At 39.1% G+C, this 144179-nt stretch overlaps 2 protein-coding genes, 1 non-coding gene and 1 pseudogene across 14 annotated transcripts; 1 reads left to right on the top strand and 3 right to left on the bottom strand.

The window, feature by feature from the left end:
- Window positions 1-28940: 28940 nt before the first annotated feature.
- Window positions 28941-29069, bottom strand: LOC128098075 (small nucleolar RNA SNORA18). The gene has a single exon (XR_008214107.1). It is a non-coding gene; the product is annotated as a small nucleolar RNA SNORA18 (small nucleolar RNA).
- Window positions 29070-33653: 4584 nt separating this feature from the next.
- On the bottom strand, window positions 33654-87018 carry Tgs1 (trimethylguanosine synthase 1). 3 transcript variants are annotated; one of them, XM_052718861.1, is made up of 14 exons: window positions 86788-86901; window positions 84400-84482; window positions 76445-76509; window positions 74873-75033; window positions 73792-74605; window positions 58111-58228; window positions 56096-56182; window positions 53848-54022; window positions 51707-52010; window positions 48327-48479; window positions 45593-45736; window positions 42902-43118; window positions 41970-42048; window positions 33654-35384 (listed from the first exon to the last, which is right to left on the bottom strand). In XM_052718861.1, the coding sequence occupies exons 2-14, from the start codon at window positions 84435-84437 to the stop codon at window positions 35256-35258; spliced, it is 2484 nt and encodes an 827-aa protein (XP_052574821.1). In that variant the 5' UTR covers window positions 84438-84482; window positions 86788-86901; the 3' UTR covers window positions 33654-35255. The 3 variants fall into 3 exon arrangements, with proteins under 3 accessions (XP_052574821.1, XP_052574820.1, XP_052574822.1); XM_052718860.1 differs by lacking the exon at window positions 84400-84482 and having other exon boundaries at window positions 86788-87018; XM_052718862.1 differs by lacking the exons at window positions 48327-48479; window positions 84400-84482 and having other exon boundaries at window positions 86788-87018.
- A 79-nt stretch (window positions 87019-87097) lies between these two features.
- Window positions 87098-114380, top strand: Tmem68 (transmembrane protein 68). 10 transcript variants are annotated; one of them, XM_052718866.1, is made up of 10 exons: window positions 87098-87225; window positions 88656-88871; window positions 92348-92427; window positions 94842-94886; window positions 95477-95865; window positions 100886-101050; window positions 104019-104212; window positions 109685-109745; window positions 111839-111978; window positions 113096-114380. In XM_052718866.1, exons 5-10 carry the CDS (start codon window positions 95541-95543, stop codon window positions 113198-113200), a joined length of 990 nt encoding a protein of 329 aa, XP_052574826.1. In that variant the 5' UTR covers window positions 87098-87225; window positions 88656-88871; window positions 92348-92427; window positions 94842-94886; window positions 95477-95540; the 3' UTR covers window positions 113201-114380. The 10 variants fall into 10 exon arrangements, with proteins under 10 accessions (XP_052574826.1, XP_052574833.1, XP_052574824.1 ...); XM_052718864.1 differs by lacking the exon at window positions 88656-88871 and adding an exon at window positions 95165-95293 and having other exon boundaries at window positions 87099-87225; XM_052718865.1 differs by lacking the exon at window positions 87098-87225 and adding an exon at window positions 87596-87710.
- A 10543-nt stretch (window positions 114381-124923) lies between these two features.
- Window positions 124924-125489, bottom strand: LOC128097806 (acyl-protein thioesterase 1-like; annotated as a pseudogene).
- Window positions 125490-144179: the final 18690 nt, after the last annotated feature.

The following is a 144179-nucleotide window of genomic DNA, read 5'->3' as shown; positions in this document are numbered from 1 at the left end:
GCCTAAAAGATAGCCTGTCACAGCATTGGAAGGTTGTTTTCATTGGAATTGTGAACCTTGAATGCTTAGCAATACTTGATAAACTAATACATTTAATGTATAATTAATGTATAATACATTTAATGTATAATTATTAGGGAGAAGACAGACTGCACCCTCTCTCCCCTCACTCTCCATAGGCTCCATACTAGGGCCCCAGCCCTGGCAGCATTACCAGAAGCCAGGTTGGTCCTAGGCAACCAAGGTAAGATACTGCTCACCCACCCACTAAACATGTTTAAGCCTACTCAACAACCCCAGACTAAATCCTCCCCGCTGAGTATACAACTTCAGAAGAAGACTTCAGCTTTACCAGAGTCCAGGCCAGAAATAGGGACCCCAAGTCCCCAAAACCCCAGAGAAGATACCCTACTGGACCTAAAGACTCACTAGTCACCAGAACCCTTGGCCATTTAGGCCAGAAGACCAGAGAGAAAAGAGAAAGCAAGGAATAAAACACCTACCCAACAAAGACAAACTCAGGAATCAATACCTAGACTTATAATACCTAGACCCACAGGCTGAGACCTAGGATAGAACCAAACATAACTGGAGGGAAAAAGTGTCAATGTAATGATGCCTAATGATATTCTGCTATACTCAGATTGGTGCCTAGCCCAACTGTCATCAGAGAGCCCTCATCCCACAACTTATGGGAACAGATGCAGAGACCCACAGCCAAACATTAGGCAGAGCTCAGAGAATCCTACAGAAAAGGGAGGAAAAGATTGTAGGAATCAAAGGGGTCAAGGACACCACAAAAAAGCCAACAGAGTCAACTATCCTGGGCTTATAGGGGCTCACAGAGACTGAACTGACAACCAGGGAGCCTGCATGGGACTGACTGACTTAGGCATTCTGCCTATGTGTTACACTTGTGTAGCTTGGTCCTCTAATGGGACTTCTAACAGTGGGAGCAGGGGCTGTCTCTGACTCTTTTAATAGCTTTTGGGACCTACTCTTGATACTGAGTCACTTTGTTCAGCCTTAATACATGGGGAGATGCTTTGTCTTACTGCAACTTGATATGCCATGTTTTGTTGATATCCATGGGAGACCTGTCTTTTCCTGTACAGAAATGGAGGAAGAGTGGATTGTAGGGTGGGAACAGAGGAGGTTGTGGGGAAAGGACTGGGAGGAGAAAAGGGAGGGGAGACTGCATCCAGGATGAAAAATAAATAAACAAACAAACAAATAAATAAATAAATAAAAACAAAAAATTAATTAGGGAGAAAAAAGGTTTCTTGTTTGCATACTAGCATTTCTTTATTAAAAATGAATATTTAAGCACTTTTCAGTTTATTTACTAAAATAATCATCTGTTTAAATGAAGAGAACAGAACAGAATTAAGCAATTCTATAGCCCTTGCTGTATGGGCTGGGAAGAAGCAAGACTGCCAGAGGTTGAGTTCTCTACTGGCTTGGTGCTTCAAGCTCCAAGGATGACCCTGAGAGGCCCGAATGGATTAGCAAATGCTAACCAAGGCCCAGAATGAGGTAGCTGCATGAATTTAACACAGGCAATAGCACATACACTTGCTAGTTTACATATCAGACATACTATTCTTTATCAGGGAGAGTAAAGGATCATGGATTTACTCAGTTGGATAACTAAAGTGGAATAAATCCTAAACCTAATTTAGAAGTTCTCAAACTCTTGACATACTGTCAAAGACTCACTTCCATGTTCTCATATGGAAGGACAACTTAAATTTCTTCTGTGCTATAGAATATGAGCTTAGTGTTTTCCTTCTGATCAAAGTCCAGTGGCATTCTCTTACCTAAGAATAGAATTTAATTCCAATCACTTTATACTCAGTGTAGTGGTTCTCAACCTATGGTTCATAACCCCACAGGGGCTGCATATCAAATATTTACATTACAATTCATAACAGTAGCAAAATTACAATTATGAAGTTGTAACAAAATAATTTTATGCTTGGGGATCACCACAAGGTGAGGAGCTATATTAAAGGGTCACAGCATACTAAGGTTGAGAACCACTGCCCTAATGCAATATATGTAACAAAAGCTATCCTATACCGAGAGGTGTTTTTCTTCTTAGCAGGCAGCATATGAGTACTTGAAAGATATTTGATACAAATTGATGTATTGTCAGTTTCAGACACTCAGCAGATACCCAAGGAATACGAAGAAAGCAGGCAGAGTTGTATTGCATACCTGTATCTCAGCAAGTGGGAGTCAGCAGGAACACTGAGTTCCAGACTAGTTGGGGATATATAATGAGCTGTTGAACAGAGCAAAATCACCACAGGCTGTAACTTTGAGGTCAATTTGATGGTCCAGAATTTGGTCTGCCTTGTAGACTATTCCTAATGTTCTTTGGCTTGTCTTTTGAGACAGGGTCTCATTATGTAGTTCTGCTTGGCCTAAAACTCACTATATAGACCAGGCTTGCCTTGAGCTCACAGAGATCCACCTGCATCTTCTTCCCGAGTACTGGGATTAAAGGCATGCAACACCATGCCAGGTTTGGAGGCAGAAGCAGGTGGATCTCTGTGTGTTCCAGGTTAGTCTGGTTGACAGAGTGTTTTTAAAGCCAGCCAGGGCTACACACAGAGACCTTGTCTTAAAAAAAAAACTAAAAAGAAAGAAAGAAAGAAAGAAAGAAAGAAAGAAAGAAAGAAAGAAAGAAAGAAAGAAAGAAAGAAAGAAAGAAAGAAAAAGCTCTTAGGGCTGGAGACATGGCTCAGTGGTTAAGAGCACTGGCTGCTCTTCCAGAGGTCTGAGTTCGATTCCCAGCAATCACATGGTGGCTCACAACCATCTGTAATGAGATCTGGTGCCCTCTTCTTGCCTGCAGGCAAACATGCAGGCAGAATGCTGTATACATAATAAATAAATAAAAGTATTTAAAAAAATTGAGTTTAGGGCTAGGCAGTGGTGGTGCACGCCTTTAATCCCAGCATTTGGGAGGCAGAGCCAGGCAGATCTCTGTGAGTTTGAGGCCAGCCTGGTCTATGGAGCAAGATCCAGGACAGGCACCAAAGCTACACAGAGAAGCCTTGTCTCAAAAAAAAAAAAAAAAAAAAAAAGCTCTTTATAAGTAATTATTTGTTTGGTGTATATATTGAAATGATTTTTGATAATAAAAATATTCATTTCTTTTTAATTATGTTAATTTATTATTATTATTAGTGTGTGTATATGGGTAGACTGAGGACAACTTGTAATTTTGTTCATTTCTTTTTAATAATGTTAATTTACTATTATTATTAGTGTGTGCATGTGTGTGGCCAGAGGACAACTGGCAGTTTTGTTCATTTCTTTTTAATAATGTTAATTTATTATTATTATTAGTGTGTGCATGTGTGTGGCCAGAGGACAACTGGCAGTTTTGTCCCTCAGGGGTAATGTTTACTTTATTTTGAAACAAGATCACTCACTGATCTGGAGCCCTTCAGATAGGTGAGGCCATCTGTGTGTGTCTGACTTTCAGGGCTGAGGCTACAGGTGTACACCACCAGATCTGACTTTTTTCACCTGGGTTCTGGGGGTCAAACTCAGTCCTTCCTGATTGCAAGACCATCTCCCCAGCCCTTGATTTTACTTATTCACATTTTTATCAGGAAATTTGTGGTTTGCTGATGGCAATGTCGTTCTTTAAGCTGTGAATGTGTGTTGCTCTGGTTTGGTTGATAAATAAAATGCTGATTGGCCAGTAGACAGGTAGGAAGTATAGTATAGGTGGGATAAGCATAGAGGAGAATTCTCGGAACAGGAAGGCTGAGTCAGGAGTTGCCAGCCAGACACAGAAGAAGCAAGATGTGAAGGCAGAACTGAGAAAAGGTACCAAGCCATGTGACTAAACATAAATAAGAACTATGGGTTAGTTAAAATGTAAGAGCTAGTCAGTGGTAGGCCTGAGCTAATGGCCGAGCAGTTTTAATTAATATAAGCTTCTGAGTGATTATTTTATAAGCGGCTTCAGGGTCTGTGGGGCTGGGCAGGACCAGAGAAAACTTCAGCTACAGTTTGCCTTACTGGAAAGCACAAATCTAGATGATCCCAGTTCATAGTATTCTTGAATGCTTCTGCCAGGTCTCTCAGTTACACAGTGCCTTCCCCATTCTGAGATGGAGCAAAAGGTACCTTCTCTTGCTTAGAAGATAGCTTTGCTTTACAAGTTTGAGGGACTATGACATTGCGTAGGAAGAATGAGTCAGGCATTTCACAGTGGGCTGATACTAGCTTGCCTGTCTCCTGTATCTCCTTCTTCGAATTCTCTCTCACATTCCTAATCTCCTTCTTTAGTTTTCACTGTGAACAGGCCCGTGTATACCTCCATGTTTCAGATCTGGTTGCATCCAGTGTTAGAAAGCCTGTCCTGAGGAGGGGCTCCACACACTCAGCAGGCCCCAAGTGGCTCATGGATAGAATTTAGGCAGACTGTAAGCAAGGATGAAAACATTCAATAAAAAGCATGGCTCTAGCTAGCATTCTGAGATTTGCCATTAGCAGACATTTGGTCCTTTTTCTGTGATGTTCTTGCAATATCATTTCACTTATCACTGCTTTGAAATGATGTAGTGAGCAGACCTTTGGCTGTTTTGATATTTAATGTATCAGTTAACAAAAGCACATTTATTATACCACAGGTAACTGCTGTGGGATGGTCTGTATGTCAAATGTGTTGCTGATTGGTCAATGAATAAATCACTGATTGGTCAGTGGCCAGGCAGGAAGTATAGGCGGGACAAGGAGGAGAATAGAGCTGGGAAGTGGAAGGCTGAGTCAGAGAGACACTGCAAGCCGCCATGATGAGAAACAGCATGTACAGATGCCGGTAAGCCATGAGCCATGTGGCAAGGTATAGATTAATGGAAATGGATTAATTTAAGCTGTAAGAACAGTTAGCAAGAAGCCTGCCACGGCCATACAGTTTGTAACCAATATAAGTCTCTGTGTTTACTTGGTTGGGTCTGAGTGGCTGTGGGACTGGCGGGTGTCAGAGATTTATTCTGACTGTGGGCCAGTCAGGAAAAATCAAGCTACAGGTAACATGTTCTCAATATTACATAACTACATTAATACAGTGGGATTACTTCAAAATCCTAGGCTTTATTGTATACATTTAAAGGCATGTTTTTTCTGACCAGGGCCTGTGGGCTCCCAGATGTGCAGTGGGGCTGTTGGTCCAGAAGCCTGTTTAGGCAAACTTTAGTGTCTAATGGACTGCCACCTAAACACCCTTGCCTTTCTTTTGTCCCGGTACGCTGTAAAGTCTCATTTCTGCCTTGGAAATGGAAAACATATACCAATATGTTGATGTTGAACTCTGCTTAAGTATTTTTCTTCCAAGGGTACAGAGAACCATATGACACCTCTTATATCCTGGAGTGGAAAAGACTCAACTTCATCTTTTACCACCCAAACCACTGTCTCCACCCAAAGTCAGACAGAAATACATACAAATATTAAAAGGGTGGTGATTTTTCTTTTTGTGATTATTTTTGAAAGTCTGTTAGAAATCAATTTTAACATTAAAAACCATGTGATTTAAAGTATTGAGTAGAGGTTGAAGTGTATGTAGCTTGCAGGGAGAGCATGTGCTTGGCTGGATTCCACAGTCACACCACTCCTCAGTGAAGCGAACATGGCCAGGACATTATTCTAATGGTAGCTGATAACTTTAGGTATCCTTTTGAGTAGTTTGACATAAGATACTAATATTTGGGAAGATGGATGAAATATGAACAAATATCTTTATGCTATTTTCACACTTTTTATGTCAGAAATTATTCCAAAGTGAAATGTCTAAAAGAAGAATTCAAGAAAATATCATCATCATGTGCTCACTTTATATTACTAAATCAAAATGTGATTTCAGGGTATATTTCAGGTAATTATAACTTATTTTAAAAACTCATAAAGGCATTAAAAATCTGAACAAAAAGATCAGCTGGGCATGGTGGCATGTGGTTGTAAATCCAGCCTGGTGTCCCAGGCTGAAATGGGAGTCCAGGAGTCTGAGGCCAGGCAGAGTTACAGCAAGACTGGCATATCTCTAAAATGAAAGAAAACACAAAGTAAAACAAAACTGCTGCAGTCAAAACATCTTGCTCCAGAAGGCACATGATCCAGTGTTCCTTGAATTGCTCCAGAGATTCAATAAACACATACAGGATATGCATAAAATAACACAATGTTAAGAAAGAGAAAGACTGAGGATTCTTCTAGAACAGTCTAAATTGTCTACTAAAACTAGACAAGGCAAACAAACTAAGTCAAACCAAAGAAGTATAAACTGAATAAGAAAAGCCATTTATCACAAATACATATCACATATGTATGAGAGGGCATGACAAAAAGCTAAAAATAACTGGTGATTTTTGGCAACCCACTTTTACCCATGTCACTCTGTACAGTGCCAGGGTTCCTGTGCAGAATTAGTGGTGACCATTGAAGGCATTATTCAAAAGTATTGTATAAGAAGTATGGAGAATAATGACAGATTTTGATGTTTCAAATTAAGTTGAAAAATAATTTGATCCTCAATGAGCAGCTCAACTGCTTGTATTCCAAGGTGACTAAGCATAGTTTTCAGCAAGGGTATCAGCATCCTAAGAGTGCTGCTTTGCTGTGGAAAAGTCCATCTTGTTTTTGTTCTGAGGATGCAATCCAGGGCTGCAATGAATTTAAGCACATTATTCCTTGCTGTGGAACATTTGTTAAATGATGCAAAGATGTGTTACATTCTTTTATGTTACATTTGTTAAACTCTGTGAAGTTGTTTTACTTTACATGATGGTCTAATAAGTAGCTGAATGGCCAATAGTGAGGCAGGAGAAAGAATAGGTAGGGCTGGCAGACAGAGAGAAATAGAAGGAGAAAAAGGGATGAGGAAGCAAGAGAGATCTAGGAGTGAGAAAAGATGGGCCAGCCAGCCAGCCAGCCACAGAGAAAGAGTAAAAGTAAGATTACAGATGTAAGAAAAGGAAAAAGCTTAGCCGGGTGGTGGTGGAGGACATCTTTAATCCCAGTACTCAGGAGGCAGAACCAGGTGGATCACTGTGAGTTCGAGGCCAGCCTGGTCTACAGAGTGAGATCCAGGATAGGCACCAAAACTACACAGAGAAACCCTGTCTTGAAAAAAAAAAAAACCAAAAACCAAAACAAAACAAAAAACAAAAAACAAAAAAAAGAAGGAAAGGAAAGGAAAGGAAAAAGCCTGGAGGTGTTAAGAACAATTCATGTTAGTCTATTTTGATGGGTAATAGGGATTTATTAAGATATAAATGAGGAAATATACTCATGAATACAGAACAGAGTAAACACCTGAAGTTGTCTGCCCTTCTGTTCAGGAGACAATGCACCTGATTGTTTGATCACACCAGGAAGAAGGAAAAAGGAAGATTGTGACCCCTCTCCCTTTCCTTTTAAGAGGTCACATGAAAAGTCAAGAAGTGCCACCTCCTTTGGGCTGTATAGCCCAAGGTCATGGGTGGAACAAATACCACTACATTTCCCCTTTTTGTCTAAATAAGAAGGTTCTAAACCTAATGCAAACTATATACAATAAAAATGATTATCAAGTATTGTTCAGGAAAAACAAAGGGTAATAACATAAACAAAAATGGAACTACAACCAACAAGAACAACATCAAACAAGAAATACATGCTAAATGTCCAGAAATGTCCAGACCATAGGTAAATGGCAAATTACCAAGATTATTCCAACAGCTGTCCTATCCTGAAGAATCTAATTCTAGTATCTAATATGTTCTTAGTTAAGACATGAGAGGATTGTAACTGTAACTATCTAGTCTTCAAACCCATCAAAGACCTGAGAAAACAGGAAGTGCAAGCAAGCAACATCCAAAAAATTGCAAGAACTGACAGAGACAGCTGGCAGCCTGGACAGTCACCTAACGTTTCTCAGCACTGTTGGGGCATCCATTTTTGGTTACAGGCCTAGAATATCTGACAGACCATTTTCAGAAGCAGGAATTTTGAAAGACTATCTTGCCCTGTCTTGGAAAGGTTCAGCAGTCACTTTTCTTTGTGTCCTGTTTGTCCGGAAAGGACAGCGTGCATACTGTCAGCAGCCGAGGCAAGGGCAGTTCTCTGCCCAGCAGGCCATTTTTTGCCAAGAAGAAGACAAACTTCCATACGGAGTGTTTTTGAAGCCCAACATTCTCTTGGGAATAGATCATGCTGCCAGGAGCAATTGTGTCTTGTATCAACAAAATTCTAAGTTATCAAAACATTTAAATGCCATATTCTCTAGGTCTATGAAGTATTTAAAGATTACCTATCCATTTGATATATATTTCTGTAAATCTGGAAAACCTAACTAACATAACTATAACTATGACAAGCATGGGTGACTATTAATCTATAAGTCTTATCTACCTAAATATCCTAAGGACTAAGGCTACACATTAAAAGTAAACAATCTGTAAACAGATATACAGTATAAGGGCAATGACCTCAAAACTGTGACAATATACAAAATATCTTAATTGGAGGTAGAATGTATAGTGCAATATGACAACAATATCCTTAAAATGTATCAATATACAAAATATCCTAAACAGAGGTAGAATATACATACAGTATAATAAATATAATTATACATTTGTATCAATATATAAATATTTCAGATAGGAGTAGGAACATATGTACAATATGACAAATATAGTTTTGTATTTGTCAAAATATATAGATTTGTATTTGTATCAATAAACAAATTATCTTAAACAGGAATAGAAAAATAATTTGCATTTTGAATCAATATACAAGAATCCATACCAGCGCAAATTATCTAAGACTGATAGTTTGCTAAATTAGTTTACAAGTAGATACAATAATCTACATTAATATCCTATCCTATCTATATATTCCCCTTATTTGTTTTCCAAAGGAGAATTTTGAGTCTAAACTTTATTGGTCCACTTCCAACCCTATTACAACTTATAACCAACTCCTAGCAGATGACAATTATCCATAACCCTGAGAAAACAAAACGTTTTGGGAGAGGGGGCATTGTTTTCTTAAAATTGCTTCCTGCTGTCTAGGCAGCGATGGTATCTCTGTGGGATCCCGTAAGAAAGCTAAATGGTTAAGTCTCAAAAGGACTAGCTGTAGCATTTGTAGCCAGTCTCAGAGTAATGGGTAAGGTTTATCTGAAGCTCTGGCTAGAAGTGTATTATGATGGAGCATCTCATCTTGGAACTGTTCTGAAAAGTTTGCAGTCCAAAGCTGAACACTGAGTGGTGTTCATTGACTGAATGGCATCATAATAGACTGAGTAGAGTCATTGTTGTGGGACCCCCATCTTCCTTCTGGAGACTTCAGAGATCACTATTGGAAGGATTTATTTTTTCACTGTAGAAAGCTTGAACATTATTAATATCAAAATGGAAAATTTAAATTTTAAGATAACATGACATGTAAAGAAGGATTCTAAGGAATCAAGAAAAAGCATGGAGAGAAATAGAATTTTGACAACAATAACCCCTAGATTATTGGCATTCTTCTGTTCTATACCAGTTGGCTCTTCTGATATAAGTCAGAATTTCTTAATTTTTTCTTTTAGCTATATGCTTGGGTTTAGAGAAGGAGAGTGCCATATTCCAACTCTAAAGCCAACTTGATTTATAATTGAGTTGGGACCATAACTTTTCTGTAGGTAAAAAGATATTGATGTTGGGCAGTGAGATATTACCCTGTGGAGTATGTTGGTACCAATAGGTCTGATATTCTTTGCTTGTAAATTTTTTTCTGTTCAAGGCTTTTTGACTTCTGAAAGGTGGATATTTCTATTATCCTGTAAAGACAAAAAACAGAACCCTGCCCTGACTCTTGGTTGTTGAGTTTTCCTTACAACTTGTGGAATTGTCACATTGGTGGATGAACTATCACTTCTCCTCTTCAAGGGATTCTCCTGTTTGACTTGAATTTTTATTAATTTGATTGTTATCCATAGCTTTTCTTCTCCTGTGAAAAACAAAAGCAAAACCCCTTTCTCAACATAGCACATATCCTGGTTTCCATTTTGAGGTCAACATATCTTTGAAGGACATGGGTTGATTTAGCTCAGGAGTTTTTTTCTGTTATCCAATGTCTTTCATAGCTCTTGTTCCTTTCTCATCAGCATTAAGAAAATTCAAGGTCAATAAAACATTATGCAATCTATTTCTAAGAGTCATTATTACCTGCTGTTGTTTATTTAGCATATCCTTCAAAGTTCAATTAGATCTTTCTATGACTGCTTGACCTGTGGGATTGTGTGGTATACCTGTAATATCCTTTATACTGTAATAAGCAAAAACTATTTCATTTTACTAGAGACATATGCTTGAGCATTGTCAGTCTTAATTTGTATAGATATTTCCATGATGGTCACAACTTCTAACATGTAAGTAATTACAGAATCAGCCTTTTCAGAACTCATAGGAGTTGCCCATTGAAATCTTGAATACATATCAATGATGTGGTGTATATATTTTTATTTTCCAAATTCTGTAAAATGAAAAATGTCCATCTGCCAAATTTCATTTCTTTGTAGATCTTTAGGATTACTTCCTGCAAGTAATGGAGTTTGGTTATAGAAGGAACAAGTAGGACATTTTTATATGATTTCCTTGGCTTGTTGCCAAGTGATGGAAAAATCCTTTTTCAAACCTTTGCTATTTACATCATGTTTCTTATGAAATACTGAGGCATCTAGCACATTTCCTATTAATAACTGATTAATTTCTTCATTACCTTGTGCTAGAAAACCTAACAGACCCATGTGGATCTGATGTGTTTTATATATATATATATATATAGGATATTCCCTATTTCTGATAATTTCCTGTAATAAATAGTGAAGTTAATTCTGTTTTGTCAAGAATAAATTCAGCAGTTTCAATATGTAAAACAGCTTTTTCTGCATATTGAGAGTCAGTAACTATATTGAGAGGTTCTGTGAAGTCCATTAGTAGCATAAGAATGGCAAACAATTCTGATTTTTATACAGAATTGTAAGGGCTTTGAACCACTTTACTCAAATCTCCTGATTTATATCCTGCCTTTCCTGATTTATTTGCATCATTATAGAATGTGGGGACCCCAGAGATTGGTTTTTGCCATACAATGTGAGAAAGGAGCCAATCAGTTCTTTTCATGAATTCTATTCTCTTGCTTTTGGGATAATAGTTGTTAATCTCTCCCAAAAACTTACTGCAAGCTTTTTGCCAATATTCATTATCTTTCCATAAAGAGGAGATTTCCTCATTAGTTAAAGGTACTAAAATTTCTGTTGGGTCCATTCCTATCAACTGGTGAAGTCTTAATTTTCCTTTTAAAAACTATCAGAGATCTTTTCCATATATGTCTGTAATTTCTTAATCAGTTTACATGGTAGAAATATCCATTCCAATATAATATCTTCCCTCTGCATCAAAATCCATATAGGGAATAGTCTAGAGAGTAATATGACCAGAATGCAGTTAAGTTCTGGATTCACATGATCCACATGTGCCTCTTGTATTTTCTTTTCTACTAGAAGCAATTCCTTCTCAGCTTCAGCTGATAATTCTCTTGGACTATTTCATTCCTTGTCCCCTTCTTGGGTACTGACCAAATGTACTAGTTCATCATTAGGCATCCCAATAGTGGTCTGCAAGTTGAAAATGTTTCCTAACAATCTTTAAAAATCATTCAGAGTCTTCAGTGGATGTCTTCTGATCCTTTTGGGGTCTAATTTTTGTGTAGACCTATCTTCCTAAATAATTAATAGAATCTCATCTTTGTATCTTTTCAGGAACAATTTATAATCCACAGCAAGACAAAACTTTCTTAACTTCTTCAAACATGTTTTCTAAAGTATCTAACTTTGGATCAGCTAATAAGATGTCATCCATATAATAGTAAATTATAGATTGTGGAATTTGCACACAAATTATTTCCAATGGTTTTTGCATGAAATATTGGCACAGGGTGGGGCTATTTAACATTCCCTGTGGAAGAATCTTCCATTGCTATCTCTTGACCAGTTGAGAATTCTTATAAGTAAGTACTGTGAAGGCAAATTTTTCTCTATCCTTTCCTTGTAGAGGTATAGTAAAGAAACTGTCTTTTAAGTCAATCACTATAATAGGCCATTCTTTAGGTAACAGAGATGGCAAAGGCATCCCAGGCTGTAGAGAGACCATCAGCTGAATTACTTTATTTAGGGCTCTCAGATCTGTGAGCATTCTCCATTTCATAGATTTCCTTTTAATAACAAATATAGGAGAGTCCCAAGGGATGATAGATTCTTCAATATGTTGAGCATTTAACTGCTCCTGAACTAGCTGTTCTAAGGCTTGTAGCTTCTCTTTTGTCATAGGCCACTGCCCAACCCAGACAGGTTTGTCAGTTAGCCATTTTAAGGGCAGAGCCATTGGTACCTCTGAGAGTTCAACAGCTGTTGTGTTTTGTTTATGTACAGCCTGAATGGTAGGTGGCTTTTTTAAAATAGTGTCTTATAATATTATTCCCAGAAGCATGAGTTGGTTTATGGTCCAATTCTGAGATTGGAGGAATATTCATCTGTGTATTCCATTGCTGTAACAGATCATGGTCCCATAGAATCACTGCTACACTAGCCACATATAGCCTCAATGTTTTTGTCTTTCTGGCCCTATGCATTCAACCCATCTCGTGGTTTTTTTTTTTTTTTTTTTTTTTTTTTTACCTGAGATAGGGTTCCAATCCCTAGAAACTGAACATCTACCTCCTCAAAAGGGAAATTTGGATGCCATGATTTTGGAGTAATTATAGTCACATCCACACCTATTTTCAGTAACCTTTCAAGAATAAGGTTATTTATTCATACCCTTAACTTTGATCTTTTTTTATTTATGGAAGTCTGCCTAAATATTCACTTTATGGTGTTTTGTGGAAGTTTTAGTTCATCTATCAAAGCTGTTCTATTATCCAGTGCAGTGTGATTTTTTTTTTAATGTTAGACATTGCATTATTTAATTGTCCTGGGGAGGAGTTTCCACCATAGTGACTGAAAATGACTGGACCACTCTTGCAGGCCCCTCAAAGTGTTTCCCAATTGTAAAGGGTTGCCTTGTATGTCTCTTGTTCATCTGCATTCATTGGTCCAGTGTTGGCCTCTGCCACATCTTCTGAATAATCCAGAAGGTTGGGATCTTCTGTTTGGGTCATTCCTAGAACAAGTATTGTCTCTAGGAGCACCCTGTGTACAACTTCTTATATGGCCTAGTTTACCACAATTAAAACATTTGGCACTTTGATGCCTCTTTATGCCTTTGGAAATCACCTCTTCTATTCAAGTCTCATCATTATAGTTAAGAGACTCAACTCTGATTATGTGTTGGATCCATTCTTCTATGGGTGCTAATCTGAACTTTATAGTCATAAATATCTTTTTGCATTCTAAATTAGCATTTTGAAAAGCCAAAGTTTGTATTAGTACTCCTCTAACCTCTTGATCTGCTATTGATCTGTTTACAGCTTTAGTTGATTTCTGTAAAAAGTCATTAAATGGTTCTTTTGAGCCCTGTATGACCTTGGTGTATAGCTCAGTTGGTTATCCTGGTTCTGGAATCTTTTCCCAAGCATTTAAGGCTGCCATACAGCATATGGATACCATATGCTCATCAAAGATAGATTGCTTATTTATATCAGCAGAACAGCCTTCACCAAGAATTTGATCTTGGGAAAATTTAAAACTTCTAATCTTATCTTGCTTCTCAAGGGCTGTATCTTCTTTTATCAATCAGGTTTTCCATTGTACTTGTTGATTATATTCTAATATTTCTGATACTAATTGATTCCAGTCATTTGGTGTGATTCTATTTCTAGAAGACCATGTATTTAGCATCTGTTTCATGTATGTTGAATGTATACCATACAAAATTATAGCTCCCTTGATGTCCTTTAAATCTCTCATATATGTAGGCTCCCATATATATTCTATATATCCTTCAGGATATTTACCAGTTGCTGACTTTTAACAAATAATAATAGGATATAGCATAGCAGGGGAGAAAGGGGAGAATGCAACTTTTGGTAAGTCATCTCTAACTCTGAAGATTACTGGCAATGTTATTTCTCCTCTTGTGGGGGCCAACAAAGGTTTCCTAATGAGATCTAAGCTTATTTTACCCAGCAGGGCTACATTAAGGGATGGCTTGACCATGTGCATGGTTACCAGGTGATTGGAAGGGTCTGCACTTGACTGTGCTCGGGGGATGTCTTTTGCCCTGCCCCTTGGCATTCCTATAAAAAGCCCTTTTGAAGAGACAGAATGATTTTGTAAATTATTGAAGTCTTGCCTCTTAGTTTCCTTCCCAGGGGCCCAGGAGATACACTACTAATGTGTCATAAACCAGCTGCCACTTTTATGACCCAGGGTACTCTAGAGTAAGGAGAAGTGAGAAATTTGTAGATAGAAGTATGTATAGAGAGAGACAGATAGAAAACATAGGATAGCTCGGGAGGGCCTGGATCCTAATCACTGGCCCCTTCTGTCTCTATTAAAGGACTTTTTAAAGGAATGCCAAGGAGGCAAAAGACCTCCCCCCAGCACAGCCAAGTGCAGACATCCCAAACACCTGGTGACCATGCATGTAGTCCAGTCATCCCCTAATGCAGCCCTGCTGTGTAAAGCAAGCTCAGATCTCACTAGAAAACCTTTGTGGGCTCCCACAAGTCCCTCCTCTTAATTTTTTTAAGGAGCCCCTCAGGCTCCATCAGATAGACTGAGGTCTGTCTTAGGTCATTCTCTATGATAATGTCTTCCATTACCCATCATGGAGATATGCTTTCCATCAAGCATACTCTGTCTTAGGCTGGAAGCTATCAAGAGAAAGTTGCCCATCATTAACTCTCAGCCTCTGATAGGAAGAAGTACTGAGCTTAACTCAGCTCTGGCCCAGGTTCCTATTGAGCTTACAACCTCCACTGCCATCTCTATAGCTGCCATACCTCCCAGTACAGGAGTAGGGATAACAGAGATGGATTTCTTTTTTGGAATGGGTCTTAAGATGTCCATAACAACTGTAGCTGTGCAAAGCCCTTTTTCAACAAAAATTCTTGATGCAAACTGCATCCAATAAACTACATCCGACGTAAAGATTCCCTTAGCTTTTTACCAAACTCTGGATCATTAACCTCAACATAATTTTGGTATAAACATCACCACTTATATTTACAACTCTCTTAATTGACCCATCATCAATATACATATTTACTTTTATCACTATACATATTTACACTTTTTTATCTAGCTTACACTAAGCATTTAGACTTACATTCAACATTTACACACTTCTTACAAGTCTATATTCATAAGAAAACTCTATAGGACTACCTTAACAAATATCCTTCTTAGAACTATTAGAAAGACTCCCAATATCTACCCTAATATAAACTTACATTCTATAGGACTACTTTCTTAACACTATTAGAAAGATTCTTAACAAGACAGGAAGTATGCAAATCATTTCTAAAGTTCAGAATTTATAGTAAAGTTTAGAGTTTATAGTCAGCTTTGATATCATCCTAAAAGTTCTGAGTTTGAAACAAGACCCTAATTCTTTAATGGTTCTCCCTCAACCCTGGGATTTAGTGAGTGTTGTACTTTATGCATTCCATTAAGAGCTATCTCAGGCCAGGTGGTGGTGGCTCACGCCTTTAATCCCAGCACTCGGGAGGCAGAGGCAGTTGGATCTCTGTGAGTTCAAGGCCAAGCCTGGTCTACAAAGGGAGTTCCAGGACAGACTCCAAAAGCTACACAGGAAAATCCTGTCTTCAAAAACCAAAAACCAAACAAACAAACTCATCTCAAAAAAAAAAAAAAAAAAAAAAAAAAAGAGCTGTCTCAGTTTATAGCAAACCCAAAAGGAAGAAAAAAGATGAGAAGAAAAACCTTGTCTAAGTTGGAGTGAGGTTCTAAACCTGAAGCTTTCAGCAGGTTTCTCTGTGTACCACAAACATTGCTGAAACTTCATCCCAAATTCCTCAGCAGCATGGAGGCCTCCATATGCTCCTATGATCCCCAGACTGCAAGATGGAACCTCAATATCAGAAAAATTGATTGAGCTGCTTATCACACTCATCACCAAACTCTGAGACAAATTTTCCCCTTCTTAATTAATTTTTTTAAAGCTGTATTTGTCATGAATTCTTTTAACAGTGCTGATGTTTCTGGTAGATTTTTATTAGTTCAATATTTCTGGCAAAATTATTTGGTCACCAAAACTGCTACTATTCAAAGGAATCAAGAACATAGATGATCTTTCATAAAACACACTCTTCATTTACTCTGAGCAAGAACATTTTTATAATTTAGTTATTAGCTTCTTAACCCCTGATGTATTAGTAGCTGTGACATACTCTGACCATGAGTTATTTAACTCAGATTGTTCTTACAAACAACAGTGCATTCACTGAGCACACATTCTAAATTAGCATTGTTTTCTTATAGAGAACTTTCAAATGAAGCAACTCTATTTTGTAAAACAGCTAGATTTTTTGAAGCTTGATTCCTATCTATAAAGCAGTCCTTTCCTTTTGAATGTCCGTTTCCTTATCTTCCTATTAGATTTGCAAAGGAATCATTCATTGCAGGCTGTTTGTTCAAGAGGCAAAGAACTTTTTTATTTGCCTGTAAATTTTTTCATATCTAAAACAATGTTCAATGTATGGACTGCTTTCCCTTGCTTTTTAAAAGGGTTTTAAAATGATTTGTTGATAAACAGTATTATCGTTTTAAATCACCTCCTGAGAGGCAAGGTTTTCATCTGATCTTAGTTCTCAAGAGGTAAGGCTAAGCTTTCCGGCATTTCTTTTAAAAGAGACCTCATTCTGAGCTTAAAAAACAGTTTTTGGACAGTATCGCCATCATGAGCTGAAAAAACTACCTTTCTCAGAAAGCCTTTCTCTATTTTTGCTGGCTGTTATGAGCAACCTTTAGGACTCCAATTCCCATAGTTCCTTTTGGGTCTGGGAGTCAACTTCCGGTTCCCTTTACAGGGCTTAGTTTTCATGGTTTTGATTTTGCAATGGGAGATTTAAACAGAGCTTTTTGCTTTTTCACCATGGGAGGTCGAGAGATTTCTGCTTCCCCTGGGCTGGCATCACCAGGTGCTTCCCTTTCTCACACTGCTCCCAATGCCGAGTGTACCCACCCACTTGTGCGTACTCAGGTTTCTCTGTGCCGAAGCAAAATTCTTTTGGGGCTCGCCTTTTTGAGTTTCGGGGTCAGTGAAAGAAAGTGAAACTTGAAACAAAGCTTTTGCCCAGCCCTTTCAAGAGACTGTTTTTCCCCTGTAGAAAAGAAGGCCTTTCTCCCGGATAGTGGTTGACTTATCTCCTCCCCCAGCTACAAAGCCCGTGATGCTGCAGATGCACCAGCAGCCACCTGCAGCCTAGAGCTTGGCTTCACTGCATCCTCCTTGCCAGTAGCCTTTCCCCAAGGTCCCACACCACCTCTGTTGTGGCTTCACTCCAGGTCAGTGAGGCAAACTGAAAACATTTGTTTTAGAAAGGTCCTTTTTCTGATAGAAAAGAGCTTTTCTCAGAGAGATTTCTTTTTGCAGCTGTGAACACTGCGTAGCCCCAGCTACCAACCCAGGGCTTACAGGAAGGTGGGTGACTGTGCCCTTCCCAATGGCTCTGGCTTTGCTTGTACATTAGCAGTTTTCTCTCGGTTCCTGCACACCTTTGTGCCTCAGCTCCACGCTTGAAGCTGTTGACAACTTCAGGGATCCTAGTATCCCCAGAATGCACTCCAACTCAAAGGCACTGGCCAGTTGCCTCTGAGCTGTTGGTCAGAAGCGAGGATATAATGCTAACAGAGGGGGTTTGGATTGCTTCAGGGGATCTTTGTGCTGGGGAGGTTAGGAGCACCTTTTCATTCTGATAGATGCTCACTCAGAAACAAAACCCTTGATGCCTCAGCTCAGCTGCGGTGGAAAGGCTTGGCTTTTTTGCTTTTCCCTTTGCCAGTAGCCTCTCCTGTCAGGGGGTGTCTGCCTGCCTCTCTCACTAAGCACTACGCATAGGGAACTTCTGGCTGCTGGTTTTTACTGGCTTGAAGGGACAGAGCTTAGAAGAGATGTTTTTGGGAACTCAAGCCCTTCCTCCCTCATAGCAGAGAGAATTTTTCTGGCTTGAAGAAAAGATCAGAAATTAAGTTTTTTAAGAGAGCTTTTAGTTTGAAAGAGAAAGATTAAGACTTTTTAGAAAGATTACCAAGTTTTTTTCCCCCCCAAAAAAACCTTTCAGCTTTTGAGAGAAAGATTTAAGTTTTTCCCAAGAGAGAAAAGACCAAGTTTTCCCAAGACTTCTGTTCTCTAAACTTTGACTTCTATAGCCAGGAGGAAACTAATTCTTTGTCCGTGTCTGCTGCAGGGGAAATCTCTTTCCTCTGCTGCTTGGACTTAGGATTTTAGCTGTCCCCAGATCAAAAGCTTCCATAAGAATTTTTTTTTTGTCCATTTTTCTTTTTCTCTGATCTTTCCCCAGGATTTTGCATTCATAGTGCCATTGTCACAAAATTTAGGAACTAGTTTCTCTGTCTTGCTTCTTACTTAAAGCTATATTCCTACATCTTTTTCTTATGCCATGTTTCTAAATTTTTTCTATACTACTTTATATCTATTTATTTTTCCTTAAAATAGAAAGATAGAGTGGAGTGAAAAAGAAAGAAAACCAGATAGCAACAAATCTATGCTGCAGCCTTACTTAGGGCCTCTTTCAGCCCCTTTCACTCCCAAGAAAAGATTACCCCTGCCTATACAATATAATCAGACATGTCCTAACTTCCCATGGGGCCCTCTACCTTACCAATTCCCTGGCATCCCTGTTCCAGGTGCCATCTGTGGTGGACCAGCTGCCACTTTTATGACCCAGGGTACTCTTGGGTAGGAAGAAGTGAGAAATTTGTAGATAGAAGTATAGAGAGATAGAGACAGAACACATTGGATAGCTTGGGAGGGTCTGGATCCTAATCCACCAGCCCCTTCTGTCTCTACTAAAGGGCCTTTTAAAGGAATGACAAGGGGGTGAGGTAAAAGTGTTGGTTAAATGGTGCTGCTCCTGCCTGGCTGCTGCGGGCGGCGGCCATGCCAGCAGCGGAGAGTGCTGATCGGAAGAATCAGAGGCCATGGTTTCCTTTTTAGAGCTTTATTGGGAGAGGAATGGGGAGAGAGGGAGAGAGAGAAGGAGAGAGAGAGGACGGACGGAAGGAAGGAGCAGAAAGGAAAGAGAGGGACGCTCAGAGGGCTCACCTGCTTTTTAGGCTGGGACGCTGTAGCAGGCTGATGACGCAATTAAGGACCGAATCCTTACAAAAAGACCTCCCCCCAGCACAGCCAAGTGCAGACCATCCCAAATACCTGGTGACCATGCATGTGATCCAGCCATCCCCTAATGCAGCTTGCTGTGTAAAGCAAGCTCAAATCTCACTAGAAAACCTTTGTGGGCTCCAACACTAATGGTGGGAAAAATCTGCAGGAAAATAATTTAAGTACACCGTGCTCTTACATCTGTCTACTTTATTCATCTAATACAAAATTCTATCTACATAGCTTCAGTTATGTTCTCACATTCAGCTCCTCTCTGTCCCTTTTCTTTCTGTCCTCTCATAGTCCTGGTTCTAACTAAGCTCTTTTGCTCTCCACCTCATCTTGGTCCTCCAATCCTCAATCCATTACATTCCTTTATCTTTTACCCTCCCCAGGCAACTCAATTCACCTACAGTCTGCAAAAACTGCCTTGCTGCTTCCTGGTGGGGGGTGTGTGTGGCAACTCTGCTCAGAGCTAGGAATTCTGCCTTAATACTTCACTCCACCTAGTATGCAAAAAACCCTTTTGTTCTTAGTCAAATACTCTGGAATACCACTTGGCTTGTGAGAGGAAAGAGGGTCTGAGCTTCATTTGCACAAGAAATAAAGCTATGTACCTTGTCTCCAAGGTGGTGTCTCTGGAAGGGGGTTTATCTTAAGTCAGGAGACTGTTTGCCATTATGGCTTAGGATGCTTGAGAAGTATATCAGATAAGTACATGTTAGGAATTCTTGGAAACATACATAGAATACAAGAAAATCATTGTAATCACCAAGACTCCTTAAGCCATGGCTTGACGTTTGGAAAAATCCTTGACCTTTCCAAGTAGTGGCTTTTGTGAGAGTAGCTGGATTCCATTATACTTTCCTACAGCTTGAAGCAGAATGCACCAGTGGATATTGATCCAGGTTCTCCAGAAGCTATCTTCTGTTTCTGTTTCTCTCCCCGCTATATTTTTATCTCATGTTTCTTATTCCTCTCTCCTCAAGAGTACCCTAGGGAAAAAGTGGGAGCCAGCCTCCCACACATGGTGCCAGAACATGGGGTCCAGGTTCAGGGACCCTCACAGAACAGGAATTTAACTAGGGACTTGGTGAAAGAAGAGGGGGACATTGTGGAGCAGGGGCCATGTCCAGTAATGAATTAAAAGTAAAGGCAATGGTATTCTCTTTTTGGGAGTATATAGATGAAGCAAGGTGGCTGAAAGAAGTGCAAAGAAAGAAGTTAGGCTGCAGCAAATACCTGTCTCTGTCCAGGTTTCTTTCTTTCTCTCTATCTTAGTTTCTGTCTATTAAAATTAGGAAAAAATATAGGGTTAAGTATAGGAATATGTTGTAGGAAAAAAGCTTAGAGTAAGGTAAAATATAGGAATATAGTGTAGGAAAAAACTTAGAAAAGCAACAAGACAGAGGAACTGTGTTCTTGGGACTCTGAATGCAGACTCCTGGAGAAGAATCAGAGTCTTACAAAAATACTATGAGGAAAATGGGCAGAAAAAGATTCCTGTGGAAGCTTTTGGCCTGTGGATAGCTTAGATCTGTGGTTTTTTCCCTGAGGCAGATGCAGGTCACACAAAACTGTCTACTCCAGTGCTGCTGGATAAAAACACTTACTGATAACACCGTTCAATCAGGATCAGTTTCCTCTTGGCCATGAAGCCAAGTTTAGGGAATAGAAATCTTGGGAAAAACTTAGTAATTTCTCTATCTCAATAACTGAAAGCTTTTCAGGTCTTTTCTTCAATGTTAGTTAATTTGTGGCTCTGTGCCCTTACCCTGCAAGGAAATGTCACGAAACGCGACAGAATCCGCTAGTAAGAGTTTTATTAAAAATAAAGGGACAGAGAGTGCGCAGGCCTGTGGAAGAGACACCTGTGTGTGGAGAAGAAGGAAAGCTGGCAACATGGAGCCAGATTTTAAAGGCTGGGCGTGCACAGGTCAATGTCACTACTCCACGCAAGTGCGTAGATCACATGGCTATGTTGCTCGCTCTTAATGTAGCCATGCAACATCACGGATCCTGGTCACGCGAGACGCCTTGACCTGGAAATGGCTATCTTGACCTAGAACTGGCTAGGCAGAAGTGTCCGCCAGGCATATGCAAACACACCTGACCATGGGGGCGTGTTGTGAACCCTTCACCTTTTATTTCTGCTAGGGCAAAACTAGACTCACCTGGAAGGAATGGAAAAATCTCCTGTAACTGCCCTAGCACAAAATACCTCTCAGAGTATGGCAAACCCTCATTGATAGTCCTGTCTCCCCTTGAAGCCAGTATTAGAAAAGCAGCAGACACTTTGGATCCTAGCCAGAATCCCCTGTGGTCAGAACCTAGTGAGAGATGCCTGGGAAAGTGCAGGCAGAGAGCTGAGTGCAGCAGCATCTCCCCAGGGTGGAATGGCAGCAGAGGCAGTGCTGCAGACCTGAGAGAAAGCTGCTGGCATGGAGAAAGCAGTGGAGGCTTTGAAATCCTCCCTTCAGTGAAAAAAAGCAGGGTCTAAATCCTTACTAGTAGCTGCAATGGCAGCATGGAAAATACTGAGACAGAATTTGGCCATACAAAGAAGGCAGAACTGGGGATGCAAGCCCCTACACCCAGAAAGCAGCTAGAAGAGGGCTGAGCCATGGTTGGGGCACCAAGGACTTTGCATCTGGGGTAGGAGACAAGCCAGGACAAAGAAGAGCTTTCTGGGGGTGGGGGAAATCTCTCTGAAAAAGCTCTTATTTCAAGGACTCTTTTCACTGACCCGGTGAGGTGGGGAGTGAAGCCCTGAAAGGTTTTTTTTGTTTCTGGCATCAAGCACCAGTCTGAGTGCACATGGGTGGGTGTGACCCACTCTGGGGACAGTGCCAGGTGATGAATCTGATTAGGGAGGTACATCTGTATGAAAACCTCCCATAGCAAAAGAGCAAAATTATGAGTACACACCATGTGAATGAAACCAGGAGTGCAGACCTAGAAAGGCAGCTTTGGGAATGTAGTTTGTAACAGTGTGGCAGTATAGGTAGGCCCAGAGGAAAATGCAGATGGACTGGGACAAAAGTTTTTAAATGTTCCTTATAACAGAGCAGCAAGACATCAAAGGGAAATATCAAACAAATGCATGTTTTAATTCCTTTTAAACAGCTTAAGGAGTTACTGCCAGAATAGGCCCCAAACCCTCAAACACCCACTTTTTCTACAAACTCTGTTAGCCTTACCTCCTGAAAACAGGAAACAGGTAAAAGCTTGCCTGTCAGGAGGCAATTAAAATGCTAATGCCATTGGTCAACAAGTCACTTTGAAACTCTTTAGAAAGCAAGGAAAACCAGTCCAAACACCAGGAAATTGCTTTGGGTGTAGAAAAAACTTACAGGCAAATAAGAAACTTGTGCTTGAGAGGCAAGAGAGAAACATTGGCATCATTAAAAGAGCTCATGGCAATCTTAAAATGCAGCTTCAGAAAATTAAGAAGGGAAAATTTTACCCTCAGTCACCAAATGAAGCTTGCTGGCTGCCTGATTTTAGTATAATGTGTGGAACAGAGAAATGTCAGCTGTAATAATACCATAGCTGCTGATGTCCTTCAAGAAAACTGGAATGAAATGGAACCTGGAGCCACACTGCTTCTAGTGGCAAATTAATGTGTGACCCCTTTAAGAAATAGTTTGAGTCTTACCACTTGAACTGAGAAATGTCTTAATTACTATGGGAATCATTCTCATCCTGAGGCAAGGCTTCTAGGGAAAACTAACTGAAAGTGCCTCTCTAGTGGGGAAGGAAGTTTCAGCAATGTTTGTTTGAATTGTAGTATTAGGGGAGATGCAGTGAGTTAAGGGGCAGTTGCCAACTGATGACTGTCTGTCACTGGGCACATTTCTGTCAGTTCTGAAATGGCTGAGAGGGCCCAGCAGGAAAAGCCATTTTGGGGGAGTTGCATTGCCCCTAGTGTTACAGCCCATTAGCACTGAGTGTTTACAACCACTAGCAGCAAGTGTTCCAGCCACCTAGCAATGGCACTCACTGAATTCCAGGATCTAGAGAGCTGGGTAAAAAGACTCTAGAGCAACTGATGAATTAGCCTCTGACTTCAAACTGCCATGAAAAATTTCAGGATAATATCACAGCTGACTGTGAACTCTGAACTTCAGGAATGAAGCAGTTTTGAGTTCACCTACAATTTTAACTGTGGTAACTCATGATTTGCATACTCTCTGTCTTGTTGGAAAATAATGTAAATAGTTCAGTTAAGAGCTCTTTTCTAGATGTTTGCTAAGGTTTATAAAGTAGTCAATGTAGTTTGTAAAAAGTATAAATAGGTATAGTAATAATGTAAATAGTCTGTTAAGAGATTTTTCTCAACGTTTGCTAAGGTTTGTAAAGTAGTCCTATAGAGTTTCCTTTTGAATACATGTTTGTAAAAAGTGTAAACTTGTATAATGATAGTAATGTGAACCATGGTTTGGTGAAACTAAGAGAAACTTTAAGTTTGATTCAGTTTATTTGATTCATTTGCACAGAGAGTTTTGATTTAGGAAAAAGCTTGGCACAGCTAAGGCTGTTTTAGACATTTTAGACACATTCAAAAAAGAACATTCTATCTTTATCATCCTTTGATCCTTTACTGGGCAGCCTAGGGATTGCTGTAGATGTTCCAACTATTTGCAAGCTCTTAGTAGGGACTTGAATCAGAGCTGAGTTATGCTCTGTACCCCCTCTTGCCAGAGGCTGGTAGTCAAAGATGGGCAACTTTCTTCTTGCCAGCTTCTAACCTAAGCCAGAGTATGCTTGATGGAAAGTGTGTCTCCGTGACGGTAACAAAGATTAGTAAAGAAGAACAACCTAAAACAGACACAATCTATCTGGAGGGTCTCGATGGTCCTTTATAGAGGTGGGAGTTGTGGGGGGTCCACAAAGGTTTCCTAGTGAGATCTGAGCTTGCTTTACCCAGCAGGGCTGCATTAAGGGATGGCTTGATCACATGGGTTGTTTCCAGGTAATTATAAGAGTCTGTACTTGGGGGAGGTCTTTTGCTCTACCCCTTGGCATTACTTTAAAAATCCCTTTTGAAGAGACAGAACGGGCTGGTGGATATTGATCCAGGCCCTTCAGAAGCTACCCTCTATTTCTGTCTGTCTCTTCTCCACACCCTATTTCTACCTAATATTTCTTATCCCTCTCTCTTCAAGAGTACCCTGGGGAAAATGGGGAAAGGTGGGAGCAGGCTTTCCACATCCTCTAACCTCTTCCGTCTGTTCATTAACACTTTTATTTTCAGTTCTAACAGGGTTTATAAAGCTTGAAATTGATTAACCACAGCTTTCCCTAAATTCTGTATCTCCTGTATAATAAATGATTCCAGTGACTTCATAGAATCAAAATTTTTCTTATTTTCATCATTAATATATGATTCTAAAGATTTCATTTTATCCATTTATGATGACCTTTCCTCCTTAAAAATTATCTGTATGGCATGGACATTGCCCTCCAAAATTAATGTTCAATCCACTAATTTTTCACTTTTATTTTCAATAGAATTAATTCTGTTTTTCCATTTATCATTAGTAGATTGTATGGACTGAATTTCATGTGGTAAATTAGCAGATTCCAAAAAATGAATCCTCTGGGTTAATTTCTCATTACCACTTTGTAAAGTATGTATCAGTCCAATTAATGTCTCATGCTTGGTGCTGTTATCAAACAATTTTTTTAAGGATATGATATGAATTACCATGCTAACCTCTATTATAGTGAAAATTGTATACATTCCAGGAAGGTTGTATATGTCTTACAGAATTTCATCCATGGTAGAAACAAAGAAAATTTTAAATTTCTGAATGGTTATATTATCTGCTATGATGTAAGAGAGATTTAAAATTTGTAAAGAAATGATTTTGTATTAATTAATTAATTAATCAATCAGTTTAAGGTGTAAAGTTACCAAGTAATTTACCTCAGATGAGATCCTCGAGAGATTGTCCTAAGTGTCCAAGGTGTTCCAGGTGTCCCAGGCTGTAGATGAAATTCTAAACAGTCTTATTAAATAAGAAACACAGCCAAATAAAGAGTTAAAAAGCCCAGTGATCAGAGCAGTAGCCTTGCTGCTGTCCTTCCCCTGAGAGAGAGACCTTCTTCCTGTGTCCTGTCTTTTTATTGCCTTTCTGTTCTGCCTTTTCATTGGTTCTAAACCCAACCACATGACTTCCTCATCACTGCCTGTCTATACGGACCTCCAGGTCTCTGTGGTTGGTACTGGGATTAAAGGTGTGTGTCACCATGCTAGCTGTGTCCTTGAACACATAGGCTCTGCCTGCCATGTGATCAGATTAAGGGCGTGTGCTACCACTACCAGACTTCTGCGTAATAGCTTGCTCTTAGCTCTGATTTCCAGGCAACTTTGTTTATTAACATACAAATAAAATTACATTTCAGCACAAATAAAATATCACCATACCAGGCTCTTAATTAAATCAGGTAGGGCTGGTTTGTGGGGTGATATTTGGGTGTAGTATTGATATTTGGCCAGCAAGTGTCACAGGTGTAGCACCAAGGTAGGTCTGGTTCAGGCTGACTCAGGCTCCCAGAGTGACTCCTGTGAATTAAAGACTCACCCAGGCAAACCCCACTTGGTACCTGTGAATATTAGGCAGAGCTGCCGGGGATCACAACAGATGAGGCAATATACCAGACGAGCTGGGAGCACTTGCCTGGCAGGAGCCATCTGTCTGGGATATGTGGAGACAGCCTCAGAGCTGTCTGTGTGTGGGTTGCAGCGGGTCACAGCAGGGCTGCATAGGGGGGCGCAGGGGCTACACACAAAATGGTGGCAGCGGCAAGAGTTTCAAACAATGGAGTTGGCAGCAGCCACACTGAACAGTTTTAAAAGAAAAGGAACAGCCTGCTGGCAGTCACTGACCTGTGGGCCTCGGTGCTTAAGCAGAGCAGAGTAGGTAAACTTTGCTGAGGGATTTGTGCCATGCTGATACCAGGCAGGAGGCTGTGACTCGATCTGGCCGCCACAAGCACCATTGCCATGTGTGTCGCCTGGCCCTCCTGGCTCACAAGGTGCTCCACGCTGGGCACACCGGCAGGCTCCTGCAGCCCATGTGGGAATGCAGGCGGTCACCTGAGCAGGGTTCAGGTAGCTCTGCCAGCCTGGAAAGCACCTGGGTCGAGGTGGGTAAGCGCCGGGTCCCCACACATACAGCGGATGTGGGACTGCAGAAAGCAGATGCCGGGTGCCCTAAGACATGAGCTGGAACTGAGCAGCTCACAGGTACTAGCTAGGTGGGCTTGTAGGGAGCTTTTGAGCCTCTGAGCAAACCTGCCATGGAGGCTGTGGGCAGGAGCCACGGGAGTGTGCAGTCTTTTTGTCACATGGGTGCTATTTGTTAAGATTAATCCACGTGAGTCTATTAAATGGTTACTAGGGATTTATTAGGATATAAACAGAGGAAGTACTCAGGAATACAGAACCAAGTAAACAGTTGAAGTCATCCTTTGTTCTGTCCAGGAGCGAATGCACCTTGCCTTTCCATCACACCAGGAAGAAGAAAAAAGAAAGCATGTGACCCCCTTCCCTTTCCTTTTAAGAGGTCTTCTTTGAGCCATGTAGCCCAAGGTCATGCGCGGAGCAAATACCACTACACAGAGGCAAATGGTAGATGGGATAATTTAGGAAAAGCTGGCTAGGAATAAGCCAAGCCAAAGGCTAGGCATTAAGTAATAATAAGTTTCCACGTGATTAATTGGGGAGCTGGGTGGTGGGTCCCCCAAAAGAGCAAAGAATAAAAGCTACCAACAATGACTGAGTTTGCACTGCTCAGCCAAAGTCATGTTTCTGTCCTTCCAGCGCTCATTCAAATCTCTCTACTTGTTTCATTTCCCCCAGAACTATCCCAAGCAGAATGCAAACCTTCCAATGGTTAGAGATGCACCAACTCTTACCTACTTAATAAATGTGTACACATTTTTTTATTAACATACCTTTTAAAGATTCTTTAAACCATTTTTTATTGTTTTACATTCATGTACATATGTGCACTATGTGTGTGCTCATGGAGGACAGAAGAGGGCATTGAAACACTTGGAACTAGAGTTAAAACATCTGAGTCACTATATGGGTCTTCTGCACGAGCAGCAAGTCCTTTTAACCACCGAGCCCTCTCTGCAGCCCCGAACACACTTTTTAGATGAATAATTAAACAAAACATATTCTTCCTCTTTTAAATCCAGTTTAGTTAAGGAGTATAATCTTTTAAAATTAGCTGGGCAGTGGTGAAGCACTCCTTTAATCCCAGCACTCGGGAGGCAGAGGCAGGTGGATCTCTGTGAGTTCGAGGCCAGCCTGGTCTGCAGAGTTCCAGGAAAGGCACCAAAGCTACACAGAGAAAAGCCTGTCTCGAACAAACGCCCCCCCCCCCAAAAAAAAAGAAAAATCTTTAAAAATTATTATTGATTAGCAGAAAAGATATGGGTTTGTGACTTGTTATTAACATTATTACCCACAACATAGGTATCACTATATTTATTATTCACTCCTCCACCTCCTTTGGTCCCTCCTCTCCACAAATAGTCCTCCCTTCTGCTTTCATGAATTACTGCCCTTGCTTGTTCTCCCCTCCAGTTCCCTTTAGATCTCTTCTCCACTCCTAGCTTTCTACCTTCGTGTGTGTGTGTGTGTGTGTGTGTGTGTGTGTGTGTGTGTGTGTGCATGTATTCATTCTGCAGTGTTTCTCTATGTAGCCCTGATGTCCTGGAACTCAACTCTGTAGATCAGGCTGGCTTTGGACTCAGAGATCCACCTGCCTCTGCTTTCTAAGTGTGTTGGGATTAAAGGTGTGTGCAACCACATCAGGCCATTTTACTTTGTGTTTTTAGAAAATAATTGAAAAACTTATGTGGGTGCTTGAGTAGGCCAGAAGAGTGTCAGATCTTCTGGAGCTGGAGTTGTGAACCACATGATGTGGGTGCTGGAAAATAAACTTGGGGCCTCTGCAAGAGTATCCAATGCTTTCTGAATTGTGAGCCATCTCTCCAGCCTTATTTAGTAGTTTTGACACCTTGACCAAGTCACAGAGAGGTTCTTTCTGCTCACATGGTTTGAGGTTCTGAATGTCTTTTTCATTCTTTTCACAGATACGGGACACATTCCCCCCTCCCCCCAATCATTTCTTTGAAGGGATTCTGTGCCTTAAGTCTAGTGTGTTTATATGGCTGTTACGTGTACATGTGAGCCAAGGAGGGCATCAGGTATCCTCTTCATTACTTCAAAACAGGGTCTCTCACTGACTCTGAAGCTCGAGTCTTGTGCGCTCTCAGGATCCACTTTTCTCTGCCTCTTCCCACAAAAGCAAGCAGCCCACAGGCACCTGTGGCTGTGACTGTCTTTAATGACAGTGCTAGAGATCTGAACTAAGGTTCTCATGCATAAGGGAGCCACCTCCCCAGCCCAAGCCTTGCGTTCACCTCAGCTCCTTCTAGCTATAGCTTGGGTATTTTGATCATATCCTTCAGGTTTTCTAAGTTATGGCTAGGCTCACATCTGTTAGAATGCAGTATCTCCTTGAACTTGTCCTCCATCTGATAAATGTCTTTTAATGCTATTTTGTAGTTCCTTCCCATAGACCTAATAAACAGTCTTGAGTCAAGCAAAACCAGAAGTTACTATGTGAGGCATGTCCATCGTTGTGTAGCTACTGGAGAAGCCCCATCGGGATGGACTTCTGAATCGGACAGTCTTCAATCTAGATAGTCTCTTGGTGCTGTATTTACCACACTGTATTTACCAGACAGATTCTAATTGCCAACATTTTTGTTCCAAACTAAATTTCCTTGTTCAATTTGTCTCTTGTGTAGCTTAGTTCACATTGCTGTTTTGTTTTCCTGTTTTTCATCTTGCTAACTTTCTCAATTGATATGGCTTTTGTCTCCAGGTATTGGATTCATTTCCTTAATCATATTCTTGCTTGTAATATCTTTGGATCACTGACTATTTTTGCTAGTAACCTTTTGAGATCTTTATCTGGTGTTTTACCTATTTGTCTTTGAACTCCGTAGCTGAGGAGTTAGTCTTTTGCTGGAATGGTAATTTATGCCTTGCTTTTTCATGCTTACTTTTTTTTTTAATCCTATTTTTAGTGTGTGTGTGTGTGTGTTATGATGGGTGTTTGGTCAGAGAGCAACTTTGTAGAGTGGTTATCTTCCTTCCACTGTGGGTTCCAGGGACTCAATTCATGTTGTCAGCCTTGTGTGATGTCATAGTTAGCTTCATTTTTCAACTGGATATACCTGGGAAGAGGGAAATTCAATTGTTGAGTTGCTATCAGATTGGCTGGTGAGGCATTTTCTTTATTGCTTATGTAGGAAGGCCTAGGCTACTCTGAGCAGTGCCATCCCTAGGCAGGTGGACCTGGGCTGTAAGAAGGCTTCATCATGGCCTCTGCTTCAGTAACTGCATTGACTCCCCTCAGTGGTAGATTGGGACCTGGGGGTTTTAAGATGAAATAAACTCTTCCTTGACAAGTTGGTTTTGGTTAGTGCTTTATAGAAATATAGAAACAAGAACATGCCGGGTGGTGGTGGTGGCGCACACCTTTAATCCCAGCACTTGGGAGGCAGAGGCAGGCGGATCTCTGTGAGTTCGAGGCCAGCCTGGTCTACAAAGCAAGTTCCAGGAAAGGCGCTAAGCTACACAGAGAAACCCTGTCTCGAAAAACCAAAAAAACCCAAAAACCCAAAAAACCAAAAAAAAAAAAAAAAAAAAAAAAAAAAACCAAAAAAACAAACAAAAAAAACCAAGACCACCAGAGAAGTGCTTTTATATTGTGATTTATGTATCTGTTAGTTTGGATATAATTTCTGGTTTTAACTAAGGCTCTTTCAAGTGATAGCTTGCTCTTGAAGGCTTAATCTCCAGTACCATTCATTGAGAAAACTAGTGTAAGGCAACAATAGTAAATCATATAAAATATAGAAACACACTTAAAATCAACTAACACATAACCAATTACTAAAAAGGTACTAATGTACTGATGTGGGATGTTCTTCAGTAAGCTGTGAATATCTGTTGCTCTCATTGGTTAATAAATAAAGCTGCTTTGGCCTATGGCAAGGCAGGATAGAGCCAGGTGGGATAGCCAAGCAGATACAGAAGAAGGGTGGAGTCTGGGAGATGCCATCTAGGTACCCAAAGAACAACATGCCAATAGACTGGTAATGCTACATCCATGTGGCAATACTTAAATCAATAGAAATGGGTTAATTTAAATGTAAGAGCTAGGTAGTAATAAGCCTGAGCCATTGGCCAAACATTTATAATTAATATTAAGCCTCTGAGTGGTTATTTGGGAACTGGTGGGCGGGAGAGAAATTTCCAATTACAGTGTACTATGTACTATGAAGTTAAAAAATTAGTCAGGTTAAAAATGAAAATAATAAATGAATGAGATAAAGGGACAGGGCCAGAGGAAAATAGAGGGGAAACATGGTAGAGAAACAAATAAATAAGGAATGGAGAAGAATGCTACTGAGGAGACAAAGGCAAAACTGCTAAAAAAGAAAAAAAAAAACAAAAAACCAAAACACCTAAAATATTTTCTAATAAGAAAATTCATAGCCAGGCAGCGGTGGCGCACACTTTTAATCCCAGCACTTGGAGGCAGAGCCAGGCGGATCTCTGAGTTTGAGGCTAGCCTTGTCTACAGAGCAAGATCCAGGACAGAAACCAAAAGCACACAGAGAAAACCTGTTTCGAAAACAAAACAAAAAAGAAAATTCATAAATGTAAAAGAACGCTAAAGAATAGTTTTTTAAAAAAAATATAGTAAAAATAAAAGAATATCCAATAATGAAAAATATGTATAAATAAAACTAGATAAATAGTATGGAAAATAAAGGAAATAGTTTTAGGGAAATACATTAACATAAAAATATGGCACTGGAGAGATGGCTCAGTGGTCATTAGCACTGATTACTTTTGCAGAGGATGTGGGTTGATTTCTAGCACCCACATGTAGTCTACATCTGTTTCTAACTCCAGTTCTAGCGGACTTGATGCCCTCTTCTAGCCTCAATAACACCAAGAAGGTACTCACCAGAGGACAGATATATACATAAGAATATTCATCCACATAAAACTAAAATAAACAAAACAATCCAATAAAGCATATATTCTTCTAAAAGTATTAAAAAGAAAACCCAAACCAAACAACTAGGGACATGTAAAGGAAAAATATTAAATGTTGGAATCTTTGAATTTTTCCTGGGTCTTTGAATTTCCTAGGATTTGTATTACAGCTAAGCTTGTTTCTACTGATGGCTGATGAATGCTGGCAAAGGCTTCAGTTTTGGACCTTCTCTTTACATACAGGGGATCTGCTGGCCAAAATGAACTCTTGCAGTCTGGTCTGGACAGGTTCTCTCCTACCCTCCCCAGTTCACACCCCCTTGGAGTGGGTAATGCTATGGCTGGGAGTTGGTTCTCACATACACTGTCAGTGGGGGAAGCCATTACATCACTGAGATCTGTACAGGAAGAACTGTTTGCACACTTTCAAAATCTGCTCAGTGTTCATTCCTTGCTGGGAGGATGCAGCTCTGATGTCAATCAAGTCTTCCACTGTGGCTTTGCAATTGAAACTCAATAGCACTGGACCTCATGGCAGGCAGCTGGCTCTAGAGGCTGGTCTACTGCAGTCTTCAGGCCCAATGTCTTAGTTAGGGTTACTTTTGTTTCTATGAAACACCATGACCAAAGGCAAGTTGTGGAGAAAAGGCTTTATTTGACGTATACTTCCATATTGTAGTCCACTACTGAAGAAGTCAGAACAAGAACTCAAGTAGGGCAGGAACCTGGATGCAGGAGCTGATGCAGAGGCTATGGAGGATTGCTATTTACTGGCTTGCTCAGCATGCTTTGTTATAGAACCCAGAACCACCTGGCCAGGGATAGCCCCAACCACAATAGGTTGGGCCCTCCCACAACAACCACTAATACCCTATAGGCCTGTCTATAGCCCGATCTTATTAAGGCCATTGAGGCTCCTTCCTCTCCAGTGACTCTGGCTTTTGTCAAGTTGACATAAAACTAAGTCAGCCCACCCAGGGTTACCAAGCTCCTTATCATTTATTTATTGTTTGATGAGGTCTGCTTCCAGGCACTGGTGGTGCTACCTCTCCCTGCTCCTTTAGATGTCAGGCATCCTTGCTTTACATATCTCTCTCAGGGTTGTCTCTCACCTTGAGATGGTGGGAGGTTGGATCCTGATATGCTAGCTGATTTGTCCCATGTTCTCAGGCCCCAGTTTGCTCAGTTTTACACAATAGGTTTCCTCTCAAGATGGCATCTAAAGCCGGGCGGTGGTGGCGCACGCCTTTAATCCCAGCACTCGGGAGGCAGAGGCAGGCGGATCTCTGTGAGTTCGAGGCCAGCCTGGTCTACAGCGCGAGATCCAGGAAAGGCGCAAAGCTACACAGAGAAACCCTGTCTCGAAAAACCAAAAAAAAAAAAAAAAAAAAAAAAAAGATGGCATCTAAGTAAAGCTCTCTGGGCTAGGAAATCTTATTTTATTTTTCTTTCTTTTGGTGAAAGATTTACTTTAAATGAAATTATTTAAAGTATCTCTGCATGTGCCCACAGAGATCAGAAGAAGGCATCAGCTCTCCTGGAGGTGGAGTTACAGGTGGTTGAGCCTCCTGACTTGGGTGCTAGAAAGTGAACTTAGGTCTCTGCAAGAATAGTATTCACTCTTATTCATTGAGCCATCTTTCCAGTCAACTAGGAAACCCCTCTTAATGTTAAGCTATTCTGCAGCTGCAATTGTATCTAACCAGGCTTTCTTAATTTTGGTTCATCGTTCTCATGCTTTTCCACAATTTCTAGCTGCCCCACACTCCTGCTGTGCATTTCTGAAGAGCTTCCTCCATTTCTGTCTGGATACAGTCTATTTTCCTCAACCTGATATTTCTGCTTCAGTGGGTCCCATGGATGCACACTGTAGACTGCAATCTTAATTGGACGTCTTAACAAAATTTCAAGAATATAAACTTCTATATTAAATTATTTCATACTGATTTCACAATGACTAAGTAAAAAGATGAGGGCTGGAAAGTTAAGGGCCCACCCATTTTAGGGGCTCACAATCACTTATAACTCCTATTCCAGGAGATATGACACCTTCTTTTGGCTCCTGGGGGCACCTGTACAAGTGGCATACATTCACAAATTTGACCTCATGCATGCACTCATACACAAAAGCCTTTAAAAAGAAATTCTAGTTAAAGCAAAGATATGAAAACAAAATTTGAGATAAATAAGCCTAAAAGCAAGTTCAACTTTATTGAAGCACTCTGGCTGTATTTATCAAGACTGAATTGTACACAAGATCTATGGTCTAACTGCTAGAAACTTACCAACTGAAATACTTGTTCAAAAGCAAATATTGTAAGGAAAGACTGTACATAATAGTCGGTAATAGTAAAACCATGAAAACTGCTTGAGTGCCTCTCGCTAGGGAAGTAGTTTATATACACAGACGGTGGAATACAAGACAGTCATGTAAAACACGAGGTAGATTGACATGTATGGACTGAAATGGAATGGCCTTCAAGATAAACTGATAAGCCAGGTGTGGAGGCAGGAGGGTCAGGAGCTCAAAGTCATCCTCAGCTATACAACAAGTTTGAGGCTGGTCTGGGTCACACAAAGTATCTGTAAAAACAAACCACACCAAAATAGAAAAATAAAAACATTGATTGATTAAATAAAAGCATCTTGGGCTGGAGAGATGCCTCAGTATCGACGATCAAAAGAGTCATGTGAATTTCTTAGTACCCACACTAGGCAGCTCACAACCACCTGTAACTCCAGCTCCAAGAGATCCAATACCCTTCCCTGGACTCCGGGAACCTGCATACACATGGGCATGGGGGTGAGTGTGCACACACACATTCACACTCTCTCTCACACTCTAAAAAAGGCATCTATTTAATAAAATATACATTAAGTATCCAAAAAGGGAAGGCACTGAATGAACAGTGTATCAAAGGAAAAAGTGTATCTGTATACACTGGTATACTGCAATTCAATCTTTCCTTCAGAAGAATTAACATGGGGACCAGCAGGATGGTTCAGTAGGTAAAGGCTCTTGCCATATATTTAGCCTGATGACCTGAACCTGATTCCCAGGAACCCACACAGTAGAAGTAGAGAACAGATCTCTGAAAGTTGTCCTCTGACCTCTACGCATGCACACAAAATACAAATGTAATAAAAAAGTAAAATACAAAACATTGTTAACTGTGATTATTTTTAGACAGTTGAGTAAAAAATAGGTAAGGTAGTGGGAACTATCTTTAGACAGCTGAATAAAAATTAGGTAAGGTAGTGGGAGAGTTTTACTTTTCTTGTTATAGCATTAAATTAGTAGCATTATTTCACTAAGGGTTAAACGTGTAGGCAGAACTGCTTTGTTTTTCTTTGCATATAAAAAAATTATGCAATTATTTACACACACACAAAGATGTTAAACTAAAACATAAAGAATAGGAACATACATATATACACAGATGCACTTAATTTAAGCACAGGGTCACGCCTAGACTAATTTTTTGAGGCAAGGTCTCATGTAACTCAGGCTGGCCTTGAATTTATGTAGCACAGGATAGTCTTGAACCTCTGAAGTGCTGGGATTATAATAGGTACCTGCCACCACCTGACCCTGATGCTTACTGTTTTAAAGTACAGAACACAGTTCAGTTAATAGTACCCTAAGATCTCAAACCACGTCATTAGCATTCATTAAAGCTCACAAAGGTTTCCATATCACATATGCACACAATGTCAAGGAGCCTAGAAGACCTTCCCAAGTGTCTTGCGTTCAAATGCCACTCTCACTCTTCATGATCTTGCTGTCCTCACACTTCCGCTTCAGAGGCTGGTCTTCTGATCAGGTCACCAAAATATGCAGTGATTGTCTTTAATTTGTTGTTAAGAAAGTTCTGTTCTATTTCTACTTGCCCTCCAGGCCCAGCCAAGGATGCCACCTGCCAAGAAGAACACAAAAGTCATGCACACTTGCAGGATTTTTTCTTGAGGCATGGTCTCATTAAAAGGCTCTGGCTAGCCTACCTGCTCTGTAGACCAGAGACTGTCCTCAAACTCAGATATCCTGCTTCTGTCTCCTGATATTAAAGGTATTCACTACCATGCTCAGCACAAACATGGTTTTCAAAACAGTTTTTATTCCCCCAATCTAAACTATCAGTAAGAGAAAGACTGGCTTTTTACATAAGTCCTTCCTACAAAGGAGTATCTCATTCACTACTGCTTGCCAGATTATGTACTAATGCAGTATCTGGTACAGACACACTTGTTTAGACCACCTTGACATGACTCAGATCGCTATGCTATGCTGTTCTAAAGGTGCCATCTCTCCAGTGCCATAAACTAAGGATTCAGACAAAGAAAAAATGGACAAACCCTGCACATGTCATGTCTATTTTAGCATAGACATTTAAGAACCCACTTTCCTAAGAAATTCAATTTTAATTTTTTTCTCTGTAGGTAGAGGCCAGAGGCCAACCTGTCCAACTTGTATGGGTCAGCTCTCTCCTACCATGTAGGGCCCAGGGACTGAACTTAGGTCATTAGGCTTGGTGGCAGGTACCTTTATATGTTGAGCACTATCATCTATTCTAAGAAACCTGTTCTCGCTCATCTTGTCACGTTCACGCTATTCTCTCAGCTGCTCAACACCGTTCACTGGCTTTTGAGTAGAGCCTGCACTTTTCCAATCCTCTCCTCTGGGGATCTTTATCTCTGGTTACCTCCTCCTCTGTCCATAGTTTTTTTTGTGTTTTTTTAAAACATATTTATGTGTGTGTCTGTATTACTGATTTTGAGGTCTACTAGAACACAGCTACTGACTCAAGTAGATGAAAGCATGCCCTCTTCCAGAGTTAATATCAAGGATGTCAATCAAACAACTGGACAATAGAAATTAGCTGCTATGGAGTCTTGTGCTCTGAGAACACTTGTACTGGTCTTTGTAACATTTCAAATGAGCAAATTAAGAACTCTAAGTTTTTTCTTTCTTTCTTTCTTTCTTTTTTTTTTTTTTTTTGAGAAAGGGTTCTCTGTGTAACAGTCCTGGCTGGCCTGGAACTTGCTTTGTAGACCAGGCTAGTCTTGAACTCACTGAGATCTGTCTGCCTCTGCCTCCCAAGTGCTGGGATTAAAGGCGTGTGCGACCACTGCCTGGCTCTTTTTTTTTTTTTTTTTTTTTAAACCTGGCTGTCCTGGAACTCACTCTGTTGACCAGGCTGGCTTCGAACTCAAAGATCCACTGCCTCTGCCTCCTGAGTGCTGGGATTAAAGGCGTCTGTTTTTATACAGATAAGGTTTCCATCTAGCATCCCCTTCTCCATCATTTAAAGAGATTTATTAACTGAGAAATCTCTACCTTCTAACTAACATACAATCTTATTCATCAATCAGGATATAAGATTGGTAAAATTGAGGAAATGGGGAATGCAGAGGACAGGCCCAGCCAGTTAGAACAGGAGTCATGTGGTAGAGAAAGAAGCTCAAGTTCTGGGGGCAGGCAAACTACGCCCTGTTAATTGCCACTGGCAAAACTCAAGTTGTCTATTTTGTGAAGAAAGGTTCTCAGTCTCATCTGGATTCACAAGCTGACAGAACCTGATCTCACACCACAGATACAGGGTGGAAGGTGAGAATGCCTGTGCATTACTGGTGAGCATAAAATGTAAAATTATTATTTCACTTCCCTGTTGGACGACAACTCAGATACAAAAACAGATAAAGAAACAGACTATTCTATGAGATACATCACTCTCCACACCCACCTCTGCTCCTGCAGACAGAATTTGGGGCTCTACATATGATAGGCAAACACTACCACTGAGCTGTAGCTCCGATCTGTATGGAATGTTCTTAAACATTGTCTCAAAAAAACCCAATCCCAAACTCAAACCAAACTAACCATCCATACAAACAAACAAACAAGCCAAGGAGGGTTGAGTTGTACTAGAGGAGGGCCAGGAGTTGCCTGGTAGGTGGTTACAGGTTTATCTTATTTTATTTTTATGTGTATGGGTGTTTTGCCTGAATGTCTATGTACCACATATGTGCAGTGTCTTCAGAGGCCAGAACAGGGTATCAGATCCTCTGGGACTAGAGTTACAGCCAGTCGTGAGCATGTGGGTGCTGGGAATCAATCCCCAGTCCCCTAAAGAGCAGCAAGCGCTCTTAGTTGCTGAGCCATCTCTCCAGCCCCCAACTTTACTTTAACTTGTGTTAAAGTCTAGGGGTGCTATCTAGGGTCACCTTGTTATTATATGAACCAGCATGAACACGATCCAAGTGCTTAAACTGAAAAGTGTAAATGCTCTGACATGTTTTGTGTAGTTTTGAAAACAAACAAGGACAAGGAGCTACTATGCCACATGGGCTGTGAGGCCTGCTCACATTGTTCTCATACCTGGTGAGAAACAGAAAGTCCATGCACGAGGATTTCATATAAAAGTGGAACCTGAAACTGCAGCATGCAGCTACTCTTGATGACTAAGATGTTCTGAGGTCTCCATCTCTACTACATAGGCTTACTCTTTAAAAGATTTTTCCATGTTTGCAAAGTATGGTGAATCTAAAGCTAGTGCTGCCTGAAATTCTAGACTGTTAAGGGAAAGAAAGGAAGGAAATAGTATGGAATAGGAACCAAGCAGCAAGACACATTTCAAACTGTGGTCTCTTTAAATAAACCCAAGCCTTTGGGTTTCAAAAAGACGTTTTTAATGAACCAGTTCTGGTTTTACAGTGAGAGTATGGATAGCAAAGGACACATGTTCTAGAACAACTCCAAAAGAAAAAGGGAATGAGAGGCCAAGGAAATGGGAAACCCAAAAAATATTTCACCGGCTACAAACCAATGGGCATCATCCCCTACATGCACACAAGACAGGTTCTATTCACATTGACTCCACACTCAGTTTAGCAGAATGAGTAGAATGTAGCATAACCTCTCTGAACTAGAAATTAAATGTCTACTACAGATACATTTATAGGAAAAATGCAGCCAGAATTTCAAACAGACTTACAATCAACTCCTTATACTCTTCCAACCTTGCATAACTATTTCCTTTCATTTTAAAAACCTCACACATGGACACATTTTTTTTTTTGTTGTTGTTTGTTTAAAAAAACGTAGAATTCCCCCTGAAGCTCATTTCATACCAAGCAGTTTCCTTTATCATTTTCTAGTGTCAATACTCCCTCTAGAGGCAGAAAACACAAAGAACCAAGTCTAATACTGTGTGCTGTGGGTGTTGTCTACAGGTGCACTCTCAGACACATAAGATGTGAGTGCAGGGGAAAATGTGAAGGCCAGAGGTTTACACCAGGTGTCTGCCTTTCCTTGGCTACTTTTCATCTATTTTTCTTTACCACATGAACTATCTCCTTAATTCCTACAAGTCTAATTCTGACAGGTTTTGAGGACAAAAGCAAAAGTAAAAAGCAAGCTAATTTTTCTTTGTGTTAAAAGAAATTTAATCACCCAAACTTTCATAATAAAAAGTGGCTTTCCAGCTTGGCATGGTGGCACACACCTTTAATCCGAGCACTTGGATAGCATAAGCAGGAGGATCTGAGTTCGAGGCCAATCTGTGTTGCGGTCCAGAGGTTTCCTAGTTAGATCTGAGCTTGCTTTACACAGCAGGGCTGCATTAGGGGATGTCTTAATCACATACATGGTCACAGGTGTTTGGGATGTCTGCACTTGGCTGTGCTGGGGGGGGGGTGTCTTTTGTTTCACCCCTTGGCATTCCTTTAAAATTCCTTTGGTAGAGACAGTCAGGGCCTGATGGATTAGGATCCAGGACCTCCCGAGGCTATCCTGTGTTTTCTGTCTCTCTCTCTCTAGCTATATTTCTATCTAATATTTCATGCTGTTCCTGCTCAAGGGTACCCTGGGGAAAAGTGGGGGTAGGATGGTCCCCCACAAGCCTGTTCTATACAGCAAGTTCCAGAATACTTAGGGCTGTTACACAGAAAAAACCTGTCTCAAAAAAACCAAGGGGAAAAAAAAAAGTGGCTTTCCTATTGCTACTCAAACACCCAAATGAGTTTGTCTGTAAGTACTATTAAGGACCATGGCTTAGCTTGTGAAGATCATGTAGCTGCTTAGGAGATAGTTTTGGAGCATTGTGGCAGCCTAAGTCTAGAAAGCAGTTACGTAAGGTTCAACATGAAGGCTGACCTAAGAAACTCACGAACCCAAAGAATAGGAGTACCTTGAGAGGCTTAATGTTTGGTCAAAAAGATAAAAAATGGATGACAGAAGGCAAGACAGAAATTCATTTCCCTCTAACTCAGTATAAACACTCAGCTTTTTATTTACCCTTTTTAAAACCCAGAGAATATCAACTGTGGAGCACATTATAATTACTTGGAGAGCTAAAAACAATTTATGTTTGGGCCTCATCCCAGAAAATAGAGAATCTTTCTTAGTGGATCAGGGTTATCAGTGGTTGGAGAAATTCAGTCAGCTCAAGCTACGAGACTCTTCGAGAAGACACAGAAACCCATACATGAGTTGAGCGTGATATAGACTGAGGTGATCTAGATGGAAAAAGTAAAGTCTAAAACACTAAAACTATACTGAAGGTCAACATGAGTAACAGGCACTCTGGCAACAGAACAAGAGATGGTGAGGAGGTGAATCTCTGTGAGTTTGAGGCCAGCCTGGTCTATAGAGCTAGTTCTAAGACAGCCAAAGCTACACAGAGAAACCCCGTCTTGAAAAACAAAAAACACAAAAACAAAAACCCCAAAACAAAGGAGATTGCAAGGACAGTTAAAATTGCTTCTGGTCAAGTTAAAGGTGGTCATTTCCTTCTTTCCCTTCCTACTCACAGAGACTTTTCTGTCTTAGCTGAAGTGCTGGCATTATGAGCCACTACACCTTAGTAAGGTCTTATCTCTTTAGCTTGATCACTGTTTTCCAAACTATATAAAAAAGCTCCTGTTCTCAAGGTGGGTTCAGTAAGGTGGGCCTTGGAGAGTTGCCATGCAAGCATCTGTAATATGCATCATCCATCATCCTATCAACTCATCTGCATCTCTGGGCTCCTCAGGAGCTGTGGTGGTAGAGGACAAGCCAGGGACTTCTTATAAGCAGGTTCTCTGGCAAGGAAATGACCTTGTTGCTGGTAGCAATGGCCATACCACAGGTGCAGCAGATGGCAACTGAAGCTCAGGTGTCAGACTACTAGGAGGTAAATCTCTGACGGGTCAATCTCATTTTAAGGCAAGGCCATGAAACTACAGATTGCAGAATGTATTTTGCTTCTTCTGTTGTGTCCCTGCATGCTTGCTGCTATTATGTCTATGGTGTGGGGAGTCTCCCACTGCCTGTATTGTAATGTGTTCATCTCATGAATATAGTCCATCTACTGGGCACATTTATATCTGTGGATTGTCAGGAAAATGATTTCTTAAGCTGTAAAATTTTGATGATTAGAAATAATACTAGGATTTTTATACGTAGGCCTATTGTTCCACGAGGACTGTGAGATACTTAAGACCTGTTTTATATCATAGCTCAGGCTCACACTGGAAAATAGTTGTAGCCTCACAGCTCTAAGACAACTGTATACCATGAGCTGATTTAATGCTTCAAAGTAACTTTAGATTAAGATCAGGTGCCTTGCTAAAGTTTTTTAGATAAACATTCCCTGTTTTAGTTCTATCTGGCTAGGTCAGAAATACAAAAAGCCCAATTATTGCTAGTAGGCAAATGATTAAGTTGTTCCACCCATTCCTGACCTTGATTTGTGAAAATGTATTCTGACTAGTGAAGGCTACAGAAAATAACTTGATTCTGTAGCCCCTAATGAGGGCTGCAGATGTTTTTAGATAATTAGAAGTCACATACAGGACAGAAAAATGTATTTCAAGATTTAAAATGCTTTTAATGTCACGGTGTCATGTAAAGTACAAGTGGGCTTATATTAGGAGATTTAAGGTACACCTGAGTTCTAACCAAAGCATTTACAATACAAAGTCTGAGAAAGCTGGGCATTTCTGTTAATTTAAAATGTTCATTACACTCAGAAATATAGAATGCAATACATAATTTCCTTATTTTTTCTTAGACTTCAGTAGTTTAGTTTTATAACAATGATTGGCTCTTTCTTTGAAGTTGCAGCTGTGAGATTACAGCCCATCAATTAGGAAGCTAAGATTTATTGCATGTGAATTGTCAGGATGACTCTGTTTCTTATCAAATGAAATGAAACCTTCAAATGTAACTTTTATATTGCCTGAAGGATTTCTGTTGGGTATATTTAGCTGTGTAGAACAAAGAGAGATTCAACATGAGAGGATAAAGAAAGTAACCTTCAAAATGCATGTGAATTTTTTCCCTCTTCCCTAAAAATCCCTCAGATATAAAAAAGTCTTAGCTTCGAGATGCCATGGATTCTTTGCAAGCCCTGTATGCAGCCTTGGAGCTGGTCCCCTAAGAGTGCAATACCCGGAATCCTTTTCTGCCTGTTCTTTCTAACAGGTAAGCAGAGGCACACAGAATTTTCTGAGCAATGGCTTACCTGGTCAACATCAGCATTTCTTGGAAGAAAATAAACAATATTATTAGTGATCTTCTGGGAAAGCCTGAAAATTTCAAAGGTGAAGAACAGTTAAGGAAAAAAAGGGTAATTTCTGAGCAGAAAGAGATGCTCATTACTTGGCACAAATCAAGTGCATTTTGTTAAGTAACAAAAAGGCACAGACTTAAATCCAGAGAATGAAACAAGATTTTAGAATCCAGCAACAACAGCACCCTGATAGGTTAGAAGATTTGGCTGCTTTAGTATAAGGCAGTGTGAGTCGAAGACCACTACCAGCAGATCTGAGGTTTTGAAGAAACTTTCAATTTGTAATACTAATTCCAATTTCAAACAGTAAATATATCTCTTTATCCTCAAGGAAGAAGGTTGAGCACAGACCCAGACTGTGGGCAGTTCAGCGGTGCAGTTTTTGCATCATGAATCAGCTGCATGTCAATCCATCTTCCTAAAACCCTAGCAAACACCACTGTTGTCTCCCTTCCTCAGGAGCTATGGCTGGGCTCCTTTTTTACAATGGCAAATTAAATAGTAAAAGGGAACTATATCTATAGATCAACCAAGTCTTTATTTACATTGAGTGTTTCAAAAGTTTTAATTACAGAAATTACTCTGTGTACCTGAAGACATTTCTTTCACCTTTACATGGGTTCTGGGACTCAAACGTGGGTTGCCACATTTGTGTGGCAAGTGCCTTTACCAGTTGAGCCATCTAGTTGGCTCCGCATGAACTGTTTTCTGTATAAAATACAATGAAATCATCAAATGTGATTAGCTAATACCTATCCCATACACAGATTTCTCACACACACACACACACACCCACACCCCTCTCTTTCCTCTCTAAAAGCATTTATATAGATTACTATATATATATATATATATATATATATATATATACTTCCAAAGGATATCCATCAGGAAACATCATTGTCCTAATGTCGAAGGTCTCTGCAGTAGCATAATCTGGTCCCCCCCAAGGCGGGCTTAGGAACACAACATCAGCCTTCACACAGGGAGCCAAGAGTAGGAAATCTCCACAGATAAACTCTATCTTATCTGCTACCCCATAAACTTCAGCATTATTACGAGCAAGATCAATCTTAACTGGGTCAATATCAATGGCAATCACTAAAAATCAAAAAAGAAAAAGCAAGTTGACATTGAGAGTTCATCAGTCCAGTAATCTGGTTTTCTGAATAACACACACACACACACACACACACACACACACACACACACAAAGATGTAAGAGACATGTAGCTACACATAAATAAAAATTTTAGTTCAAATATATTTAAATTAGAAAGACTCACATAGAGAACAGGTTTCCAAGTTGTCTTGCCCAGCCCATCATCCAAAGCAAGTGGCAGTAGTTGCCATAAAATATGGAGGACTTGGGGGTGGGTGGGTGTTGAGGGCTACGTACAGTTGGAGCAATAAATGCTTACAAATGCTACTTCTTGCATGTAAACCCCAATGCTGGTTTTCAGAAAAGACCAATTTCCTTAAAACGAGTCAATGTTTCTAGTCCCACAGGCTGTCAGGGCAGAGGCTAGGTCATCACAGCCCTAGGAAGACCCAGTATTGACTACTTGCTTCCCTTTTTTCTTAGGGTCTGATAATTTGTAAGAGTGAGTGATAAAGTGACACCAAGAGGTTATAGAGCAGTGGTTCTCATGTACATATCTGATATGCTTGATCTCTGGTATAATATCCTTATGAAAAAGTTGTTCAAACCCCAAAGGAGTCAGTGGCTGAGAACCGCTGCTATAGAGGGAGCTGACAATGAGGACATGGCACTAGCCTTCCTTAATGACCCACACTGTACAACTTTTTTTAAAAAAATCAAATGTGTGTTAAGCTACATAACTTGGCAACAAACTTCAATTAAGAAACCAATTTACAATATGCATGTTTTTCATGATATTTAAAGAAAATTTCCAGACTTGCTTTATCATAGTGCAGATATATTTTTTTAAAGATTTATTTATTTATTATGTACACAGAAGAGGGTGCCAGATCTCATTACAGATGGTTGTGAGCCATCATGTGGGTGCTGGGAATTGAACTCAGGACCTCTGGAAGAACAGTCAGTGCTCTTAACCTCTGAGCTATCTCTCCAGCCCATAGTGCAGATATTTTAACCACCGTCTTATGACAAAATGCTAAAAAGGAATGAGTTTGATAACTTTTGAGGAAAAATATTTTCATGCACACACACACACACACACACACACACACACACACACACACACACACACACACACACATGAGGCTTATATAAAAAATTCCGAAATTCTGAAATATTGCATTAGTGGAAGACAAGAAGATAATTATTATCTGGTAAATGTGAAAACTGCTTCTATCTGGGTTACTGGGAGACCACATGAAGTCAGCAAATGCCACACATGCCTCTAGAACACTAGAGTAACAGAATCAAGGTCACAGCGCATCAGTTCTGGTCTTAAAGTCAATGGGCAAATTTACCTTAGCATTTTCTGACTTCTATACTCTGCTTCCAGAGTAATATTTTGCTTTCCTAATCAACTTTAAAAAGTTCATATAAATTAAAAAGAGATTCTGCTGAAATCCACTAAAATGGAAGCCACAACCTATTGGTGAATATAACATGAAGATAATGTGGGAAAAGTATCTTTGGAGTATGATTTGGCTGCCTTTCATTTCCAAAGCACTGGGATAACAGCAGAGCCATACATCCAGTGCACTATAGGTAGGGCTCGACCAGGACACATCTTCAGTTCCAGGCAGTTAAAAGAAGGGGCTGGGAGAGGGGGGTCTTTCTGTAGCTCATTCCAATCTCTAACCTGCAACCCTCCTTCCTGTCTCCCAAGTGCTCATATGCATCACCATATTCCATGAGAACATTCCATTAATTTTTAAGAGCATTTATCTACTTATTTATTTATGTGTGTGGTGGCAAAAGCCCTTACCCACTGAGTTACCTCACTGCCAAACAGTCCACTTTTTAAAGCCTTTGTTTCCTGACAAAAAGCACACTACACATCTGACAGTAATTAGCAGACAATACAGTAGTGGAGATTTTCTCCCTCCTGGTTCCATGGTCAAACAATCAGGAGGATGACATACTATTTAAAGAATTTTTGGAGCTTTGGGATTTTACAGTTGAAAAGTATCACAAGACTAAGTGATAAATTCAAATGTGTCCTTCAAAGTTGAATGTCAAAAATCATAAAGCTACTGAGTCACAGAGAAAGCTTGGTCCCCATCCATTGATTCTGAAGAACTATTACTTATAGACTGCTAGAATCTTGGCTCCAGAGATTCATAAGTAATTCCACAAAATCCTGTGCAATTATTTATCTTTTTTATGTCTTAATTTATCTGTGAAATCAAGATAGCAAAAAACATAATTTATGACTGCTGACTAAATACACACATATTAAGTGCTTACTAAACATTATGTAAGATGAATAATAAACACATAAACTATTGCTTTAATCAATATCTGGTATGAAATTATCAATTATATGTTAATCTCATCAAAGAAATGAACAAAAGTAAAAATATTTACTGTATAAATTGGAAATCAAACAGTTCTCTGCCACGGATGACTAATTTACCTCTTTTCCCTGTTAAGGCAAACTGAATGGTATTTCCTCCAACTCCACAGAAAGCATCTACTACAATGTCACATTTGAAGGACTGACTGACACGGCCAGCAATATGCTCAGCAATCTTCTCAGGAGTAACTGAAAACCAGCCCTCTGTAAAGGAGAATATTTGTGTAAAATGTTCAATTCCAAGAATCCAAGTATGAAGAAGAAAACATTGCTCAAGTTTAAAAACCTTTTTGGATCTGAAGAGACTGCTCAGTGGTTAGGAGGAGCTCGGTTAAAAGCTTTTACCACTCTTGTAAGGGGTCTGTTAGCTTCATGTCTACACTGGGTGGGTCACAACAACCCCTAGCTTCAGTTCTGTGGATCTGAGCCCTCTTCCCTCTCCACACAGATATTCACAAAAATGCTTAGTTACCTAGTTTTAGAGAAAGGTTCTACAAAGTTGCTAATTCCTGACTAATTGGTAAGACATCCATATTTCTCTAGAATATATATTACAACTTTTCTGTTTGAGGCACTACCTACTGCTTACCAGCTATGGGAAACAGCAAATTCTAATTAGTGAGTTTCTCAATGATTTTATTCACAATGGAGAGGTAATGATGGATTCCTACTGACATTTTGGGAACATTTACATGTTTTCAAAATATTTATTATTATTTTATGAGTACTTTGCCTTCATGTATGTCTGTGCATGGTGTGCATGACAATATATGTTTTTAAGTGTCAGAAAAAGCAAAGAAGGGTAGCCAATGACCAGGAGGCTGTATTAGCATAACAGGAATAGCAGAATCCTTGCCATCTTCAGAAATGAAGCCATACTTAGCTGGAGGAAAGAAAATACATGCTTTCCTTTCTATCAGAAGAGCTTGCTTTTCTCAGAAAGAGATTTAAGGTTTTCCTGTTCCCACTACTTCAAAACTTTAAATGGCTCTTCATTACTTAAAGAATTCTAAACTCCTTTAAACAGTTTATATGTCTTTTTCCCCTAGTAAAATTCCTATATACTTTCTCTACACACACACACACTATATATATATAATTTTTATTTTGCAATATAATTCAGTTCTACATATCAGCCACGGATTCCCTTGTTCTCCCCCCTCCCGCCCCCCCTCACCTTCCCCCCCCCATTCCCATCTCCTCCAGGGCAAAGCCTCCCCCGCGGACTGAGATCAACCTGGTAGACTCAGTCCAGGTAGGTCCAGTCCCCTCCTCCCAGGCCGAGCCAAGCGATCCTGCATAGGCCCCAGGTTTCAAACAGCCGACTCATGCAATGAGCACAGGACCCGGTCCCACTGTATGGATGCCTCCCAAACAGATCAAGCCAATCAACTGTCTCACCCATTCAGAGGGCCTGATCCAGTTGGTGACCCCTCAGCCATTGGTTCATAGTTCATGTGTTTCCATTCGTTTGGCTATTTGTCCCTGTGCTTTATCCAGCCTTGGTCTCAACAATTCTCGCTCATATAAACCCTCCTCTTTCTCACTAATTGGACTCCCAGAGATCCACCCGGGGCCTAGCCATGGATCTCTGCATCCAGATCCCTCAGTAGTTGGATGGGGTTTCTAGCACAACAATTAGGGTGTTTGGCCATCCTATCACCAGAGTAGGTCAGTTCGGGCTGTCTCTCGACCATTGCCAGCAGTCTGTTGTGGGGGTATCTTTGTGGATTTCTGTGGGCCTCTCTAGCACTTTGCTTCTTCCTATTCTCATGTGGTCTTCATTTACCATGGTCTCCTATTCCTTGTTTTCCCTCTCTGTTGTTGATCCAGCTGGGATCTTCCGCTCCCCCAAGGTCTCTTTCCCTCGGCCCTCGCCCTTCACTACCCCCACTCATGTCCAGGCTGTTCATGTAGATCTCTTCCATTTCTCTGTCATTGGGCGATCCCCGTACACACACTATTTTACAAATTATATAGGGGCATAGAATCACCTATATTCCATAATAGACCTCTTGATTTTGATTGTTAACAAAGAGAGATATTCAGTTAGTTTCAATATGAAAATGAGTGTCAGTCTGTGAGACTAAGTTAAGTCTCTTAAGATCAAAGAAGGAAAATTCAATGAAGAATTAAAGTTTTCAGCACTAATTAACTAAATTGTAACTTTCTGCATTAGGTATATCTTCATCAGATATTCTTTTTAATAATTTATATACTTTTGCTACTTTGCATAAGATGCTATAAACATGGATTAAACTTGAAAATAAAACACAGATAGATGTATATATGTAATTGAGTGATACTACAAACAGAACTGACCATCATTCCTTGAAAGATGTTAAAGTTGTGCTGGAGGAGTGCCTCAGTGGTAGAGTACCTGCCTGGCTCAGGTGAAGCCCTGAGCATCAGAGTCTGAGGACTGACAAGTTAAAGGAAGCTAAGGAAACATGAAAACTAAATGCACAACATGTTCCTTTATGACAATAAATGGGTTATAAAGATAACTTACTATCTTTGTTTTATTTTCTTGTGGTACTACGGGCTGATCCCAAGGCCTTGACTACTATTACAGAAAAACATCCTTGTTCTTAGAAAATGCATACTAAATATCGGGGAGTGGCATGATATATGCAACTGGATCAGAAAAAGACAACATACACAGAATGAAAATTATAAATGCTGGAAATAGCTGAATTTAGGTAAAAAGGATATTAAAATTTTGTTTTACAACTTTTTTATAATTTTAAGTGGCTTCTAAATAAAGCTAAAAACACACATATATTTTATTTACCTTTGTCCAACTTGATCCCATCATCAAAACGAGAGAAGAGCCTATACCTCTGGGCCCAGTACTTTGCCAGCTCTGGGACAGAGGCTATTTCAGGTGGCAGACCATTTATTTTTTTGTTCTTGTTTTTTTTCTTCTTTTTCTTCTTCAATTCAACTAAAATAAGATGCAGACAATACAGATCTGACCTTGAGAATGGAACAAAGCCACATCAAGCAAGAAGCACAGCCACGTCAAATTATCACAATTTTGGACTGTACTAGACATCTATGTGGTGATACATCCAGAGACGCACGAGAGCAAGACACATCACTAGCACTTCAGGTCATAGCCAGTTGTCATTTATTGGCTTGAGAATGTGGCTTTCTCAGCTCTAATTCCTTATCCCTACAAAGGAACTAATGGATGAATGCACAGTATTTTACTAACTTCACTTACAGCACTGATGGGAGATGAAGGCTAAACATCTGAGATTCCCCCAAAACCAGAACCCTGAAACACAGCTGGTCCCCACCATGTTATATATAGGATACTCAGCTCATATACAAAAGCACTAACACAGATCTAAAAATTATCGACAGCCACAATACTGCTTTAGCTGGTGAATTACAGAAAATGTAGACTCTTTACTTCTTTTGTTGCTGTTGTCCCAGGGACTTAAACTCAGAACCTTGTGTTAGGCAAACACTAACTGAGCTACATCCCTAATAATTTTTTTTTTTTTAAATTTTTATTTTGAGACCAGGTCTGGGAAATTTAATTTGTCTAGGCTAGTGTTGAACTTTTGCCCTCCTGCTTCAGACTCCTGAGCAGCTGAGGTTGTAGGTATGTGCCAACAAGCTCAGCCCTTTTCACTTTAAGACAAAATCTTTCCAAGGCCCATTAAGTTCTAGCCCTGGCTATATAAATTCTAGAGAACACAAGGTGTCTCAGAAGTATGGTCAGGTTCCAATCGAAAATTATTTAGAAAGACAATTACTAGCTGATGATTAGGCTTCAGTCTGCAGAAGACCAGAAGCAGCAATGTTAGAAGATGGAAAGTGCTGCACAGAATAAAAACCAGAGTACAGCAGTCAACGTGTTTAAGAATCTGGCCATCAGAACACTGCAAGTAGCTGAAGTGTTGGAGGACATTATTGCTTTTCACTACTGCAGCAGGATACTTGAGAGATTAAGAACAAAAACATCAGCTGTTATAACACTGGTAAAGAAAAACCATAAAATGTCTGAAGCCTAAAGTTTAAAAAAGTAGGAGACAGGTAACAGGAGATTTAGGGACATGTGCGCCCATACAAAGGAAAGGAATCAACTAAGCGTGCTGGCTAGTTTCATGTCAACTTGACACAAGCTGGAGTCATCTCAAGAGGACCTCAACTGAGAAACTTCCTGCATAGGATGGGGCTGTGGGTTAAGTCTGTAGATAATTTTCTTAATTACTGATTGATGTGGAAGGACTCAGCCCATGATGGGTTCTGCCACCCCTGGGCTGATGGTTCTGGATGCTATAAGAAAGCAGAGTGAGCAAGCCAGTAAGCAGTACTCCTTCATGGTCTCTGCATCAGTTCTTGCCTCCAGGTTTCTGCCTTGTTGCAGAATATTGTTTTAAGGTATATTACTTTTGTTTATGTTGCATTTGTTTAACTCTGTGAAGGTGTGTTACTGTGCCTGTCTAAACCACCTGATGGTCTAATAAAGAGCTGAACGGCCAATAGTGAGGAGAAAGAAATAAGCAGGGCTGGCAGAGAGGATAAACCAAAGGAGAAATCTGGGAGGAAAAGAAGAAGGAGCTAGAGGAGGAGGAGGATGCAAGGGCCAGCCACCAATCTTTACAACCAGCAATGGAATAAGAAAGACAGATATACACGTGGTGGTATTTTATTTGTGCTCTAACAAACAAAGCTTGGCTGAGGATCAAAGGAAAAAGCCAGCCACTATATTAAACATAGAGGTAGCACACGCCTTTAATCCTAGCACTCGGGAGGCAGAGATTCATCTGGATCTCTGTGAGTTAAAGGCCACACTGGGAACAGAGCCAGGCCTAGTGGCACATGCCTTTAATCCCAGCACTAGTTAACCATAGAGATCTGTACAGACAGACAGGAAGCGATAGAGCTGGGTGGAAAGACGAAGTGAGGTAGCTGGGTGGAGAGAGGAAGTAAGATGACAGGGCACAGAAAGGTATAGAGGCGTGAGTATACAGGAAGTAGCTCTCTCTTGGGCTGAGGATTTCCTATCGGTAAGAACTTGTGGCTGACTTTTTCTATCCCTCTGATCTTTCAGATTTCACCCTGATATCTGGTTCAGGATTTTTTTTTTTTTAATTAATAAGACCATTTAGCAATTCGTGTTACATATACAGAAATAGGAAAAGGTAAAAGCCCAGAGGCAAAAGGTAGATGGGTTAATTTAAGAAAAGCTGACAAAGCCAGGTGGTGGTGGCGCATGCCTTTAATCCCAGCACTTGGAAGGCAGAGCCAGGCAGATCTCTGTGAATTCAAGGACAGCCTGGTCTACAGAATGACATCCAGGACAGGCACCAAAACTACACAGAGAAACACTGTCTAAAAAAACCAAAAAAAAAAAAAAAAAAAAAAAAAAAAAAAAACATTTACAAGTAAGAATACTCCTCCGTGTGTGACTTATTTGAGAGCTGGGTGGCGGGCCCCACAAAAGAGCAAAAACAACAACACTGCCTGGTTTGAGTTCCTGCCTGGGCTTCCCTCAAAGGACTGTGACTCAGGATATGTAAACCAAATAAACCCTTTCCTCCTCTGCTTGTTTTTAGTTATGTTGTTTCATCAAGGCAATAGTAACTATAACTAAAGACACTAAGCTACTATAATTAATAGTAAAAGGAAAGAAGGGCCATAATATAGTTGTTTCAGAAGGACAAATGTGAAGCAATTCAACCATCAAATATTTTCATCTTTGTTTATAAAAAATTTGACCATTAAAAAAATACAAAAGGTCATCCATGAAAATGTTAGTTTTCATATTTATTAGCGCCAACTACTATAAATATATTTTATTAATGTTCCATCAAAAAGCCCCAAATCATTACAAAAAACAATTATCAAGAAGAAAATGTGCGCTTCATCAATTTCAGGAAGAACATGCCACCGTCAGCCAGGGACAGAGTGGCAGCAGAGATCAAGGTCCACACAGGTTAAAAAGTGAGGAACAATCATGATGCAAATCACAGCCATTAGCTCATTCACACTAACATGCCTTCTCTCCACTTAAAAATGTTTAAAATGAATCCGAAGGCATAAATGATACAAAAGTGAGAACAATAATAAGTATAAATAAAACATAAATAAAAACATAAATAAAAAAATGTACTTACCACACCCAGAGGCAAGGGGAAGGGTATTTATCCTTACCTCCCGTTTCTGCTTGGGGAGAGTTAGCTATCTCTTCAGTTACACAACTCTGCTTCTCGGGAGCAGTTGTTCCGGAACCTCCTTGCCTCTTTTCTGCTTCAAGTTCACTGGCTGAAGAGACGGTCTGGCATGTGTCAGGTTCTGGATCTCTGGTCTCCATCAGGTCACCAGCTTTCTCCAAGGGCATGTCTTGCTCCTCAGAGTCACTGCTTGTGCAAGTATCTTGCATTTTGTTGTGACAAGATGACTCCTGTGATGTCTCCTCATCTACTGGTTTATTAACCCATTTTAGGAATTTTTCCACCTAAAATTTTAAGATACCATAATGAACATCAACTAACTGTAAAGAATACAGAATCTTTTCACTTTTTATCATTTGTGACTTGATTAACAAGCCATTGTAAGTATTAGCTCAGAGAAGTACAATGCAAGCTATAAGTAATTCTGGGCTATTTGGAATTCAGGAGAACATCCAATGACCTTATTAAGATTCCTCTAAAAGAAAGAAAGTAACAGGTTAAGAACTCTAAGAATAGAGCTATGCTATGAAATTATCATCACAAATATACCTACTCAGCTACTCACTGATTTGTACATTTTTAAGAGCTTTCTGCAATGGTCAAGCTACAAACCATGTTAAATGTTACACAGTATCAACAGAATGCCAACTTGTTTTAAAACCAGAGGACCAGGAAAAATGGGTGAGGATGAGATGCTCAGCAGTTAAGAGCACATGCCACACTTGCAGAGGACCTGGATTCTGTTCCTAGGACCCACACAGTGGTTCACAAATGTTCCTAACTGCAGTCCCAGGGGATCTGATGCCAGGCATACACGTGATGCGCGCGCGGGCGCGCGCGCACACACACACACACACACACACACACACACACACACACACACACACACACACACAGGCAAAATATTCATACACATAAATAAATCTGAAACAAAAGCAAACAAAAGTCAGAGCTATCTAAGAAAGAATGAGTAAGAACAGCAGAGCTGGTAAGATTAAGTCATAATAAAATAGGTTTATTTGATAAAATGATAAGGCATCCCAAGGTTGGAAGATGTAGTTTTTCCCATTTGCCGTACAGTGAACCTTCTGCATATTAAATCTTTATGATGGTAAGAATGATTAAATTCCAGAGAGTGGTAGACAAACTATAAACAAAACCTCACACACACACTGAGGGAAAGTGCCACCTATCTACAACCAATCAGAGAACTAAGGACACAGCAGCCACTATACACAGCTCTTTCTAGACTCATCTACAGGTGAATGTATGAGAATCATTATTCTCAACATACTATAAAAAGTCTTAAAAGACTGACATGAGGCAGTCTATTTCAGATGTAAGAAAGGGCCATTAAAATATTCATTAAAATATTACCAGCACCGACCAATCTGAAATATAATAACAATAATAACAATAATAATAATAAACAACTACCTATTTGTAGCATGCTCTGCTAAAATGCTCAAGTCAGAAAGTGTAATATACCCCGAGGGTACTACAAAGTCCTTCAGGTGCCTGAGATTGTACTCCCCATCCTTTAAGCAGGCCGGTGTCAACATCAAAGACAAGAAGGCTCTGCTCATCAGAAACATCCCCTCCCCAGGAGAAGGAAAACTTAGCAGATCACATGATGCTCTGGTTTGTTTCCTATTTCTTGATAGCAAAGACCAAGAGGAGTCTTGAAACTTTCAGGTTACAGTGTGAATCAATAAAGTGGGCTTGTATGTCATATTCTTGGGTCAAGCCTATTACGTCAAAGTGTGAACAATCTTTGGATGAGCTCAGATCAGATTCTGGACTACTGGGATCCTACTTTGTGTGAAACAGGTAAGAAACTTCCCCTTGTCCTTGTCTGTACTTCATGGGCAAAACATTTACCTGGTTTACCTTCTTAGATGCTTTAATGGTGTAGTTTCAAATATCCATTTCTTCATATTACCTCAATTTCCTTCCCAACCCCAAATTTAGTTTACATAATATATACCTTCATAAAACTAGTGAAAAATAATTTGAGGTACTCCTCAATCTTCAAGGGTGGAACTTCCCATTTGAACCAACTTCAGGGAGCCAAGTTACAAACCATGATTGCGTCTCAACTGAAGGCAAGCGGGCACGCACCTTACTCCGTACTTTACTCTTCTTGAGAAGGGGTTTTCCCGACTCTTCGGTGAACAGGATGTGCTTGTTCTTCACAGTCATTCGCTTGCGCATATCCAGGTACCGTGACTTGTATTTCACATTCTTCTCTAGATACCTGACCTGTCGACGACTGAAATTTGGAATTCCACCATACCTGGATCAGACCAAAAGAAGTGACTCACATGTTGTTTTAGAAAAAATTTCCCATATAGAAAAAAAAAGAAAAGAAGCACACACACACACAAAAAAACCAAACCAAACCAAACCAAACCAAAACTTAGGAAACCCAAAATAATGATTTTCACCAGTTTTTCCTAGTTATTGCCACGATTTTAATCTTAATAAATTTTGAAAATGAGATCACATACTAACTGCAGAGAGTTTCTGTCTAGTTTTGGTGACAATTTAAAAACAAATGTGAAACACTTAATGATGAAACTAGCAAGGCTGTTTTTCCTGTTTGAGATAGGGTTATATGATGTAGCCCAGGTTTGTCTTGAATGCTGGGATTTTAAGTGTACACTATCACAACTAAAATACATTTCTAATGTAGATTACAAAGTAGAAACTGTGTAGCAGACTGCAATAAACAGGAATAGAAAAAACAAAACAATAATGTATTTCCTTTTTAGGGAAATTTTCCTTAGAGTGATGACAAAGGCCTTGAAATATATTTGAACATATTCCAATTAATGTGAAGAACAGCCACTGAATGCTTTGTCTAGAGCAAATCTGATCAAATCATCCAGTTTTTATGTCTGCCACAAAGTTTTATGTGTCAAGCCCCACAAAATTTCAAGTCATGTTGTCTTCATATATATATATATATATGTTGTTTTTATATATCTAAAATAATATACATAATATGTACATACATATATAAAATAATCTTTATCTTTAAGTAGAATTCTATTTCTAAATAGAAAAGACAAAAGTTAAATCCCAAGCAATAAACAACAAAGAGCTAAACAAGTTTAAATAAAATCAATGCTGACACCAATGTAAACAGCTTTTATATATACTGTTAAACTCTATCCACTTTATTCTCAAGTGACTACACAAACTACTACTGTCTTTAGGTACCTAAGCAGGTGACTATAAGTAATTTACAGGATTTTAATTATAAGCATGTACTTTTAACTAATCTCATGTTAATTTACATATTAATCATGAAGCCACTCTCATTTTCTTTCCCTGAATTTATGATGCACAGGTTATTTACATTTCCTAACATATAGGTAACTAGGACATTAAGTCTGAACCTTTAGAAACATAAAAACTCAAAAAATAGGATAAAATGACTTAAACAGTACATATTGAGGCTGTTTTATTCACTCAGTTCAGTCTTGCTGTCATGAGATGAAATTACATTTATTCTTAGATAATTACCTTCTCATTCATATTTCTCTTTAACACTTGGGCATTTAAACACAGAGAAAACTTAGGTTTCTACACACAAATGTTCATAACAGCATTTGTTCATGTGTAATAGCATAATGCCTTCAACAACCCAAAGGCCTTTTAAAAAGGCAAATGGTTGAACCAATTTTGGTATCTCCACACAATGTATTTATTGACTTTGCCATTAAGGAGAGAACAATGGAATGTATGCATAACAGACATCATGCTTAGATCTTAGGAAATAACCAGGATACTGTTATTGAGGATGGAGAATTAAAAATATAATACATTCACTAAAAGGATTAGGTAAATGCTGTGTGTGCCAAAAAGAAAGGGAAATCATAGCATACTGCTGTGAAAAGCAAGCTTCGAATTATGCATCCTATATTAAGTAATCTATGTACCTACTGTGAAACATTTGAATTTTCATGTTTGCTACATGGTATGCTTCCTAGTCTTTAGAAGCAAAAAGGAGTAGTGCTATGAGATGCCGGGTGGGAACCATAATTAGAAGTTCTAAGATCTGAGCATAAACCCTTTGTGAAATGTGATCACAGGACAAAATGTCTGTGACTTGGAGCTGCTTATCTGTGAAACAGACTGGAATAACATTTGGCTGCTACTCAGTGCAACTGAGTTAATACAGTGAATATATCAAATACATAATACGATTTCTACTGTTTAATCTTCTAACAGAAGTTGGTGTTTTAATTGTATTATTTGAAAAATGGTATCAAATACAGCTCTTATATATTATCTACATGAATACCAAAGAGCTTTAAGGTGGCTGAAGTTATTAGGATTTCTAGAAGGCGATAGCCCTTACTTTTGTCCTGAGCCATGCTTGAATCCTAGAAGTAAACCATTGTCATCAACTTCTGAATTTGGGTTTTCATCGATGTCCAATTCATGGCTAAAAAAACAAAAATAAAAACAAAAACAGGAATAAGCCTTGCCTTTCAGAGTGAACAGTATCACACAAACCTAGGAAATCTTGGAGAAAAAGTACTTTAATCAAGGTTTTTTTGGGATAAATTAACTCAGCAGTATTTGAAACATACTAACAAGCATTCACACCCTTTTCTATGTATATGTGTGTGTGTGAACACAGTGCCTAAGGAAACAGAGCAAAGGCCTCAGGTCATCTCAACTGTTGTGAGGAGTCTGATACTTAGGGTGCTTGGAACCTAACTCAGGTCCTCTGGAAAAGCAGCAAGTGCTCTTAACTACGGAGCATCTCCCCAACCACCATCTTAAAGTCCTTAAGTATTCTACTTCTATTCCTGAAGATGGTGTAAATGCGTATCTATTTTCTTTTGGAAAAACCCCAGTAAAAGCTGAAGCCTGAGGTTAATTTTCTGTAGTGATTTTTCTAGGTCTCCCTAGAAAGAAATTTTTGTGAAGTACCAATCAGACCAAAAAAATTTTATAGAAGAAATGTTACTAAGAATAAGGACGGGGGCTCAGAGGTTAAGAGCACTTACAGCTCTTTCAGAAGACCAGTGTTGGTTCCCCACCCACACTGAGAGGATTACAACCACCTGTGACTCCATTGCCAAGGGATTTGATACCCTCTTTTGGCCTCCCTGGGTACCTCACATACTACCTTCTGAACATACACATACAGGGAACCAGAAAGTAGTCTTTAAGAAAAGCCGTGACGCAGGCGATAAGTAGCTTAGGAGAATCTACCACTTAGGCCTATGATGGTAAATCTTCACTGTCAACTTTATTAGACTTGGAACATTTAGAAAGCATATCTCTGCCTATGTCTATGAGGGGTTTCCTCAAGGTTTAACAGGGGAGGGAAGAGCCACCCCAAATGGGGTCCCAGACAGAATAAAAAAGAACTAGTCCTGGGGCTGGAGAGATGGCTCAGAGGTTAAGAGCACTGGCTGTACTTCCAGAGGTCCTGAGTTCTATTCCCAGCAGCCACATGATGGTTCACAACCATCTGTAGTGAAATCTGGTGCCCTCTTCCAGCCTGCAGGGATGCAGGCATAACACTGCATGCATAATAAATAAATAAATATTAAAAAAAAAGAACTAGTGCTTATCTTTCTTTGCTTCCTGATGCAATGTAATCAGCTGCCTCATGTACCAACAGTCAAAACCTTGAGCTGCTTCCAGCGACACGCCTTCCCTACTGTGATGAGACTAAACTCTCAAACTGTGAGTCCAAATAAGCCTTTCTTTCCTCATGCTGTTTTTGTCACAGAACTGACAAGTGCCTTAAACAGGCACCTTTAGCAACCCTGACTTTATGACAAATAGCATCAAGCAGAATACAGCAAGAAACAATTCTTACAAAGTTTGTCTTCCCAAGTAAGTCAAACTCACTAAATATTTGCCTCTAGGAACTTGTACCAAATAGTGGGACAATTAATAAGCAAGTTTACTATGTAAGGTAACACAGCAGTAGCAGTGGCATGCTTTTTAGAACTAAGCTACTCAGACTTCAGAGTTTGCACATCATTTTTCCAGATGCTATCTGGAAGGAAAGGTCTTATGTGGAACACTACAAAGACATGAAATATCTCCACCTAATGCTCCAATTCTGAAGCAATCTATCCTTTCCTTATTATCTACAGTGTCAGCACTTGGACACATTTGACTTTACATTATGTACTTCACTGATAGCTACTGTCACATACTGTACGAAAGTTCCAGTCAACCTAATGTTCTCACGAAAATTGCCATCAGTCTCATTTTATAGATGAGGAACTAAGAAATTTATTTAGAGTTATGAGTGACAGAATTAGAATATGACTGTGTCTAAAAGCCTGGATCCCTCTTTTGCTTATAGTACAGTGTTGTCAGGCTAGGTCATGTGTAACTCACCTTCTCTTAACTTTGCTGGGCTTATGCTCAGGTGGATCATCGTCACTCTCATTTCTATCAGCCCTGTCAGGGTATGCTTGATCTTTGCTTGTATTTGTTCCTGAAGACTCCTTCAACTCTAAGGAGAGATTACAATACATTTTCCTTGAGGTCTGGCAACTTTTCTATTATTTTCAAAGGCACAATTACAGCTATGCCTGTACGATTTAAGGTTTCATGATCTAACTACATAGTCACATGTTGTAATGTTTTGGTCAACGATGGCTCTCCATATTCGAACATTCAATGGTGGTCTCATGCGATCTTCTCACAACTCAACTGTTTTAATTTCAGTGTCCTCTGATGTATGCATAGCAGTGAAATCACCTGACAATAAACCTCTCAGAAATTCATCTAAATGAAACACAACTGTGCTTTAAAAAGCAAAGTAAAACTAGTTTGTGCATATTTATACAAAGTATCCCACTGTAAGGGTACAGCCTTACCTTTCTGCTAACTGTTGGCAGGTACTCTTTTTTTCCCCTTAAACTAGTTAATCTGTGTGGGGTGGGACAAGGAGGAAGCATGCATGACCTGAGTGTTGAGGTCACAGGATAATCTGTGGGAGTAGGTCCTCTCTTCTACTAAGTGGGTTCTGGAGATCAAACTCAGGTTGTCTGGCATGCCTTTACCCACTGGGCCATCTCACTGACCTGGCAGGAACATTTCTTAAGGTGAACAGAAGGGATATGTTGAAACATCTTCCAAGATTGAAAGTCTTGTGACCTCAGTTTCTTCAAAACACAGAATTGTTCTTGGAATGGGTTTCAATGCTCCTCCGAGGTGTAGCCAATAGGTGTTTATTTCAGATTATTCTTTAAAACTGGTTATTATTATCTGTTTATGTGCCTCTATGGAAAAACGTTTTTGCTACATGCTGCTTGTCCTTGTGATTGTGTACTTTACTTAAGTGACTCCATTAAAGCTGGCTATAGCATGAGATTTTAGTCCCTCTCATTTATCAGCTCTATTCTCCCAGGTCCTACCACCTCTAGGGCGGTAAACAGGGATAGACTGAAGAGTACCAGTGACAAAAAGTAGAAATTTCATGTGCACAGATTTTATATTTCGTTCTTAATGGGAAAATGAGAGTATGTTATAACCTCAAATCCTCACCAATCCTGAGAGATGACACAAAGGAGCAAATTAAAACCAATCAACATATATTTTATAACTAAGGAGCAGGAAACAGAAGGCAGTGACTAGGAAGTTTTACTCTGTTTGGAAAAGGAAAAAAGTAGAACCAGGGAAGGGGATAAAAAGGGCAACATAAGGCAGAAACACATAGCCTAATTATTGACCAATATGTAAGTAAAGAAGCTGTGATGGTCAGTGTTCACTGTCAACTTGACAGATCTGGAATCACGTGCTGACAAGCTTCCAAGGACACTTGGGGCGTTTTCTTGACAAGGTTATCTGAATGAGAGAACAATACCCTAAAGGGCTGGGTGGCACCATTCTTTAGACTTGGGCCTGGACTGCATAAAAATATGAGCTGAGTATGAGCATGCACCGTTCTTTTCTTCTTGACTGCAGCTGAAGTATGACCAGCTGCTTCAAGATCTTGCTGCCTTAAATTCCTTGTCATGATGGTCCAAATCTTCAATTGTGAGAGAACATAAACGCTTCCTTCCTTAAGGGTTTTGTCAGCAACAGGAAAGAAACCAAAACGGATGCATTGGGAGTATACAGAGGAATATCTGAAACTTAGTATCAAATGTCAGATAAGAAAGGATGAATATCAGAACAGAAAGGAACGAGAATGCAGTAATGCAGAGAAGAGAAATAGAAAAGCCACAGAACTCTGCAAATTTCCAATTGGAGCCAGAATTGGTTCACACCTGCAACAATCTTAAGACTGGAGAGACTGAGGCAGGAGGATCATGACAAAGACAGCTTGGTTATGAAGTCATGCCTTAATATAACCTCAAATTTCTAAATTAGAAGATCAACAATCTAAGATAAGCAAAGTCAATCAAATTGTTAAATCAAAGTTCTAAACATTCCTTCAATGCCCCCACAAGACCATGAGTTTGAACACCTGGTGGTACTTTGGGAGGTTGTGAAACTCTTTAAGGGTTGGGGAAAAGCAGCAGTGAGTGGGCTAAGGGAGGAAGGTCTGCTTCTGGATCAGCCCAGATCTGAGCAAGCAGTCTCAAGTTCCTGCTACCATAGCTGACAGCCATTCCTGTGGCCGTGCCTTCCCAGGCAAGGTGAACTGTGCCTTCAAACCATGAGCCAAAATAAACAGTCTCTTGTGGGAGCCCGTTCTCGGGTTCCTCGTGGCTTTACCCAGCAGGTCCGCATAGAGGAAGATTAGGACCACGGGCCTAAGTGCAGGTGTCTGGGATGGTCTGCACTTGGCTGTGCTGGGGGAGGAGGTCTTTTGCTCCACCCCTTGGCGTCTCTATAAAAACCCTGGGGCAAAGACAGTCAGGGCCCGTTGGAATAGGTTCCAGGTCCTCTCGAGGCTATCCTTTATTTTCTATCTGTTTATCTCCGCAATAAATCCTTCTATCTAATATTTCCTGCTGCTCGCACTCAAGAAAACTCTGGGGAACTGTGGGGGTGGTTGGGTAAACGCCCCACAGAATGGCGCCATGAACAGGGACTAAAGAAAAAAAAAAGTGAACTAAAGAAAAAAAAGGGGGGACTAAAGACAAATGAACAGGGACTAAAGACAAAGTAATAGGGACTAAAGATAAAGGAAAATAATAGTTTTATTACAGAGTTTTTGGCGAAAGTGCCTCGTTCAGCCCTGCCAGTGGATAAGGCATGCCGGTGTCATGGAAAATATATATTTTATATATATTATTGAGAGGCAGGGGTTTTATCCTCGAGAGAAAAGGAAAACGGACTGGAAGGATGTCCGATGCTGCAGCGAAATTCTCTTCTGTCAAAATTTTCTATCTTCTATCCCTTTCTCAATTTCTATTTGTGAAAAATATAAGGTATAGCGTAGTAATATAGTTTAGGAAAAACTTAGAAGTGTAAGATTGTGTAGGAAAAAAAAAGTAAGGTAACTAGACAGAAAAACTCTACAACTTTTTAACTTTGGGGGCTATGAATGCAAACTGGGAAAAAATCTTTCTTTGGGCTTTTCGGGTAGTAAAAAAGCTCTTCTCTGAGCTTATGGGGAAGAAAAAGTTTCCAATGGAAGCTTTTGACCTGGGGACAGTTGAAATGCTAAGTCCAAGCCGCAGGAGAAAGTGATTTCTCCCTGAGGCAAAAATGGGGGTGTAAAAAGCCAAAGTTTAAAGTTGGGAAGTTTTGGGAAAAGTTGGTCTTTCTCTCTTGGGGGGGAAAAATCTCTTAAACTATAAAGCTTTTCTTGGAAAATTTGGGGGGAAAATCTCTAAAAAGCCTTAATCTTTCTCAAACTAAAAGCTCTCTTAAACTTAAAAACTACAGCCTTTAACTTTCTCTCAGAAGGACAAAAATTAGAATCACCTGAAGATATTAGTATGGGGACCACCTGTGATTAGCTCTAAGGGAAAACAACAAACCTCTTAAGACAGCAAAACCTAAGTTCTTTCAAGCTTTAAAAATCCTCCTTGCAATGCAGGAGGCAGGGACAAGTTCCTAAAAACCTCTTCTAAGCTGTCTCTTCAAGCTAGTAAAAGACAGTGGGTCAGAGTACCCTGAGGGAAACGCTTGGGAGAGTATGGGTAAAGAGCAACAGAGAGCCCAAAAGGGCAGGAAACTACCTTGAGAAAAGCAAAAAAGCCAAGCTTTTCAGTTACAGCTGAGCTGAGGCATCAAGGGTTTTGTTTCTGAGTGAGCTATGAAAAAGTGCTCCCAATCGTCCTAAGCAAAGATCCCCTGAAGCGATGCAAACTGTTAGCATTGTATCCTAGCTTCTGACCAAAAACCCAGAGGGGACTGGCCAGCGTCTCTGAGTTGGAGTGCATTTCAGGGATACTAGGGTTCCTGCAGTTGCAAACTTCCTGGAGCACAGAGCTGAGGCAGGAAGGTGCAGGGACCCAGGGGAAGATTGCTAATGAACAAACAAAACTAAAGCCAGTGGGAACGGCACAGTTGTCCACTTTCCTACAAGTCCCGGGTTGATAGGTCCACAGCTGAAAAAAGAAATGAGAAAAAGCTTTCCTATCAGAGAAAGGACCTTTCTGGGAAAACAGTAAAGCTGAACTCTCTGAAGCAGTTGTGCTGCTGTGTCAGAACGCTGTCTGGGGAAAGAGCCCAAGCCAGGGCAGAACAGAACTATCCAGGAGTAAAGCTTTCTTTTCTGTCGGAGAAAGCATCTCTTTGAGAAAAGCTTTGTTTCAAACTGACTCCCTGAGATGAGGGAGTGTAGCCCTGAGGGGTTATTGCCTCTGGCATAAGCTCTGTCCTTGAACACCCAGACAAGCAAATGCAACCCACTGGGGGACTGGGCCAGGTGAAGGCCTGATGAGGCAAAAAACCTGTCCTAATGGGAGTTTAGAAATGGCAAAAACATCCCTTGTTAGGTTTTCAGTCTGTACGCAAATTACACAGACCCGGAAAACAAACCGACAAAAAGTCCCTACCTTCAGGAGCAGGGAAAGCCGCCACTATAGTGTCGGAAACTGTTTCTGGGGCAGAGGGGATAAACTGAGACCAAATTGGATACTGTCTGGGAGAAAGACTCTGAAAAAACAGAGAAGGGACATAATCCTCCCCAGAAAATATATGACCTGAAAAAGCTGCTAGAATTTGAGGCAGATTCGGGGGAGAAAAAAAGCCCCTACTTCCAAAGGCAGCTAGCAGAGGTACAGATCCGCAGACAGATACCTGAAGCTCTGCATCTGGGTGGGGGAAGGAACAAGCAAAATGAGAATAAAGTCAGTGGGAGAAAATCTCTGAAAGAGCTATGGAAAAGCTGTTGTACATGATTTTGTTTTTCACTGACTGGCTAAGACAAACACAAGCCCCGAGGAAAGTTGCTATCAGAAATTGCCCACCTCAATGTGCGCTAACGAGGCAGGTGCAGTTCTGATTTGGGGGCCAGTGTCAAATGAAGGAGAGACACCTGTTAAAGCCAGCTGAGGAGAGACCAGAAATCTGCCAACGTGCCAAAGCTGAAAATGTAAAATGCTCGTTCAAATCTCCCGTTGCAAAAGCAAAAAACTTTGTTCAAACCTCCCGGGGAAGAATTTGTAAGCAAGTCTGGTAAAAGAGAACCAGTTGACTCTCAGACCCAAAAAGAACTATGGGAAATGACTGATATAAGGGAAATGATATAAGGGACTGATATTATATAAGGGAAATGCATTCTGGGAAAGGTAGTTTTTCCGTTAAAGATGGCGACACTGCCCTGAAACACTTTTGTCAGCTCGAAAATACGTTCATGGTAAACTTAAAATACAGCCTTTAAAAGAATAAGGAGGAAAATCATCTAAGAGTTTAAGTGTCAGTTCCAATGAAAAATTGAAAGGATATGGAACTAGGTGCTTCGCGGTTTGGGGCTCCGTTGGTAAAATGCCTTATTTACCCTAATAGCTGTGCAAAGCTTTTATGGTACTTGGATGACAAAAAGCTACCCTTAAGAGCAAAGTCGGGCGGTGGTGGCGCACGCCTTTAATCCCAGCACTCGGGAGGCAGAGACAGGCGGATTTCTGTGAGTTCGAGGCCAGCCTGGGCTACCAAGTGAGTCCCAGGAAAGGCGCAAAGCTACACAGAGAAACCCTGTCTCGAAAAACCAAAAAAAAAAAAAAAAAAAAAAAAAAGCAAACAAATCACTTTAAAATCCTTAAGAAAACAAGGGAAAGCAGTTTATACACTGAACGTTGTCTTAGATATGAAGAAACTTATGTGAAATTAAAAATTATTTACCTCTTGAACAAACAGCCTGCAATGAGTGATTCTTTTGCAAATCTAATTAAGGGGATAAGAAACAGGCATTCAAAAAGAAATGACTGCTTTATAGACTTGAACAAACTTCAGAAAAGAGTTGCTTCACCTGAAAGTTTCTTATAAGAAATCAATGCTAAATATCACAGCTGCTAGTATCATAAGTTTAAGCTAATGAAGTGAAAATACTAAATACAGTTCGGAGCTGTGCCACTTGTGGCTGTACTAGCTCTTTGAGAAAAATACTTTATATCACCTAATAGCTGTGCAGTATTTGGCAAAGAGCTTTACATCAGCTAAATACAGTAAATTCCCCCTAGCGTGAAGTGAAGTTTTTCGGTAGAACAAACCAAAAGTACTGCTGTAATAGAAACATCTGTCTGAATTGAAGCACTTAGGGGAGCTACTATGAATTTGGGTGAATGGACAGCCTCTAGTTAAAAACCGTCTACTGCTGACAGTGCATCTCTGCCGGTCCGGAACGGCTGAGAGAACTGGCAACTTTGGAGTGTGGCTTCGTCCCGAGAATGTTACAACAACTACCACAATTCTATAACAACAACACTCACTAAATCCCAGTGCTTTATAACAAAGCTGACTATTAACTCTAAGCTTCAGAAATGATGTACGTACTTCCTGTCTAGTTAAGAGAATCTTTCTAATAGAGATAGTAATATTAAGAGTAAGAAATAGAAAATGATGAAAATAAGATATGTGAGTTTGTAAAAATTCTCTTGTTAGATCTGTGTTAAGAAATCTTTAGGTGTTTGCTAAGCTAAATATATGCTAATGGTAGCCCTATATAAGTTTGTAAAATAATCTATAGAGTTCCTTTAAGAATATAAGCTTGCAAGAAGTATCTAAGGTAGTCTTAAGACATGTAGTAATAAGCTTGTAAGAAGTAAAGATGCTAGTTGTAAATGTAAGTTTAAATAAGATGGAATGAACATAAGAAATATATAAGAAGTAATAAGAAATATATTTGCTAAAGTAGTTCTATAGTTTCCTTAAGGAATATAAATAAGTAGATGTTAATGTTATGAGTTTGTAAAAATGTGTAAATGTTGAATGTGAGTCTAAATGCTTTGCAAGGCAAAAAATGTTATATGTGAGTTTGTAAAAAAGTGTAAATGTTAAGTGTGAGTCTATGCTTAATGTATATGATGAACAAACCTGAGATCTAGAAGTTAGTGTCCTAGAAGACTGCAAAGCAGGCAGTCTGAGCGGTTTTCAAAAGTTCCAGAAGCCGCTAAGAAGCTAAGAATGGCGGATGCCAGAACCAGCACAACAAGGCATCCGCAGCTGAGATCCGTGGAAAATCGACGCAACACAGAAAAACCTGAGCTAACATCAAAAATGGTGCGGTTTAGAATACTACTGTACCTAAAAAGGAATAAGTTCAGAGACGCTTGTTTGAACAAAAATTGTTAACTGCAAAAAGTTTTGGTTGAAAAACGCCTCTTCATATTTGAAAGTGAAAGCCTGATACTAGAATTTATTTCTTGTTTGAACTTTTTGAACTTAAAATGAGATAAAATTACAAAAAGATTTTGGTTATGGATTTCTCATATTTGGAAGGCTAGTACCAGAATTTATCGTTTGAATTTTAAGACTTAAGAAATGAACAATAGAGATTTCATTGATATGGGACAATTTTGAGTTTACTTATAGTAATGACCTAGGAACTGTTTGCTGGAATTGGGTTAAAAAAGGAACTGTTTAAATGAAGAAATTTATTATTTCTACCTAGAATCAAGATGCAGTTTTGTGTATGCATATATGCTTTATTAATTGGTGATTCATGAATTGTTTTGTGGAACTGTTTATGTAAAAATGAAATTACTTACAGAACTGGTTTTGTGTTACAAATGGAACTGTTTAAATAGAAAAGTTTGGGTTTTCTAACTAGGCTTGAGATTTTGCTTAAATTATAAAGAAAAGGGGGAGAGTTAATATACCTTAGTCTAATTTCAAAAGTTGTTTGAGTGGATTAATGTCATGTTTTTGTTAGTAAGAAATGCAAATGGGGTATACTAAGAAACTACTTTTAAAGTGTGTAAAGAGTTTTATTAAGAAACTGCTTTTGGATGTTTTGCTAAAAGTTTTCAAAGTGTTCATGGTTAGATTAAAAATATTGCTTTTCAATATGGGTCTGTAGGAATTGTATAAGTTTGGGTTCCTCTAACTAGGTTTGAGATTTTGTTTAAAAAATTATAAAGGAGGAGTTATGAGATTGAATTATGTTTGCAGAAACCTATTGATATTAATGCACCCTGGTTTTGTGGAGTTAAGGAAATATTTAAGTTTGATGTGAATACATTGAAGTTTTTCCTATGTTCTGTTAGCAAGAAAATTCAAATGATTGAGTTAAAGCTGTAAGACGGAGAAAATTGTTAACTATATTTAGCACCATAGATGCTAATTCAAATGGTTCTGTTAAGAGTTTGCTTTGAGTTGTAAGATTGAGAGAATTGTGACTATGTATAGCAATATTTATGTTAACCTGTTAATGGTAATGATGAAGCTAAGGGATTCTTTAAGTTTGTAGTCGCCTTAAGAGGTTTTGGCTTAGAAAGGGCTTGAGGCAGCTAAGATTGCCTTGGACCTAATTCAAAAGAGAAATGCCATCTTTATCATCCTCTACTCCCATATTGGGAGGTGTAACAGCTATAGAGATTGCTGTAAGCCATTAATAGTTATTTTTTTATATATTAAGAAAGGGGGACCTGTGGGAGCCCGTTCTCGGGTTCCTCATGGCTTTACCCAGCAGGTCCACATAGAGGATGATTAGGACCACGGGCCTGAGTGCAGGTGTCTGAGATGGTCTGCACTTGGCTGTGCTGGGGGAGGAGGTCTTTTGCTCCACCCCTTGGCGTCTCTTTAAAAACCCTGGGGCAGAGACAGTCGGGGTCCGTTGGAATAGGTTCCAGGCCCTCTCGAGGCTATCCTTTATTTTCTATCTGTTTATCTCCGCGATATTCTCCGCAACAAATCCTTCTATCTAATATTTCCTGCTGCTCGCACTCAAGAAAACTCTGGGGAACTGTGGGGGTGGTGGGTAAACGCCCCACAGAATGGCGCCATGAACAGGGACTAAAGAAAAAAAAAAGTGAACTAAAGAAAAAAAAGGGGGGACTAAAGACAAATGAACAGGGACTAAAGACAAAGTAATAGGGACTAAAGATAAAGGAAAATAATAGTTTTATTACAGAGTTTTTGGCGAAAGTGCCTCGTTCAGCCCTGCCAGTGGATAAGGCATGCCGGTGTCATGGAAAATATATATTTTATATATATTATTGAGAGGCAGGGGTTTTATCCTCGAGAGAAAAGGAAAACGGACTGGAAGGATGTCCGATGCTGCAGCGAAATTCTCTTCTGTCAAAATTTTCTATCTTCTATCCCTTTCTCAATTTCTATTTGTGAAAAATATAAGGTATAGCGTAGTAATATAGTTTAGGAAAAACTTAGAAGTGTAAGATTGTGTAGGAAAAAAAAAGTAAGGTAACTAGACAGAAAAACTCTACAACTTTTTAACTTTGGGGGCTATGAATGCAAACTGGGAAAAAATCTTTCTTTGGGCTTTTCGGGTAGTAAAAAAGCTCTTCTCTGAGCTTATGGGGAAGAAAAAGTTTCCAATGGAAGCTTTTGACCTGGGGACAGTTGAAATGCTAAGTCCAAGCCGCAGGAGAAAGTGATTTCTCCCTGAGGCAAAAATGGGGGTGTAAAAAGCCAAAGTTTAAAGTTGGGAAGTTTTGGGAAAAGTTGGTCTTTCTCTCTTGGGGGGGAAAAATCTCTTAAACTATAAAGCTTTTCTTGGAAAATTTGGGGGGAAAATCTCTAAAAAGCCTTAATCTTTCTCAAACTAAAAGCTCTCTTAAACTTAAAAACTACAGCCTTTAACTTTCTCTCAGAAGGACAAAAATTAGAATCACCTGAAGATATTAGTATGGGGACCACCTGTGATTAGCTCTAAGGGAAAACAACAAACCTCTTAAGACAGCAAAACCTAAGTTCTTTCAAGCTTTAAAAATCCTCCTTGCAATGCAGGAGGCAGGGACAAGTTCCTAAAAACCTCTTCTAAGCTGTCTCTTCAAGCTAGTAAAAGACAGTGGGTCAGAGTACCCTGAGGGAAACGCTTGGGAGAGTATGGGTAAAGAGCAACAGAGAGCCCAAAAGGGCAGGAAACTACCTTGAGAAAAGCAAAAAAGCCAAGCTTTTCAGTTACAGCTGAGCTGAGGCATCAAGGGTTTTGTTTCTGAGTGAGCTATGAAAAAGTGCTCCCAATCGTCCTAAGCAAAGATCCCCTGAAGCGATGCAAACTGTTAGCATTGTATCCTAGCTTCTGACCAAAAACCCAGAGGGGACTGGCCAGCGTCTCTGAGTTGGAGTGCATTTCAGGGATACTAGGGTTCCTGCAGTTGCAAACTTCCTGGAGCACAGAGCTGAGGCAGGAAGGTGCAGGGACCCAGGGGAAGATTGCTAATGAACAAACAAAACTAAAGCCAGTGGGAACGGCACAGTTGTCCACTTTCCTACAAGTCCCGGGTTGATAGGTCCACAGCTGAAAAAAGAAATGAGAAAAAGCTTTCCTATCAGAGAAAGGACCTTTCTGGGAAAACAGTAAAGCTGAACTCTCTGAAGCAGTTGTGCTGCTGTGTCAGAACGCTGTCTGGGGAAAGAGCCCAAGCCAGGGCAGAACAGAACTATCCAGGAGTAAAGCTTTCTTTTCTGTCGGAGAAAGCATCTCTTTGAGAAAAGCTTTGTTTCAAACTGACTCCCTGAGATGAGGGAGTGTAGCCCTGAGGGGTTATTGCCTCTGGCATAAGCTCTGTCCTTGAACACCCAGACAAGCAAATGCAACCCACTGGGGGACTGGGCCAGGTGAAGGCCTGATGAGGCAAAAAACCTGTCCTAATGGGAGTTTAGAAATGGCAAAAACATCCCTTGTTAGGTTTTCAGTCTGTACGCAAATTACACAGACCCGGAAAACAAACCGACAAAAAGTCCCTACCTTCAGGAGCAGGGAAAGCCGCCACTATAGTGTCGGAAACTGTTTCTGGGGCAGAGGGGATAAACTGAGACCAAATTGGATACTGTCTGGGAGAAAGACTCTGAAAAAACAGAGAAGGGACATAATCCTCCCCAGAAAATATATGACCTGAAAAAGCTGCTAGAATTTGAGGCAGATTCGGGGGAGAAAAAAAGCCCCTACTTCCAAAGGCAGCTAGCAGAGGTACAGATCCGCAGACAGATACCTGAAGCTCTGCATCTGGGTGGGGGAAGGAACAAGCAAAATGAGAATAAAGTCAGTGGGAGAAAATCTCTGAAAGAGCTATGGAAAAGCTGTTGTACATGATTTTGTTTTTCACTGACTGGCTAAGACAAACACAAGCCCCGAGGAAAGTTGCTATCAGAAATTGCCCACCTCAATGTGCGCTAACGAGGCAGGTGCAGTTCTGATTTGGGGGCCAGTGTCAAATGAAGGAGAGACACCTGTTAAAGCCAGCTGAGGAGAGACCAGAAATCTGCCAACGTGCCAAAGCTGAAAATGTAAAATGCTCGTTCAAATCTCCCGTTGCAAAAGCAAAAAACTTTGTTCAAACCTCCCGGGGAAGAATTTGTAAGCAAGTCTGGTAAAAGAGAACCAGTTGACTCTCAGACCCAAAAAGAACTATGGGAAATGACTGATATAAGGGAAATGATATAAGGGACTGATATTATATAAGGGAAATGCATTCTGGGAAAGGTAGTTTTTCCGTTAAAGATGGCGACACTGCCCTGAAACACTTTTGTCAGCTCGAAAATACGTTCATGGTAAACTTAAAATACAGCCTTTAAAAGAATAAGGAGGAAAATCATCTAAGAGTTTAAGTGTCAGTTCCAATGAAAAATTGAAAGGATATGGAACTAGGTGCTTCGCGGTTTGGGGCTCCGTTGGTAAAATGCCTTATTTACCCTAATAGCTGTGCAAAGCTTTTATGGTACTTGGATGACAAAAAGCTACCCTTAAGAGCAAAGTCGGGCGGTGGTGGCGCACGCCTTTAATCCCAGCACTCGGGAGGCAGAGACAGGCGGATTTCTGTGAGTTCGAGGCCAGCCTGGGCTACCAAGTGAGTCCCAGGAAAGGCGCAAAGCTACACAGAGAAACCCTGTCTCGAAAAACCAAAAAAAAAAAAAAAAAAAAAAAAAAGCAAACAAATCACTTTAAAATCCTTAAGAAAACAAGGGAAAGCAGTTTATACACTGAACGTTGTCTTAGATATGAAGAAACTTATGTGAAATTAAAAATTATTTACCTCTTGAACAAACAGCCTGCAATGAGTGATTCTTTTGCAAATCTAATTAAGGGGATAAGAAACAGGCATTCAAAAAGAAATGACTGCTTTATAGACTTGAACAAACTTCAGAAAAGAGTTGCTTCACCTGAAAGTTTCTTATAAGAAATCAATGCTAAATATCACAGCTGCTAGTATCATAAGTTTAAGCTAATGAAGTGAAAATACTAAATACAGTTCGGAGCTGTGCCACTTGTGGCTGTACTAGCTCTTTGAGAAAAATACTTTATATCACCTAATAGCTGTGCAGTATTTGGCAAAGAGCTTTACATCAGCTAAATACAGTAAATTCCCCCTAGCGTGAAGTGAAGTTTTTCGGTAGAACAAACCAAAAGTACTGCTGTAATAGAAACATCTGTCTGAATTGAAGCACTTAGGGGAGCTACTATGAATTTGGGTGAATGGACAGCCTCTAGTTAAAAACCGTCTACTGCTGACAGTGCATCTCTGCCGGTCCGGAACGGCTGAGAGAACTGGCAACTTTGGAGTGTGGCTTCGTCCCGAGAATGTTACAACAACTACCACAATTCTATAACAACAACACTCACTAAATCCCAGTGCTTTATAACAAAGCTGACTATTAACTCTAAGCTTCAGAAATGATGTACGTACTTCCTGTCTAGTTAAGAGAATCTTTCTAATAGAGATAGTAATATTAAGAGTAAGAAATAGAAAATGATGAAAATAAGATATGTGAGTTTGTAAAAATTCTCTTGTTAGATCTGTGTTAAGAAATCTTTAGGTGTTTGCTAAGCTAAATATATGCTAATGGTAGCCCTATATAAGTTTGTAAAATAATCTATAGAGTTCCTTTAAGAATATAAGCTTGCAAGAAGTATCTAAGGTAGTCTTAAGACATGTAGTAATAAGCTTGTAAGAAGTAAAGATGCTAGTTGTAAATGTAAGTTTAAATAAGATGGAATGAACATAAGAAATATATAAGAAGTAATAAGAAATATATTTGCTAAAGTAGTTCTATAGTTTCCTTAAGGAATATAAATAAGTAGATGTTAATGTTATGAGTTTGTAAAAATGTGTAAATGTTGAATGTGAGTCTAAATGCTTTGCAAGGCAAAAAATGTTATATGTGAGTTTGTAAAAAAGTGTAAATGTTAAGTGTGAGTCTATGCTTAATGTATATGATGAACAAACCTGAGATCTAGAAGTTAGTGTCCTAGAAGACTGCAAAGCAGGCAGTCTGAGCGGTTTTCAAAAGTTCCAGAAGCCGCTAAGAAGCTAAGAATGGCGGATGCCAGAACCAGCACAACAAGGCATCCGCAGCTGAGATCCGTGGAAAATCGACGCAACACAGAAAAACCTGAGCTAACATCAAAAATGGTGCGGTTTAGAATACTACTGTACCTAAAAAGGAATAAGTTCAGAGACGCTTGTTTGAACAAAAATTGTTAACTGCAAAAAGTTTTGGTTGAAAAACGCCTCTTCATATTTGAAAGTGAAAGCCTGATACTAGAATTTATTTCTTGTTTGAACTTTTTGAACTTAAAATGAGATAAAATTACAAAAAGATTTTGGTTATGGATTTCTCATATTTGGAAGGCTAGTACCAGAATTTATCGTTTGAATTTTAAGACTTAAGAAATGAACAATAGAGATTTCATTGATATGGGACAATTTTGAGTTTACTTATAGTAATGACCTAGGAACTGTTTGCTGGAATTGGGTTAAAAAAGGAACTGTTTAAATGAAGAAATTTATTATTTCTACCTAGAATCAAGATGCAGTTTTGTGTATGCATATATGCTTTATTAATTGGTGATTCATGAATTGTTTTGTGGAACTGTTTATGTAAAAATGAAATTACTTACAGAACTGGTTTTGTGTTACAAATGGAACTGTTTAAATAGAAAAGTTTGGGTTTTCTAACTAGGCTTGAGATTTTGCTTAAATTATAAAGAAAAGGGGGAGAGTTAATATACCTTAGTCTAATTTCAAAAGTTGTTTGAGTGGATTAATGTCATGTTTTTGTTAGTAAGAAATGCAAATGGGGTATACTAAGAAACTACTTTTAAAGTGTGTAAAGAGTTTTATTAAGAAACTGCTTTTGGATGTTTTGCTAAAAGTTTTCAAAGTGTTCATGGTTAGATTAAAAATATTGCTTTTCAATATGGGTCTGTAGGAATTGTATAAGTTTGGGTTCCTCTAACTAGGTTTGAGATTTTGTTTAAAAAATTATAAAGGAGGAGTTATGAGATTGAATTATGTTTGCAGAAACCTATTGATATTAATGCACCCTGGTTTTGTGGAGTTAAGGAAATATTTAAGTTTGATGTGAATACATTGAAGTTTTTCCTATGTTCTGTTAGCAAGAAAATTCAAATGATTGAGTTAAAGCTGTAAGACGGAGAAAATTGTTAACTATATTTAGCACCATAGATGCTAATTCAAATGGTTCTGTTAAGAGTTTGCTTTGAGTTGTAAGATTGAGAGAATTGTGACTATGTATAGCAATATTTATGTTAACCTGTTAATGGTAATGATGAAGCTAAGGGATTCTTTAAGTTTGTAGTCGCCTTAAGAGGTTTTGGCTTAGAAAGGGCTTGAGGCAGCTAAGATTGCCTTGGACCTAATTCAAAAGAGAAATGCCATCTTTATCATCCTCTACTCCCATATTGGGAGGTGTAACAGCTATAGAGATTGCTGTAAGCCATTAATAGTTATTTTTTTATATATTAAGAAAGGGGGACCTGTGGGAGCCCGTTCTCGGGTTCCTCATGGCTTTACCCAGCAGGTCCACATAGAGGATGATTAGGACCACGGGCCTGAGTGCAGGTGTCTGAGATGGTCTGCACTTGGCTGTGCTGGGGGAGGAGGTCTTTTGCTCCACCCCTTGGCGTCTCTTTAAAAACCCTGGGGCAGAGACAGTCGGGGTCCGTTGGAATAGGTTCCAGGCCCTCTCGAGGCTATCCTTTATTTTCTATCTGTTTATCTCCGCGATATTCTCCGCAACAAATCCTTCTATCTAATATTTCCTGCTGCTCGCACTCAAGAAAACTCTGGGGAACTGTGGGGGTGGTGGGTAAACGCCCCACAGTCTCTCAAGTTGTTTCTTGTCAGGATCTGGTCACAACCACCACAGAATTAATAAATATAACGAGAATACTGAAATTCTTTCAATTACCAGTAGTACCAGGACTCTTGGTATCCTTTATAGAGCAGGATGCCTTATCCTGAATGAATTCCACATGACTCTGGGTATTTGCCTGTCAAATGCTTATTTCCTAGTTGCAAGTTTATTGTAATTTAGACGTCCCAAGAGATTTTCGAGTTTGCCTTTACTGGCAACAGAATTACAGGAGGAAATGAGAATTTTTAAGGATACAATGCAAATCTTATTAAAATAGATGGACAATTAATTGTGATATAAAATTAAAATGGGAGACATACTTCCATTGTGTATTAATGTGTTAATAGACTGATAAGCATTACCTGACAGAATAAGTCTGGATACTCCTACCTTGAGCTGGCTGGTCTGTGCTTCTGTTCCCAGATACGTTACTTTCCTTGGGTGTTCCATTACCAGGGTCACTTCTTCCAGAGGCAGGACACTCTTTGCCACTGCCACTCTCACTCATCTGCTGGTCACAGTGTACAGAGGACTCTAACTGGCTCTGTTCTACTTCCTCCGAACTCAGAATTATGTTATTAATTCCAGTAAGTATTTCATTCTGATCTTTATCATTTGAACCAGAGCTTTCATCATCAACTGTGTTAGGTGAAGACGAACGAGACATTAAATCTACTTTCATGCTGCTCTCCTCCTTTTTGTCAACCTCGTTTTGAGATGCATACGCATCTACATCACAGTTCTGTGAGGCAGCAAAAGTCCAACCCTGAGCTTCCCAATACCGAAACTGTTCCAGATAATACCAATAAAGCTGACTATAATGTTGCTCCCATTCTTCCTTTGTATCAGGAAGGTTCCAAGGCTCAGAAGACAGTGTCTGATCTGGATGTTTTTCCTGCCAGCTTTGCCACAGCAGCCCTTCTCCATATTCATTCCAATATTTTTCCCAATTCTCTGTGACCTCTAGCTTTGGTGATAGTGGATTTTCAACAGGAAGGTTTTCTGTTTCAGTATCTGTTTTGCTTGGAAATTCACATGTCCCGTTATTTTTGCAGTGTTCAACTGATGGATCATCTGAAACTACAACATCATCTTCTTCACAGTCATTTCTCCAAGATTCTCGTACCATTTCATCTAAGTACTTCTTTTGGTGTTTTCTTCTCTTTTGCTTTCCTTTAGCTTTATTTCTAGTATTCATAGACACCTATGTCAGATAAATGATAACAAGTCTGAGTCTATTCAAAGACTAACATAACCAAAACCATACCCAAACTCCCACTGTGGGTCTTTAATACACAAACAAGTGACTTTTACAGATTATTCAAATTACACATGGACATATCCCAACATGTAGTTTAGTTATAATATATGAATAAAGTGTTCTAACCATGAATGTATTTGATTATAAATAAAACACTTGATAGGATTTTTTGAAAAACAAGAAATAGAAATAGTAAGAGTAGATTAATACCTCAAAACTCTCATGTGCAGACACTCTTCCAAATTGAATTGGCAATCCCATACTTCTCATGAGTTTGGCCTCAGAATCAAGTTCACTTTCATCTGGGCTCGCATCTTTGCTGTGTGACTCTGCGGTGCCATCATCTTCCTCCTCTTCTGTTGCTTGGTCTCCTACAGACAGCATCTGTTAGTGTCATTGTAGGGAAAATGGAAAAGCAGCCTTTCTTATCCCCATTTAAGAATCTGAGATCCAGAACCTGTACATGACTCGCCCACACTTGTATTAATGCTATTATTATATATTTAAAAAGAGAAATCAAAAGAATTGGTGGTAATATGTACTAATAAAAAATAAATAAATAAAATTTGAGGCCAGCTGGTCCATACATGCCAAGTTCCAGGGTATAGGCATGTATGGACCAGGTATGAGACTGTCTCAAAAAACAAACACACACACACACACACACACACCACACACCACACATACATACACTTTCCACCCCTCAGTTAAAAAAAAAATACTCCAACTTCAGAATTCAGGCAACAGAAATAAACACTGATAAAGGAGAAATCTCATGTATGAAATTCTACCAAAGACTTCTTCAACGAGGAAAAAAGATAACCATCTAAACAGTGAAGGGCACTTCACTCACTATTTCATCTAATGAAATTAGGAGTGCTCAGGTGAGCATAGGATGGGGAAGATGAATCTACTAATTTTGTGGTCCTTTCATGCTCATGGTAACACATCTTCTTAGGTTCAGTAAGAGCCTACTGCTTATAGAATCCTTATTTGTATAGCACAGTAAGAAACCTTGCCTTTTGAGAAATGTTGGAAAGATAAATGGACTAGGGAAGTCTGAGAGTATAAAATGAAGTCATAATACATATCCAATTCTGTTTACTTGGGAAGATAACTCAGATGGGGTTGCAATGTCTTATTACTTCAGGAAAAGGTTGGAGATGGTCACTTAGGATTCATCCTAATTCTATCTTTACTGTAAAAATCTGACAGAGGACTTCATGTTTTTTATTTTCAAAACTTCAAATTCAGGTTGGAGAGATGGCTCAGTGGACTGGGTGCTCTTCTAGAGGGTCAGGGCTGGATTCCCAGCACCAAATTGTAGCTCACAACCACCTGTAATTACAGTTGCAGGGGAATGGTTTCCATGGGCACTGCACGCTTGGAGTGCACTTACACTTACATACACACACACACACACACACACACACACACACACACACACACACGCAAAATACCAATATCATACAATTAAAAAAAAAAAAAGTCAAAAAAGTTTCAAATTCCAGGCTAACAGTTACAAATCAGAAAGGAATGGTAGACAAGAGAAAAGTCTAGTCAAGCAACACAAGCTATAGGAAAAGAAAAGATAGCTTTGATAGAGGTTCTAAAATGTGTGTGCAATGCATGTGTGAAGGGTCTATAATTACATGTTTACCCGCCATTCACCATTTTATGCCAGCAAGGAGAACACATTACCACAAGTATATATATATATATATAAATATATATAAATAAAAATTTTTACCAAAAAGGGCCATGTAGTCTTATTTACATTACCTCCATTATTGTCACTGCTTTTGACATAGTAGCCTTTTAAACCCAAGTTGTACAATTTTCGATCCCTGTGAAGCAAAATAAATAATCCATTGGAATAAGAAGAACTATAAACCAGGCAAGAAGAAAGGCTTAACACTGCATAGATTAGCTAATAAAAGGTTAAGAAACAGAATAGCAACCTTTTTGTACATTTCTCTCACCTATATAGAGGCAACAATGTTTCTCATGGAGCTGTAAAAATTGATCATATAAAATAGCATTTCTTGACACATGATAACACTTATAACTACTAATCTTTAAAATTAAGTGGAATTTCTCCTGGATATTGGGGTGTGTGTGTGTGTGTGTCTTTCTTTGTTATAGACAAGTAATTAGGTATTCGCTAAGTTTTTGGTACATCTGAACATAATCAAATATGGAAAGGCTGAGCTTACCTACATATAAAGCTACATGCATAGTGTAATGTATTTATAACAGGAAGAATATCTATTGCCCAATTCTTACTGAACTTTTCTTTAGCATACCTACTTCTAAACTTTTTAATTATTATAACTGGAATTTCATTACTAAAATAAACCTACAGAACACTCAATAAAAGCATACTACACATTGTAGCTAAAAATACCTCCTCCTGCCTACTTTCTCTGATAGGGTCTCACCATGTAGCAAAGTCTGGCCTTGGACTTGAGGATCACCTCCCTTCAACTGCTAGGATTATAGGTATGAGCCTCCACTTCTGGTGAACTTATAACTAACTTCACAAAATAAAATTCTTGTTTAGTTGATCTATTTCATCTCCTCCTGGTAAAGGAATACGTTATAAAACATAAAGTATATGGATACTCACAAAACTGTGTACAGGAAGGGGATAAAGTGCAAATGTGCTTTGATAGCATGACTACTATCCACCAGGAACACAAGCACTATGGGTAAGGGAATGAGTGGGAGCCACACACAGGCATTAGTGTCTTGTCTATAAGCACCCAAAGACATGGGACTAAGAGGTGGAAAGAGGGTCAGTATAGTTCCCACTATGGTTACAATGAACAAATAAGGAAATGGACTGAGGAAGACAGAGCTAAGATTTGTCTTGTTAAAGGAGGTCATTTAAGACATAATGAATACAAGACATCACCTGGAAACCTGGAAGGCTATGGAGAACCCAAGGTATTGGTTCAGTATTATAAACTCATGGTGTTAAGTACACAGTAAGTATAGAAGTAGTTTAAAATGTTGAATGTGTACATATATGCAAATATACACATTCCTACACGTACTATAGTTCATATGGATACTGCATAACTGTACTGAGAAGACATAGGAACAACAAATACAATGAACACACAACTTTCAGTTTTAAAGTTCTAAGATGATTAGCTTTAATTGTCAATCTGACACAATTTAGAATCCCTGGAAGGGCCCATTTTTTGTGGGGGGTTATCTTAATTGCATTAACTGATGTAGGAGACCTACCCACAGGGGGTGGCATCATTCCCTGGCACGTCTGAGCTTGGAGATTCTGAATTGTGAAAATGGACAGAATAGCATCATGTATGCATTCATACTGCCTTTTTCTCTGACTGTGGCCTGAATGTGACCCGCTCCCTCAAGATCCTGCTTCTGAGACTTTCCCCTATGATGGACTGTAACCTGGAACTCAGAGCCAGAATAAATTCTATCTCCCTTAAGTAGCAAATATTTCAGTGCATTTTCATCACAGCAACAAAAAGAAACTTGAGGCAAGTACTATTTATTTATTATGTATACAATGTTCTGCCTGCATATATTCTGCATGCCAGATCTCATTATAGATGGTTATGAGCCACCATGTGGTTGCTGGGAATTGAACTCAGGACCTCTGGAAGAGCTGCCAGTGCTCTTAACCCCTCTGAGCCATCTTTCCAGTCTGAGGCAAGTACTATTATCTACTAGAAGAACCAATTTGCCTTGGAGGAAGTGAGTCTAGAAACTGGAAAGGTAATTCTGGGTTATCTTGTGTCAAGGGTATGTGGGTAATAAGAGCCTCCTGAAAGGTCTCTCACTGGGAACATTAAAGATAGTGTGAAAAAAAAAAAGATAGTGTGAAAAGCATTATCAACAATGGCAATGAATTATAACTCTCAATAAACTAAATAATAAAGAGTCAAGAATCCATGTCAGGCTAGGTATAGTGGCATACACCTATAATCCCAGTACCCTGGAGGCTGAGGCAGGAAGATTACATAGGTTTGCAGTGAGGCTAGCTTGGGATACATAGTGAGAATCTGAGAAAAAGAATCTACACTAACATTAACAATATGAATATACAGAAACAGAAAGAAAAACACTCCTTACAAAATGCTGATAAATCACAACTTTCAGAAACAGCTGTTGGAGGTGTAAGGTGTTAATGAAGACTAAGGCCTGTAGGCTTGGTAAGAAGTTATACTGGATTGTGTCTCCACAAAGTACTGATTCAGACAAGAGGAACTATTACTTTACAAAGAAACCCTGGCAGTCAGTAGCATCACACCTATGGTGTTGGTTTATACAAAGTGCTTCCTTAAACAAGACTTGAGAATGACATCATGTAGCAATCCTGCTAAGGCATGTTCTAACAGTACTCCTGATGAAATGTCAGATGGACCCAGGTCAGGCCAGGTAATTCTACAGGATACAAGGAGACCACTTTTAATAGCTACTGAGGACATGAGAGTTGGTACACTGCTCCTTAACAAATTAGGGGTTGTTCCTGTGTTCCCAATTGTAGACCGACACACACTGACTCACACACACACACACACACACACACACACACACACACACACACACACACACAGTCAGAAAGGAAAGATACACTGTTGGGAAAGGAGTAAAAAAAAAAAAAAAAAAAGGTAGTTTAATCCACTACAGAAGGTATGCACGAAAATATCATTGTTTATGGGAAATAGAGAACTTAGTATTTAGAAACACATCTACAGCTTGTTTTTTTTTGTAAGACATGATAGTATGTGCTTACATACATAAATAAAACAAAGTAGATTGGGAGACGACAAGGAGCAAATGCAGTTTATTGATTTGTTGGAGATTAGGTTTGTGTGTGTGTTCACGTGTGGGTGCATGCATGTGTGTGGTTGTACACATAAGAGGCCAGAGATTAAACTCAGGCACTGTCTAGTATCCTTTTTATACACAGTCTCTTAGCAGCCTGGATCTCCCCAAGTACTCTAGAATGGAAGGCCAGTGAGCCCCAGGAACCTACGTGTCTCTGCCTTCCCAGTACAGGGGTTACTGTCCCTGTCCCATGTCCAGCCCTTTTCAGGTGGGTTCTGGGTATTGATCTCAGGTTTCACATGCAAGCACTTTACCAAGCTAACTCCATAGCTTTCTGTTTTCTGTAAACTATTCTTGTAAGTTTTAATTCTTTAAAATGGATTACATAAAAAATAATTAAAACATGCATTTTATAGCATAACAACTTTACAACAGTAACTACCATTTCAGCATTTCCTATATTTTATTCTAAGCACGCAATTTTATATTCACAAAATATAGACATTTTGTATTCTGATGAATGGCTTAAGTCTTTAAGACCAGTACAAACTTCAAGGCTTCAAACCAATAATATCTAACTTATCTATCCTTGTGTATCTCAGACTCCTCCAAAATTAAACTGATGATACTCATATCACTGCCCCCAAATAAAACTCCTTATTCACCAGTGATGCCTATCACTCAAGAGCAGCAATACAAGAAATGAGTTACCTATGCCCCACTCTTCTCCTCTGCATGCTCTGCTCTTACTTTACTCCTCTCAATCCAATCCCCATAATTTCTCAGTTTTTCCTTTTTATCTCTTTTATATTGCCATTTCTAATTTTAAAAATTGCTTTGTGACATGGCCTTGCTATAAAGCCTATGCTGGCCTAGAATCTACTGTCTTTCTTAATCCAAGCTATATTCTCTTACCTGCACAAAGTTTGAGTGGTCCTTCTACAAACCACCATTCACACTACCTCAGATATATCTTGTAAAAATGTCAGTGTAATGGCTGGGGCAAACTGATATAAGCACTTCATTCTCCTCCTTAAAGTTTTCCTTCCTGTGGTTTTATTATTTTTGTTTAATTAGTGCTATAAAGTCACTAGTAAATTTTCTGCATTTTAATTCTTTCTTTTAAAAAGTTTTACTAGCATAATTATTACACACTGGTGGATTTCAAGCATACCATTTACTTTCCCCATAGTTACCTCCCCCATTATCATCTCTTGCTCCCATCCTTGTCCTGCCAGCCACCTTCCTTTTCCCTAGCAGTCCCCAATCTGGACGCTACAGTGAGTGGCAGAGCATAGTAGCTTGGTGCACATACTGTACTATGCACCAGATACTCCCCATTTTATTTCTCATGTCATGATATGCTATATATGCACACATATAAAATCCAGATTCCACATCTGAGAGAAAATGTGATTTGTCTTTCTTAGTTTAGCTTATTTTGCTTAAGATGATTATCCACAGCTCATTTGCTTTCGAATGACACAATTTCATTTTCTTTATGGATGACCAACACATCACTGTGTATACAGACCACAGTTTACCCATTCATCTGTTAATGGATACCTAGACTGACTCCACAACTTGGTTACTGTCACTAGTGCTACCTACAACATACACAATAAGCAGTTATCTCCACAGTATGTGAACTTCAACTCCTTTGGGTCTACTACCAGAAGCAGTCTACCTATTTTAGGGTAGTTTTATTTATTCATTTACTTTTGAGTAGTCTTCATACTGATTTTCATAATGTATGATTCCATCCAATAGTTCCATAAGGCTTTTCTCACCCAATCCTAGAAAGCATTTGCTAGGACTGTTGCTTGTTTTCTTAAGAACAATCATTCTAGGATGAGATGGAATCTCTAAGTAGTTTGGATTTTACGTTTCCCTAATGTCTAAGGATAATGAACATTTTTTTCATGTATTTATTAATAATTTGTATTTAATCTTTTAAGAAGTGTCTGTTCAACTCACGTGTCCATTTATTTTGGGGTTATTTTATGTTTTTTACTTCTTTATAGTAGAATCATTAAGTTCTAGGTCCACTTTCTTTGAGATACTTCTTAGTTAGCATTCTATTGCTTTGAAGAGACACCATGACCAAGGCAACTTTTATAAAATGAAACATTAATTGGGGGCTTGCTTAGTCCATGATCATTATGGCAGAAAGCAGATGGGAATGTGGCTGGGGAGCTTTACATTCTGATTCTCAGGCAAAAGGTGGGGAGTAGGGGACAACACTCGATGACACACACACACCACAGATAGATGGACTGATTCTGACTGGGCTTTTGAAACCTAAAAGCCCACCCCGCCAGTGACACACCTCCTAATGCTTCCCAAACAGGTCCAGTAATTGGATTCAAACATACAAGTCTATGGTGGCCATTCAAATCACAATACTACTGTCAAAAATAGGGTGGGCAGAGGAATGAAGAAATTGTTTCAAGGGCAAAAACCCTTGCTGTGCATGCCTGTAACTCCAGTGTTGGGCTAGGGAGTTCACTGGCCAATGAGTCAGTCTGGCCAAAAAAGCAAGCTGACAGACCCTGTCTTAAAGGACTAAAGCAAAGAGGGATAGAAGAAAATATTAGGCATCTCCTCTGGCTTCCTCATGCACACAAGTATGTGCATCTACTCACATACATGCACCACATATAACACACACACACACACACACACACACACACACACACACACACACACACACACACGTCATGAGCCTGTGGGTATCACAAAGTGGTGGTTTGAATGCTAAATGTCCTCTATAGGCTCAGGTATTTGAACACTGGTCCACAGGTAGTGGCACCGTTTAGGAAAATGGTGCGCTCTTGCTGGACAAAATGTATTACCTGGGGCAGGATTTAAGAGTTCATAGCCTTGCCCACTTCTAGACTGCATTCTTTCAGCTTTCTGCTCCAGCAATCTGCTGCTATGCCCCCCCTGACATGGATTCTTCCCCTGGAAAAGTAAGCCAAAATATGTTCTTGCTCAAGTTGCTTTTGGTCATGGTGCTATATTACAGCAACAATAAAGTAACTAATAGCTAACGTGAAAGACACAGGCAGGGCACTTTTGAGAAGCACAACCCTAAGTTCTCGGGGTGTGTCTCCTTTTGATTTGCATTCTTTCTAGTAACATTCATGCTTACCTTTGTGTTAAAAAAAATCTCCAACTCAGGTTCCTAAGGCTCTTTTTTGCTTTAAAGTTAAACATTCTGTCTTCATCTAAGTAGCTGTCTCTAAAAAGTACTCTGGGGGCTGCCCGTGACAACACAGAGTTGTTTCTGCACTTTCTGATCCACTAGGACTGACATAAACTTTCTCTACAGACAGAGGTTTCTTTGGAGAAATGGCCTTGGAAAAAGGTCTAAAAGAAACAAATGCGTAAATGTGAATGAGAAAGAACTCCTAGTAACCTGTGCTTTGTGTAAAGCCTAGTGTGAGTAAAAGAAAGCCTATGAAGCTGAAGGAAATGGCTGAGAGATAGAGGAGACAGAGAGACAGTGAAGTAGGCAAGGGTTCAAAACATACAGGATGGTGTAGAAGCCTAGACTGCCTCTAATTTATAACTATGGTCCAATTTTAGAATGACATGAAATGAATATCTATTCAGCAGAAACCAAAGTTTAGATTCTGAATTTAAACTATAGTTCAAATTTTAGATTTTTGAGACTCAAGGCAAATCTCTTAACTGTACCCCAACCTCTTGCAAAATCAAGAACCAAACTACATACTTCCAAATTAAGAGTGGCACAGAAAGAAAAACGGGGGAACAGTGAGGAAATGCTGGACCAAAGAAAGACCAAATTTGGTAGCTCCATGTCCTGTGTTTGGAACTTTAATTTCAAAGGGAGCTTAGATGGCTGAACCACACCCCCGCCCCCACCAACAGACATCTCTCTTAGGCTATTTTCACACCTTGTATTAAGCTCTCCTTGACATCTTCATTAACTTGGGGTCTCTACTCAGGATTCATTTTCACAACTACAGGCAATGGCTTTTTAGGGCCTTCACTTCATGCAGTGATTCCAGCCACGTAACATGTTGCCTGGCTTCTCTCAGAGGCTCTCAAACCATTCAGGAAGAATTTCGGGACCCCTCTTGCACCTTTCATGACTCCAAAAGCCACCACCACACAGAAAACTGCCACATTTGGCTGCTTGGCTGGAACGGACCCTGGGCCCCTCAGATCACAACTGCAGCAGTTTTTGTGTGCAGCTGCTTTCTAGGAGCAGAAAACTTAAGCCCCTTTCTTTCACAAGCTGGAAGTTGGCTAGGGGAAGTCCATGGCACTCTTCTTTGTTCTACCGCAGAGTAGGAGGCCTCTCCCTGATTGTGCTAACATCATTAACAGTTATGGCCTCTCTTCCAGCACATGCCTTGGCTGTAACATAAGCTTTCTAGTGCTCTTTTTTTCTCCAAACTGTACATTTTCTATTTCTTTTTGCCTCACTGCTCATTTTCATTATGGACGTGGATAAGGGAAATCAGTATTAATCACACCAGACTCAACGTCATATACTCTTGAAGGTTTCTCTGCCAAAGAAATGAATCCAAATCTTTTAGCTTCAGGAAAAGTACTCAGGACACAGTCAGAAAATAGCTAGATTTTTGCCAACACATCATAGGATTGGCTGAGTAAGTATTAAAATCTGTTTCCCTCTTGAACTGGGCCTACACAGTTTGCCTGACTCTCAACACTACTGCTCAGCTCTGTTTATAACACTCAACCTCTTTTCTAGTCCAAAATTTCAAAGTCTTCCACATTCCCCCCAAAACAAAACAAACTCAACATGGCCAGGTTCTTCACAGCAACAGCCCAATTTCTGATACCAACTTCTGTTCTAATTACTTTCTGTTGCTGTGATAAAACACCATGACCAAAAGCAACTTATGGAAGAGTTTATTTTGGCTTACGATTCCAGAGGGAGAGTCCATAATGGCAGGGGAGACATGGCAGCAGGCAACTGGAACAGGAAACTGATAGATCACATCTTCAACTGAAAACATGAAGCAGAGAGAATGCAAACTAGAAGTGACAATGTTATGAATGCTCAAAGCCTGCCCAAATGATCTACTTCCTCCAGCAAGGATGCACCATCTTCCCAAATAGTGCTTCCAAATGGGGATCAAGGGTTCAAAGACCTGAGCCTATCTTTGGGGGTCATTTCTCATTTGAACACATCATCCACATGTTTCATGCTCTATCTCAGTGGGTCGCTAAGAAATTTATGTAAGATTACAGAGCAGCTCCTGATGATAGATAGGATTATAGCTGATAATGGCCTAGGGCAGTGATTCGAGTTGGGTCAAATGAAAACATGGATATTCACATTATGATTCATATCAGTAGCAAAATTGCAGTTATAAAGTAGCAATGAAAATAACTTTATGGTTGGGGGTCACCATAACATGTTGAACTATAATAAAGGGTCACAGCATTAGAAAGGTTGAGAACCACTGGTCTAGGGGAATTAAGATGTTTTTACTGTAAATACAACTTCAGTTTTAGGTGCCATTCCTAGAAAATTTCAGGTTCACATTTTGGAACTAGTATGATCACAAATGTTTAAACATGGCTAATTGTTATTTTAGCATTCTCTTAAGAAAATTACGCCGGGCGGTGGTGGCGCACGCCTTTAATCCCAGCACTCGGGAGGCAGAGCCAGGCGGATCTCTGTGAGTTCGAGGCCAGCCTGGGCTACCAAGTGAGTTCCAGGAAAGGCGCAAAGCTACACAGAGAAACCCTGTCTCGAAAAACCAAAAAAAAAAAAAAAAAGAAAATTACGTACAGTAGGGTGTGGTGGTATACACCTTTAATCCTAGTGTTGGGAGGCAGAGGCAGGCAGAGCTCTGAGTTTGAGGCCAGCCTGATCAACACAGTGAGTTTCAGGATAGCCAGAGTCACTTGGTTAGACCATGCCTTAAACTTGTGGGGTTTATTCTCTCCTCCTATCATGTGGGTCCTGGGGATTGAATTCAGGATTGGTGGTAAAAGCCTTTACTCACTGGGCTACCTCACTGCCCTACTTTAACATTCTTGTTCAAAACATTTCTAATAGAAGCAATATTGTGTTCACTCAGGCCATCAAATTCACAGCAAATTTTGTTAAGGATGTTGGTATTCTTGACTAAACTGACATGAGACTTCAAGAAGACTCTGAATGGAAGAATTCCTTTCCCTTCCCAAAGCCTCACAATTTTCACTCTATCCTGCCACAGATTCATATCAAAGCAGCACCAACCAGTCTCATAACCATAATTAACTGAGTAATTGTGCAAACAACTATCTTAGTGCAATATAGATCTCTTTTGCTTATAAAGTAAATTCAGTGTGGCCCGGTTCTGTCTTAGATTCGATTGTCTATCAGTACATCTAACAGGAGCACACACAAAAGCAAAACAAACAAAAACCTTCATCCAACTACAAAAAGGACAGTATTCTATATATTAAACTTAACACGGTGTTTGTTTCCTTTGAGGGACTTCCAGATTTCTTCCCCAAGTACACAATGAAAAAGAGTACCCGCTAATTTAAATTCTTAAGCTATAAAATTCATCTCCACAAAGATCTACAAAGATCTGAATCTATCAAGAAGCACGTGACACTGCGGTAAACACACATTTTTCTAGGGACAAACAACAACTTAGGTGGCTTAATTCATACCATTAACATAATAAAAAGAATGTCTAGGTTCGAATTTTCTTGTCAATGCCTTTGCTACCAGTAGGTTCTTTCCATTCAATTTTTAACACGAAACAAACATTTCCCTACCACTGCTGTAAACAGTCTTAAGCCTTTCATCTCAAATAATTAGGAATACAAGTTTCAATTATGTGAACTTTAGTTGGAAAAGATTTTACAGATCGAAAAAAGAGCTCTATTTTGAACCTTACCTCATGCTATATCAATTAGTTTACACTTCACACCTCCATCTTACTGGTGTAGCTCAAGCTGGTCTTGAACTCCCCCCTCCCGATCCTTCTGCCTGTGCTACTGAGGCGCTATGATTACAAGCCCGGGTCACCTCGTCCAACTAACTCAACTTTGAGACTGGCCCTTCATTTATTAACGCGAAATAACATATGCAAGCTACCATGTTTTTAAAATCAAAATTAGAATTAATCTTTCCTTTAGTAACGGCAGTAGGAGACCATCCCGTCACGCTTGAGGGGCTCCGAGTTTTCTTAGACATCACGCAGCCTAGAGGCAGGTCATCCGGCTTTCCGGAAAGCCTCATTCGACCTCGGCGACACCCACAGTCTCGAGCAAGGATAAAAAGGAGGAGGGCAGTCGCGACTTACTCCACAAATGCCCGGGAGCAGAGGCAAAGGATCTTGTACTCCTCGTCGCGGTCTTCAATGAAGAGCAGCATTTCGGCCACGTGGTTCCACTTCTCACAGCACATTTCCTTCTCGGGGGTCGCTCTCCTGTCCGCGGCAGGGTCTCTGCTCGCTTGCTGGAGACAGAAAGGACTCAGGGGTCCGGGCGGAGGAGCAGGAGCGCGCCCGGGGACGCTCGAGCCGGAAGCCCGCCAGACGCGCCACCGGAAGCAGCTACGGCGGCTACAGGAAGGGGCGGGGCGACGGCGGTGTTACACCCAAGGCGGCCCGGGCTTCTTCCTCACAGGTGTTTATAGGAAGCCTGCTGTGCCCGAGCGTCCTCCTCTCCCGGCAGCTCAGTCAGTGACGAGCTGCGGACATCACCGAGGGCAGCCTGGCTTCCGGCGTCTTCCGCGGCAGGTGCGTAGGGCCCCGCATGGAGCTCCCCGCGCCGCTCCGGCTTGTGGCAGGCGTGGTGTCGGGGTCGCGGGGCGGGAGCGGAAAGGCGAGCGGGTCCCTGGTCTCTGCGTCTGCGCTGCCCCGGCAGGCAGCCGAGTTGTTGCCACACCCGTCCCCCGCGGGCTCTCGGCGTCCCGCATCCTCTCCGCTCCCCGAACTTCCCGCAGCTTTTCTTGTGAGGCTAGGCGTCTCGCTTGCCTGGGTGATGTCCCAGTTCTGCTTGCATGATGGAGCTGGAGGGAAGCGTGAGGCTGTAGTGACGACCGAGCAGGCTGGGAATCCTAGTTTATGCTCTTTAGTACCATGTGACCTGACAAATGACTTGGCCTTTCTGAAAAGCGTCTGATCATCTATAAAGAGGGGCTGAGTAGCAAAAACTACCCCGTGAGGTTGCGGAAAGGATCAAAGGAAGCAACACTTGCAAACTTCTATATTTGCAAATTCAGGTCGGTTCAGACCTTGTAGATGCTGCGTTGCTTTGGTCGTTGGGTTTTCCTACCCACTTAACATTTAGTGAGAAATAATAATACATAAATTGGATATAGAAAATTTAGAGTATTGCTGTATTTGGGGAGAAAAAAAATACATTCAGTACTAGGTGCTGCTTGAGACTGGCCAACAGCTTCTTCAAAAACAAAACAAGCTTATGCTCTAAGGTTGTTGCATCATTGATGACTTACTTTATGCTATTAACTTTTTATGGGCTGTATAAGAACTGAGTTGAGCCGGGCGGTGGTGGCGCACGCCTTTAATCCCAGCACTCGGGAGGCAGAGCCAGGCGGATCTCTGTGAGTTCGAGGCCAGCCTGGGCTACCAAGTGAGTTCCAGGAAAGGCGCAAAGCTACACAGAGAAACCCTGTCTCGAAAAACCAAAAAAAAAAAAAAAAAAAAAAAAAAGAACTGAGTTGAAATCCAGATATTTAGAATGCTCATTTGTATTTGAGCCACGTTGTGACTCGATCGAAATACTTTAATTTTCAAAGGAAATGTTTATTCCCGCATTATTAACACTACTTTATTTTGAGGTCAAAGATATATTGAATTTAGGAGTTAAGAAGGAAAGAGTACTGAAGTTGCAGACACACCAGTCTAGATGTGTGTTCTAGCTGGGCATGGTGGAACACACCTTTAATCTCAGACTTGGGAGGCAGATCTCTGTGAGTTCAAGGCCATGTTGGTCTATAAAGCCAGTCAGAGCCACACAGTGAGACTCTGCCTCAAAGTAAATAAATAAATAGATGGATAAATGAATTTGTATTACAGCATTATTGGAGTGAGTGACTAGACTTAGAATATAGTACAGTATAGAACAGCAGTCATCAAAAGATGGAAAAAGTGGAAGAGCATTTTTATATTTAAATAAATATTTTAAATATATTTTATATTTAAAGAACAAAATCCTTGAAACGTAATGCATATCAGAACCTGGAGAGAGAAGCTTGAAATCGCAACGTTTTTCTTTTTATTGTTAAATGACACCTGGGCGTTGGGGAGAAGACTTATTGGTTAAAGATGCTTGCCACAAAAAAACTGACTCATGAAATTTGTCCTCCACCTCCACACGAACATGGCACATGCTCACTCGTGAACTCTCTGAATGGGGTCAGGTAATAAGAATATTTTAATATTCTTTAAAAAGTAAGTGGAAACTAATAATTGTAATTTGTAATTTTTGGGGTACAGGGCAGCATTTCAGTGCATGTACACAGTGTATTCGTGATCAGGTTGGAGGAACACCTCTAACATCAGACATATTATTTCTTTGTGTTCGGAACATTCAAAATGTTCTCTATTAGTCAGTTTTGGATACTCATTTTGTGAAACACAGTTTTCCCATTAGGCTTTAAAAGCTAACTCTTCCTTTTGACTGTGCCCCATACCCATTAACTCATCTTGTCCATGTCCTTCCTCCCCTGCACTTGTCTTGAGCTATGCTAACTCATTTCTTTTTGTTTTGTTTTGTTTTTGTTTTTCGAGACAGGGTTTCTCTGTGTAGCTCTGACTGTCCTGGAACTCTGTAGATCAGGCTGGCCTCAAACTCACAGAGATTCGCCTGCTTCTGCCTCCCTGACTGCTGGGATGAAAGGTGTGTATCACTGCCTGGCACACTATTATCTTTGACGTTGATTTCATGAAGGAGAGCATGAGATGGTACCACCCAAAGTTAGGGTGAGACTTCCCATCTCAGTTAACTTAGTCTAAAAATAAATCCTCACAGGGGTTTGCCTCTTAGGTGGCTCTAAATCCATACGCCTATAGTCAAAAGTAACTACAACAGCGATGCTGACTATTTTTCAGATGCTTGTTGTCCTTTTGTATTATTTCCTGAGGAATGGCTATTCAAATCATTTACCCTCTTTTTAATGGGATTATTTGGGCTTTCCTTGTTGAACCTTTTTGAGTGCTTACTACAGTCTAGAAATAATCTGTTGCTGGAGTAGTAGTTTGCAAGTGTTTTTTCCCACTGTCAATTTTTTTGCTTTTGATGTTTGTGCTTTGTGGCATAGTTTTCCCTGTATTTTCTTCTAGTAGTTTTAAAGTGTAAAGTCATGGGTTGGAAAGATGGCTCAGAGGTTAAGAGCACCGACTGCTCTTCCAGAGGTTCTGAGTTCAATTCCCGGCAACCACATAGTGGCTCACAACCATCTGTAATGAGATCTGGCACCCTCTTCTGTATACATAATAAAGTGTAAAGTCTTACATTGCTGCCTTTGTTGAAAATAAATTTGCTGTAAATATGTGTGTGCATTTATTTTTATATTGTTTCATTCTCTTGATTTGCATGTCAGTTTTCATGTCAGTTCCATGTTGTTTAGTTACTGTAGTACACATTGAAGGCAGATATGGTATTGAGTTCAGCATTATCTCTATTGCTTAGAATTGCTTTGGTGATTTCAAGTCTTGTTTTCCTTATGAGTTTAGGGGTTGTTCTAGTTCTGTGAATACATTTTGCTATTTCTATGAAGAATGTCTTTGATGTTTTTATTGGAATTTCTTTTAATCTGAATATCATTTTGAACAGTGTGCACATCTTAACAGTGTTAATTTCTTCAAACCACAACATGTAATGTTTTCAGTTTTTTGTGTCTTTTTAATTTCTTTCATCCCTTTTTTTTTTTTTTTTTTTCTCGAGACAGGGTTTCTCTGTGTAGCTTTGCACCTTTCCTGGAACTCACTTGGTAGCCCAGGCTGGCCTCGAACTCACAGAGATCCGCCTGGCTCTGCCTCCCGAGTGCTGGGATTAAAGGCGTGCGCCACCACCGCCTGGCCCATCCCTTTTTTTTATTACTATTATTGTAGAGATTATTCCCTTTCTTTGTTAAAGATATCTCTAGGTCTCTGCATATCATTCCTTTGTACTCTGCTTGTAGCTGGAGATTTTGTTGTTGCACCTGCAGTTTTCACTGTGACTTACCATATGAGGTTGTGAAATTAAGTGTGGAATTTTATACCTGGTGGCATTCAGGTTTTTCTGATTTTTGGAGCAGTTTGGATTTTGGGCTTGGAAGTGCTTAACCTGTATAGAACCAGGCCCTATCCTTAGTTTTAGGTCTACTTGGATCCTAGAATGTACACTTTGTGGATAAGGGAGACTACTATAATTCTATTACCAGTTTGTCTCAGGAGGTACTAAAGAAAGATACAAAGTCACAAGATACTAAAACCTATTTAAAATAAAAATAAGTCTGGATTATTGTGGTCAGTTGCCTTAAACAATTAACAGTCAAAAGTTTCAAATTCGGATGGATGGGCCCAAACAGTTTCTTTTTTTTTTTTTTTTTTTTTTTTTTTTTTTTTTTTTTTAAATAAAATCTTTTTTTTTAAGATTTATTTTATTTGTACACAGTGTTCTGTCTGCATGTATCCCTGCAGGCCAGAAGAGGGCACCAGATCTCATTATAGATGGTTGTGAACCACCATGTGGTTGCTGGGAATTGAACTCAGGACCTCTGGAAGAGCAGCCAGTGTTTTTAACCTCTGAGCCATCTCTCCAGCCCCCAAACAGTTTCTTTTAACCTATATGAAAGTTTATATTTTTTTAAATTTATTAGCAATGTTTAAATACTCTAACAAATTTTGAGATATAATTTACAGTAATGTTCACCATAGTACAGTGGACAGATTAGTAAATTCAGGCATCCTTACTGTCTAATTCTAGGATATTTCATTATCTCAAAGAAACTTTTGTTTCCATTAGCAGTCAGTCTTCTTTGACTGTTTCCAGTTCCTGGCAACCACTAATTTCCCTACCTTTTTGGATTTTTGGATTACCTTATTTTGGATGTGAGTGGACACATGCCGTGTGACTTTTTGCCCTTTTTTTCCTCTCCTTAGTTTAGTATGCTATTTTTTTTTTTTTTTTTTTTTTTTTTTTTTTTTTTTTGGTTTTTCGAGACAGGGTTTCTCTGTGTAGCTTTGCGCCTTTCCTGGAACTCACTTGGTAGTCCAGGCTGGCCTCGAACTCACAGAGATCCGCCTGGCTCTGCCTCCCGAGTGCTGGGATTAAAGGCGTGCGCCACCACCGCCCGGCTTAGTATGCTATTTTTAAGGCTTACACACGTTGCAACAGATCTCTGCTCTCTGACTGATGCTGTATTATATGGATATATCATTTTTATCCACTCATCAGTTGATGGGCATCTGAATCTGTCCACTGTTCAGTTATTATGAGTAATTCTGTTACAAATATATGTTTTTGTGTGAAGAGTGTGTCTTCAGTCTTCTTGTGTTTATAACTAGTAGATTTGTTGGGTAACAAAGTAACATTATGTTTAGCTTCTTCAGAAACTGCCAGTCCGGTTTCTAATGTCACTAAAATTTTGCTATGTTGAATTTTAAATGATCAAACACTGATAAATTATAATTTAACTGTCATGGTGCATTGGTTAGTATAATGGTTAATTTTTGTTATCAACTTGATTTGATTAAGAAACACTGGGTATGTTAGTGAAGCACCCCATTGGCTGTGTCTGAGACGGTATTTCCAAGGGGTTGGGGCTTGGTACTAAATAAAAGTGGGGGAAGCAGAAAGCATGGTGATTACCGGCATTCCTCTTTGTCTGTTTCCTGTTTGTTGCCACAGGACCAAGACTTCTGCTTCATACCTTCTGCCATTGTTTCTGCATTCCTTTGAACCGTGAGCCACAGTAAACCTGTCTTATGGTAAACTGCTTTTCTGTTGAGTATTTGATTGCCAAGAGCTATGGCATAGAACAGCAGATAGCAATTAATATTCAAGGTGTTAGCCCATCAGAATAATTCTCTGATGGGAAACCTCATTAGGCATGCCCATGGGGCTATAGACTCCGGAATATCATTTGCTTCTGTCTGTAATTTCTCATGTGCTATTGCAGTTTTTCCCTAAACAGCTTTGGGAATTCCCCCACTGCCTGTATTGTAGTGTGTTTATCTCATAAATACATTCCATCTACTGGGCACATTTATATCTATATTGTCAGGAAGACGATTTCTCCTTAAGCTGTATAATTTTGATGAATAAAAAATACGTTTTCATAACTAGGCCTGTTGTTCCATGAGGACTGTGAGACACTTAGGGCCTATTTTATATCACATCTCAGGCTGACATAGGAAAATAGTTGTGTCTCCCCAGCTCTAAGACAGCTATATACCATTAGCTGATTAAAAGCTTCAAAGTAGCTTTAGATTAGACCAGGTGCTTTGCTAATGGGTTTTAAGACAAACTGTTCCCAAGAAATGCAGTCCAGTTCACAAGGACATATAGCCAGCTCTGATTTGTCGAACCAATGTTAGAGGTACAAAGCAACTTAATTGTTGAGCCAGCCTCTCTCACTAGGTCTGGTTGATTATCTAGGACAGCAATTAACTGCACAAATTCCTAACCACAGTTATATGATATGGGCCTCTAACCTGAGGACTCAAAGTTCAGCCAACTAACTGTTCTTTGTGTTAGATCCTGAAATTATGAGAGTGATAGAGAGCAATTAACTGAGCTCTAGAGACAAAACCAGCTTTCGTTCAGAGACACCATGGGGAAGATTTTCCAAATGGCCAGGGCTACAGAGTATAATCTGATTTCATAGCACCAAGAAGGAGTTGTAAGTTTCCTTTTTTATGGTCTAAAGTTACATGCAGAACAAAAAAATACATTTTAAGTTAAAACGCTTTTAGTGTCACTATGCTTTGGAGAGTTCCAGGTGAGCTTAGCTGGGTTCTTGCCTCCCCTCACCCTGCAGCTCTTGCACTGGGAGGCCTACCAGCTGTGCTCTTGCTGCAGCCTGCACTCTCCCTGATGATACAGCTCTCTCTGTAAACAGTCCAAGTTCGAGAGAGCTCAACATTTGTACCACTGTTAGTCACACAATGTTGGTTTAAAGTGTTATTACACTCAGAAATATAGGATGTAATACATGATTTCCTTATTTTTCTTAGACTCCTCGGTAGTTTAGTCTTATAACTTTTAAAAATCCTTCATAATCCTTTGCAGCTGCAGCTACAAATTACAGCCCCACCAATTAGGAAGCAGAGATTTATTACATGTGAATTATTGGGATGACTCAGTTTCTTATCACTTACTTAAGAAATGAAATGTGACCTTCAAATGTAACTTCTTTATTGCCTGAAGGATTCTGTTGGATATATATAGCTGTGAAGAACAAAGAGATAGAGATTCAACGTGAGAGAATAAAGAAAGTAACCACCAGAGTGCATGCGAATTCATTCCGTTCCTAAAAAAGCCCTCAGATAAAACTCCTAAGTTTTGCTCTGCTGTGGCTTTCTCTTTGAGCCCTGTCTGCAGCCTTGGAGCTGGTCTCCCATGCTGTAATATCCGATGACAGTGATGAGAAAAGTAACCAGTACAGTGATGTAATAAAATGTAATTTGAGGAGCTTAAGTTAAGCTGTGTTCATCCTCTATGAACAGAATAGACCCAGTATTCTCACAATAAGTGCTATTGGTTACAAGGAAATCAGACCTAATCCCCTGTTAGTCAATTTGTGCCCTGTTACAAAGCTAGCAAGGTAATCTTGGTAACAAGACAACATATAACTGCTCTTGTGCGAGGGTCTGGTTTAGTCCCTCTCTTATTTATTCCTTTCCTGACTCTTATAAAGGATTTGAGAGGACTTTCTTAAGATTATATAATATGAAATGATGTCTAAACTGACTTTAGATTTGACTTTGAACCAGTGAAAATATGAAAGAAAGAAGGAAATTTTATGTAGGTAGTTATGTCTTAAAGATAATATAGTTGTATTATCCAATATATTTGACAATTTGACTGATAGCTTATTAGTAAACATTAGTAAGACGTGGCATTCATTTAGAGTCCTATACTTACACTTTCCCCTTATAGATGCAAATGTTTTATAGTTGTAGTAAAAGAGTTTCAGGGGTGAGCCTTAGAATAGTGCTAGTCAACAGTTTTAAGCTATGCAGAGATATCCTGAGTATTACTTACTTCTGATTCAACTAGGGCTGTCATTATTTGTCAGACATTTGTGACTATCTTCTGCCATTTATTTCATGGAAATGTAAACTTAAGGTATAAAGATTTTTACTCAATAATATATTTCACTTGTTTACTGTGTTTTCAGAGTACATATATTGAAGCTAGAGGCAAGATATTTGTGTAATTTCTGGTAAGTCAAGTAATTGTTTTAGAGAATGAGTTCATACAATACTTTTGTAGCTATGTTTTCGGTCATTTATGTTTTAATAGAAATTTAATGACTGTAAGGTAAATAGTATAGTTTTTTTTAAATTCTGTCATGTCAGAAGAGCAGATAAGCTCTTATATAAACCTATTTCTCTATAAAAGAAAATATCCATAAGTGTATGCCATCATTTCCTAAAGCTTTGGATTACTTTATTGAGTCAGAAACTGATGTGTTTTTTTTTTTTTTTTTTTTTTGTGAAGGACACAGTTGGTCTTAGTATAAAGAGTAAAATGTTCTGCATGATCCACGGAAGAAATGAATTAGATTAACAGTTTGAGCTATAATTTTATTCTGCATCAGCTTTTCCCTCTCAATCCACAGCTTGCAAGGTATTTGAAAAACTAAACCCAGCACTTTTCATAATTTTGCAGACAAAATCTTACCATTTTCATAATTGAACGTTAAAAAAATCTACTCATCTTTGGTATTAAAATGACTATAGCATTTTTGTAGACTAAAATATTTAACTTTGTAGTTGTGAAGAGAATAACTGGATTATTTTTCCCTTCTAGTGTTGAAATTAATACATATGGCAATGAAGAAAGAGACAGAATTTGGGATTTTCATCTAAAGAAAATGATAGAGAGCAACCAAACCTGTGTTGCAGGACAGAACTCTGTGCCCTACATGACTTGTCTGGTTCACGTGCTTGAGGAATGGTTGGGTGTGGAGCAGCTGGAGGACTACTTGAATTTTGCAAACCATCTCCTGTGGGTTTTTACCCCACTGATACTTTTAATACTTCCGTACTTTACGATCTTTCTTCTCTACCTTACTATTATTTTCCTCCATATCTATAAGAGGAAGAATATGTTAAAAGAAGCCTACTCTCATAATTTATGGGATGGTGCAAGGAAAACAGTGGCAACTCTGTGGGATGGACACGCAGCAGTTTGGCATGGTAAGCAGGGATGCTGTGGTCTGTTGCCATAGTATGGAGCACTGACACCATATTTCTGTTTATTGATTGCGAAGTTACTGAAAAATGGAATGGAAGGGATACTTAAAATTCCTTGTTAATCTGTTTCCATGTATTGTGTATATGTATGTCTTGAAATGAATTTCATAAACACATTTCTGTTTAAGAATTACACAGTATTCTCGATTACTATAAACTGAAATATGAAAATTGATATTTAAAACATCTATAAAAATTACTTAAAATGTCAAAACTTCTTGTTTTCTTAACACACAAAATAATAGCTTTTATTATGACATTTTCATATGTGTCTGTCATTATGCTTTGTTCTTACTCATGGCCAGTTCCTTTTTCCTCTCCCCATCTTCGCCTCCGTTTTATTCCCCCCCTTTTAAGCAGTCCCTCTGCTTTTATTTCACATAGATTCCACGACTATCTTTTGTTCCTTCCTCCTTTTCCCTTCAGACCTCTTCCTCCTTATAGTCCTCTCTTTCTGTTTCATAGAAACTGCTTTTTCTATGTTTTAAATATGTATTCATTTTTATTGCACGTGTGTATGCACATGTAGGTGAGTGTGCTGGTAGAGGCCAAAGGAGGGGTCAGACCCCTTGGAGCTGGAGTTACAGGCTGTTGTGAGCCAACTAAATTTGTGCTGGAAACTGAACTTTGGCCCTCTGCAACAGCAGTAGGTCTGCTGAGCTGTCTTTGCAGCCACACTTGTTTTTTTTTTGTTTTTTTTTTTTGGTTTTTCGAGACAGGGTTTCTCTGTGTAGCTTTGCACCTTTCCTGGAACTCACTTGGTAGTCCAGGCTGGCCTCGAACTCACAGAGATCCGCCTGGCTCTGCCTCCCGAGTGCTGGGATTAAAGGCGTGCGCCACCACCGCCCGGCCACACTTGGTTTTATTTTTTGAGGTGAGGTGGGGATGTCTTGCTATGTAGTCTAGCCAGCCTGGAATTTGCAATCCTGCTTTGGCTTCCTGAATATTGTGGGGGTTATAGCAAGTGCCAACATGCTTGGCTAGAATTTTTTTATTTATATTTTTTTTAGTTTTACTTCTTAGAGATAGGGTTTCTATGTAGCCCTGGCTGTCCTGGAACACTCGATGTAGAACAGGCTGGCTTTGAACTCACAGATATCCACTTGCCTCTGCCTCCCAAGTGCTTTAATTAAAAGTGTGTGCCACTGTTATTCTGTTTATGGTAAATTTGATTCTACCAATGTGACATTTTAAAAGAGTGAAATATTGTAGCATAATAGTAAACATTAAATATAAGTTGTATGTGATGTTTACCTATTTGTCGTTTGATTTATCTAAGAAGTTGGAGTGTCTTTCTAGATAAGTGAGATGGCAATACATTACTCTCCAGGAAATTTACTCTTTCTTTATGATTTGAGAAGCTGTGATGCTGTACACTTAGGGATGGGTGGCTCAGTTTTTGTTTGTCATGAAAATTGCCTCTGGTTGTCTGTTTTCAAGGACTTGGTGGTTTTTACTTCATTTTCCCACCAGTCCTTTATTTGTAGGTGGCATGTATTTGGACTATATAAAAATGCCAAAGATTTAATTCCTATGTGCCTCAATTCATAACAGAATACCTGAAATTAGGTAATTAGTAAATGGCTCAATTCTAAACATCTAAGAGTATGGGCAGATACCTCCTTGGCTCCTGGTGAAAGTCTCATTCGGCTTCGTGCATGGCGTAAAAGTGGAAGGGCAGTCAGGTGCCTAAAAAAAAAAGAAAATAAAGGATAACCTTACTTTATAAGAGCCTGCTGTTTTAAAAATAATTACTAACACGTACTAGCTATACAAATTGGGATTAACTGCAGTGTTTCCACCTGTGCTTCCATTGTGCATTAATGCTGTCCATGGACCCTTCTTCACTCCTACTCGTCCAGTCTCTAGTGGCCATTGTTCTATTCTATAAAACTTTAGACGTTTAAATTGAATGAATGGCTCAGCATTTGGAGTACTTGTTACTCTTGCAGAGGACCCAGATTTAGTTCCTGCACCCACATGGTGGCTTGCAACCATTCATAACTCTGGTGTCTGGGAATCCAGTGCCCTCTTCTGACTTCTTTGCCTTCAGGTATGCATGTGGTGCACAAACAACTATACAGGCAGAACATTCATACACATAAATCAATCTAAAATAAATGTTAACAAGATGAAGGAAGAAAGGAAGAAGCTCTTGTTCTCTAGATCATTTTAAAGTGTTTGGTTTTGTTGTTGCTTATTCTTTGAGCCTCTTCTATATTCTGTATGTCACTCATCCAGTGTGCTGTGGTGAGTATTTTTTCATTTTGTAAGATTTCTCTGAGCACTGTTTCCTTTGCTCTGAAGAAGCGTCTTGGCTCGTAATCACATAGTCTGTTTTACTTGCTGAGCCTTGTGGTCCTATCTTAAAAAATTCGAACTAAATTACTTAAGTTAAAGTAATTTAGTTCCCTAAGAGTAAAACTTGGTTATGGGAGGCTGCTTTAATCTATTCATAAGGGTGCTGCCCCATCGTCTAACAACTTCCCAATAGACCCCATTTCTTATAACTGCCTCATTTGAACAGTTCAACCTCAGCATGTGTTTTGGTGAGAGTGAAACCACATTTGAGCCAAAACAGCATGTGACAAAGATTTCTATAGAATATTGTTGTGCCCCAAAGTGGTTTCAGAGCAGAGGTTTTTTTTGTTTTGTTTTTTAAGACAGGGTCTCTCTATGTAGTTCTAGCTGTCCTGGAACTTGCTATGTAGACCAAACTGGCCTTGAATTCACAGAGATACTGAGAGGACAGACTTTGAAATAGACACTAGGTGATACACATCACTGATGTATAGGCTGCCATTAGGAAAACTCACCATTGATACCCCACTTAGGCTAATGTGTTGTGGTAATACTACATTCATATTAAAATATCTATAAATCCTCTTTTGTGAGTGCTTAACATTTCCAAACACTGTTAAAAACTTTGACTGATTTAAACTTTATATTATGATAGATAAAGTTTGTATAATATCTCCATTTTACTTCTCAGGAAATGGAGGTTCAGAGAGGTTATTTCTGAGGTACACTAGGAAGCAGAATGAGGATACAGTCTTTGACAACGGTTTCTAGACCCCTGCTCTAAACTGTACAGTACATCAGTCCTGCACTGGGGATTCAGGATCAGAAGTCATGGTATTGAGGTTTGCAGACAGGAATCATATGCTTTTGATGCTTTGAGTTCTTAGTGTTCACTGTGAAATCCCTGCTGGCGGGCACAGTTCTCTGGCACCCTCAGTGTTTTACACAACACAGTGTTTTAGCAGGCATGTGCCTGTCGCAGAGCTGCAACCAGATGGTTTTAAAACAGTGACATTTATTGACATCATTTAAGATACTTGTTAGGAATTTACATCTTCTCCTATATATATTAACTTATATTTCAAGATAATATATTTTAAGGAATTTCAATTTACATGTGAGTGGATAAGACAATACAGGTAAATTTAAGCACTATTTTATACTGGAATTCCAAGGTAATTTTAGATATATACTTATGGTTCAGAGGAAATAAAATATTCAGCACTTAGCCCACTTTAATGTTTTAGTGTGATGAGATATTTTATCTGGATAAGTGATAATTTTAGAAAGTTCATCCTGTGACAAATAAAAGTTACTTGTGTCCACATTTTGTTTTACTCAAATCAGTTTTAATGTGTGCTTTTTAAACTTCAGAAACATAAAAAAAGATCATTGTAAAAATATAATAAAAAAAGCTACCTAAAATTTACTATGCAAATGAACTTTGTTAAAATTTTGGTCTATTTATCATTTGTATACGTGTGACTAAATAGTATTTTTCATGCCATTGATCCTTCTCATAAATACGACTTTTAATAATTTATTAATTTATTTAGTTATCTGTTACTGAACAGGTTTTGTTTGTTTATAATGTTTTTACTACTTAAAAAATCTTTATGTCAGAATCTATTCAGTATTTTATATTTTGAAGTTAAAATTTACTCTCAGATTATATATACTCTGATTTTTCAGAACATTCTGTGTTTCTCTATACAATACAATGAAACACTAATTTGAAGCTTTTTAAATAACTTAGTTTGGTTGGCAATAAGTCAATGAAGTCTCTACCCTCAAGTGGCTAGCAGCCTTTTAACTCAAACCTTTCGCTCAATTTTAAAAAAGCATTATTCCTGGAAAATAGGAATGACATTCTTAAAAACTAGTTTCTTATTATTTATTTCCCTTGAAAATTAATAAGGGAAAGTCCTTAATAGACATTTTATGTTTTTCAGAAAATTAAAAAATATGTGTACTGGATAACTGTAGTAAGGTCACTTCATGCATTGTAAATTCCCAAGGTACACTGTAGGACAGAAAAGACCCCTAAGTCTTTTGTTATATTCATATAGGATCCTACTTATGCTAAATATACATCAGCAAGAAAATGTAGGTGCATTCACGCTAGGTGGTGAATCATTTGTGGGTGAGAGTGTGCAAAGCCATGAGCATGGGGAAGCTAAGCCATGTTACAAGGGATCTCTGATGGTTGTCCTCAGCTGCTCAGGCAGCCCTATCCTAGGATCTACTTCTCCACACTTGTCTCTAACCTCTTGTACTAGCCCATGCCTGGGGTGGATTCTGTCCTTGTTTCTCTCAGGCCTACGTCTGAATTTGTGCTGTCTGCCCTTGGCTCCCTTCCTCTTCCCTGCCCCCCATCACTGTGGACTACACTCTTTCCTACAACTCTTCTTTGCTTTGACTCCCACTCCTGGGCCACCCTTGCTTGTGGATCCCTTGGCTTTCCTGGACTCCCAGCACACACTCTGATACCTCTCCACTCTAGCGCCTTGTTTATTATGTCACGTTTTAAGAACCAAATTATTCTATGTCCAAAAAGAAGGGAAAGGGCGGGGAGAATTATCCAAAAGAGAAGGGAATCGGGAAGGCAGACAGATTTTTAAGTTCCTGCATTTTATGTATTGGCAACTTGTCTTTCAAACAGGTTATGAAGTTCATGGGATGGAAAAGATACCAGAAGGACCAGCACTTATAATTTTTTATCATGGAGCTATTCCCATAGACTTTTACTACTTCATGGCTAAAATTTTCATCCACAAAGGCAGAACTTGCCGAGTAGTAGCTGACCACTTTGTCTTTAAAATCCCAGGTAAAACTTAACTGTGTGTAGTGGTTAAATCATGTGGAAGACTGTCTTTAGTATTGTTTAGAAAGTGTTTGCCTCTTTATGATAACAAATTTGAAAAACATCTAATTATCCAGTTTAATATATCTTTAAAAAAAATAGCCAAAAATGTCACCTACTTTTTTTTCTCTGTTGCCTAAACTGACCTCGAGTGGGTAATCCTGCCTCTCTACTGCTGGCTCTAATTATCCCCTCCCTCCCTCTCTCTTCCCCTCCCTCCCTCCCTCCCTCTCTCTTCCCCTCCCTCCCTCCCTCCCTCCCTGTTTCTCTGTCTTTCCTCCACTGACTCCAATTATTCTCTTCCTCCTCCTCTTTCTTTGTCTTTTGTTTTTGGTTGTGCTGGGGATTGATCCCTAGGGATGAGCACATGCTAGGCAAATGCTCTACCTCTGAACTACAGCCCTCCAGTCCTATTTATTTTTCTTTATTAATGGAAATTTAGTCAGTGTTTTTTAAGTTACAAAAAATCTTTTAAAAATTGAGACGGATCCTGTTGGTTACCCAGACTGACTTTCAGCTTGTGGTCTAGAGTAATCCTTCTGCCTCAGCCTACCAGGTAGGTGGGAATACAAACATAAACCCCAACAGCAGGCTTAAATCTTGAACTTTGTTTGTTTATTTATTGTGATGCTGCAGATGGAACACGAGGCATGTGCTCTGACCTTGAACTATATCCCTAACCCAAATCTTGAACTTTCAAATAGAATTAAAAGAGAAAGATACATAATTTTGTATAGAAGGTAGTTAAAATTTCATATTTTTGTATGATAATTTTTTCTTGTTTAATGCTGCTAAAGTTTAATAGCAATCAAAATTGGGAAAAATATATACAAGATATATTTGTCTTCACTATCCTAAAGAGTATGCATATACATTACATCTCTTCCAGTGTATGAGTTGCCTCACAGACAACAGTCTTCTTGTGATTGAGGACTGCATTTTAGAAGTCTATTCATAATAGCTTTATATTTTAAAAAAATTTAGTCAAATTGTTTAAGATAAAGGTTATTTTTAAAAAAATCTTTGAACGAAATTACTGAGAATAAATCTTATTTCCTTTCATCACTAAATCACTAGAAACAAGCCAGGAGAGTTGATAGTTTGTTCTCTGGAGTAATAAAAACAGAGCTGGCCCAGCAAACAGACTCAAACCCAGCAACGAGTTAAGGAACAGTCTCCTCCAGTGCCTTCCATACATATGGTTAGTGCTTTAGTATATGTTAGAAAACCTGTTTATACTTTGTGTTATATGTTAAATCCAATGTAAGGCTTTCCTTTGCAAAGAATGTGATGAGTTTCTGTAGATTGGGGACAGAGGATATTATAGTCTCATCATAACTAGTTATTTTTATTTTTTTAAATGACACCTTTCACACATTTACAGTTTTGTGGGTTTTATGCCCCAAAAGATTTAATGGTTAGCATTACTATCTTACAATGCCTCCTACGCCTGTCAGGTTCTGGAGGTTAAACCTAGGGTCTTCCACATGCTAGCCAGTCAGTCTTAACACTGAGTCACACCCCAGCCAAAAACGGTTTTGATATCTGGCTCAAGTGTTTACTTCACTGTTGTTGGTTTTTTTTTTTTTTTTTTTTTTTAGAGCTATAGAGGTTTGCTTTTAGCTTTTCTTTTTCATAAATAAGAAAACTGAACTTTTTTAGGTTTTTCAAAACATTTTTTCTTTATGCTCATAACATACTTTGACATTGATTTACCTTTAGTTATCTATTATTTTATGAAGTTATAAAATCATTATAATTCTTAGTGCAAGAGAGAAATTCTGTATTTTACAGACCCTCCCTTCCATTTACTCTGAGAGTGCACCTAATTAAGTCAGTGAGGTTTTGGTGCAGGGTAAGCATTATTTCAATCTTAATGACATTTATAATGTTGCTTTTCAGCTCCTTAAGGCAATGGGAAGCTATGTTAGTCTGCCCAGTTCTACAAACCATCCATGTTCTCAGTCTCAAGCAGGAAAATACATGTACAGTGGCAATCACATGAAGTTCCACTGTAGGGTTTTTAATAAAGTATTTCTTTATTGACAGGTTATCTTTCATGCAGTAATAGTCATAGTTTGAAAAGCTATATAATGTTAAGGTTTGGAATTAGCTATTCTTGGATTGAATACCCTTCTTCAGTTGATTAAAACTCTCAACGATATTTGCTGTTATTATAAAATTTTAATTATAGGATTAGCATCATTTAACTTTATTTCAATGGATTTGATTATAGTCTTAGCTAATTTTGGTGTGGCTGAACATAGTTTTACATTCAGGTGGTTCTTTGCTGCAGGGTTAGTGGGAGATTAGGGTTTTGGTTGCTGACGAGACATCATCTCTGATTGTTTTAACAGCACTTGAGAATATGTATGGCATGAAATTAAGTGGAAGGCACCTAGGGCTGGACATAGCACAGTGGGAAACGTTGTGTGGCTTTGAACACACTACTTAACTTTTAAGCCTAAGTTGTCATCTGTAAAATGGGAAGAAGAATCTCGCTTTTTCGTGATAAAGTTTTAATTAAGAGTTTGAAAATGTAAAGTAGCCATAGTAAGGAGGTGATCGGCCAAGAAGTAATCAGTAGTAGGTGATCAGTAAGATATATGTTACTTCATAAGTGAAACTGGTCTTGTACCTTAAGAGCTGTTGACTTAAAGCTTTCAAAAGTCTGGGTAGTAAATTGCATAGATCATGATGAGTTTTGCTCTTTTTTTTTTTTTGGTTTTTCGAGACAGGGTTTCTCTGTAGTTTTGCGCCTTTCCTGGAACTCACTCTGTAGCCCAGGTTGGCCTTGAACTCACAGAGATCCACCTGCCTCTGCCTCCCGAGTGCTGGGATTAAAGGCGTGCGCCGCCACCGCCCGGCGAGTTTTGCTTTTAAAAGAATTGAACAAAATAAAGATAAATCTTTGTGAATATGTTTTTTACAGGGTTCAGTTTGTTGCTAGATGTGTTTTGTGCTCTTCATGGACCACGAGAAAAATGCGTTGAAATCCTGAGGAGTGGACACTTGCTAGCTGTCTCACCAGGTGGAGTCCGAGAAGCCTTACTTAGTGACGAAACCTACAACATCGTATGGGGTAATCGTAAAGGCTTTGCTCAGGTTGCAATTGATGCGAAAGTGGTAAGTCATAGCAAATCAGTCTTCAAGCAAAGCTTAGTTGAATTTCAAAGAAATGCTTAAAAAGTGAGCCAAAGTATATGAAACCAGGTTCTTTTATTGTAATAAAAGTTACTATATATAACAATTTATAGGGATATATCAAAAAAGCATTATTCCTTATACATGAGAAGCCATCTTAAAAAACAAAAACTGAGCCGGGCGGTGGTGGCGCACGCCTTTAATCCCAGCACTCGGGAGGCAGAGCCAGGCGGATCTCTGTGAGTTCGAGCCAGCCTGGGCTACCAAGTGAGTTCCAGGAGAGGCGCAAAGCTACACAGAGAAACCCTGTCTCGAAAAACCAAAAAAAAAAAAAAAAACAAAAAACAAAAACTGACCTGGCATTTTGGCAAGTATCCAACAAAGTTTTATTTTTCAGAATGTAAATTCCACATTCTTCGTTATTAGATTTGTAATTCTGTACACAGTCCCACCATTCTTTCAGTTATTCTTTTTTTTTTAAATGATACAGTCAGCTCATTCTGTGTATTTTAAACCTTTGGTAACTTCGACATGAATGAGTTAGTATGTTTCATGGATGGTTTAATAGTTTAATAGTTTTATGTATAATCAGATTTTATAACAGTGCAAGTACTATGTGACTAATGTCATTTTTCATCAACTATGATTAGCTATTTTTATAGTATAATGATAAGAAATGGACAGTGGTGAAATTTAGATATTTCTAAAGCACTTTTCACATGAATTTATCAATAAAATTAAATGTACTTGGGAGATTCCTGTAATTATTGTACTTCCCAGACTGAGTGGTATAAATGTGCTTTTGATGTTTCCTTTTGTGTTTGGAAAGTATTTCTTAGTCTTTTGCTCTCCATATTCCAAGGAACTTTATCCAAAGGGATACTTACTGTCAGAAGGGGACATTGCTGTCCCTTACCAGACTGTTGTTCTTTTCTCCAAGCTTCAGTAACTTAACATTTCAGGTTGCTGTCATTAGGGAGACCAACCTGCAACCTGACGGTGCATCATGTAAATGTAAATGTAGATCATTGATTAAAAAAGAAAGATTGTGGGTGATTCATTCTAACTAAAGAATATTCTCTAAAGGAGAATGGATATTTTTATATTTGAATTACAAAGTTTACAGTGAAACAAAATACTCCAAAGTGCTCAGGAGCTCTTTTCTCTTGTGCTTATGCCCCTGCTAATGCATGACTCCTGGAAGTCACTGCTGTAATGCTTCACTGTGGGCTCCTAGTTTCAATGACTCTACTTCTTAACTTTTAAAATAATATGTTTAAATAGTACAGTCCTACAGTAGATTGTAAGTTCCTTGAGTAAGTTAACAATTTTATATTTAAATCCTTAGTGCAAGGATCTACTTTGAGTAGGGTTTAAGTGTTTGTGGAATTAGCTTTTTTGTCTTTAAACACAGATTACTTAAATCAGCAAAAAGCTTTTTAATTTATTTATGCATGTATTATGCTAGTAGTAAAAAAGTTGACTAATACCACATTTCACCCATTTTCTAAAGTTTTTAAAGCATAGATGTGAAAACCAGAATTGTAGCCTATGAGTAATATGGAATACAAAGGCTGCTTGCAGCTCTGTGAAACTAAGAATAATCAATGTACTATTTTAAAGCAAGAATAAAATTCTAATCTAAAACAAGACATTGAGGTTTTTTACATTTATATTTTGAAAGATTTTTTTATTTATTTATAAGTTTCAGATAAAGATAACAGAAATAGTTTTGAATCTTATTAGTTTATCATGGAATTCTAATTCTTCATCCTTAGGTTTACATTTTTAAGCAGGATATTGCTTAGGACACCTGAAAGAGAGAAATGACGAAAGAACTTTCTCAGATTCTTGAGTTTCTTGGTAACTTTCTATGATAATCTAGATAATTCAATTAAGATCTTTTATAAAGTTCTAAAAATTTGAGAAATAGCCTTATATAAATTTAAAATAAATACAACATTTTAATGCTGTGAATTTACCAATAGCATAAGTTCGATAAATAGTTTGCAGCACTTTGGAGGTTTGTCCCAGGACTACACAGTCAGGGAGTGACTTATAGTATTCTAATGCTGTGGTTCTCAACCAGTTCTCAGGGGTCACTTAAGACCATTGGAAACCACAGACATTTGCATCATGATTCGTAACAGTAGTAAAATTATATTTATGAAGTAGCAGCAAAAATAATTTTATGGTTTGAGGTCACCACCACAACATGAGGAACTGTATTAAAGAGTCACAGCATTAGGAAGGTTGAGAAGCATTTTGTTAAAGGGTCTCAGCTTTAGGAAGATCGAGAACCACTATATTAAAGGGGCTCAGCTTTAGAGAGGTTGAGAACCACTGTATTAAAGGGTCTCAGTGTCAGGGAGGCTGAGAACCACTGTATTAAAGGGTCTCAGCGTTAGGGAGGCTGAGGACCATTGGTCTAATGTTACAGATGAGGAGAGTCAGGCACAGAGAGGGAGGGATGGGAAGGATCTGGTCACAGAGATGTGAGGAAAACTTCTCAGTAAAAAATACACAGTTGTAAATCATAACTATCCCTTAAAGACCAAACGATACTTCCATACACTATGAGAACACACTTAAAACTACAGAAGCAAGATTAGCTATGTTTAAAAAGGGACTGCAGGGCTGAGGCTGTAACTCACTGGAAGAGCACTTGCTTAGCATGTGCCAAAATAATTAAAAAAGTAAGCTGGACATGCTGAAAGAAATTCAAGAGGAATCCAATTATTGTTCAAAAAATATCAGCAGAAAGTATCTAAAGGTCTTTTGAATGGGACAGACTTTTTGTTTTTATTTTTTTATTCTTCTCTCACACATTATATCCCAACTGCAGTTTCCCCTCCCTCCTCTCCTCCCACTCCCACCCCGACCACCTCCCTTCTCCTCCAGGTCCACTCCTTCTATGTTTCCCTTCAGAAAAGGGCAGTCTGGGACAGACTTTTATATGTACCATATACCACTCTTATTTTGTGAATTCCTGAAAGTATTTAGATAGTGTCACATCTAGGTTAGGGAAAAATTAGTTTAATTAATTAGAAATAAATAACAAATGTAAAAGAAAGGAACTTTGTATTTAAAAATTTGTGTTATTTCACTTTATCCATAAAACTTTTGAGATAAAGGTAATTATTATACTTCTCCCTACTCTTCACATGAAGAAAGATTTGATAATCACCTTGTTAGTGTTTCCTCTATTTTTAGTAGCAGAAGTAGGACTCTATGATCATGCTAAATTGATGCCCCAAGAATAGTTTTACAAATCTGTACACTTGTTACATACGTTGAGACCTATGTGGGTACAGAAAGAATAAATTCTCAAATATTTATGCAGCTGCCTTGTATACAGATATGTACAAGAAAAGGGTTAAATGACTGTATGTGATCAAGTTGTAATAAATTAGTGCTGTGTCTTTAAGGATGGAAGCTTGATGCACTTAAAAACCATAGGTCCAGAGTATTAACATGGAAGACTGAGCCAGCTAAGGCAAGCTTTCTTCTATGAAATGGCTTCTAGAATGTTCTTCTCCAGAGGTTTAGCTATTTAAGGAATGGTGTTGAACTTGAATCATCTTCATGAAGTGCACACTTTAATACAGCCTATGGGGACCATGCCTGTCTGTAGACATGGTCAGCAGTTCCAGTCATGGGAAAAAAACAGTATCTGTGAGCTGAAAGGTTTTCTATTTCTCCTATGCATTCTGAGTTCTCAATTTTGGGAATGTAACTTTTAAAACATTAGGATTTCAGCCGTTTCATTTTACAAAACTTGTGATCCCTTAGATAGTAGATTTTTTACAAAAGAATTCAGTGTCCATTATCATCTCTATGCAGTAGTTTCATGAATTAACCTTATCATTTTTCAATTTGATAGCTGTGTGTGCTTTTTCTAGTATTGACATCACTGCTGCCTGTCTATGACCTCTGTGTTTACAGAACACGGTTCATTAGGAGCATCGTCTTTCTGTATTTGCTCATTCCTTCTTTAGTTCTTCCATAACTTCCTTTTATTTCATCTATTCCAGGTACTTTTCTAAGTGCAAAGGATACATCAGTGAACAAAACATGCATTAGGTGTCCCTGAAATATGTTAGATGTCTTCCCTCTGGTGAGAGGGGACAGCAGGTGATCAGCTAGTTCAGTGTGAGGACAAGTTGTATGAAGTTTATCCTTGTGTTTTCTTCTGCCCAGTGAAGTGAGTGGAAAAGACTTAGAATAGCATTATCTTTATCTAAGTCCTGCTTGTAAAGGTGTATAGTTCTGCAGATAATGTGGAACTTCATGAACACGTGTATATATTTTTACCTATTCTAAAACATTTAGTTCAGTATATTTATTTATATATGAAAGTATTTTATTCAATTTTGATATATTTTATTGTTTATAATAGCATAACCTTCCTATATTGGTGGGTTCACAAAAATGTGTTATAATTCCATGAGAACATGTTGCTGAAACCTACCATTTAAATTGATTTGAACTTTCCCTTTGTCTTAGTTACTTTTCTGTTTCTGTGACCAAATGCCATGATGAAGGTAACTTATAAAGAAAGCATTTAATTTGGGGCTCATGATTCCTCAGGGTCACAGTCCATGATCATCAGGGCAGGGAGCATGGCAGCAGGCAGGTAGGCATGGCACTGGAGAAGGTGCTGAGAATTTACATCTGATCCCTAAGCTAGAAATAGAGAGAGCTCACTGACTGGCATGGGTTTTGAAACCTCAGAGTCCACCTCCAGGGACACACCACCTCCAACAAGGCTGCACCACCTAATCCTTCCAAAGCAGTTCCACTAACTGGGGACTAAGAATTCAAATAGATGAACCTATGGGGGCCATTCTCATTAGCCACCACACTCTTTTTTTTTTTTTTCTTTTGGTTTTTCGAGATAGATTTCTCTGTGTAGCTTTGTGCCTTTCCTGGAACTCACTTGGTAGCCCAGGCTGGCCTTGAACTCACAGAGATCTGCCTGGCTCTGCCTCCCAAGTGTGCTGGCATTAAAGGCGTGCGCCACCACCGCCTGGCCCACCACACTCTTCAAAGTGTCTTCATTTATAACTTCTTTAATGAGAATATTATTTAGGAACGAGTAAAACTAATTTACCATATTCGCTTTACTTAATGAAATTAGTGAGTGTCATAATCCTCTTGAGGTTCAAGGGTTTATATATGTAAGAAAATGAGCATATTATTTAGGAATGAGTAAAACTAATATACCGATAAAATATTGCATGCTGCAACTAGAGGATAGTCTTTCCAATTTATATTTTCATAAATGATGGAGTCAGTTTAGTCTGATAAATCATACCACCTTAGATATGCCTTTAGTTTTAAAATCTCCTTTTAGGATCTCAAATGTGCCTTCACAAAAGTTGCCTTAGTGACTCAATGGAGACCTTAAGTGGATTTATTTATTTACTTTTCAATTCAAATTCTTTTCTTTAGCCCATTATTCCTATGTTTACACAAAATATTCGAGAAGGATTTAGATCACTTGGAGGAACAAGTAAGTTCTCATTCCTATGGTTTTTAATTATTGTGTAATCTATAAAACATTAGGTGTTTTGAACACTGTTAGGAAAATTTTTGATTTTTTTTTTTTTTTTTTTTTTTTTTGAGACAGGGTCTCACTGTGTAATTCTGGCTGTCCTAGAACTCACTGTGTAGACCAGGCTGGCCCTAAACTCACAGAGATCCATCTGCTTTTAGGCCTCCCAAGTACTGGGATTAAAGGCATGCACCACTATGCCTGGTGACTTTTGAATTATTAATTTTAAAAAATGAATATTTACTGTTCTGTGTAAACTCTGAGGGATAATTGGTTCTAAGTAATGGCAGTTACTCTTTTGCAGGGACTGGGGATTGAGACTGGATCTCACCATGTAACCAGGCTAGCCTCAAATTTGTGATTTATATGCTTGAGCCTCCAGAGTGTTGGTAGACATTATGCTTTTGTTAAGAGTATTATATACATATTAAATTTTATTTGAAAGGGCTTTTTAAAACGTAAAAGTGATTCATCTAATACATGGTGTTAAATTATGTTGATAAGATTTAGAACACATTTATATACTATCAACTGAAGAAACTAGCTTTAAAATTGGATGACCTACATATTAAACTAAGATTGGCATCATAGGAGATGGGAGATATCATTTGCTTTGGTTTATCCTATTACTTTAGAAGAATACTCTGAACCATAATATGTTTATATTGATAAGTTCTTTTGTCTCTTTAGTTTATTAATTAAAAATTCACTTTTAATATAGTTGTAGGAATAAAACTTAGGATTTTTTTTCTTAAACTGTTCCTTATTTTGGAATGTTCAATTTGTTTTCAGCTTGAGGTTTATATGTTATGTTCAGGTGAATATATTTTTTGTAACTGTTGCTGTTCTTATCCACATGAAAACCCCTTAGCAAGCCTTACCTTGGTATTGCTTTAATGCATTTTTTATATTTAACTTTAGAAATTATTTCTAATTTTTTTGCTAATCTTTTTAAATAGCAAATCAGAAATTATTACAGAAATTGTTTCTTGACTTATTCAAGTTATTTTCAAAATTCTATTGACTGCTTTTCAATTTCACTTAAATTTAAAGTTCAGTATCTCTAAATTAAGTGTTTGTTGTCTTTTATTTTAACTTTATTTATTTATTTTTGAGGCAGAGTCTCACTGTTGCAGCCCTGGCTGGCCTGGAACTTGTTATGTAGACTAGGCTGGCCTCAACCTCACAGAGATCCGCCTGCTTCTGTGCCCCTCTCACCAGTGCTGGAATTAGGGGCACACATCATCACACCTAGCTAATTTTAATTTTTTTGAGTGTTACTTTGGGTGTGACAGTGATTTTTCTGTTTCTATATGTAATCAGCGTTTTCAGTGTATACCTGTGTATTTCAGGAAACTTACCTTTTTGGATTGCATTGTTGCTGTTTTTGTCTTTCAACCTTCTCCACTTATTTATGTTTAATACCTTTAAATCCAGTCCTGCTGAGTTTGAAGCCTAGTTGTCTCTAGTAGGCCAGTGCGTGGTGTCTGCATGAACTGGACCTGGACTCCCTTGTCTTTGTCTTTTATTCTTGTAAATCATTTGCTCTGTGTCCCTAAACATTTTAACTTCCAGCCTTGCTGGCACTCATCAGCCTTTGTTCTGCAATAGTAGTAACTGGTTGTCTTTTGAGACTCTTATGTTTTTAAAATGTTACTTGGTCTTTTAATGAATTGATTTAATTTTTCCTTTTATTTTTAAATTTATAGAAAAAACTGAATATGTTCCTTCAGCAGTCTCTAGGCTCGATGCCTGTGAGCACATTACACCAATATATGATGAAATGCTTCCTTTAGGAAATGCTGTGCTGGTCATGTAGTGCAGTGGTGAAGCACTTGCTTGGAACTGGAATCAGTGCCAGCTTCAGAATCCTCATACACACACACACACACACACACACACACACACACACACACACACACACACACACACTGCTAAGAGTTGGTATTTTTGCCACCTTCCTGCAAGTCTTGTGTAATTAATTAGAAAGTTTACAGTTATATGCATAGCACATTTGGCCAATAAGAATGATTTTGCTTACTTTAAAACAGGATTATTTAAGTGGCTTTATGAAAAATTCCGCTATCCATTTGCTCCAATGTATGGAGGTTTTCCTGTAAAGCTGCGGACCTTCTTAGGTGATCCCATTCCATATGACCCAAAGATAACAGCAGAAGAACTAGCTGAAAAGGTAATTTGTGTTTTCTTTGTTAGTCTTAGGACAGATTTTTGTTTTAATTATTTGAAATTTCATTGTGTATGTATTATATGTATTACGTATATAATATATATGCCAGAAATTCTCAAACAGTGGTTTTGCCCCATTGGAAATATTTGGCAAGGCTCAGTGACATTTTTACTGACATGAAAGAGAATGGACAGAGGTGACTATAGACATTTATAGTGTTTAGAAGCCAGGGATAGGTTTATAGGCATCTAGAAATATGTTTCTATATCTCAATTTTTAATAATAAATAAGTCAGGTGCTGTGCAGTGAATGGAAGCCTTGAGGTTTACAAGGCAGAGGTAAGAAAGCACAATTTGAGTAGCAGAAGTTAGTGAGGATTTCTAAAATGTTGGAGTGCTCAGTCATCTAGCAAAGAGATGAAGAGTCATGAGGATGAGAAAAGACTACTCCACTTGGAATTAAGCTTTGAAAGAGTCTAAAACTATGAAAAAAGCAATACTGGCCTGGCTCATGCTAGGCAAATGCTCTACCACTGAACTACATCCCTTGCTGTGTATGTGTTTTGACTATAACTTTTGTACCCACCTTTATATACTGTGCTAGTGAGTTTCTTTAAAAACATTTTGAATTATGATGGAAACTATGTAAATTTGCTGGGCATGGTGATGCACCATTAATTTGATATTAATTCCAGTTCTGGGGGAAAGGGTAGAGGTAAGTGGATCTCAGTGAGTTTGTGGCCAGTCTGGTCTATATAATGAGACCCTGTCTTAATCAAAACAGGATGAAACAAAACAAAACAAAAATAGGTATACTTACAGTTTAGTTCTGTTAAATACATCCATGTTGTTGAACAGAAGATATCTTGAAGATTGTTACCATGAAAAACTAGGTCTATTCCCACTGAACACCGTCTTTCCATTTCTCCCTCTACTAAGCCCCTGACAAGGCCTCAAAACCTGAAATACTAAAATTGCTAGAAGAAAGCATAGGCCATGCCCTGCAAGATATGTGTGGAAGAGAAATTCTTTTGCAAGTAATATAACATGAAAATCCTATAAGATGATTGATCTGTACTAAGTCCAAACCAATAGTGACTTTTCTTTTGTTTTCTAAATAGACCAAGAATGCTGTTCAAGCTTTGATTGACAAGCACCAAAGGATACCAGGGAACATTAGGAGTGCTCTGCTGGAACGCTTTCATAGAGAGCAGAAGGCTAATTAGCAGATGATTTAATGTGTCTATAGTGACAAGCTCGTATATATGGCACTGTCTTTTAAATTTTTGTAGGTTATATAATAGTGTTTCTAAAATATCATGTTAATAAGCATCTTTCTTAGAACTAGTTTATTTAAATTTATACTGTTAATCTTGTCCTTTCAATCAGTTGTGTCAAATTTATTAAGTAACTCTTCACTTTCCTGACTCAGAAAATGATCATGCTGCATTTGCAATCTTTAGTAATATATGATAAGCATAGAGTTTTAGATTTAAGTCATTCTTGATATCAGCAGGTTAAGCAGACTTTCCTAAATTGTGTCTATTGTGTTGATCTGATCGTAAGAGAGCACATGCATTAGGGTGTAGCACTGGCTTAATTTAGATGAGAAATGCCTTTCTCTATCTTCATTCCATTCACAACTGCGGGTAAGTTGTGGAATGCTTTTGTACCTCAATTATTTATTTTAAGCATGACAATATTTTGGTGACGTACATTATTTTGAGTTGCTTATATCTGTTGTGATACCTGTAGTGTGAGAACTATAACTGAATTGATTTTTGAATCCTGTAGGAGTTATGTGCATTTTTTTGTCCATTGGGTGTTGAAACGACTCCTTCAGATGTGATGTCCAGTTGCCAAGCACATTAAAAGAGACATACTGTTTTATAAATCAAGACATTGTTATTTGTAGTATTTATTTACTGAATTGTTTAGTATTTATTTTAAACAAGTATCTAAGTAAACATATAGGATGAATTGTCATCATAGTGTTTTATGGTGTAAGGATAGAATCGTGGTCACGCTCTGCACTTCACATTAGAAGCTGATTTTAGGCTAAGAAATAAACAACAAGAAAGCCCTGGTTTTGCTTATATTGTGGCTTGTTTTTCTGGGCTTTGCAGCTAATCACGTGGCTTATTATTTCAATAAAATGTACTTGAATGATGAATTTCTGTAAACATGGAGCCCTCTGAAAATGTAATGGCATTTGATTTGTTGTCTCCTTGAAAACTGATTTTAAAAGTATTTAAACAGCAAAGTGTCATAAATCTACTGCAGTATGTCCCTTTCCGCCTTTGTAGTACTTGGGTTTTATATGGACTTTTTAATTACAAGTGTATATTTATGATATATAAAATGTATATAGAAATGATGTAAAAAATAAAGATGAATTGCAACTCATTCTCATGAAATTGTGTGTGTGATATAATTTTACAAATATTTTTGTTTTACGCTCCTTATTTTTCATCAACAATGCCTTTTATCTTAGCCACAATAAGTGTGTGGTATACTTCCCATGTAGTCAGTATATTTGAGAGGCAATTTCAGTAAAAGAAGTTAATTTGCTAGCTGCCCCCTCTCTGTTCATGAACCTTACTGTGTTCAAAGCTTTTAGATATTTCCAGAATAAATGAATAAAGGACTATAAAGTGAACAAGAAAACTATTTTGGAAAATTAGTTTGTTTTAAAGATTGAAGAGTGCTATTTGTTGTCTGTTTGTGAATGTTACTTGGTTCAAATATTTCCAGAATAAATGAGTAAAGGACTATAGTGAACAAGAAAACTATTTTGGAAAATCAGTTGGTTTCTAAGATTGAAGAAAGTGCCATTTGTTGCTAATGTTACAAAAGTGGTCATTTTCCCAGTGTTTACATATTACTGTTCTTTTAGAATGATCTTAGGTTCCTGGTACTCACAATGTCAGGGCCCCATCCTGATTGATACATTTTTGTCTGTGCTGCTTGCTCTGTAAGATCCAGGGGCTGTGATTTGATACAGACATGGCGATGGTGATGGAGAGGTGCATTAGCACCTGCTTTATGTTTAGGCCAGTATTCACAGTTAGCCCTATGCCAGCATGAGGGGACTTTGGAAGCTTGACTCTGGTCTGCTTTGCAGGGAAAAGTTTCAGACCCCCTTTTAAAACCTTTTATTTAGAGAAAAGAATCTCCAACTACAATATTGCAGTCTTAGTAGAAATATCCCTTGTACTCTGCCATAGTCAGCAGTTGTTAGAATGTCACTTGGTTCTATTTTTTCACACAGTCTTCCTCTCCACATCCATATCCAGTTTTTTCTTTTTGCTCCTGAACAATGATCAATAAACTAGGAAATTTGTCATTAATATAATAGTTATGTACAGACTATCCATGCGTTAGTTTTCATGGGCTCTCAAGATGGCTTAACAGGTAAAAGCACTTATCACCAAGCCTGCACTCAGTCCTTGAGACACACAAGGTGGAAGGAAAAAGCCAAAACCTGCAAGTTGTTCCCTGACAGTCATACAAGTTTACTGTGGCTGCTGTGTGCCCACACGTATACACAGTAAATCAATTTTAGGAATTCAAGTTTCATTGGTTTTTCACAGGAATGGTTATGTCAGACTTTCTTCATGCTCCATCCTTCACAGGAGACTTACACACTGTGTTTAGTTTTCCTGCCTTTTTAGTCCCTTTGTAATCTGGAGTGATTTCTCAGCCCTACTTTGTCTTTAGTAATACTGAGAATTTGGAATGGAGGGAATAACTGTTTCCTAGTTAAGCCCTTAATTTATTTTATTTTTCTGATACTTTATCATGATTTGATTCAGAGTGTGTGATCCCGACTATGACTTCAAGGATATAGGTTTATGCCCACATCACGATGCCCACATCACGAGGAGGTGTATGTTGATTTGTGTCATTTGTAATGGTGGTCAACTGGTCAGTTAAGACTGTGCCCGCCATTCTTTCCCGGAAGTCATTTTTCTCCTTTTAATCAGTAAGTATATGGACAGATACTTTGAAAGCATCTGTATCTCTGGTCTTTACCAAACTTTAACTCACTATCATATTGTTCTGGAGATTAACTCCAGGCAGTTAGGCTTGGCAGCCAGTGTCTTTATCTGCTAAACCATCTCAATGACTCCATAATGACTGTTGCTCAAAAGTATGGTTTTGTTTTATTGTAAAATATACATAGCTTCAAGTTTTTTTTTTTTTTTTTTTTAAAGATTTATTTATTTATTATGTATACAGCATGTGTGCCTGCAGGCCAGAAGAGGGCACCAGATCTCGTTACAGATGGTTGTGAGCCACCATGTGGTTGCTGAGAATTGAACTCAGGACCTCTGGAAGAGCAATCAGTGCTCTTAACCTCTGAGCCATCTCTCCAGCCCAGCTTCAAGTTTTATTGCTTGACCGTTTCAAATATTACTGGCGTACAGTTCACACAGTCGTGGGACCGTTGCTTTTAATAATGTTCCAGAACTCTTTCATCTCAGAGACCTTGTAACAACTGAAAATCAGCTCTTCACCCCCCAAACCTGTACACATGCTTAGCCCCAGCTCCTTTTCTACTTTTTGTTTAAATATATTTGTCCGCTGTGCTTAGCCCAAAAAAATAGAATGAACCTGTTGTCCTTGGTGTCTAACTTATTTTACTTTGCGTTGGTGCATGGTGTTTTTTCTCATACTGTGTTGGCTAGTTTTTATGTGAGCTTGACACAGGCTAGAGACATTGAGGAAGAAGTGCCTTAGGTGAGGAAATGCCCCCACCAACTGAGCTTGTGGGAAAGCCTGTGTGGTATTTTCTTAATGATTGTTGTGAGTGGCCCATCCTACAGGAGGTGGTGCCACCTCTGGGTGGGTGGTTCCTGATAGTATTAGAAAGCAGGAACAAGCCAGTAAGCAGGCTTCTGCTTCAGTTCCTTATTCCAAGCTCCATCCCAGCTTGAGTACCTGTTTTAGCCTTTTAGTGACTGAGTAATATGTGTGAATATTGCTATACAGGCATGCATCTCTGCCTTTAATTTTTAAGTTAATACTATTCCTGGAACTCTGATGACAAGATGATGGCATGGGGGTAAAAGTATTTAGCAGAGAATGGAGGATATAACTCAGTGGTAGACTGCTTGTCTAGCATGCACATGGTGCAATCTACAGTATTTGGGGGGAGGGTGGTGTGGTTTGAATGAGAATGGCCCCTATATATTCACGTATTTGAATGCTTAGTTCTCAATTGGTGGAACTGTTTGGGAAGGATTAGGAGGTGTGTTAACTTGTTGGAGGAGGTAGGCTATAGGAGGTGTGTAAACTTGTTGGAGGAGGTATGCTATGGGGGGTGGACTTTGAAGTTTCAAAAGCCCACACTAATCCCAGTTAGCTCTCTCTACCTCGTGCTTGTGGTTGGAGATGTGAACTCTCAGCTCCTCTCCAATGTCATGCCATGCCTGCCTATTGCCAATGCTCCCCACCATGACAAGTCATGGCTTTTAACCCTATGGAACTGTGAACCTCAAATTAAGTGCTTTGTCTTTGTCATGGTGTTTTGTTAAAACAATGGAAAAGTAAGACAGAAGTGGGGGGGGGAGAAAAATTGAGGCAAGATGATAGATCAGTAGTTGATAAATTGCTTGCCACAAAACCATGAGGACCAGAATTTGATTCCTAAGACCCAAGTACAAAAGTTGGGCACTCCAGACCAGTGTGAGACCCTGTCTCAAAAAACAAGGTAAATGCCTTGTGAGGTGTGACATCTGCAGTTGTCTTCTGACTTACTCATGTGAAAACACACACACACACACACACACACACACACACACACACACACACATCCCAACATTTTTTAGACTAGAACAGTTAGAAAAGATTTAATAAAGAAAATATATTGCAGGAAAGACAGTGGCACAATAGGTGAATTCTTAGAGGGAATGAGAGTTCTAACAGTTAAAGGAAGTTACTTGGTCTTGTGAGCCGTTTGTGTGGGGTCCATGTCTAGACATATTAAGAGGACACCTCACTATCTTCATTAAGTAACTATATATTGTGTGTTTAACATTTAGTGGAACCCCAAGGTATTTTCCATAGAGACTGCATTATTTCATATTTGTGTCAGTAACACTTCTTAAGTGACACTTGTTATTTAAATTATATTCTGATAATAGCTATGGTATAAATAGAGTGAAGTGTTTTGATTTGCACCTCTGAGGATTAGTGGTATTAAATCTTTTTATGTGCTTATTGACTATTGGTCTGTCTTTGGAAGAGTGACTATTGAAGTGCTTTTTTGTTTGTTTTGTTGAAACCAGACCTTGTATGTAGCAGGGATGGACTTAACCTCTAGCCCATCTTCTTTAAGGGGCTTCAGTGCCTTACTTCCCAGTCAAGAGAATGGAATCCACCTCTGCGCAGACACATGCCCTTGTCTACTCCCTCCAGAGTTAATCCAGTTGTGCAAGTCTATCATCTGGCCAAGGAACTACTCCTCAGGATGGAGAGTTTACCTTACACTATGCTAAAGAGATAGGAAGAATAATTAGTCCTTTAATGAGTCAATGTATTTTTCCTTCCCAGAAGTGCCCTAAGGCAGTCTCTGCAAGGTGCTATGAAGTTCTGTTCTGTTGTATCTGCTCACCTTTCTGAGTCCCGACTCAAGCATACTGTTTCCTTTTTCCTTTTCTTCTTTTCTGTCCCTTTCAGGTGCTAGTCTCAGTAGGATTACCCCCCCCCCCCCCCCCCCCCCCCCCCCCCGCACCCCAGGTACTTTGGTCTTCCTTATCCATTCTCTAAAGCTGCTTTCCCTGCCAGCAGGCTACTTAACCACCCTGTGGCTAACCACCATGCAGTCTTAACTCAAACAGCCTGCTTTCTCTCTTTCTCCTCTAGGCAGCTGCTGAGATTTACAATTGCCTGCTTTGGAGTTTTAACTCTGAAATAAAATAACCATCCTCGAGCTTCCATTTGAGTCCTTTCTAATTCATTTTATTAATTAGACTAAGAACCCCAAGAAGGGATTCCAATTTCTCTGGTATCACTTTTATCTATCTCATCCTTCTGAATGTGGGGTTTTGCCCATTTCGTTTTTGAGAATATTCTTTCCCTCTCTCTCGTGATTGCAGCCTCATGTGTGCTATGGCTCTTGTGGCACTCAGAGGACAGTCTCAGGTGTTTGTTGGAGTGGTTCTGATAGGTTGACCTTCTGAACACTAGTTGTCAGCTGCTGTATACGCCCATGGTCTTTTGCTACCAGCAGCTCTCAATAGCTACTTAGATCGGCATGATCCCGGTGGTGGCACAGCTCTTGGGTACCAACATGACCACAGGTTTCAGCCTAGATCCTGGGTATCTGCATGGCCTTTGGTGGCAACATAGGCCAGACATCACCTTCTTTTTTCTTAAATGTGTATTTAAAATCATTGTTTCTGAAAACCTCTTGAAAAGCTAAGCATGAGTTCTGCCGTGGAACTCCCCAGCCCCCAGGCCATCCTTTAAAGCATTCAACTGAAAGTGTTATTTTTATTTATTTCCTTTAGTGCTGCCAAGGTAACAGAAGTGCATTGCTTAGTTTCCAAGCATTTAAATTAATTTGTTTATTTTTTGTTTGCAGTTGGTTTTTAGTCCAATTACTCTGTGATCAGTGAATGTAATTGAATGACTTAAATCATATTAAATTTGCATAGTGGTCTGGCATATGTTTCACAAACACTCCAAAGAAAGTGTTTGGTGTACGTACCATTTAGTTCAACTTTGGTAGCTGATGTTTGTGTCTGTTGTATGTTAGTAGACTTCTTACTTCTCATTTTCCTCCATTTTTTGCCTAATATATTTGGAAGTTTTTAAAGAATTTTATTCATTTATCAACTTTATACATATACTTGTTTGCCTCTGTCAGTTTATGTGCACCTCAGGCATATGAGAGTCCACAAAGGCAAGAAGAGGGCATCGGATTCCCTAGAAGTAGAGTTACAGATGGCTGTGAGCCACCTGGGTGCTGGGAACTGGACCTCTGTAAGAGGTCCTCTGCTAGAGTGCAGTAAATACCTTTAACCACTGAGTCATCTCTCAAGCCCCAGAAATTATGTTGGGAATCCACATGCATTGGGAATTTCATACTTTCCTAATGAATTGATGATTTTATCATTATGGAATATCACTCTATCTCGAGTGATATTTCTTTCCTTAAAATGAAGTTTGTTATTAGTATGCCTAATATGGTTTTCTTCTTTCAGTTAATGTTTACTTCTTTTTCTATTTTTAACATTTAATTATTCTATATCCTTGCATTTTGTATGTGTTTCTTATAAGCAACATTATAAAATTAATAATTAGAAAATAAATGTCTGACAACATATTTAGATAACTAATATATTTCATTTAATTCTCTAATTTATTTTTGTATATATGTATGTGTGCACATGTATGTATGTATGTACGTACGTATGTACCATGGCTCATGTGTGGAGGTCAGAGGATGGACAATTTATGGGAATTGGTTCTCCTTCCACCATTTGGGTCCTGGGGAATTGATCTTAGATCGTCAGGCTTGGTGGTGTGTGCCTTTACCTACTGAACCATCTCTCCAGCTTTATTTCATTCTTCTAATGAAAAAAGTTACTGATATACTTACTGGGTCTTATATATATGAATCAATTTAATTTAAAAATTTCTGTCCTGTTTTATAGTTCTTAATCTCCTTTCTCTAACCATTTCTTAGATTCACAAAGTGTTTTCATTAGTCTGACCCCCACCTTCTTCTCCCTTGTCATTGGCTTTCTTCTCCAAATGAGAAAGAGCTTTATTTCCCTTTTGTATTTTCTGTCTTCACTTCTCTCACTTTTGAATAGTTTTTTGATATGTGGTCTAGTTTTACTGATTGTTGTTTTAGTTTATTCTGCTATTTGATATGTTAATTGAGTTTACAGATTCCGCATCACCATTGGTTTATTGGAGTTATTGTGCTGAGAACCCCCTCACTTGAAAAACAGCTACACTCTTTTCTTCCAGCTCCTCTTCCTTTTCCTTCTTCCTTCCTCCTCCTTCCCTTCTCCTCTCTCATTCCTCCATCTCCCTCTTTCCCTCTTCCTCATTTTCTTCTTCTTCCTCCTCCTTTCCCTCCTCCTCTTCTCCTTCCTCCTTATCTCCCCCTCCTAAGTACTATTACACTGAGCTGTGAAGTTTTTCCTTCTAAGAGTCTGGTTCTGCTGTGTACTCTTTTTGCTTTACCCCAGTAGTTATGAATTGGTCCAATTTTATCCTTGAGAGGACATTTAGCTCAGTCTGGAAATGTTTTGGCCTGCCATCCCAGGGAAGGGAAGGAAGAAGTATATCTTTTTGTACAGGCCAAGGATGCTTACGAAGATCTTGTAGTGCATAGAATATCACACAATGAATTGCCTGGCCCAATACTGCCAGAGCTGAGACTCATACATCATTTTTTTTTTTGAGATCTTTGATTTTTAGTTTGAGCTTATACATTTCAAAACTTTGTGCATAAGACATTCTGAGAAGTCTGGCTTAAGTTTATTTTCTAACAGATTTTTAACATCTGTCAGTTGCCTGGGGATTTTACCATCAATGGACATCCTAATATCTCTGTCTGGGATTTGTATTATTGTTGTTTTGTTTTTCTGAAAATGTGATTGTCTGTTTTCTCTTAACCTGACTGGAGTTGTCTTGGTTTTGTAAAAATGAATATGTTTTTAATGTTGATCTTAGTTTCTATAGAATATAACTTCTTCAGGGCTATAGTTTATTCTTCTTTAGTGTACTCTAGTGCTTTGACATATAAGAGGTGCTTAACAGCTACTTTGTAGGATTGTGTTATGACTTGAAATTCAAATTGAAATTTAGTTGCTATGTACTAAGAGGTGGAAACTTTGGTAACTAGGCTATGAATGCTGTTTCATAGGAGTGAGCTTCTCATAGCCAGATACATTCAGCCTCCTTCTTCTCTGTTATTTGCACTTTTCCCTCGTACATTCTGCCATGGAGTGATGTAGTACACAGGCCCACTTTAGATGCTGATGCCACACTCTTGGACTTACAGTTTCTACCACCATGATCCCAGTAAAACTCTACAAATTATGCTGTCTCTGGCAGAAAACAGTCTAAGATGGTTTTAAGGATTTCAAAATGGAAATGTGTAAAGCGCTTTGAAACTGTCCCTGATATGTGGTGTGTGCTCAACAGATGAGGACTGTTGACACTACATTGACCAATACTCATTAACAATGTTGGTCACTGAAGCTGACACCAATGTCAGGTTTCTAGAGAAGTTCCCGAGGTCTTGATAAAGAGCCTGAATTTACAAGGTAGGTCTGACTGTTGGAACTAAGGCAGTCACTGAACTGAGGGCAGACAGTTGTGAATGGGTCTCATTAGTAGAACCCGACTCTGCTGCAGACTGAACACAGGTATAGGCCACTAGTGATGGAGAGCCATTGGTATGATATCTTGTTAGAGATGTGTTGAGTATAGGACTAGTGATTTTAGGTGTGTCTCTCATTTAACCTCTATCCTGGAGGTATTGCTTTTAGATGACTTTTCTTCTCTTCTTAACAACATAAGCATTTCTATACTAAAACACGATATTGTTGTTTTAATCAACTTAACAGTTCCATGAGAAGACAGAGGTTTTCTTTTTTCTTCAGCAGTGTAGTCTCTTCTTGGTCATTGCTGGAGAAGTTCTGAGTTCAATATTTTTTTCTACAGGAAAGCTGTGCTGTGGGATGTTCTGTATGGCAAATGTGTTGCTGATTAGTCAATAAATAAAACACTGATTGGCCATTGGCTAGGCAGGAAGTATAGGTGGGACAAGGAGGAGAATAAAGCTGGGAAGTGGAAGGCTGAGTCAGAGAGACACTGCCAGCCGCCATGATGAGAAAGAGCATGTGAAGATGCCGGTAAGCCACGAGCCATGTGGCAAGGTATAGATTAATGGAAATGGATTAATTTAAGCTGTAAGAACAGATAGCAAGAAGCCTGCCACGGCCATACACTTTGTAACCAATATAAGTCTCTGTGTTTACTTGGTCGGGTCTGAGCGTCTGTGGGACTGGCAGGTGAGGGACTGGCAGGTGAGTGAGATTTGTCCTGACTGTGGGCCAGGCAGGAAAATTCTAGCTACAAAGCCGGAATTAAATTTTATTTGACATTGATTGAAACTGTTTAAAACATTACATTTTCCCACATTGTTGCTTATGAATTCAATGGAATATTTCCCCTAAATAAGACTTTACTGGTGTGTATAACTGAAGTTTATGTTCTTTGAAGGAAAGCAAAGTAGTAAATGATTGTTTGAAATTGTTTTAAATCCAGACTAACTGTATGGCTTAGTTCTTAACATCCTATCTAGTTATGATCTCCATATCAGTTAGCACCATGCTTCTTAGCACGGTCATTGTCAGTTGGAAAACAGCAAGAAAAGCAACAGTTCAGAAATGACCTTATACAGAAATAGCAATAATTTTTGCAACATATTCAACTGTGTGATAACTATACTATGTGTATAATGGTTCTAAACATTCTTTATTACCCATAAATTCATTTTAATACTTTTCATCAGTATTCTGGATATTTTGATGATTTAAAATAAAACAATTTTTATTTTAATGTTTTCATAGGAGATTAACTTTCAGAACATTAACTAAAATGAAAATTTCAAATTAGTTTGTTATCAGATAAAAAACAAAAGTTTCTGATTGCTCATCATGTACAGTATTTAGTTTCAATAATAACATATGTACAGAAAATGTAAACTTAAAGTCTGCTATAAGACATTTAAGAAATTATATTTTAAAACCAGTCTCAAGTATTTCTGAACATGCCAAGATATTATTTACCCTTTAAGATTTTACAGACAAATAAAACCACAGAATTATTTTCAGGACTGAAAATTCTGATAACTCTACAGTCTAAGGTTGGACTAAGGTGCAGTTCTTTGAAATATATAAGATTAAATAATGTTTGGTTTCTTTACACATTATGTGTATTTGAAATACCATAGTCTGTGATTCAAGATGTCAAATTATAATATCTATTGAGAAGTTTTTACAGCAGAGAGGCAATATTGGTCTTCTATGGAAGATCAAGAATGAACCTTTTTCTTGTTTGTTTCTTTTTTCTTCTTTTTTTTCTTTTTTCTTTCTTTCTTTCTTTCTTTTTTTTGTTTTTTTGGTTTTTCGAGATAGGGTTTCTCTGTGTAGCTTTGCGTCTTTCCTGGAACTCGCTTTGTAGACCAGGCTGGCCTTGAACTCACAGAGATCTGCCTGCCTCTGCCTCCCGAGTGCTGGGATTAAAGGCGTGCGCTACCACGCCCGGCCTATTTGTTTCTTGAGAGGAGAAAAAAAATTAAATAAAAGGAAAACAAAAGCCTGGTCCCCTATAAAAGGTCCACTAATTGAAGAATGTTATTACTTTTTTTTTTGACACTTAATAGCATTGTCTCTGGTATTAAGGATAATGTAATACCATCTCAACCTTATGTATTCCAGTCATGTATATGTGATTACACATATAAAAATAGACACTGCATGGTGACTAAACAATTGAGTAAAACCACAGTCTAACTCACAGCATTAACAAATCACTTACAGATTATCCTAACAGCTTGTTTAGACTTGAACAAATTTTCAGTGAGCATACTAGTGATTTTCAAATGATGCAATAAAACTCTGGGTGTGGTAGTTTATTTTGCTGAATTAATTTGAGAAAAAGATGGAAGCTGCTTCTCTTCACCTACTTTAATACTAGTATATTTTAGATTATATAATACAGATATATGTATAGAAACTTAAAAAAATCATACATTTCCAATGAGGGAGACATCATTTAGTCTGTATCATTATGTATTTGCAAAACATTTTAATATTGCAAACATTAGAAGTTTTATGATCAGGCATGGGAAAGGGTTTATACTCTACTACAGTGATGCTGGTGAACGTCTGCACAAGGCCTCTTAGTGACGTCAATCAATCAGAGGTAGGAGTTTATCAATGAACTCCCAGACATCCATCATTTCCTGCTGACAATAGCTGTGCATCATGCTTTCATCATGGCTGTTTTTGCCAATGCTTTTAGTTTTTCAACAGTAAGAGAAACACATGTTAAGGGAACTAAAGGGGCACAATCTCCATGGAACAGGAGAATTGGGATGTCACTATCAGCGATGTTGATAGGACCCCGAGGAAATGAAGCCGACGTGGAAGTCTGCACTGAGTGCGACGATGCTGCCTTTCTGTTGTGTGGTGAGAGGAGTGCTCAAAGAAAGAACTGGCATCTCCCTGAGAAAATCCTCCCTAAACAACTGTTAGGGGGAACGCTATTCTTCACTTCTTGATCTACCAAAGCTTTTACATTTTCTGCTACATTTCTGTTTGATTCCAGATTCATTATCCTGGGAACCTGGTGAAAGTTCTACAGTATCACACCAAGAAGGCATAACCATATTCATATTTAATACAATAGGCATAATGGGCACGTGTGGGCAGACACATTTCATGTGGGAACTTTGACATCTGCAGAAGCTTTGGCCCTGCTGTGCCCAGTATCCCCTGATCCACGAAGGAAAATAACTGCAGTGGTGGCCTTCCAGGTGGGCCCCACAGTGAGTAGCTGGGTGCACAGGTTGTTCTGCACATCTCCCGGCTGGCAGTCGCGCTTTGGAACTTGAGTTCAGTATTTTAACATATGTCTTCACAGTCATATGACTAATAACTCCTGGATTCTTTGCTGACTTTGTGGCATTTTTATTCTTTGTGACTCATTGGAAGTTGTGAATGTTACAACTGCCACACTCAGAAGTTCAGAAGTGAAGATGTTTGTGTCTTTCATGTTTAACACACTCACTTGGTACTTAGAGTTTGTCTCTAGGCTTCTCCTGGTACAGATGACTGTCAAGTGAGTTACTACATGACTTGTTTAATGAACTAAAAAGTGTAAGAGTATGTATTTTATGAAAGATAGAGATTATAAATCAGATCGTATTTTTTATTAGTTTTATTTTTTCCATTTTTTTAATTAAGAAATTTTTTTTTTCATTTTACACACCAGAGATCCCCCTCTTCCCTCTTCCTGTTCCTTCAAGCTTATCCCCAACTGAACCCCCCTTCTCCCCCATAAGAGTTTCAAAATGCTCCTAAGGGCCAGGTCCTCATTTGGAAAATGAAACCTCCAGAAGACAGCTGTCTTATCTGTAAGCATGTGTGTTAATGTGTAAGCGCGTGTGTTTGAATCTGTTTGTGTGTGTGTGAGGAGAGAGGCAAAGGTGTTTTTGCACAGGACAGAGGGTGGTGTCTCACAGGCTCGCAGGCTCACAGAGGGTGGTGCAAAGGAATAATGAGTTTTTCTCTTTGGGTACCATTGAACCAATCCGTTACAAAACATGCTTTGCTTTTGCATTTTAGAAATCTGTTAAGACTTTAATCAGAAAATTATTTTAACCAAAACCAAAATATCCTTGCCCTAAGAACTCTTACTTTACATCTATATAAAATCAAAGAATATCTTAGCAAAGGAGGTTCTGAACCACTTGAGGCTGTGTGTGTGTGTGTGTGTGTGTGTGTGTGTGTGTGTGTGTGTGTGTTTGTGTGTGTGTGTAAGTTTTTTCTCTTTTGGAGATGGGGTTCTTGTTATGTTTTCTCAAACTCATGAGCACGAGTGATTCTCCTGCCTTAACTTTCAAAGCAACTGGGACTTTAGGTGTCTACCTCATGCCTGGCTTTATCGTGATTCTTACAAAGGATCCATCACGGTCAGGCCTCCTTCTGAGGCTTCCTTCTAGACAGGACAACATTTCTTTTCCAGGGCATGCTCATCCTTCTGTTAAAAAATTTCCCATGGCTTTGCTGACAGCAGTTCTTTTGCATTTGCACCAAAATCCCCACATAGCCTCTTGATAACTGACCTTGGCTTTCTGTAAATCTCTAGATCCTGGATTAAGACCTGGACCAGACACCCATCCTTTCCAGTATTACCCAAGTCAGAGTTCAAGGACATCATGTGTTGTGTAAGATCATGTGCTTACTGTATCCCAGAGCAAGAGCAAGTAGGATACCTCATTTTTGAGTATTTCTCTTCATCAGACTCCCCAAATTCCAGTTCCATATCCTTTAATCTGGTTATAGCCATGAGGGCTCAGCTGAGGCTGTGGGCAGCAGTCTTGTATCATAATACTCTTTCTTCTTCCTGAGTTTCTGCCTAGGCATACTTCACAAGCCTCTCCAGTGGTCAGATATGATCAAATAACAGCTGGCCATTGGGTGTAAGCTAAGAACTGTGAGAAATTCTAGAAAAATCTTCTAATAGTCATCTGCCTGCCCTTCTTCCTAAAGATGACTACAGATGGCCAAATCTTAAGCCATAGTGTGAGCTGTAGTCCCATTCTGGGGCCAGCAAAGGATCACAGCTGGAGGGTCCAGGGCATGGACTTCACAGAAATGAAATGGCAACAAACCTGTGATGCTTTGATGCCATTGCTGTCATAACTCCAAACTAGTCCTGAGTCACATATTGAGGCTTCAAATTTTGTAGAACGATTGTTTATCATTGTGCAAGCTTTCTTCTTTCCTTTTCCTGCTTCCTTTCTTCTTGCTTTATTTCTTTGTGGTGCTGAGGATGGAACCCTATTCCTGATGATGCTAGACAGATGCTCTACCACTGAGCTGTGCCCTAGCCCTCGCTGTGCATGTTGGGTTGACATGGTTTGCTTCCCTGCTGTTTCCCCATGGGGGCTGACTCACAAATACTTCTGAAAAGAAGTCCATCATGATTCGTATGTGTTTTTTTCCCCATCAGGCTAATATTTGAAGTGTAAACTTCTTGATGAATAAAGAAAAAGGCTTAGTAATACATAGAGCAAAGCTTAAGAAAACAAAAGATTAAATGCAGAGTGGCTGCCTCTGCCCATTCAAGGTGGGCACAGAGTTGAGGTAATAGAAGAAGCTGCAGATGCCAATGCAGATACTAAGAATGTTCTCCACATGCAAACTCCATTTGGTAGTTCATGCAAAAGTATCTGGACAACTATCCTGTGTCTTCATTATGTTCTAAATGCTGATGCAATAGTTCTCTGTTAGAAGCAAGTGCCTTTGAGGAAACTATCCTGCAGAGTGGAATCATGGTTCTCAGCAACAAAGGTGATAGTGAGGGGCCAGTGGCAAAGTGTGGCGTATAAAGCGGCGTGTGTCTATCACACAAATAGCTGAGATGCTTCAATCTTCTCATTCAAACTGCAAAGTCAATAAAACATTTTCACAACGGATGGTTTATCAAGAAGTGGAATTGGTAAAGGGAATTTTAATAAAAGTAAAAACCAAAGCCACCTTGCTATTTTGTTGAGTACATGGGTCATTTTGACTTTATGACGGTCTGAAGACAGTATGTATTCAATGGTAACTACAAATTTTTAATTTTGATCATTTCCCAGGCTCAGTACTCTCTCATGACACTAGATGGCAGTGGTGAGCCACAACAGTCATCCTATCTTGAAAATGAACCAATGGTTGAGATTCCAGTGTGCTGTGTTGTAGTGAGGCTGGGTTAAATGTAAATGCATTTTAAACTTATGATTACTTCAACTTATGATAGATGTATAGGTTATAACTTCATCATGAGAAGCACCTGTATGTTGACAGTAGAGCAGCTGGGTCTGAAGATGCAAGTCAGTAAGTAATCCCAGCTCTCAGAAGGTGGAGGCAGGAAGGTTGCCCATGTGAGGCGGCGTGGGCTACACAGCAAGATGCAGACTAGCTTGAGTACTCAGCAAGACTTTTCTCAAGCTCTACCTCCCCCAAATATGAACATATTTGGGGGAGGTAGAGCTTGAGAAAACCATTTTGGGCCGGGCGGTGGTGGCGCACGCCTTTAATCCCAGCACTTGGGAGGCAGAGGCAGGCGGATCTTTGTGAGTTCGAGGCCAGCCTGGTCTACAAAGCGAGTTCCAGTAAAGGATCTAAAGCTACACAGAGAAACCCTGTCTCGAAAAACCTAAAAAAAAAAAAAAAGAAAGAAAGAAAGAAAGAAAAGAAAACCATTTTGGCGATCATTTTCAACTTGTAACTAAAAAGACTAAAATGTTGAATTAAAATTATAAAAATATGCGAGGAAATACAAGGATGCACGAATGCCTCATTCAGTAACACCACATGTGATTTTGAACAGGATAATGTCCTGTGTGATAACCACAGATACAAGCCACCCTATGGATTATCACTCTCCTTTCATTTACTCCCACCACTGAGTTTTAGCCACGTAAATCTACTTTTATCAGTATATGTTAATCACACGAAGTAATGGGTTTCTGTATATTTCTACACATAAGCAATATGCTATGGTCGTAGCAGGTATTTTTCTCGGTATCTCCATGCATTGTACCTGATTTTCTTAGACTTGTCTAGGACAGCTAAGACGTTAAGTCCGCGGCAGTCAGCTCACTGTCTTGCGAGGTTAGGCCTTAGGGTTCTTTCTGTTTCGTGTAAAAGCTTGCAACCCAGAGGCACTATGAGGAATGGTTGTCAACCTGCTGCCTAGAGCCGACCTCATGGAGCCGGACTGTTCCTGTTTCTTCAGCAACTTACATCATCTTCTTACATCTCAAGTTCTGGGGGAGGTGGTGGCATTAACCACCAGCTAGAGTGGTCTCTGCAATAACACACACAACGCACTTAGTATAGTGCTTGGCATACACACTGAATGAGTACGACATCTTATTAATATTAATTAGCAATCATTTATCTTACAGACTGCTGTATCCTTGGTTCCTTCCAAGATATTTTCCAAATTGTAGAAGCTACTACATAAATGAATAAACAAAGTGTAGTAAAAATTAAAACATTTTATTGTGCTAAATTTTTGACAGAATTCATATAAAAAGCAATTTAATTGATTCATAAAGTGTGCCAATGTACATAAATCTCAAGTAACAAGCCCTACTAGTGAGGAAATTAGAATCAGTTAAAAATGCTTTTCTTTCATGATAAATCAAAGCAACTTGATTTTCCTAAAAATCAATGTTTAGGGCCACAGAGATCCAGAGCTACATCTACAATACATTGCATCGAGTTTTCTGTGAATTGAATCTAGGAGTTGAGTTTTATTGATTAGTTCTGCTATCATGAAATGTGATAAAGAGGCACATGTGAGACATTCCAGGACACAGCTGAACTGATTCTGCAGCACCCATCTGAATAAGCACTAGAAAGCATGGCACTGCACTACTGTATTCACAGATGCTCAAGTCTGAAAAAGAGTAAGTGACTTCCATGTAGGCCACAGTGGCGTGAAGCCTCAAGTCTCTGGCTGTAAAGCAGTGTAACAACCTAGACAAGGACACCGTGTTTCCAAAGGAGTGTCACAAAGAAAAATAATGTCGCATGAAAAGTGTGTCCTAGCCATCTTCTAGAAAATTTTATTTTCCCTTTTCCAGCAAAGCACCTTGTTAGAATACATATTCTCTCATGTCCCGTTCCTTCTTTCTAGTGTTGACAGTGCTGGTTATTCATGTGAAAAGCCACATCCCATGAGCTTGTTTATTGCCACCTGAGTCCACTATGAACACCGGATGAAAAGTGAAACCTGCTTCCTACTCTGTGTCCCCTTTGCTGCTGCTGTCTCCTAAGCACTGAAGCCCTTCCCCTCTCTGAAATACCATGACACGGTGTCTCCTATGATAACCGTGCACACCAATGTGTCTGTGCCACAGCTGGCCTTGGCTGAGTGTTTCTTGTCTTTACTGATCTGTTATCCACTGGTCAGTCTTTACAGTGTTTTCTGTGATGGGGAGTAAATGGAATAGCACCTGGCTTTTCAAGGAAGATAGTGTTGTGGAAAACAGTATACTTAAATTTACTGTCCTGACTCCCTCAGTGTACAGTCAGGTGGCTGAAGGGTGTTCAAGTTCTTGTCACCACCTCCTCTATTTCCAGAACATTTCCATCAGTGTCTATGAATAAAAAGATCTTTCTGTGTCTGGGTTACCTCACTCAGTATGATTGTTTGCAGCTTCATCTACGGACCTGTGAATTTCACAATTTCACTTTTTCTTAATAGCCGAATAGTATCCCATTATGTAAATGCACCACATTTTCATTATTCATTCATCAGTTGATGGGCATAGAAGCTGTTTCTACTTCTTAACTATTGTGAATAGAGAAGTAACACACACGGAGAGTGGTATCTCTGTAGTAAGATACTATATTCTTTGTGTATATTTCAAGAGTGGTGTGACTTGGTCATATTCTTTATAAAGTTTGAATATCAATTCCTTACAAGATAATTTGATTTGCAAATAATTTGTAATTATTCTTTTTGAAATGTTCTTCCTTTTCACTCCCTCCCTGTAGCATGAATCTTAAAAGTTCTTATTAATAAAATCAAACCTGAGGCCAGTTATTGGGGTCAATGCTGGTAGATCAGAGAGAGAGAACAAGCCACAGCTAACCTCACCTGGCCAACTTCTCAGCTGGTCTTGTTTCCTCAGACTGGATGCTTCTGTGTCCTCATCCCAATGGCTCTCAGCTGAACTGTGCTAGAAGCCTGAAAGCTTAACCAGCCAAAATGCTTCTAGTTTCTGGTCCTCACACCTTATATACCTTTCTGCCTTCTACCATCACTCCCTGGGATTAAAGGCTGGCTTTCTGGGATTAAAGGCGTGAGTCACCATGCTTGGCTATATCCTTGAACTCATGGATTTCTGCCTCTGGAATGCTAGGATTAAAGGCATGTGCTATCACTGCCTATCTTAAGTATCTAGTGGCTTTTCTGTTCTCTGACCCCAGATAAGTTTATTAAGGTACACAATATTTTGGGGAACACAATACCACCACACCTCCCTCCCTTCCTTCTTTCTTTTTTCTTATCATTCTCTTCTTCTCTCTTCCTCTCTTTTTCTTTCTGTCTCTCCTTTTTGTAAGTTTTTTGAGACAGTGTCTTGCTATATAGCCCAGGCTAGCCTAAATCTCTATGTAGTATTAGACTGGTCCAGACTGGTGTCAAACTTACAATTCCCTGCTTTAGGCTTTCAGGTGTTTGGATTAAAGGATTGCCACCATGCATATGATATCAATCTGTTAGTTGTGTTGTTTTACATATCATTAAAAAAGAGGTTTATTTATTTTATTTTATTAGTTGAGTGTTTAATGCTACGTGTGTGTGATGCCTTCAGAGGCCAGGAGAGGGCATCAGATCTTCTGGAACGGTTGTAAACTGCCATGTGGGTGCTAGGAACTGAACCTAGGTCCTCTGTAAGAGCAGCATGTATTTGTGTTTGTAGTGACTGAACCATCTTCCAGTGCCCCTCTTACCCATCTTGATGAAGTACAGTCTGTGTTTTGTGTTGTCGTGGTTCCAACATGACATCCAGAGTGTGACATGCAAACACAGTTCTACAAAACTTTCTTCTTGTGTGTTTTCTCGGAGGTTTATAGTTTTTATTCTGATCTTCAGATCTTTGATTTCAAGCTAATATTTTGCATATAGTCTAAGTTATGTACCTAGCTTCATTTTATTTTGTATGTGGGCATCTATTTTCACTTTTTAGTTTTCAATAAAGCTGAAAATAGCTTTGCAATTCTTGAAATTTCTCAGGTTAAGGCACCCTTAACAAATTTTTATAGGGACTCCTATGTTGATAGAAACAGTTGCTGATGCCATTCATTAAATGTCTACACATGTAAGATGTATTCATACTTGAACAAATAAATAACCATTTGAAAAATTATTAAGTATAACATATAAAAACATTTAAATTAGTTAATATTAATTAAAATTTTATTAGTAAGTATCAATTATAATGGGTCTTTATATTGCTAGCTCTCTTAAACAACTTAAGCTTTTATGTTTCTCAGTCTTCATAAACTTTATATCTCTTTTGTGAATTTCTTTTCCAAATTTGGTAACAAGGAAAACTGTAAGACTTTAACTGTAACTGTAGGGAAAAAGGGGCTGGCTAAAGAAATCCACCCTGACCCTGGAGCCCAAGGAAAGATGGCTCAGATCAGGGCAGAAAGAAACACAGTTTGGCTCAGTCAGATCAGAGCCATCTCTACCCCTGGTCAAATGACTTGGGAAACGAACCAATCACAGAGCAGGATAGTAGAACCCTGGGCCCCGGGTTGACTCTACCCCCAAGACTTCCTGTGTAAACCGCCCTACCTAGTCAGTTAGAAAAAAGGGCTGTTCTTTCCACCCTGGTAGAGGCAGCTACTCTCCTGGACTCCTTCCCAAATAAATCTCTTTCTTAAAAGAGTTTTGGGTGTGAAGATCTTCATTCACTGGCGTAGAGAAGATCCTTGCTGAGACATCCCTCAGAGGACAAAACAAGGGAGAGCTGAAAGAGCAGAGCAAGAAGGAGCTGAACAGAAGATCTTTGCTGAGATCTTCTCAGTGGACACAGCAAGAGAGAGCTAAAAAGTAACACTTTTCTCCAGAGCAGGAGGAGATTGCTACATTTCTGCAGGGGTTTCCCCTTTTGCAGAGTGAAGCAACATCTTAGGCTGGAGAAGCAGAACTCTGCTAGGAAGCCCCCTTAAATGGGAGCTGAGCAAAGCTCAGCTGTAAGAGGCTCTCCAGGAGAGGAACAGTATTGCTATATCCTGCTGGAAGACCATCCCCCATCATACCAGGTATATCTTGACTTTCCTGAAGAGTCAGGATACCCTTCCCTGCTGAAGCAGTTCCAGGCCTGACTCTCCTGAGAAGTCAGAAAAATTTCCCTTCTAGGGTGGGCCTGCTTCTTTGCAGTTCCAGCCGTCATAGCTATGCTAAACAGCTCCAGGTGTTTGGAACACCTTCAGGACAGAGATGTTCTGAGCTGCTTGAGGTGTCCAGGATACTTCAACCTCCAGGGCTGAACTGTCTCCTTGCAGCTCCAGCCTTCAGAGATGTCCTAAGCAGTTCAAGGTGTTGCCTGACTCCCAGGTACTCAGGACACCTTTCCCAGAGTTGCAAAGCTCACGTTTTGCAACCAATTTACTTACATATTTGGTGCGGAAACCCAGGACGCCAAACCCACAGAGTTGCAAAACTCAGGTTTTGCAACCAATTTACTTACAATAACTATATAACTATCTCATCTTCAATCCCATCAGAGACCTGAGAAGGATAACTATTACCTGAGTAAACAGAAAGGGCAGAGCAAACAACTTCCAAAACCAAGAAACAACAGAGACAACTGGCTGCCTGGACAGTCACCCAAGGTTCCTCTGCAACGTGTGGCATCCATCTTCAGCCTAAAGGTCTAGACTATCTGACAGACTTTGCTGTGAAGCAGAAATTTTGAACATTGTCCTAGTAAAATTTGGCAGTCGACTTCCTTTGTGTCCTGCTTTTCCAGTTTGTATAGCATACTGTCAGCAGTTGAGGCAAGGACAATTTCTTGCCCAATGGCTAGTTTTGCCACATTTGGAGAAAATTCCATATGGAAGTTTTTCAATGCCCATCATGTTCTTTGAAGCAGACTGGTGCTTCCAGGAGCAGCTGTGTCTCACTGTCATTGAAAAGTCTTGTGTTATTAAAACATGTTAATAAGCCATATGTTATTAAAACCTGCCATATTCTGAAGGTCTCTGAAGTGTTTGCAGAACACCTATCTAAAATATATATATATGTTTAACCTTGAAAACATATCTAACATGACCACAAGTTTGTGACTAGCTACTAACCTGCGTAGCTTTCAAGGACTAGAACTTTACATTTTTAAATGAGCTGCATAGGTATAACACCTTAAACAAGAGTAGAAACATATATATATATATATATATATATATATATATATATATATATATATATATATATATACATATATTATGTTGTAACAAAAATAACCTTAAATTTGTATCAATATACAAAAATCCATACCAACATAAAATATTTGAGAATGGTAGTTGCTTTTTAGTTTAAAAGTAGATTCAGTAATCTACCCTTTTATCCTATCATTCCTATATCCCCCTTTATAAAAATTTTCATCTCTCATCCCCCTTTCCTCCACCCCACCAACACTACATAGGAGAGAAAGAAGGATAGAGGAAAGAAAAAGAAAGAAGTCTCTTAATCTAGCTTCCTTTGTTTAGCTTCCTCCCTGACCATGACCAATAACAACTTGTAACAAACCCCTCTAAATGACAACAAACATCCATAACCCACCAAATGACCAAAAATCACTCATCCTACCTCTCAAAAATGTGGGTATCATGTTCTTTTTTTTCATTTTTTTTAGACAGGGTTTCTCTGTGTAGCTTTGGAGCCTGTCCTAGAACTTGCTTTGTAGACCAGGCTGGCCTTGAACTCACTGAGATCCTCCTGCCTCTGCCTCCCGAGTGCTGGGATTAATGGCCTGCACCACCACTGCCCAGTGGGTGTCATGTTCTTAAAATTGCTCCTTGTTGTCTGGAGGTGACAGCATTTTTAGGGGGCCCTGAGAAAATTGGGATGATGGTACCTGTATCATTTATTGTCTAGTCTCTGTGTAATGGGCTTAACTGAAGTCCTGGCTGGAGTGGTCTGTGAGGTTGCACAGTCTTAGCTAGTAGCTTTGAAGTTGTCCTAATGCAGATTTTTGAGAAAGTGGCAATGGAGGAATTTTGAAGGAATCCATAGCTTTTTATTTCCTGTGAAAACAAAGGCTTAACCTCTCCCCAAATGCAAAACATTTCCTGACTTCTATTCTGAAGTTTAGACATTCTTAAAATATATAGGCTGGTTTAATTCAGCAGGTTTTTCCTATATTGGATTGTTTTCCGCTCATTAGCATTTAAAAAATTTCAAGTTAATAAAGCAGTATGTAATCTATCTCTGAGGTCTTTGTTAACCCTTTCTGTTTATTAAGCATCTCTTAAAGTATGATTAGATCTTTCTATAACTGCTTGTCCTGTAGGATTGTGTGGTATGTATGTAATAACTTTTATGTTGTAATATGCAAGAAACTGTTTCATTTTACTAGAAACATATGATGGAGCATTGTCAGTCTTAATTTGTACAGGTATTCCTATAATGGCCATGACTTCTAATTACAGAATCAGCCTTTTTAGATCTTAAAACAATTGCCCATTGAAATCCTGAATATGGATCTATGATATGGTACCCATACTTTAATTTCCTAACTCTGAAAAATGAAACACATCCATTTCCCAAATTTTATTTCTTTGGGTACCTTTTGGGTTGCTTCCTGTAGGTAATGGAGTTTTGTTATAGAAAGAACAAGTAGGGCATTTCCTTGGTTTGTTGTCAAATGATAGGAAAATTTTTCTTTAAACCTTTGCTGTTAGCATGTTTTTTTTTTTTTAAATGAAATTCTGAGGCATTTAAGCACAATTCCTATTAATAGCTGATCAATTTCATCCATATAATGGTAAATTATAGAATGTGGAAACTGTTTATGAATTATTTCTAATGGCTGTTGTAAAAATATTGACATAAGGTAGGACTGTTTAACATTTCTTCTTGCAAGACTTTTTTAAGAGGTTGAGAATTATAAGTAGGCATTGTAAAAGCAAATTTTTCTCTCTCTTGCTCATGCAAAGGGATTGTGAAAAAGCAGTCTTTTAGATAAATTACTATAATAGGTCATGCCTTAGGTAATAAAGAAGTTAAAGGGATTCCAGATTGTAAGGAACCCATAGGCTGAGTGACTTTATTGTTTGCTCTCAGATCTGTTTACATCCTTCATTTTCCAGATTTCTTTGTAATGCCAAATACAGAAGAACACCAAGGTCTTGTGGACTCTATATGCTGAGCCTCCAGCTGCTCTGGGACAAGCTACTCCAGAGCCTGTAACTTTTCTTCTGTCATAGGCCATTGCCCTACATAAACAAGCTCATCAGTTAACCACTTTAGTGTCAGGGCAGCTGTTTTCTATCAGCAGTGGCCCCCTCACATAAGGTTGACAAGCTAGCCTCTGCTGTGTCCTATTTATGGACAACCTGGGCTGTCTGTCACTGTCTTTGATAACATTTTATAATTTTTTAAATTAGGAACATCTACTTTTTACAACTAGTTTCTGAAGTTGGAGGAATGCTAATCTGTGCTTCCCACTGCTGTATGATCTCTTCCCCATAGGTTTATGGCTATATTAGCCACATATGGCTTTAATTTTCCTATTGACCTTCTGGTCCTATGCATTTAATCCATTTTAGACTTTTTTTTTTTAACCTGAGGCAATGTCCCAATTCCTAGGAGCTGAATATTTACTTCCTGAAAAGGCCAATTTGCAGGCCAAGATTTTGCTGAAATTTTTGTTACCTCTGCTCCTGTGTCTACCAAACCTTCAATTTCAATGTCATTTATAAATACTGTTAGTTTTGGTCTCTGATTATCTATAGCAGCTTGCCAAAATCCTTGTCTTTGTTCTTGCCTAAGTTTTCTGTTTTATCTACTGAAGCTGCTCTGACTTTGATATCTGGGTTATAAATGGCTATCTCCAGTGCTGTTTAATTGCTCTGTGTATGAGTTTCTCTGCTGCTGACCTGAAATGGCATACTTGAATTTGATATCAGGGTCTTCAAGAAGTCCCCCAGGGCTTTCCACCAAGGGATTACCTTGTTTGTCCCTTGTTGATCTGCATTTATTAATCCAATACTAGCCTTTACCACACCTTCTGCATACTCCAGAAGGCTGGAGCCTTCTGTTTGGATTATTTCCAGAAAAAATATTGTTTCTAGGAACACCTTGCCTACAATATGTTTTAAAATGACCTTGCTTGGCACAGCTAAGAAATTTGACAATTTGGCTTTTCTCAAAACCTTTAAAAATTACTTCTCCTATTAAAGTTGCATCATAATTATGAGATCCAGTATCAGCTGTATTTCTAATCTATTCATCTATTGGTGCTAATATTGCCTTTAGAAGCTTGATCACCTTTTTGGATTCAGAATTTTAATTTTCAAAAGCCAAAGATTGATTAATCTTTGCCTAGCTTCTGAATCTGATACGCTTCTATTTACAGCTGAAGTAAATCTTGGTTAAAAAAAAAATCAATGAATGCTTCCTTTGAACTTTGCATAATTTTAATAAATGGTTCAGACCTTTTTCTTGTTTCTTCAAACTTGCCCCAAGTACTTAAAGCTACTGTATGACACAGTGCCAAGGTTATATCATCATATTCACTCTGCATTTGTATCTCAGCAAATTGACCTTCACCTAGAAATTGATCTTGGGAACTGTTGATTCCTCTAGCCCCATTTCTCTGTTCTCTCTCTTTAGCTTCTTCCTTCTGATATGACCACCACTGTAACTGAGGACCAGCTTTTAGGACTGCTTTTTTCATCTTTTCAGTCTTGGGGAATTACTCTAGTTTGACTCATCCAAGAACTTAATATTTGTTTCACGAATGGTGAATGCATACCATATGAATTTATGGCTTCTTTAAATTTTTGAAAATATAGCATTTCTACAGGATTCCATCCAAATTCTTCATAATCTTGGGGGTACCTATTGTCTGCTAGTATTTGTCATATAGTAACTTAATAAGCTAAGGTTGGTATTCTAATAACTTTTGGTGGACATTTTTTATTTCATTATATAGTGGCATGGCTGACTCTTGTCTTAATCCCTCTGTCTCTGTCTTAGTAGCTTTCTCATTTTTATTTATAAGTTTTTTTCTTTTTTCTTCTTTTTTCTTTTATTTTTCTTTATTAAGAAATTTTCTATTCACTCTACATACCACCCACACATCCCCCTCCACCCTCCTCCCATCCCCAGCCCTCCCTCCCAAGCCACCCCACATCCCCACATCCCCCAAATCAAGGTCTCCCATGTGGAGTCAGCAGAGCCTGGCACACTGAGCCTAGACAGGTCCAAGCCCCTCCCCACTGCACCAAGGCTGCACAAGGCATCATACCACAGGTACCAGATCCCCAAAAGCCTGCCCACACACCAGGGACAGATGCCAATCCACCTGCCTGGGTGCTCCCCAAACAGTTCGAGCTAAGCAACCATCCTCCATATCCAGACAGCCTAGTCCAGTCCCATGGGGGCTCCACAGCCACTAGTCTACTGTTCATGGGCTTCCACTAGTTCTAATTTTTCTTCTAAGGCTTGTCTTTTATCAATCCATCTTTTATATTTTTTCTTTTTCTATATCTCTAAAGCTCTTTTCTTTGAGAGGGCACAGAAAGCCACTATGGCAATTAAGAATAAAATTTGAAACACTAGAATGATAGTAATCATAATCAATATTAAGCCAATCTCAATTAAGCCATCTATCTTTTCATTGTCTGTTTCTATTTTAAAATTATCTAATGTAGCACATTATAGGGTCCAAACACTCTGTGTTATGACATTTCCCATCCTTACGTGGTTTATTCTTTTTATATTACTTTATTCTTTCTTTAAGAACTTCATTAAACTGTTTTCCCCTATGGCTGTCTATACCCATTTTCTTTTCTTTCTTCAGCACCTAAGTATATTTTCAAGCATACTGTACCTGTTTAGAGGTTTTCTCAGTGTGGACCTGAATTTCTGTGCACCTTCCCTGGCAGGCATTCTCTGACCACATAAACCAAGCCTTAAAGGGCCAGGCCAACCACTGCAACCAACCTGAAAGGAATGTGAAGCAGCATGTGCATTCACAAGCCTGCCAGAGAGGCTGCAGCATCTGTCTCTGGGAAAATGTTTCTTTTTCCCTTCTGTGCATCTGCAGGCTCCTCCAGTGGCTCTGCTTAGCACATGGAACTGGTGGCTGGCTCTGCCACCCTCAGGTTGGTCCAGCAGGCTTCTCCATTGGTTCTGGGCTGCAGCCACTGCTTGTCCTGTGAGAGCTGAACCTCACACTTGAAAGTACCATCCAGGACTGCACCTACTTGCTCCAGCTCTGGGAAGTTGCTGGGCCCCTGATGTGGGAGATGCTTCTATCCAGTCTTCCACTAAGTAGCATGCCAGCTGCTCATAGACCCTACTCAAACACTCGGTTGCCCAGCAAGGCCTCTTATAGGAGCCATTAGCACCATGTTTGTTTTAGACATTGCGCTTGCTAGGAAGCTGCATCTGGCTCCTTCTCCGGGACTTTTCTTAGCTTTCTCAGGCTCTATGCTTGGAAATATGTGCCTCCTGTTTGGGCACCAAATGTAATGGGTCTTTCTTTATATTGCTAGCTCTCTAATAATGGCATGGAAACTATTAATTATAAAAGCTTAGGCTTGTTTTCAACTATCTCTTAAAACTTAAATTAACCTATTTATATTAATCTACACTCTGCCACATGGCTTATTACCTCTCCTCAGTACAGTACCACTGACTTCCTCCCTGTCTGGCTGGCAAATCTCTTGTGCATCAGATTCTTTCCTTGAGTTCTTATCTCTCCCTGGAACTCCCACCTATCCTTTCCTGCCTAGCTATTGGCTGTTCATATCTTTATTAAACGAGTCAGAAGGTGCCTTAGGCAGGTGATGAAAAACAGAGACATCTTCACATAGTATACAAAAGATTATCCCAACAATCAATCATACATACTATGATTTTTCATAGATGTTGTTTAATGTATTCTGTTTCATCTCACTCCTAGTTATTGTGTTTTGTCCCTTTCCTGCCCTTTGATCCTTTTCCTCCTCTCATTGAATACCACCTGACTACTTTCAGGTGTGTGTGTGTGTGTGTGTGTGTGTGTGTGTGTGTGTGTGTGTGTGTCCTAGTGAGTTAAATTAAGGTTTCTTACATGAGCAGTTACTTATAAGGTCAGGAGCTATTTATAAGAGTATGGGTAATGCAACAATTAACTGCCTAAAAATCCTCAGGGAAGGGAGGGAGTTGTGGCAGTTTCTCTGATCCATAAGATGTTGATGAACTCAGTTTTTGACATGTCTTGTTTAAGTAATCATAGATGCTGTGATCTCTTAAATGCAATAGCCTTGTCATTCCTGGAAGACTGCTCCATAACACACCTCTCTTTCCTCTACTTCTTACATTATTTTGGTCCCCTTTTTCATGGTGTTACCTGAGCCTTGGAAAGGATGATACAGATGACTGATTTAGGGCTCAGCATTCATGTCATTTATTTTTAGCACTCTGACCAAGTAAGAGTCCACATTAATCACTGTCCAATACATAAAGAATTTTCATGGATGAGAACTGAAAGTAGCACTAATGTGGGGAATAAATTTACATGTTCAGAAGGAAGTTCAATGGGCAAAGTATGCCTATTTAACATGTAGGAGCTTACCACTAGAACCCATGACCTCTTCAACCACAGATTTGATGAGTCTTAAAGTACCAGGTGTGATTTCACCTCATGTACCATTTCCAAATTAGGATATTTGGATTTCTTCCTTTCCTATTTGTATCCCTTTTGTTTACATGTTTTGTCATATTACTCTAGCTAAGACTTCCAGGACTATATTGAAGAATACAGAAAGTGTACACTGTTATCTTGTTCTTGATTTTAGTAAAAATTCTTTGAGTTTTTCCCCATTAATAGAGTACCATTGAACAACAATATTGCTGATAGAGCAATAGTGAACATAGATGTGCAAGTATCTCTGTAATAGGATATAGAGTCCTTTGGGTATATATTCAGGAGTGATATAACTGGGTCATAGAGAAGTTCTAATTTTAGTTTTTTCAGAAAGTTTTACACATCATGATTTCCACTGTGTCTCCAGTTTCCACTGTGACCAACAGTGATTTCTTTTCCCCACACACTTGGCAGTGTTTGTTGTCTTTTGTTTTTTTGATGGTAGTCATTCTGATAAGGGTGAGATGGAATCTCAAAGTAGTTTTAATTTGCATTTCTGTCATTGCTAAGCATTTTGAACACTTTGAAAATTATCTATTTTAAAAATTTATTTATTCTCCTCTCCTATATTACATCTGACTGCACTTTCCCCTCCCTTCACTCCTACCAGTCTCTCCCTACCACTTCTCCTCTTCCACTTCTCCTCCTCCATTTCCCTTCAGAAAAGAACAGGCCTCCCAGGGATATCAACTGAGCATGGCATAACAAGTTACAATAAAACTAGACACATACCCACATATCAAGACTGGATGAGACAACCCAGTAGGAGGAAAAGGGTTCCAAAAGCCAGCAAAAGAGTAAGGGACAACCCGTATTCCCACTGTTAGGAGTCCCACAAGAACACCAAGCTATACAATCACAACATATACAGAGGACATAAGCCATACAGGTTCCTTGATTGCCACTTCGATCTTTGTGAGCTCTATAAATTTGCTTAGTTGGTTCTGTGGACTGTGTTCTTGTGGTGTCTTCAACCCCTCTGGCTCCTACAATTCTTCCTACCCATCTTCCTTGGGGTTCCCTGAGCTCTGTCTAATGCTTGCCTGTGGGTCTTTCCATCTGCTCCCATCTGCTGCTAGAGAAATGCCAGTGGCTGTGTCAGAGCAACAGCAAGTGGCAATTGAAGTTCAGGTGTCAGCCTACCAGAAGAAAAACTCTCTGATGGGAATGTCTCATTCAAGCAAGGCTTATGAGAATACAGACTCCATAATATCTTTTGCTTATGCTTTGCTTTCACGTTGTTGCTGCTACATACTTTTCTCTGTTATGTGATATGATGCATATGATGTGGGAAGTCCCCCATTGCCTGAATTGTAGCGTGTTTATCTCATGAATGCATCTCAATCTATTGGGAAACTTTATCTATGACTCCTCCTCCTTATGCTGTATTGTCCATTTGACATCAATAATGTTAGTTTAAGTCAGGGATGAAAAATTCACTGGAAGCTGTTTTATGTCACAACTCAGGTTGACATAGGAAAAAAGTTGAATTTTCCTAGCTGCCAAGGCAGCTGTACACTATTAGGTGATACAGAGCTTCAGAGTATCTTTAGATTAGACCAGGTACCTTGACAATAGTTTTAAAGATAAACCATTCCCAAGAAAAGCAGTCCAATTCACAAAGACATAATAGCGAGCTGTCTGATTTGTTGAACCAAGGTTAAAGGTGCAAAGCAACCTAATTGCTATTCCAGTCTGTCTTGCTAGGTCTCACTAATAACATAGGGCAGTGATTAAGTCTGCACAAATTCCTTACCTCAATTTTATGATATGTGTATATAACTTGAGTATTCAAAATTCAGCCAACTGTTTTTTATGTTGGGTCCTAAAATTGTACAGGTGTCAGGGATCAATTAATTGAGGTCTAGGGACAGAAATGGCTCTTATTCAGATATGCCATGGGGGAAGATTTTCCAACTGGCCAGGACTACAAAGAATAATCTGACTTCATAGCCCCAAGAAGAGTTGCAAGTTTCCTTTTTTATGTTCTAATGTTAAACAAAGGACAGAAAAATTCATTTTAAGATTCAAAATGCTTTCAGTGTCACTGTGCCTTGGGAAGTGCTGAGTGAGTTTATATTAAGAGGTATAAGGTAATTCTGAGTCTCAATTGAAGCATTTGTGACACTTGTCTCTATGTAAACATTCTCAGTCCAAGAAAGTCTGATATTTTACAAGACTGTTAATCACAAAATGTTAGTTTAAAATGTTATTACACTCAAAAATATAGGATGTAATACACAATTTCTTTATTTTTCTTAGACTCCTCAATAGTTTAGTTTTATAACTCCTTTAAAATCCTTTATAAGACTATCTCTCTAGGTAGATAACAATGACTGGTTCTTTCTTTGCAGCTGAAAGTTACAGCACACTATTTAGGGAGTTGAGATTTATTGGATGTAAGTTGTTGGGAATGACTCTGTTTCTTATCATTTACTTAAGAAACTGAATGTGACATTCAAATGTAAGTCCTATATTCAACATGAAAGATTCTGTTGGATATGTGTAGCTGTGAAGAACAAAGAGATTCAGATTCAACAAGAGAGTCAACATGAGAGAATAAAAAAAGTAGCCATCAAGAGAGTATGTGTGAGATGTGTGAGTTTTTTCCTTCCCTAAAAACCCTCCAAAAGTCTAAGTTTTATGATGCTGTAGACTTTCCCTTTGGGCCCTGTCTGCAGACTGGAAACTGCTTCTTCCTGGGCTATGACAGAGGAAGCCTCTTTGATGATAATTGTGCTAAGTTCCTGCCTAAGAGTATAGCAGAATTATCATTAGTAATTATTTCATTGCCTCTGGTTTTTTTTTGAGGGGGCAGTCATATTTGATTTTATCCTTGGTCTCTGGGCTATCCAGCCTCTGGTTCCTGGCCAACTAGGTGGTGTCAACATGGGTTCCCTCTCATGGTGTGGGTCTGAAGTTGAACCAGTCATTGGTTGCCCACTCTCACAAGTTCTGTGTCACCTTTACCCCAGCACATCTTGCAGGCAGGGCAAATTGTAGGT

The sequence above is a fragment of the Peromyscus californicus genome, unplaced genomic scaffold (assembly GCF_007827085.1).
Source record: "Peromyscus californicus insignis strain IS unplaced genomic scaffold, ASM782708v3 Scaffold_5__1_contigs__length_169319896, whole genome shotgun sequence".
In the NCBI taxonomy this organism is placed as follows: Eukaryota; Metazoa; Chordata; class Mammalia; order Rodentia; family Cricetidae; genus Peromyscus; species Peromyscus californicus.
The sequence above is the reverse complement of the archived record's forward strand: the minus strand, read 5'-3'. Positions and strand labels throughout refer to the sequence as shown.

Excerpts from the sequence above, each read along its gene's own strand:
- Tgs1 (XM_052718860.1), bottom strand. The coding sequence starts at position 86,891 with ATGTGCTGTGAGAAGTGGAACCACGTGGCCGAAATGCTGCTCTTCATT. Across the intron at positions 56,183-58,110 it reads CCCAGCAAAGTTAAGAGAAG|CCATGAATTGGACATCGATG; the intron begins GTGAGTTACACA and ends TTGTTTTTTTAG. Across the intron at positions 42,049-42,901 it reads ACAATGATGTTTCCTGATGG|CTTTGAAATTTTCAGGCTTT; the intron begins ATATCCTTTGGA and ends ACTGTTCTTCAC.
- Tmem68 (XM_052718866.1), top strand. The coding sequence starts at position 95,541 with ATGATAGAGAGCAACCAAACCTGTGTTGCAGGACAGAACTCTGTGCCC. Across the intron at positions 104,213-109,684 it reads TTGCAATTGATGCGAAAGTG|CCCATTATTCCTATGTTTAC; the intron begins GTAAGTCATAGC and ends TCTTTTCTTTAG. Across the intron at positions 111,979-113,095 it reads CAGAAGAACTAGCTGAAAAG|ACCAAGAATGCTGTTCAAGC; the intron begins GTAATTTGTGTT and ends TTTTCTAAATAG.